The following is a 143,715-nucleotide window of genomic DNA, read 5'->3' as shown; positions in this document are numbered from 1 at the left end:
TCAATAATTTGCAAGATGTCTTCGTGAAGTATCTTTTTCATCTCTAGGATAATCAGCTAATTGATTCGGACTTTATTGCTGGCCATAATACAAATCACGCGAGTTTGCTTCAACCGCCGCTAACCTAGAATGGCGTGGAAGGAGGTGGAAGCTTCACCGTCTCCTCCTGCAAAGTTATCGATGTTGTCAAGGAGTAGCAACATGTCACACTGGGGCTTTGATCGCATCAATTGCTGTATTAATTCAATGACTGGATTTGCTTCGAAGCTAATGATCGATTTGTCCGATTCCAGAACTAAAGCGTTCAGAACGTGAAAATGAACGTCTTTCATCTCAGTTACTTCTCTTAAATCGGCCTTGAATTTTCTCCCTGGCCACTTCGAAACAGTTACCATTGCCAATTTTGTCTTGCCTACTCCACTAATTCCGTCCAAATTGACGACACGCGAACTTCCTGTCACCAACATTGCCATAACTTTCTCTAGGTCATGTTCTCTGCCGGTAAAACTCGGTTCTCTCTCTCCAAGACTGACCTCCTTTTGACGAATTTCTTTAAATTGTTGAATCTTTTCCTCTAATGACACTTTCTTGGACGTTTTCGGGCTTAGAAACCCCTCCAACAAGGTCAGATTGTCTTCGGATACTAAACCCTGATTAGCGAATAATCGGAGGCACGAGTACAAATCCTGATCCCTTTGGTTCTTAAACTTGCCCCTAAAATTAGCTTTTATGGACGAACACGACATAGTTGTCAGTGACGTGATTGAATTTTCAAGAGGGGGTCAGGAAACTTTCGAATTTAAAACGGACGTGAACTTGACCCTCACTCACAATGCTCCTGATCTGCTTGGTTACGAATTGGTGGTGTTCAAGCTTCTAAACAACGACAGTATTGAATGGGAAGAGATTGCTGTTATAATACAACTTCCATGCTAATTCAGGTTAGGAGAAGACTTTCTTATTATTGATCTTGGTAGATACGCGACGAAGGCACACTGGACGATGGGCGAGTTTTTTTCTCTGATTTATTTAATGTTTTATTGTAAAGCATTCTCCTGGGTTTCTGCACTAGTTAACACGTGCATAGAATTATCGAGGGATGGATTAAGAAGCTTAAAACGAACGTCTTAGATAGAGCAGGACCTCAATATAAAACATAGTTGCCTGAGGAAGGGTATCTCTCTTTTCCTTTCGGTTTCTTGGAATGTCAACTGTCAATCATTTTTAATGGAATCTGTCATCTCATGCAAAAGCAATTTACCAAGCATGTTCAGAGTTAATACTTTGAAGCTAATGTCACTTTGTAAAGTTTCATTCATCCAAACAAAAACAACAATATCTGTTAGATTTTATGCTGCCAATACCTTGTATTGCGTTGTGAAGTAATAAGTATGACATGTTTCCTTTTCTCTGCTATACTCGCAACAGATGTAGAAGAAGGAAATTTTTCGGCTCAAGATACTCCTTGTGTGCCTTCTCCAATTGTTCAAGTCGAGATAAGATTGTGCTCTACATACGCAGTGGTCTGTCGTCTCAAGACCTCGCCCGTTTACACTGTAACATCTTACGGTGGTACCTTCATGTTCCCTGACTATCCAAATGCAACTCTTACCATTCCGAAGGAAGCGGTCGCATCAAAAGCTAGGATTCGCCTACAGATGAAGGTAAGCACTTTTCTGGACACTTTGATGTAAGCTTTTTACACCGGAGGGAAGAAATCAGTGAATTTTCAGTCAAAATAAAATACGTTGAGTGAATAGAATTCAAAAGGGAGGACGTGCCATCCACTCGTCCAGACAATCACTTGGCTCAGCAGGTAAAAGTTGCAATATTGAGGTGTGGTCACCCTTTCTTTAATTCCCAGCTGAAATGGATGGAAGGGCCCGGAATTAGTCAACATCACACAATAAACGACTGGTCCTTCTGAGGAAAGTTCATTTTGTTTTTGGTGATTTTAATGTCTCCCAAGGAAGCTCCGATTAGAGGGAAACAAAATGAACTTTCTCTCGGTGGGACCAATCGATCATCAGTGATTTTTTATGTCGCTCAACTCAGACTTAATAGGACGCAATGCGAAAACTAATGGAAAAAGTATTGATAAATAATTATTACATGCAAGCGCTTAAGAGTGCAGAACACTAAAAAGTAAAATATGTCACGCCACCTTCAATAACGTTCCGATCGCGTGCAAGGGCGGACGCGAGTAACAGTGCATTCTTACCTTCCGACGGCACTATTTCACGCTCAAATACTTTTGACAGAATACAGTTTCATTTTTGAATGTCTTGTGACCCCGGAGTAACCAGTGAGAGTATGGGCTGTTGGGGAAAACATTCCAGATAAGTAGAAAGTTTCAGATTTTCACTGTTATCTAACTTCAAGGTTCACGAAGTTCAAAGTGAAGATAGTCTACTTGATCCTACGTTGAGAATCATCTGCTCCGAAGCCATCGAGTTCTCAAAACCAGGTACCATACAGCTACCACTCTCTTTGAGAGAACACTATGAAGACATTCCTGCTGCATCAGAATGCCGGGTTGGAATAATGTTCCTAAAGTCTGACGACGAGAGAGAAGAATGGATTGAGACTGCTTCCGATTTGATGAAACCGATACCTTTTGACGGGAGGATAGTTAAATGTCAAGTTGAGCGCTTGAACTCTGGGTATGGAAATCATTTTTTAATTATGAACGTTAAGTTGTAAAATTTGTTCTATTTCAGGCCTACACTGACTCTTGAAAGCCCCCTAGAGGGTGGGGAGGGGAGTGATCACTAAAGAATATGTATATCAGAATATGTCTGATTCTCGGATCACTTCTTACAGAAAATACCGCACGTCCTGCACGAGGCGAAAAAGTTCGACAAACGTATGCTGTTGTTCCGACAAACAAGATATATTTCGTTTGTTGAACTTTGTCGCCAGGGCACCATTGCCACGAGATCCTTCCAATACGAGCGCAGATTTTCTTCCTTTTACAACTCACCAGACCGGAACTTGTCAATACAATATACGGGTCACTTTGCAAGGTACGATGAATACTGTAAGTAACCTTTTTTTCAAACCTCATGCGCTAGAATGCTTCAATGCAAATGAAATCAATACAAAGGCGTGTGGGCTGGAATGAATCACATGATAGACAAAAGAGTGGAAATTTCATTTCCATTACGTCAATGAAAAGTTTCAGTTCTGGTTTTATTAGCGATTGTTTCTCAACCGAAGAGTAACAGATAACCATTTTACCATAGGAGAAATGTCAGGGATTATTTGTCGGTATATGTAGTGGGTTGCCCATTCTGCAACAAAGGTGCATTCACACTTCCCTTACTGCATCTGATTGGCTTCAGAGCTTCAGTTGGCTTGTACTAAACCGGAAAAGACAGCTGCTGACGATATAAAACTTTTCACATAATAACTTATTTTTTCTTGTAAGTCACCTCAACACCACTCTTTATCTTTGCAGTTTGAATTTAGTAGAGGTCTCGTGACATCCGCTTAATGTGTCAACAGATTAGCCGGGCCAACTGTCACTAATGAACAAAATTGGTTAACATCCCTTTTCAAGGCTGCCGAACTCAAAGGTCTCGGTTCTGCTTTTGTTTGTGTGTGTGTTTTGTCGGTATGTTACAGGTATTTTTTTTCGTTTGTCTTGTTTGTTTGTTTTTTTTGTTACATTTTGATTCCTTTGTTTCAGGTATACTTGTTTTCGAATGAGTTTGAAAAGAGAATACATAGATGGGGACACAACCAGAGGGAAATTTTCTGGAAGCCTTGCCATAGATGGTGACGACCATCTAGGTGCTTTGCAAGTTCCCTTATCCCCACTGAAAGCAGGAATAGAGGTAAAGGTAACCTATGAAGCATGAAACCTTTTCGTACCTATTTGATTCCTGTCACAGATTATTATGTCTGTTCTTGACTTGTTTTTCTTTTAACGTCTCCTTGCGATTATATTTCAGGGTCGTTCTGAATGTGGCTCAAGTATTACCTTCCAAGGGGTACCTAAGAAAGAAGTTCCTCTTTTTGTCTCGAACAGCTTGAAAGTCACCCTTTTAGTTGATGAGTGGACATCATGCGCTGGAGGTTTGTCAACGTTCAGCAGAAAACTGGCAATTTACTTGGCAAAACAACCTGGATTAGAAATCACTTTATGGGTCCCAGAGAAAACTCTTAGTCCTGAGCATATAGAGGACGCCCGGAGTCACAACATTGCCGTGTCTGAAGCAAAGAAACGACCGGGTTATGATCATCTTGATTGGCTGAGCTTTCCACCAGCACACCTTCACTGGGATGTTGTCATTGGCAATGGTCAAATACTTGGTCGTCAAGCTCAGGTTTTCACAGATCCTCCACGCAGCTCTAGGCGGATTCAAGTCATGCATACGGTTCCAGAACAACTTTGCAACTTCAAAAGTTACCTAGGCGCCGTTTTGAAAGGCGACGAAAAACAAGAAACTGAACTTGAACTCTGCAAATTGGCCGATGTGGTCGTCACAGTTGGACCCAAACTATTTGATGAGTACTATTTGATGAGTACTATTCGCGCGTTCGCGCTCAAAAAAGACAAGGATATTTTTAGGTTCACAACTGGACTTTTTGAGGAATTCGAGGATTTGATTCAGTATCCTAATGAGAGCCCCAACTTCAAAGTTTTGTTGTGCGGCCGTGGTGATCCTGAGGACTTTGAGTTAAAAGGCTACTACGTAGCTGCTAAGGCATTTGCATGTGAGGAGTTGAGCAAATCACGTTGTCTCCTCCTGTCTGTCGGAGCCACGGATGGAAATCAAGACGAAGTAGCAGCAAAGCTTCTGAATTGTGGTATTTCTAAAAAGGAGTTGGTGTGAGGAAATTTGCAAGAAGCAGGGACAAAATGAGGGACTTACTCTGTGAAGTTGATTTGGTCATCATGCCATCGAGGACCGAGGGATTTGGGCTCATAGCTCTTGAAGCTCTATCTGCTGCTCTTCCCATTCTGGTGGGTAGTAATTCAGGGTTTGCTCAATCGATAAGGGACTTGCCATTCGGTGAATCATGTATTGTTAATTCAGATGATCTGAAATGTGGGCGAAGGCAATTAAATCAGTTCAAGCAAATCATGGAGAATGTCTGAGTAACATTCATGAACTACGCGAATCGTACAGAGAAAAATACGATTGGAAGGAACAGTGCAAGATTCTTACGGAGAATAGGAGGACTATGGTTCACGAATCAAATTAACCGATACACAGTGAGTACCTTAACTACTGTTATTTTTTGTGTGTGTATTCTGAATCCACGAGAAGTGCAGTATGTTGCTGGTTACTTGCATAGTGGAAGCGTAAGTTTGTATGTTCGATAGATGTTAACTACATGGCCTGTTCTTGGAGCAGCAATACGCACATTCTTTTCAGCGTCTCAGGTAATTCAGTACTAGGCTAGTTTCCTTAAATAACTCAGTTTGCTAACATGAACATTAACGCTCGAGGAATTTTTTTTTGTATTCAATGCGGAGTCACCTTTTTTCGTTTTCTTCTGTTTGTTTGCTCTTCTTGTGTGTGTGTGCATTGTCTTCCTCACACGTGAAAAATGTGATAAGTGCCATCTGACTGGCTTTCGGGTTCTTCGACCGGCTTGTGAATGAAACGTCTTTATGCACCTTTTCAGTGCCTAAATCTCAGTGAATTTAGGTAGATGATAAGAGTAGATATTGAAAGGTTAGCTAAAGATCGGACATTTTGTTTGCCACCCTGACGCAGCATGAAGAAATGATTGTAATCAGACTCATTGGAGCTGAGTTAATTAACGCAAGCTAAGACTCAAACTAAGACTCTGGCACCATTAAAGTCGGTTTACACCTTTAAATTCGAGATTAGCTTTCATACAGAATATCTTTAACAAGCCAGATCAAACTTGCTCGTACACACAACGAGAAACTGACTGCAGGAACCAATCCTCTCTATTCGTTACGTTAATTTTAAAAGATAAGGAGTGCCTTTTTATGCTCATTGACGTTGTCATGCACACCGCTAAGAATTTCTAGAAATGCCATGTGTTCCTTATCACAAAAGAAAAGGGAGCTTCGAGCGGATTCAGTTTGTGGTGTATTAGGGTTCGATGTACTACTACTATAGAGTAACGCGTTCACAGGTCAAGTGCTCTACATAACTGCTTTATTAGAAAAACGATAGTTCTTTAAAATGTACAATGAGAAATTTGGGGATAATCACGCGACTGCGGTCAACGGTGCGCTAACCTATAGAATAACGATTATGTAATAGCTAAGGCATTTATCCAAGAGGAACAAACACTACAAGATTAGTCAGTTTAATTTGGACGGCGCTACTTTTAATCTAACATTTTTGCTTTGCTTTGATTTCCCAGTGTAAATTGCAACGCTGGACTTTGAAAGATCGCTTCCCCTGAAGTGGCCGTTAGCGGAATAGTTTCGTTTAAGCCTCGTTTCTCCAGCGCGATGGAAATTTAAAAAAAATTTTGTTAAATGACTGATTCTTAACGATCAACCAGATGGGAGGATTTATAGGATCACTTTCCAACGTAAAGACAAATGATAGAGGTCAAACAAATGAAGGAAAACTGTCCAATTTGTTATATGTGCCATGTTGGATTTTTAACGCTATGTGTATCTAGATTTACTTTCATTGAGAACTGGAAATGTCCCTTTCTTGGTCAGTATAATGTCTGCATATTCGCTTATTTCTTATTTTCTTCCCTCTGATATCGAAACAGATGCATGAACTTGTCTTCGGCATATTTTTTTCCATATTTGAAGCGTTTGTGCGAGTCATTCGAGCCATCTTGGTCTGAGCGGTGTGAGGCGTAATAATGAGCGATAGAAGTGGAAAGGAGACAACCTGTCTCTGTTAGCAGCTAAGTGAGACAGGGAAGGGGCGTTGACCCAGTTTGTAAGCACGATGGATTCCGGATTAAAAAACTAAGATATTTCGCGCGATCGCGTCATTAATATCGCGGTCAGGTAGAGGAACAATACTCTTAAGTCTCTATATGCAAAGTGATCCTCGCAAATGAGTGTTTTGTGCTTGTATCTTGTATCTCTCAGCGACGTTAAGTTTCCACCCTTAATCGGTTAAACGTGTGAGAGTCGTGAAGAGAGAAAAACCCACTCCTGGGGTGGGGCATAGAAGGAAACTTTCCACTTAAGAGCAAATGTTACCAAACATCAAACATTTTTAGAATTTCGTGGTAACAGCTCAAAAATCAATTTGGCCCATAATCTCATGTTACGTAGACCATAGTGGAAAACAAAACACTGCATAGTTAATTTTGGTATATATCGTTTGGTTTTCGAGAAAATCGATAGTCACTGAATTTTGTGAAAACGCCGCTTTTTTCGATGCGAAATTTAGAACGATTTACGACGCCTCGTATTAAAAAATAAAACACTCTAGGGCAATTAGATCAACCATATATTGTAGAACGATGTCAAAACATACGGTAAAAACAATTTTTAGCAATTTTCGACGATTTACTTTTATAATCTAATTTAATTTGATCGACTATTTCTATCTAGAAAACTTATCTATAATTAACCTATAATTCAAGTTTGTGGTATTGCTTATAATTAGTTGGAAACCAAGCGTTTAAAATTCAAAGAGTTGTTCTTTTCGAGCCCCAAAGGATTTTTTGGGAAAATGATTCAGAGCGAAGGAATCAATTTTTAAAGTTGGATAAGTTGCGCTGTCGTTTCAACTTGACCCGCGAGTGACATAACACTGCAACTACATTACCCTTGACAGAAGTTAAGCAGAAAACATTAAGTCTGTACATTAATGAATGGAATCGTACCTTTTTATCTTCAAATCAATGATGAAAGAAACAGTATTCCTGAAGGTCTCGTTTGGTTCGTGAACTGATCGTGCAAAATCATTTCCCACGACATAGCGGTGGTATTGTTTGTTTTGCATGGTTCGGACGTCTTGTTATGTGTATTCACTCCCTCCATTCTCCTCAAAAACGGTCTTAGCGTGCCTTTGGTTAAAACATTAGTTTTGAACTGAACGGCGAAACCAAAGCGGAACCAAGAGACCAAGTCAAAAACATATTTTATCAAGTGGGTGTTGTGAAATATCGCTTCAAGTGTAGTCTACAACTACAGAATTGGAATATGGAACGACTAGCGGATCTAAGCGATTTTTTATAAGAAATCAACGTAGAAGAAAGAAAAGACAAACAGAACCCTGTTTAAAAAACAAATGAAAGCAAAAAGAATGACAAATGTAGATCGCTGTAAAAAAATCATTACCTGGGGAAACAGAAAAAGTTTCGCGGCGTTGCCCTGGAGAAACCGTGTGAAATGATAAAAACGTCATCGCCATTATTTTTACTGTGGGTTTAAGTCGATGAATGAACAAGTAAACGCGCACATCGCTGGATGTAAATTGGCGACTTCTGCTTGGATAAAGTTTTCGCTTCTTCAGTATGTAAGCCGTATGATAAACATCATAACCTTCGGTCGTTACAGGAAAATCCGCCTAAAACTAGGGTTAGCCGTATTGACCTCGCTATCGCTCATTCAAAATGGCAAGGCCTCAGTTTAAGATTTTCTCTAACCAAAACAGTCAAGGCGCTCTGATCAGCTGCTTAAACTCCGAATTTTCTTTGCTATGTATTCGCCTCCGAAAATATTGCGCGCGAAAAGATTGTTATCATTGTAGGAATAAATGATTTAAAATCATTTTTTTGTGTTTTATATTATGTCACAGTTTTAGTATATAATAACTATTCACCTCAGTGTCGGGGACTAGTGGTGGATATTTGCCTCGCTGATCACGGTGTATTAAATAGCCACCCCAACTCCGCTTTGGTAAATAGCTGTTAATTATCTTACAGCTAGCAGCGCCCATGGGGGGCAGTGGGTTTGAATTATTACATGCATACTGATATTTACACTGTGAAGCACTATCGTTCGTGTCTCTGGTTGGACGAACGATGTAATTTCTCAACACCTTGGGAATAAAAAAAAATCTTTCGAGTGCACATTCCATGGTATAATCCCTATGTGAACCTCGTGTTCTGATCCCGCGCAAGAAAAAAAAAATGATGTGGAACAGACTTAGAGAAATCCCTTATTTAAAAGGAGTGGAAGGGTCGACATCAAGTTTTGAAACTAAACCCTTTGAAATTGTAGCAGCACAGCGGTGACAAGAATTTTGAAAGAAAGAGAAAGCTCCATTTTCAAAGCTCGTGCTAAGGACCCTCACCACATATGCCAGCCTGACTGACACTTGTGGCGGCATGATACCTTAATTATTACACGAGTCGGGCAGTCAGAGGGCCAATAAAATCAACCAATCAAAATGCTGTATTTCCGGTCAATATTCTCTCAGTATTGGACAGGGCACTGTCCCGAATGGTCCAGAATGATACCGCACTTGTGTCCCTTTGAACTTCAGTCGTACAATAAATCTCTTATTAACCAAGCTTGCTCGGGACCGTACTGGAAGAATATCGGCCCTCAGTCTTTTTTGTGCGGACCGAGCGCAGCGAGGTCCGTACTGTCAAGACCTCGGGGCGATATTCTCCCAGTACGGCCCTCGCGCTTAGTTAATAAGACATATATATATATATATATATATATATATATAACTAACTGCAGACAGTACTGTTTCGGCCTTCTGGGCCTCATCAGTGCAGTGCTAATGCTAGGATGGGGGAGAACCGAGACGGTCACCCCTAACGACCCAACCTTTGTGGTATCGTCTCAGCCATGCCAGAGTGCTCAAACTAGAGTAACTATTACTAGCAATTTCTTGACTGTTGATTGAAAAGAAAACCAACCACAGCATGAGAGACTAAAATTCCGGGGAGGTTAAATGGAAACAAAATACGTGTATTGAGTGCGATACATAACGTTGAATTTCTCTGTTAAGTTCACTTTTGTATAGAACAACCACACAACTTAATATCTCAAAAAATTGAGCAAAGGGTACCAAACCAAGTGAACTAGCTTAATCTTTCGCACAGGGCGAAGTCTTTTCAGCCTAGATTGATGGACAAGGGCATACATTTGAGGAGGACCCTCACAATCTTTTCTTCATTTGTCAAAGCATTTGACAGCAATTCAAGACTCCTGGAAAGATAGCAACACATTTTTTCGTAGAGGCCCTTTTCAAGATATTTTCCTTGTTTTACGTACCTTAAATTTTTCTTACAGTGCGCATACACATACATACAGGCTGCCATCCTAAGCACGTTTTCAAGGCTATTCCTTTTGGAGTAGCCACAAGATTGAAAAGAAATTGCTCTGAAGAAGTATTTCTTGCCGAGAGAACAGCTGAGTACCGTTGAAGAGTACCTTGTTAACCAGGGCTATCCCTCTAAATTAGTTTCTGCGCAATTCTCCAAAGCCTCCGCTATTCCTAGAGAAAATTTACTCAGGACTCGTGGAAAAGAAATGAAGAAACTATTTCCGTTTGTTATTACAATTAATTCAAACTTGTTTTGGGATTTTGGTACGGTTTACGGTTGTAGATAAAAGTGGTTCTACCCTTTTCTGGTGATTGCCGCATTGCCTCTTCGGTTGCGCCACCCATTTTAACATACTTAGTTTTTTTTATCCGCATTCTTCTTTTTCTCCAACGGTTTCGTTAGATTCCGACAAAGAATCTTATTTACAACCTTCTGTGGTGTTGACTTTGATTTTTAAGCTGCTAGCCCCAAGGATAATCAAATGCTGCCGATCTTCAGCAGGACGCCGAACTTGTCGAAGGCTCCTGGCCAAACCAAGAGCCTTTAGCCGCTCTTTTTTTTTTTTTTGAGAAAATGCTGCCATTTCTCTCTTCTTTGGGCCTGTTAGTTTTTCTTTTTCTTCACCCAAGCAATCCTCTCTAATTTTGAGTTATGTTTTTTATCCATGAGAAAAGACTTTGCACGAGCAGATAACTTCCACGTATGGATTTTGTTAAGTGCGCGATGTAAACAAAATATACAAACGACATAAAATATTAAATTGCCGCGAGCATCCCCCCGGGGGCTCGCCCATTTACGAGATTATGACACCTTCCTGATTTATTAACTTTTATTTGAAAATACATTTTTCTAAATCAGTCGGACGTTTTTTTATATTTTTGAATATTTTTTTTTCTGTAAACCTTAGTTAAAATTTCTAACTTAAATCTAGTCCAAAAAATAAAAAAAAAAACATTTTTTCGGCCTCGGAAGGTTGTAAGTAACCTTAAAGGCTTGAAGGAAACTGTAATCCTAAAATAGCGCATTTGTCCCTATGCATTACTTCGTTGGTTTCTTTCCTTCCGTCGATTCGGAAAAACTTGCGTTAGAGCGATTCAAATACTTTATTCCATCCTTTATTTATAATGTAAGTAATTTTTCGATGAGATAATCGAATCTCAAGCAAGAAATAATGGAAAAACCCCGCTGTTTATCAAACTGTTGTAGGCTTGATATGAAGCGAAATGTATGTTGATTAAGTTGTACCGAGAGATGAACAAGTTATGGCCTTTGGTAAAAATTGAACGCAAATGACCAGTAAAAAATACAACGCTTGAAATAGCTAACCAGCTTGAAATACGCGTGGTTAAGGGTAATAGGAGAAACAAAAGACAAAACATTAAGTTACGAGGCCTTTGTTTCTTAGCTCCGCCTTGATAAGTTAATGAGTTAGGCAGTATTCCCGTTGGAGGAAAGCGCACATGATCTTCAGGCAATGAGAACCTCCCTGTTTACGCTTCGCCACTTATATTACAAATGTAGAATAGTTTCGCCACTGCAAGTAAATGTCTGAGAGCAATAGGCATTCCGCCCGATGGAAATGTTGAATAGAGTTCGTTTTTCTATAGAATCCCCTTTTTGATAATTTTTCAATGAATTCCTTGTGGCTTGGAAGCGAAGCTTTTAAGAATTGCTTCTCTTAGTTGTCCGGAATGAATATCACCCGGACAATCACAAGACATCATCAGATTGTTTGTTCATTTCCTTATTAACTCAAACATGCATTAGTTCTTCACTCAGGCAGACCATTACCCACCATTATTATCTAACAATACTCCGTAGAGTTACAAATACCGCCTAAGACGAGCACAAATATCGTGCGGTATTTGTACTCTAGAGAACTGGTTAGACAGGTTTTCTAGCATCGCAAACCACTTCCCATACCTCTGTCACGCACTCTGCGTAAATAAATATCCGCGAAATTCGCCCGCACAGAAATAACAATGTGGCGTGTTGGATAATAAATAACCTATTAGAAGTTTTGTTTTATAGTATCGCTGAGTATTTTTACTCGTAATTTGTATTTTGACTCACCTTACGGGCTCGTCAAAATATGGCACAACTCGCAAAAAATACTCAGCGATACTACACAACAAAACATCTGATAAGATTTAATGATTGAGCAGGTATATCCGCCCAAAATGTGCAACATTCAGTTGTAAAGTGTGCAAGTGCAGAATCATCGTCAGGAAGCCCTTCTGCAGCTTCTAAGAAAAAGACAAGCATGTTTATAGGTAGTGTAAAGATTGAAAATGTCACGCATATTTCTTATTTTGATTGTTATTTATTTTAAGTTTACATAGTGCTCTTACATGTGTATCCAACAAAACTCATTCATACTGAAAGACTGGAATTACATTAATCCGGCACTTTAACCGCGAAAAAATTATGTGCATCCTACAATTTCTTTTCAAATTAGATTTTGGATCGAATTTGCTCTCCTTTGGCAGCCCCTTTTGAATAATTAGTCAGTGAATTCTAGCACTTAGTAGATTAGAGACTTTTGCCCTAATTATATAAGTTGCTAGGACTGGGTCTCACACGAACGACCACAACTCAGGAGAACACTACATTATCACATCATTTTTAAACCTTTTGCTTCATTTTCTCGTTAATTCGAAACGTACATTAGTTCTCAACTCAGCAGCCCTAGTGACCACCGTTATTACCCAAGGTATGTCTGCCAAAAGTGTGCATCATTCAATTGTAAAGCGTTCAAATGCAAAATCATCGTCAGGAAGGCCAAATTCAGCTCCTAAGAAAAAGAAACACCAGTTTGCAGGTAGGGCCGAGATTAAAAAATGTTACGCCGTATTTTCCTTTTTATTATATTTTAACAAGTTTACATTTCTCTGTTACGTATCTACCCACGATAAAATATATTCTTGCTGAATGACCGACATTTCATTTTTAGACATCAATGTCACCTCAACCGCGAGAACACATTTATGTTTTTCACTACTGCTCTTCAAACTGAAATCTTGGATTAAACTGGTTTTTTCTTCTGAAAACCTTGTTTGAACAATTTGGCAATGAATTCTTGCTCCTTTTAGATTATAATTTGATTTTGTTGAGACTTGCTTCTCTAAGATGTCAGGACTGAGTCTCACGCGGAATGTCACAATACAGGATCCCTACGACATGAGATCATTTTCAAACCATTTCGTCATTTCCATGTTAATTCAAAACGAACGTAGTTCTCAACTCAGAAGTGCCATCTACTATCATTAATATGCAGGTGTGTCCGCCAAGGGCATGCAACATTCAATTGTAAAGAACCCACGTGCAGAATCATCGTCAGGAAGCCCTAGGACAGCCTTTAAGAAAAGGAAACGTCTGTTTGTAGGTAGTGCCGAGATTGATGATGTTACGCTTAATTTTCCTTTTTATTTCATTTTTTCATGTTGCTGTTACCTATGAACCAACTGGCACGGTAAAGTTCATTTATTGTTTCGTTAATACAATAAATTATTAACTTGATTTCCTGATTGACTTTGATTGACACTAAGTTTCGCAATTAAGCCACGTGAATAAGTGTGCTTTCAGTTCAGATGTTTAGATTCGAAGTGACCTTCATGTTTTGCTGACCTGTCGCGCTGACCCGTATTCTGTTATACCCTGATCTGTTATATCTGTTGCTGACCTGTATACCGTGAAACAATCCTACTAGACATCGCCACAGAAGTAAGTTATCAGTGCTGCAATTCTAGCTAATAGTTTGAGTCGTGTGTTTATGTATCGATAGATCCTGTTCAGTTTCTCAAATGTATTTAATTTCTTTTCTCTAGATCGAATAATAATATACTGGAGTAAATTATACGATTTGCGTAAGCTAGTTGGATTTCCTGTTTGGTTTATCGGACCATTTATGCTGAAAGACTGGCACTGCAATACAAGATCACTACAACATCGGATCATTATCAAACCATTTGCCTCATTTCCTTGTTAATTGAAATTATAACTGAGAGATCCTATTAACCACCATTATTACACAGGTTAGTCCAGTAAAAGTTCACAACATTCAGTTGTAAAGAGTAAAAATGCCGAATCATCGTCGGGAAGCCCTACTGCAGCTCCTAAGAAAAGGAAACGCCTGTCTGCAGGTACTGCCGAGATTGATAATATTACGCTGAATTTTATGTTTAATTAAATTTTTTTACAAGTTTACATTTTGCTGTTACTGATGTTCTACTGTATGACTTATTCATAATGGAAGACTGTCGTTATATTCATTAGACATCCTTATGACCTAATCAGAATATGAATAAAATAGAAATTCAAAGTTAAAAAAAATTAATAGGAAACATTTGGATCATTGCAAGGGGAGAAGTGTTTAAAATAAACTTGACGAAGGTTGTAACATTTGACTTCTTTGCTCCTCTCTTTTTGCTCCTCAAAGATTACTTGAATTTTGTAGTAAGGTGAAAGTAAAGTGGTACATCTGTATATCAGAGTGTACAAATTCATTTAAACTAGCTGCTGTTTTGAATCATGCCGTTCCTCAATCACAGAAGATTGAAAATTGCATTACTTGAAATATGAAGAGTACCATTTCTATGTTTAGGGTAAGTTTGTTAAGAAAACGTTGGCCTTTACATCTCAGGCTGTGTGGGTGAATTCATTTTCCTTTACAGCCAATGACATCATCACCTGCATCATTATTACCTTCTACTCTGGAGACAACCAACTATGCTTGACTTTGACGCTTTCTGGTCGATGTTGGATCCCCCGTCTTAAGAGATACTTCTGATACCATAGACCCTCCAGTAGAACTTCACTCAGTTTTGAGGCATCATGCAGAGCATGCGGCATTACAGTCTCTATAGGAGAGGAGAGTCATGAGTTTTACACAACGGGGAAAGCTGTATCCGACTGTTCCATCATCTGTTTCATCAGCAAACTTTGATGTTGTGTTACTGTATGCGCTATTGAGGAATATCTGTGCGTTGACTCCTCCCAGGACTGGATCGGATAGTCTATCACTTAACTTAGATTTTAGCAAGGATACCAACATAGTCAGGCTAAAGTACTTCAATGATGATGTGTACAGCCATGCCAACCAAGCATCTGTGGACGATGTAACATTCAACATCTACTGGCAGGATATCAATGCTGCCAAAGTAGTTCTGGGAGGATTTGGTTATAGATCTGCTATCGGTAAACTTAAGAATAAGTGTATGGATCCTCTTATGGAAGTGAAAGTTAAAGAAATGATGGGAGAGATTCAAGGTATTGTACATTAACTAACCTAGAAAAAAATTGCAATTCTCAAGAAATAGCAGCGTTAGTATTTACAGGTATAAGTATGTGTCCTTAATATACTCTAGTTTACACACGCCGTGATTTTTCTAGCCAGAGATATGACATCACAACATCGAACCCCTGCAGAGGTTGGACATTACCTCTAGAAGAACCTTTTATTATGGAATGAGTTAGCATAAGGAAAAAGGTTATTAAATATCATGCTGTATGTATCATGATGTGCAGACAAAGTCATAGATGAAATCGAACAGACAAGAATTCAGGTTAAAAAACTTAGTGACAAGTTGGACCCCTTGATGCTACAACAAGGAGAAACAAAGAGTCGAGGTCAGTAGTAGAGGAAAAGGATATTTCAGTGGTTTGAGAAATAAAAAAAGAAAACCATCCAAAAGTAATAAAAAAACAATCTATTACGTAAAGTAGTGGCAATTGCTGAATGTGTTGTTCTAAATGTGCTGTTCGAAATGTGAATGAAATAGGAAAACAAACTGTTTTTGTTACAGGTGTTTGAACACTGGTTTGAAAATATGCAGGTCTTTATTAATGAAAAGCTCCGAAACCTTACACTGATGGCGTGACTAGACTAAGCAAAAGAACAGCTACTGATAGAAAGCAAAGAGCTGAGGACAAATCGTACCAGTGATTCCACAGACTGAGTTTCCAGCCTTTTAATACAGGGTTTTGGCCTATTTAATTTACACGGAGATCCTTTATTGGATTGTAAACCAAACATATCTTCTGATGACATTTGTCTCTCCTAGAAAATATCAGAAGTGGTTTTGACCAGCTGAGGGCTGATATCGGAAAATTAATTGACTCTTCAGCAGCTTTGAAGGCATTACAAGTTACAAAGGATTAAGGTAAGTTGCGTCCAAAAAATAGTATTACGATAAGCCAGTCTTTTTGAGGATAATATTTGGCATTAACAAATTGTTTACAGGGGCCACAGGTAGTAACTAACAACTCCATATATTTTTCTGCGTCCCAGAGGTTTCATTTTTTAATGTTTACAGCAGAAGGGTGACCGGCTGCCGCCGGTGGGCAAAACATTTAAACTTCTTTATGAGATTAACATTGCTGCAGATGGTCAAACCAAATGGGAAAAACCTTCCTCACAACGGCCCATAATGTAACCTTTAGACTGCCTCCTCCCCCCCCCCCTTCCGTATTTGATGGCGGTTGTCTTTATCTTGAAAATTGAATACAACTTGCTTATTGTGCTAGGAAAAAAACTAGGTTAAAAGGGTGTGTACTAGATTTTTATGCAAGGATTGTAATGTCACTGCTGAGCTGCAAGAATTTGAACCATTGGACTAAATACTAACCATGTGACTCCCAGAGTTGATCAAACTGTGACTTCTCACCGTGATATCTTCGCATTGTTTAGCAAAAGGTTTGAGGGAATACTCAAACTTATCAGATAGTTGGTAAATCAACCCCTTCAGGCAGCTGGTATGTTGGCTGCTAATGTCCGCGGCTGAGATTTTGTTCGAAATATTAGTATTCGGTGGAGAAGCGAAGCTAGTGTAAAATTTCGAGGACAATCTCTCAGTCAAGAACATTATCAGCTGACATTCCGGCAAGCAGGAAAGGGGTTTATTTATTTCATAACCCTCCCATTAATTTTGTATCGCTCGTTTACATCAAAATGTTGTTGACTTTATTTTTGTACTTTCCAAGGCAGCGTTTGAGATCAGCAGCTTGTTTCCATCTTTCTACCAGTCCAATAAGTTTCACAGCTCTGGCCCTTTCGATATGCAGTCGAGTTGTGGCTTAGCTTTGTGTCAATAAATGATGCCGGTTGTTTACTTAGTAGCTGTTCGAGGACCTTTCCTATCAGTACTGTTAGTACTATAACAAATCTCTAGTTCTTAATGTCCTGTTTATTGTCTTTCTTAAACACTGGGAACCGATCTCCTTTCTTCCAGTGCAGAGGCCAATCAGATGATTCAATGCAGCGGTTGTATAAGTCAGCCAGGGAATGACAAAGCTCCCTACTCGCTGTCTTTAAGATCTTAGTAGGTATAAGGTCGTGGCCAGTGCTCTTGTTGGAGTCCAAATTAGACAACGTAACCGCAATTTCCTTGGGCTCAAGCACGTGGAATTTAAATTGTGGGGTATCGTCAGATGGTCGACGATTACAGCTTTGCGTTATTGTATGTACACTCTCGTGATAGTACAGTTGATCCTCGGACATTCCTAGTAAGCGAGTATCGCCAATGTCATTAGGTACTGAGGAAAAATATTTGGCGAAGTGGCACGCGATCTTGCATTGATCCCGTTCAATGACACCATCAATGTCATGGGTGAGCAAGGTGTTTTCACACTTTTTCGACTTTGAGTGAAGAAAAGGCTTGAAAACATTATAGAAATTCTTTGGATTTGTTTTCAAATATTCAGCTTTTTGTTCCAGTACTCTTTGATTACTCTCCGGCGAAGTCTTGTAACGGTGTTCCTCCCTGTTTTCATTAGTTTCCCGTTTTCTTCGGTAGGATTTCTTGCATATCTCTTCGCGTACCTCCTCTTTTTTCTAATTGCCTTTTTCCACTCGAGCGTCATATATGTCATATAAGTCCATATGCAGTTGTTGTTCGTTCAGTTCTTTGTAGCTTCTTACAGTCAGGACCTTGCTTTCGTAAAAGCCGTTTCGTTCTTTCAAGAATCCATATACCAGTGCATGGTCACTTATTCCTACCTCACAGACACCACAATCCATTAATAGCTCAGGGTTGTTGGTCAAGATAATTAATATCTATTAGAGTTTGGCTGTTGTTAGTAATCCTTGTTGGTCTGGTTATGACACAAGTTAGGCCGTGTGTGTCTTCTAGATTACATAAGATCTTCCCTTCCCTCGAAAGCGGTCGGAGTCTGTCGAGATTTAGGTCGCCTGTTATCACCAACAATGATTTTTTAACTGCAGCCCGTAATATCAGGTCGTTGAGGTCTTTTTCGAGGGTGACATGGTAATTTTTTCCAATTGGCATGGGTGGTCTGTATATTCCCACAATAACTACATCCTGTGGACCAAATTTGGACTGAATTATCAGAGACTCGATCGTGGTAAATTTTCTTGGCAATCCTAGCCGTTTGGAAGGTAGTTTGTCTGAAATATACGCCATTACGCCGCCTCTCCCTTTTTTTGGATCGTTCCTGAATATATTATAGCCACGTTGTGCAAACTGCGAATCCGGATATGTGCTATCGATCTTGGTCTCGGTGAGGAAGAAAACTTGAGCTTTTGTTTCCTTGATTAGTAATCTCACTTCCTCCACTTTATTTTGAAGACTGTTTACGTTCAAATGAATGAGAATAATTTCACGAGCCTTCTTTGTTCTTTGTAATGGATCGGGCAAAGAGTCAGTATTAGCATATTCCTGCTCGCTGTCCGTACTTGCATAGGACAATTCAAGTATTGGCTCCTCAGCACTCTGATCAAAAAGGGAGTTTCCACATTTCGGCAGGGAGCAGAGAAGACATGTTCAGTCAAGATTATAGTTCACCAGGTAATACTGGAAAATGGGCTTTCCATGTTGATGCATTTAGCGTGGAACCGTGTTTTGCATTCGGAACACAATATGGCGTCTTGGTTATTTCTCACCGTTTGTTGACATTCGCCGCAGGGATGTTTCGGAGTACTAGATCTGTTTCTTCGTGGTCCTGGATTAGGATGGATGTCTCCGGACTTTAGGTGTAGTTGAAAGGAGCTTGTACCAGCGACGCTGTAAGGTCTTCGTGACGTAGTGAACGTTTTTCTTCTACTTGTGCCGAACCGGGTGCAAAGTCGACTTGCAACCCTTCCGTCTGAATTGACCGGTAGTAAAGTCACATCAGCCGTTTTTTCGTAGAAACAAGATATGTGTTGATAAACAAACCACATTAAGATTAACATCACTACCAATGTGAAGAGGTAATACCGGTAAATTCTGATATTTGTCGAACGTTGCTCTACACGTGTGGCCGCCATACATGTTCATCACATGCTTACTTTTTAAAAGATACAGTTGAATACTGAAAGCAAAGAGATGGGCCTGTAGTTCCCGGACTCTTTATCGTCATCAGACTTGTAGACTGGGATGACTTTGGCATGCTTCAAATGAGGTGGGTGAACACCACACCTCAGAGATGTTAATTAAATCAGCAAGAAGTTGGCTTAAGATAAATAAGCGCATTTGATCAGACGGGTTGGGCAAGAATATAATCCATCTGATTGATCATGAGGCAATGCGGACAAAATCTCGCGCTCTATTTCAGATTGAGTGACAGGATCGAAAAACTGAGAAATAATTAATAGAACGACGATCATGTAAATATTCGCTGAAACGCTTCGTAGAGGAGGGAACATTTTTTGCCACCTTTCCCCGATAGAAGAGAAATAGTTATTCAAAACGTTTGCAAGTTCAGAATCAAGAGTAGTAATTTCACCTGTACCAGGTCTTTTAAGTACTGTTACGGGTTTGGAAGTTTTCTTTTCTCCATTCAAAAGTTGTTTAATGCCAGCCCAAGTATTCTTCGTGTTATGTAGGAAAATTAAAGAATTTGCAATAGTATATCCTTTTACTATGTCGTATGAGACCAGGTAATTTGTTTCTGTACAACTTATATTTTCGGAAATCGCCTGAGACTAGGAAAGCATTTTTTACTTTTATAGATTTAATCAAGCCCCTACTTAACCAAGGTTTTGAGAATTGCTTTTAGAATTGTTTTTGCCTTAAAGGGGGCATGTGTGTTAACAAGTTTCTCTAGTTTGTTATAAAACGAGGAGAAGGCTTTCTTCGGATTAGCGGAATGTTTAGTCAATGTGGTACTCCAGTCAACAAGTGAAAGATCACATAAAATTTTGTTCCATAAAATGAGAGTAGTCTCTTAACTTTTGAAAAATCCGAGCTGCTCGAATAAAAATATGCATCAAGAACTTGTTATCATTTTGTGGTCCTATATAGTTGTGATCGCAGCGATCGAGAGTGTCCGCGATTTTATTCGTAATTGTTTCAGATGCTAACAATTCGTCGCGGAGAAAATCAGAGACGTGCAAACCTGCAATTAGGTCTTGTACTCTTTAGAAGAAGGTGACACTAGCCTCATACGGTGAGCAATTCGTATCTTTCTTCGGACTATCTGTTTTCGTTGCTTCGGTTTTGGTTATAAAACGTCAAAACAAGCTTCTGCTCCTGAAGCCATCGTGTAGAAGCAGCACGGAAAACTCTTTCAGCCATTTTCGGGCCGTTTTTTATCTCAGACCTTAGGTTCTGAAATTAAAACCTACGCATGGTTTATGACAAGGGCATGTTGTAGCAAAAGGCGACATTCAGCCACTTCTAAATTAACATCCCAGCGTGACAAGAAATCAATATTTATCAATCTTTATTAGTCCTATTTCTATAACCTAGATAGCGTCGCGGCGAAGAACCTTGAGTTTAAAAAGAGCAACTCGAACTCCATGAAATATATATTATTTCTTAAGGATAGTTAATGAGCTCTCAATTTCTCCCTATTCTGTGCCCCTTTCTCTTCGTCTTTTCCTTCTTCGAGCCTCTGCGTGAATGATGAAATGTTGACAGCTTACAAACTACAAAAAAACCACATCAAAATACTGTCGTCTAGCGCAGTGAGTTTTTAAGCGCAAGAGGCAAATATTCACAATAACAGCGACGTACACTGGTCGTGGACCGTATTTGTCCCATCAGAAGTAGACCACACTATGTTTTCTTGGTTCATAATTGTTGACATGAGATGAACAAACTCATAGGCAGATATAAAAAGAAAACTTTGAGGGTTGTGAACAGAGCTCTGAAAATTGCATATCTAATTTACATCTTGGTCCGAATATCTCAATAAAGCTAAGGGAAATGTTAATCGACACATTTGTGGTATTTTTGTTGCCTTCATGGGCCATTTGAAGAGTTTATCTACGAAATTTCTTTTGGCCCGAGGTCGTTAAGAGTAGAAAGGGAGACAAGGCTTTCAACTTCATGCTCCTCCACTTCCAGTGGAATAAACGTCAAACTACTGATTGCAATATTAAGAAGCAGGACGAGACAAATATCAATGTCAAAAGTTTTAATCAAGATGGCGGATCTATCTCAACGTGCTAGTCACGTGATACGTATACATAATCCACAGGGATACCATACTACACCTCCCCTTAAAGCTTTTACAGTAATCAAACAGACAATTATAAACGGCATATCAAACAGTATAAGGGTCTACTGTAAACAAAAGCAATGTTCAAATGTTCAACGTTCAAGTGTCCTGAATAAGTCTCTGCGGCGGTTTTACTACTCTCCTTGAGCGCGTCATGTGCACTTTCGGGGTGTCTGGTTCAGCTTTGTAGCAGCTGTCAGTAGGCTTGATCGCAGCTGTGGTCAGGCCTTTGCTGGTGGGCACTTTCGATTTTTTCCTCAGCATTTCTGTCTCAACGTTAGCTTCTGGTTGGGTGTCGGGTGTCTTTGTACAGGTATCTGCTGAAAATAGGGCTGCCCTGTTCCTTCGAAGCTGTGTTCCCTTGTCTGTTTCAACTATGTAGGATCGTGGTGATGAAGATGCCGCTAGGACTCTTCCCATCCGATCTTGATCGCGAATCCAAACTTTCTCTCCGCTCTGAAGTTCTGGTAGGTCTTTTGCCTTGTATCTGCGGTCATGGTTGCTTTTCTGGTTGCTGCGGTAAAGTTCCTCTTTTGCATCTAGTTTTGCCAGGTCTTTCAGTCGTAGGTTTGGTTGTAGATTGTCAGGGAAGGTTGGTAACTGGGTGCGGAGTTGGCGGTTCATCAGAAGTTCCAATGGCGCCAGGCCATTGTGAAGAGGTGCTGTTCGGTATGCTAGAAAACCGAGATAGGGATCATCGTTCTTTTTCAGGATATCCTTGACAGTACGTACCGCTCTCTCTACTTCACCATTTCCTCTTGCCTACGTTGGCGAGCTAGTAATATGAGTGAACCCGTAAATACTTGCAAACAGTTGGAAGGATTTACAAGCAAACTGTGGGCCGTTATCGGACACCAGTAAGTCTGGAATTCCGTGAGTTGAAAATATTTCTTTCAGGGCTTTGATTACTGACTCGGACAATTCACTGGGAAGTGCTTTAACTTCAGTCCACCTTGAGTAGTAGTCGACTACAATAAGATGTTTCTTTCCCTTTAGATCGAAGAGATCAGCGGCTAGTCTTTCCCATGGCCTGGATGGGAATGACGATGGCATCAGGGGCTCCTTGGGCACTGGTCTGTTCTTAGCGCACGTAAAACATTTCGTCACCATGTCTGTTATCGCTGTAGTAATCGCCGGCCACCACACAGACATCCTGCCTCGTGCTTGCGTCTTTGTTATCCCAAGGTGTCCTTGATGTAAGAGGTCAAGTATTTCCAGCCTCATTCCTGCTGGAATCACAATACGGTTATCATATAGTAGAATCCTGTCTATCACAGTTAAATGTTTCTTATTCTCCCAGTGTGGACGGAGTATGGTAGAACTTGGCATGTAAGCTGGCCATCCTTCTAGGCAGTACTTCTTTATCATCCTGCATACTTCATCCTGGTCTTGGGCCTCACTGATATCTTGCAGCCGCTTAGGCGTTGCTGGAAGCCCTGCTACGATCTGTTGTGTGAAGCTTTCCACTTCCTCCACAAGATCTATGTTCTCATTTACATTCTTCTCGATAGGAGCGCGTGACAACGTGTCTGCGGTAATTTGTTCCTTGCCGGGTAAATATACGACGTCGAGTTCGTACTTCCTGAGACGCATTCTGAATCTTAAGATGCGTGGTGGCATTTTGGAGAGATCAGTTGAAGTGAAAAGGGGTACTAACGGCTTGTGGTCCGTTTCCACTGTAAACTTCATTCCGAGTACGTAGTCGGAAAACTTGTCACAAGCCCATGTCACAGCCAGGGCTTCTTTCTCAATGACTGCGTACCTTTTCTCAGTTTCTGAGAGGGATCTAGATGCATAGTACACCGGCTTCCTGGTACCGTCCTCTTGGAGCTGTAGAAGAACAGCCCCAAGTCGAAAGTTAGAGGCATCGCTTGAGATGACTGTAGGACGACTTGGGTCGTAGAGGGCAGGGTTTGTTGCAGATGTCAGTTCATTCTTGATTCCTTCAAATTACTGCTGTTGGGCTTTATCCCATTTCCACATGTTCTCTTTTGTTAGGAGTTGTCGTAGTGGTTCATTGAGATTGGCCAGGTTTGGTATAAACTTTGCCATTTGATTGACCATTCCCATGAAGCGTTGGAGGTCGTTGACTTTCTGTGGGACTGGGAAATTGCGTATAGCTTCAGTTTTGGCCGGGTCTGGACGGATGCCTTGTTCGTCGATAATATGTCCCAGGAATTTTACAGAACGTTTAGAAAACTCACACTTCTCGTTGAGCGTCACTCCGGCTACCTGTAGCCGCTTAAGGACAGTTCTCAGTCGTTCATCATGCTCTGCTTGTGTTTCCGCGTGTACAAGGGTGTCATCAATATGGCATACGACTCCCTTGAGGTCCCCCAGGATACTAGTCATGGTGCGCTGGAAGACTTCCGGGGCTGAGGTGATCCCAAAGGGAAGACGATTAAAACAGTAACGACCGTATGGCGTGATGAAGGTTGTAAGTAGGCGGGACTCCTTGTCGAGAGGGAGTTGCCAAAACCCGCTGTTAGCGTCGAGTTTGCTAAAGACTCTACTTTTACTCAGCTTTGCTAGGCTTTCATCTACGGAATACATTGGATGGACCTCTCTCTTAACGCTTTTGTTGAGTTGGACTAGGTCTACGCAGATGCGAACTTTTCCGTTTGGCTTGAGGACTGGGACTATCCCGGAGCACCATTCGCTTGGCTCTGTAACTGGGGAGATGACTCCTTCTTGAATCACCCTCTCTAATTCCTCCTTTACTTTAGGGAGTAATGGGTGGGGAACTCTCCTTGGTGTGTACAGGCACACTGGCTGGGCGTCAGGTTTAAGAGCAATACGATATTCCGTTGTCATCTTCCCGAGTCCGGTGAACAACTTTGGGAATTCCGTTCTAAAGTTAGGTACTTGCGTACTCAGTTCTTCAACGTCTGCGTCAAGGCGTTGGACAAGACCGAGATCGACACAGGCTCGTCTGCTGAGGAGCGAAGATGACTGGTTTTTAATGACGTAAACTCGTTCTTGGATCTTTCATTGTCTGTACTTAATCGTGGCTAGGAATGATCCAGTAACAGGTAGGCGGGTGCCCCCCGGCCCCATGAGTGTTTGCTGGGCATTCTCCAAAGGCTGATTCTTTAACCAGGGTAATGAGTCACTGACGACGGATACAGATGCTCCAGTATCTAGCTTGCAGCGAGTGACGTTTTCATTTATCCCCACTTGAACGATCCAGCTGTTTTCCCCCCCTTGGATTTCTCCTAGAAAGGGAATGTCATGATTTTCCTCTTCAATTTCATGTACTTTTTTCTTTTGTTGTGACTGCTCGCTGTTTTGGCTTCGACAAACTGCTTGAAAATGGCCCCTCTTCTTGCATTTTAAGCAGGTGGCATTCCTAGCCGGGCATTGCTTCCAGTCTTGGTGTGGGTGGTTACCACACCAGGAGCACTTGTTGATACTCTGAGGGGGTTGCTTTTTCCCGGGGTGTTTTTGCTTATTATTCTGGCCTGCACGCTTGACCATGTTTACGGAGTTTGTGCTAGTTAGTGTACTTCCCCGTACAACCTCTCTACTTTGTTGTCTGGCTTCTGCCTGTCTACTAATTTGAACTGCTTCTTCTAATGTTAGCTTCAATTTGGATTGAACTCGATCAGAGAGTGCATCATCTAACACTCCGACAATTATTCTATCACGAATAAGTTCATTTTTGAGTAAACCATACTCACAGTTATCCGCGAGTCTGTATAGGTCTTGTATAAACGAATCCACGGGTTCTCCCGGTTTTTGGACTCTTTTATTGAATTTGACGCGCTCAACCAGCACGTTGCGACGGATTTCATAGTACTCGTTAAGGGCTGTTTTACCTCTTCGTGCGAAGCTTTTTCTTTGTCGATATTTAGGGTGTTAAGAATATCATCGGCGCATTCACCCATCGCGTAGAGTAGAGTTCCGACTTGCTCGATATCTGGTTTATGCTTGAGGCCAGATGCAATCCGATATCTTTCGAAACGACGAAACCATTTCGACCAAAGTTCAGCTTGTTGTGGTGAATTTGCTCCGCTGAATTTTTCCGGAGGGAGATTATTCGCCGTTTGAGCTTGAAGTTGAATTGGTCCAGGATCAGAATCTTCTGTATCAGGCATTATGTAGGGCTAACACCGCTGCCACCATGTAATATTAAGAAGCAGGACGAGACAAATATCAATGTCAACAGTTTTAATCAAGATGGCGGATCTATCTCAACGTGCTAGTCACGTGATACGTATACATAATCCACAGGGATACCATACTACACTGATCATCTCTCTAAAATGGAGAGAGTTTTTGATGGATGAGATGCTTGTGCTTCACCCCTTCGACTTTTCTAAGAAAATCGATGCTGAAATCATGAACAGAACTTCCTCACTATGATCAGTGCCAGACTCAGTGACCGAAGGAATTCGAAGAATGCTGACCGTCTCATATTTACCAACCGTGAGCTTGGCAGCCCAACATGGTGCAGAAACCCCAGGCCTGCCCCGCACAGGAGTTTTGACACTTTCAATGTTTGAAAAGAGGTTACCTTAGTCTAAAGCTCGAAAGACTGGAACAATGGCAGTAGTACACTGTACTTTTCCGTTTCTTTTTAACCGACCGATGAGTACTTTTATTCCAACTGAATACAAATAACGGTCAACATCGGTTATCAAACTGTTCTCACATGAATACCGTTCCATCGACCGATGACATCTTAGCTCGAATTGTTTTACTGTCGTTTCTTTCAATTTTGCTCGTTTCTCCGAACCGAAATTGACAGTCATTCTCGCTAAAATATCGTCTCAACCGATACTGACATCATACAATACATCTAAAGAAAAAGACATTTCCAATTATCAAAAATCCGCTCAAAACATTATGAACATCAACGAAAGTCCTCAGCAGCTTGGAAATACCGCTGACCGACTTTGCAAGTTATGAGAACATCGTCCCTTTGTTCCAGATCTCATCATTTCCCCCTGCTGGACTGATCCCTAAGTTGTCTTGGATATGACCTCTTCGACAGCCGGTGTAGAGGAGTTTCAGTAAGTGAAGGGGCTGGAAATGAAATCAAATGGAACTCCGCTTTAAAGGGTTGGCTAAGTCTATATAGTTCATTCAAGGTTTTACTATTATTGGCCCCTACCTAGATTAGAAGTCAAGGTTTCGAAGAATTTTTCAGAGGAGTGCGGGGACGCTTAATACCGCGGCCAAAGTGTGAAACTGTCTTGAGGAACAGACATAAAACTTAAAAAATGTTTCACTCTTTCGCTGAACTGTGAGATATTGAGTCGAAATATAACTTAAGAATATGTTTCATTTTTTAGTGCAGTACTCGAAAAAAGTCCTTGTAGTACTAGTAAAACTCCGCCGAAGTGGCGGTGTTAGGAGTGGATATTTACTAAGTCGTGAAGAGTCGAGGTAATCATGCACCGCTAGCCAGCTGTGACACTAAGGTGAATAGCAACCGTCAGTGCAGGTGTCTTACCAGGACGAGTTAAGGTTATAAGTTCGTGATCGTTTATCCAAACACGTTTTCTGATTTGGAGTTAGAGTGGACAGTGGGGGTAGAGGGCGGGTGAAGGGTAATATTCACTTCCCTGCCTCAGCCCCTCTCCTTACCCTTGACAATCACTCACCCCCTTGGTATAAATTCCTTTCTCTCTCTAGCCCTCCGCTGCTGTTAAAATAGAAGATGGCGGCCATTTTTCCCTAAAAATTACCGAGCGCTCGCTCGCCCAAATTGCGCCTGCCCTGCAGGTTTATGTCAATATTTTTGTTAGTATATACTAAAACAGTGAGATAACATGGCACAAAAATATGATTTCTACTCATTTATTCCCGCCGTCCCCCCCCCTTCCCCCCCACCGTTAGCTCAATTGGTTAAAGCGCCGGATTGTGTTGTGCGGAAGGCCAGCCGGACCACTACTCATGGTCTTAAAGTAACTGAGGAGAATTTGCTACCTTTCCATAATATCAAGAAACGGATAGAGATTCTAGTGTTCTCAGATAAAGACGAATAAACCGTAAGCCCCGCCTCTTACAGGATTAGAGGGAGGAGTCGTTAACTTCCCACGCACGAGATTACTGTGTGGTGGATGTCCTCCCCTGGGGTGGGATGGGTAGAGAAGATAGTAGGTCCACACCAGCAAACTGCTGCCATTAACTCAACCTGCTCAAATAAATAAAGTTGAATGAATGAGAAACGTTTGCAATATTTTCGGGCGTGAGATGCGCAAAGGTGAATAGCAAAGTGACTTCAGAGTTCGAATAGCCAGTCGGAGTGCGCCTTTGACATTATCCTCTGTTTTAGCTTACATACTAAATGACATAATAGATAGGTTTACAAAACGCGCGTTCTGAGGTTACTCGTGGTTCTGACTGTTATCTAAGAAATGGTTAGCGTGCAGCGTGCAACCATCGAGTTATGGATGCATTTGTCGACACGTGGGAGGTTTGCTAACCACTCAAGAGGCCCTTCCACGTCTTACGCTTATTCAGTGTTTAGCAGCCTCCCGCGTGCAGCCATAACTCGATGGGTGCACACTGCACGCTTAGAATTTCTTAATTAATAGCGTAGTTCTAAAAGACCGAAAAAAGCTTCTCAGTAACCTCATCCATTTGGTTGGGAAGTTCTTCCGGCTATCTTTTCGTTTTACAGATTTATGGCACGAAGCATTATACATGACCCCAAATGTTGCAGCTAAACCTTCTTTCTGTCTCCAGTGCAATAACATTCTGTATGCTTTTCAGTGTATTCCTCATTCTCCATGTGAATCGCCGTAAGCGTTGCTTCTTTGATGCCAAGACGACGTCCAAGTGGTTTCCAGCCTTCAGTGATCTCTTGCAATAGCCACTCTAGATCTTCTTTTATGGTCACTGTTTCTTTGACTGCAAAGATAAAGACACAATTAAAACAAGGAAGTAGAGTAAATAATCTCTGCGCCCTTTTTAATTTATCTCTTGCGAGGGTAAACTATCCATTGAATGGAAAAACGCACTTGTCGTTCTTGTTTATTAGAAAGGGAAAAAGGAGGACGTTACTAACTACAGACCTATCTCTCTACTATGCGTTGTGTCCAAAATATTAGAACGATGTATACTCAAGCACTTTAATGATTTTCTTTGTCCTTTGTTTGACAATGCACAGTACGATTTTCTTCAGGGTCGATCTACAGTCACCCAGCTTCTAACGTTCTATCACGAGATTGGCCAGTCTCTTGATAAGGGCCTGCAGTCGGACATAGTGTATCTGGATCTCGCAAAGGCTTTCGACAGTGTTTCCCACCAAGGGTTGCTTCTGAAACTTTCCCAATACGGTGTCAGCGGGAAACTTCTGCAGTGGTTTGAGAGTTATCTAGATGGACGTGGTCAGCAGTGCTTAGTCCACGGTTTCACTTCTAGTCGTTCCCCAGTTCCATCAGGAGTCTCTCAAGGCAGTATCCTTGGTCCTCTGCTTTTCTTAGTTTATGTGAACAACCTCCCGCCGGTGATACAGAATCATATCGCACTCTTCGCCGATGACTCAAAATGTTCCAGTGTCATTGATAGTCTACAGGACTGAGTCACGCCAAAAAGACCTGGACAGTCTGCAGGGCTGGAGTGATAATTGGCACCTAAAGTTTAACACCTAAATGTGAGGTACTAACCGTCACACGTAAGCGCTACCCACTTCGCTACGATTACAAGTTGAACAACATCTCACTTAATCACGTTACTCAAGTAAAAGACCTCGGAGTGTCTATCTCTTCGGACCTCACATGGGACACTCACATCAACACTATATTAGCTAAGGCCAATAGGATGCTTGCATTCTTGCGACGCAACAGTCTTTCGTCATTCACCACAGATCATAGGAAATTACTATATCTCACGTTTGTAAGATCACATATTGGCTATGCTAGCGATATATGGGCTCCCAGTTCGATCGGTGGCATAAAAAAAATAGAAAGTCTTCAACGCAGGGCAACAAAATTCATCTTAAACACGCACTGGCAAGAGGATATTTCTTATCATGAGCGCCTTTCTCGCCTCAACCTGCTACCGTTAACATACTGGCACGAAGTATAAGACTTAATTTTCTATTTCAAGTGTCGCGCTCGCCACTACACCTTACCCATAGCTGATTATGTCAGGCCCAAAGGCACCCGTCGTACTCATCATAGCTCTGATCAAGACGTACTAATTCCTAAGTGCCGTGCAAAGCTTTTTCAATTTAGTTACTTTAATCGTGTCGCTAAACTCTGGAATACCTTACCTGTATCCACTCGTATTATTAGTTCTCTCAATCAGTTTAAATCTCACCTACTCCAACGCTATTCGGCTGCTTTTCGTACAAACTATGACGTCACTAACTTCAACACCTGGAAGTCGATCTGCTGCAAATGCAGTAGGTCACGTGATCTTCTATTAGTTGATAACTGCTGCTATTAGGACTTTCTATCGGCCTCATGAGGGATTTATTCCTATCGTTTTCTTTTTTTCTTTTGTCATTTTATATACTTTTTATATACTTTTTACACTGTCTATTGTTTACATAGTTAGTATTTCTGTATTTCTCGTAAGGGCACACTTAATTTGGAGCCTCGCTCTGTTGTGTGTCCCACAGCCTTGTCCTCCGTTCTCTTCTGTGTCTTGTTCATGTATATTTTAGTCCTTTTAGTATTGTAAGTATGGTGAAAGCGATTAAATAAATAACTTATTTCTCTTGCTCCTAAACTGTAGGAAATAACAAATCATACCTTACTTTATTTACCCTATATAATTAGCATTAATCGCCTCATTCTTTCATTTTATTTCTCATTTTTTTTATCTTTTTCGTTCTTTTAACTTAATTCAATTTTTATTTACTTATTTACTTGTCTAGTTATTTCTCTTTTATCTTTGTTTACAATATTAACAGTGTATAAATACCTTGGTTAGTGTAAATATAGAATTAAAGTAAAGTAAGTCTTGTGTAAATGTTAAGATACACCAGTTAATTAAACGTGACAATGGCCAACTCGAAAGCTTACGCTCCTTTGGTCACTGTGCACATTTTACTTTAGATTATTCATGTAATTTACTGTTTCTTATATATTCTACGGTGACCTCTTGAAATAGTGCGAATAAATGAATGAACGAATGAATGAGTGTTAGCAACCTTCGTCAAATTTCGCTGAAACATCGCTACAGTTGCAATGTTCCCACATGTTTCTTTTTTTTTTCAGTTATGAATTTAACATCGTAATAAAGTGATAGAATTGAAGAGTGCCACTCTTTCTGCATAAACGAATTTCACAGAGGATAAATATTTTGATGGCAACAAACAAACTTGAAAAAATGCAATAACAAAGAAAAAATCAACGCTATATTTTCAATCTCAACACTACCTTTAAATCAGAGTTTTCCTTTTCTTAGTAGCTGAATCAAGGCTTCCTGACGATGACTTTACGTTTGGATGCTTTTCACTTGAATACTGCACACTTTGGGCCCGGTAATACCTGCATAATGGCCTAGCTGAGTTAAGAACAAATGCATGTTTTGAGTTAACTAGTGAATGCTGCGAAAGGTTTAAAAACGATCTAACGATGTATTATCTTGTATTGTGATCGTCTGGGTGAGACCCGCTCTGGACAACTTAGAGCGGTAAGTCTTAACAGTTTGTTTTCTGATCAACAAAGAGTAAAATCTGTCAAATAATTATCAGAAGGGGGCTGCTAAAGGAAAAAAATTTCTACCGAAGGATACACTGAAAATGAATTTTAGAATGCATAGTATTCTGACAGTTTTGGTTACTCCAATATTTTTAAGATATAACAAATGATATAACCATATTCTAGAGAATGAAATTTTTTTATGTCTTTTGTAAATCGTTTTGCGCTTTGGTCATTTCCTGTATCAAATTCCTAACAAGTAAAGATATACCTAAAGAGAAGCTGTCTTTGCCATAATGGCGGCGGCCGAGTGAAGACTAAAACTAGTGCATAGGGACGAGGCCACCCGGGCATGGATTTGTGCACTTGTGAGCGCTTGTCCAAAAGTTTCTGGCGCAATTCATCGATCCAAAAAGCTTTATTTCTTAAAGGATCGACTACTAGTATAGCTAAGGCTCAAGTTATGTACAATGCCATGCCACTGCTGTGTTCCTTTATGTACTACTAGGTGATATCGCGACGAAAATGTTTCAAATATATCTTACTTCAAGTTTCCCAAAGAAAACTCGCGAGAAAGCAATGACTTCATGCTATCCGTCGTGAGGAAGGAAAAAACCTCAAAGTCTTGGACTCGACCATGGTCTGCTCGCACCATTTTAAAAAGAAAGACTCGAAGAAAACTATTGCGGGCAAAATATGCCTTCAAACCAATGCTGTACCTTCGGTATTTCAGTGGCGTACTTCGCCGTGCAAAAGGAAGCCTCCACCTCAAAGACTCATTAGTCAAGCAACTTCTCATCAATCATCCAGGGCTCTATTCATGGTGTGCACAGAAAGCAGCGTAAATGAAAAATCAATGAACAGCTAGAGAGTCAGATTATAACTGTAGAATCTAATGAAAACGACGTCGAAAATGAGGCAAAGAGAAAAGATGTCGAAACTCAGACGCGTACATTCAGACTGCTCAGAGTATTGTCGCGCTTGTGAAACAGTATGAAATGAGAATAGAAGAGCTCCAAAGGGAAATAGAAAACATTTCAAAGAAGAATGAATGTTTAAAAAGTAGACCTTTTTCTATTGAAAGATTTCGCGCCGACAATTCTGCTGTGTCCTTCTACACTTCGTTTCCTAACAACACTGTTTTAATGAAAATCTACAATTATCTAGACCCCCAGAACGTGTTATATGATTGTTTCATTCCGCTGTAGTAAACAGGGGCATCTTCTGAGGTGAGTAGCCCCACATCATGAGATTCTTGGAACTTGACGGGAACATGTCGTTTAGCGGTGGAGTGTGAACTTGTGTTGGTTGTCGAGCGTAGTTGTTTTCGTTTAGAATAAAGACTGTTGGGATCAGGATCAAGGATGTTTTTATCCTTTCCACTCTTGATGTATTCAAGGACCCTAAAGTATAAGAAATTAGGTCAATTTAATTGAAAGGAATCACAATTGACAATTTTCTCAAGCAATCAAAACATCTCGAAGTATGCATCTTGCGCTCGAAACTAACCTTTTCACAAGCTCTGCTTTTGTCTTTAAACCTTTCGCTGTGTCACCTCTGCACTTCAACCAGATTCTCAAGTACTCAGTCTTCAATTGTGAGGGATTTCTTCCTCTCAAGGAAGCTCCAGGAATGTCATTTTTGGTGAAAAAGCTCGAGGAATTGTGAGAGTTTGTATTCGCGTCAGACGCCATATGTGTTGCCCGGGTGGCCTCGCTTTCGTGAAATTATTCATAACCAGTCTCAGACCTCAATCGGATTTTCCGCCATTATGGCCAGGGTGTCAAAATAACTCAAGATGATGCAACTTACTGTACGGGATTCGAACCACTGACCTCTGGCCTGAAATTTTTTTCAGGTCTGATTTTCGCTATTGCTCAAATAGTGCTTTAATGCGAAGGATCGTGCATATATACGTTTCATAACCGCAGTTCATACATATGTTTCATATGTTTGTTGTTGTTTGATTTATCATCTACGGGTTTATGTCGAATTAATTTGATGGCCTGCTCCCAGTTGGCTTGTTAGCTCAATTGGTAGAACGCTGCACTAGTATCGCAGAGGTCAGTGGTTCAAATCCCGTACAGGCCTGAAATTTTTTTTTTCAGGTCTGATTTTCACTATTGCTCAAATAGTGCTTTAATGCGAAGGATCGTGCATATATACGTTTCATAACCGCAGTTCATACATATGTTTCATATGTTTGTTGTTGTTTGATTTATCATCTACGGGTTTATGTCGAATTAATTTGATGGCCTGCTCCCAGTTGGCTTGTTAGCTCAATTGGTAGAACGCTGCACTAGTATCGCAGAGGTCAGTGGTTCGAATCCCGTACAGGCCTGAAATTTTTTTCAGGTCTGATTTTCACTATTGCTCAAATAGTGCTTTACTGCGAAGGATCGTGCATATATACGTTTCATAACCGCAGTTCATACATATGTTTCATATGTTTGTTGTTGTTTCATTTCAACTTTGTTGATATATACAAATTATTTCGTTACCCCCACCGACGCAGCCCCAAACAGTTTCTTTCGAAACTGAGGTGAACTCTCTTTAGATGACAAATTCCAGTTCTATGCATATTTTCAAGAAATACTGCAGCGTTTTAACAAAACAAAGAAAGAAATTTACCATTTCAACTTTGTTGATATATCCAAATTGTTTTGTTACCCCCACCGACGCAGCCCCAAACAGTTTCTTTCGAAACTATCAGCCTTTAAAGAAAGAAAAAATAGAGGAATCTTTCTGTCTGCTTCCGTAGTAACACAAATAAAGCCCAAATGGCGCCTCTCAAATCGAGCAAACAAACCGGCAACCAGCGAGTAATGAAAGCTGGTCGAAGTAACTAAGCGCCATCAGGGTAACTTATAATTTATTCAGCCTTCATTGGTAGCCACTTTTCGGCTAAAGTTTGAAGTATCACTTCATCAAGGTGTCTGCCAAGAAAAAAATTTGCGATTTCAAACATGGAACTACGACAGAAATGGTCCACAGTCACATTTAATTGTCTTTATGATAACACATACAGCAACTTTTTTACCGAACTGAAATAAGTGAACAACATACAACTCTGCTTTAACCTTTCAAAGTTAAAACTATAAGAAGAAGCTTAGTTTTAATCTTATCCAATAACTTTCTTCAGAGGCCTTCATTAGTTGGCAAAACTAACTGCCATTCGCTTTTATTGATGCAATTAGCCTTGTTGGCCCAGTAACATGAGTAAAAAAGGTAGTTTCCACTCAAAGTAAGATTTAAAAGGCTAATCGTCATGCACGCAAAAAGACTGATAACCATGCTCACCATTATGAGATCTATTCCAACACTTCTTCGCTGCCTATTACAATCTGTCTCGCTACAGGTAGTGTCTCACTGTTGCCCGCAATGAGTCTTCTTGGGAAGTTACTAATCACGCTAAAAAATTGTACGCTAAAAAATAGCATTTAATATACTGGACCGACATCACAATACCTATAATATGTAAAAGCTTAACCTACGTTTATACGCTAAGTTTTCTTTCAGTATCTTCCCTTTAAGTGTAGATCTTACATATTAGGCTTGCATTTTCCAAAAAAAAGGGCCAGAAATGCTGTTAATCTTTCAGTAGGTAGAGGTTATGATTGCGCACAGGGTTTTTAGAAACACGTATTCAAGTGAAACTCGTTACCATCTAGTATCAAAGCAATTGATTCATTCATTACTTTGAAAACCCGCCTAGCTACTAACGACTTATAGTCCTCCAGTGTACTTTTGATCTACAACAGATTGTAAACTCTTGCTATTTACCTATCATGCTGCTATGTACTTTTACATAATTTTAGTGTATGTTATGTGGAGTTGGGGGCTACATTACAATTGGGGCCCAACTTCTGTTTTTGTTTTCTCTTTATTCATTTATTTTTTATTCATTCCGTCATACCACATTTCTTATACCGATTGATTTTAATCAAGTTATATTTTTACGTGATGAATTCACAAGTTAAAATAAACTAAGTGCTTTCTTAATTCGCCTTTCTGACGGTAATACCTGATACTACATTTTATTGTGATCGTGTTCCGCCAAGAGAGTTAAAGCCGCTAAGTCGCTGTAATGTCAATGTGAGCATTTTGCAGTAAGGTCGTGGATTGCAATATCACGAGAATATTTGCGAGCGAGCTATTTGTTACAAACCACACCTGCATCCTCACCATGGTTACAGTTATGGCTTCCCCAGCCTTGGAACTGACAATCAGACAACATTGCCTCTCCTCCTGTGCAGTTGACATCATCCATCCAGATTGGTCCAGACCCCTGACCGTACAAAGCAAGATGAGGAGCCTGTGATGCATTAGAAAAGCCAAGCTGTCGACAAACCACATTGGCGTCCTTGACATCCCAAGCATCATCACACACTGTGCCCCACGTCCCGTTGTAATAAACTTCTACGCGTCCGTAGTTTGCTCCACCGACGATTAAAAGGATAGTTGCTGCGTAAGTAACGTAATTAAAGTGATGTGTGAATTAAAGATACGACTAATTGGTTTTAGAGACTAAAATACTCCTAGTCGCTTCATGCTTCGGCAACCGGAGCTAAGTGCCGACCTGACGAGCCACATGGCTCACGTGTAGGCTTTACCTACCTTTCTCGCATGAGCGTATGTTGTTGGGTAATTTTGAGAGTGCTCTATGGCCATAAGTCTTAAGGTTAGAACTAATAAGATTCAGATTGAGCGTGGAGGATGATCGAAGCGATCTAGAAGGTGAGTAGCGAGTGATAAGGTCTTGAATATAGATTGGAGCTTGCTGGTGCAGTGCTTTAAAAGTAGAATAAATAGATCTGGATAAAAACTCTTTACGTTTCTCCAAAGTTTGCCAATTAAAGAAGCTGCAGCATTCTTCATAGCTCATTTCTCGGCCCCTTTCCTTTAACACCAACCTTGGCCTTCTTTGGACTTTTTCCAAGGATTCGATATTCTTTTTTTGTTGGGGGCTCCAGACGGAGGCAGCATATTCGAGTATAGGTGTTACTAACGACTTAAAGAGGCAAGAAAACGCATACCGATTAGCGTTTCCAAGTCATCGCCTAATTATACCTAAACACTTTGTTCGCCCTGTTTACTATTAGGAAACGTATCTTTTTGTCGCATTTTGCGACTACTCAGTTCCAGAGTTTGAAATCCCTTAAAAATTTCTATGGCGCTTTCTAGAATTTCAAATAAAAATAACCGTATGGTAAAAGAGAAATCTAGCAATTGGGTGAAGATAAATTACGCCTGAAAGTGCGCTGAGATCGACTTCTCATACAATCAAGATGCTAACATAGTCAGTTTTCAAAGCAAATTTGCGACCTCTCCTGAAAGCGCAAGAGCAAAGTGAGAATGATACATTGTTCAATTGAACTTTCTTCTTTAAAAGCCATATGGTAAAAGTAGGATTTGAAAAGTAGTTTATCGGTAAACGAATAGAACGTAAGCCTTCCTCGACATTTTCAGCCCTTTTCCTTTATTGTTTGACAATCATTTCTAATTAGTTTTTAAATTGAGCGCCAGCGTTTCAATGTAAGTTCCAAATATGTCACTGAATTCTGGGCGATGTTGCGGACTTATTCGTCGTTGCCAACTCTCTTTATTTTCTTCGAAATCATGACTTCGTCCTTCCTAGATTTCGGACTGTTCCTTATGGGAAACACATCCTTACCTACTTAGGCCCTGTTATTTTGTCCAAATTAGATGCATATATTCGATCGTCTGAATCTTCGGGCATCTTCAAAATGCGTATCAAACTGTTCAAATTCACAAGTCTGCTCGACAGAACCTGTAGAGACTGTTTTTTATGTAATAATTGACAACCTATGACTCAATTGCTAAGATTTTCTTTTTTTAGCATAAAATTTACAATTGGTTAGGTAATTGCAGTTAGGTGTCCCCCATTAGTGTATTTCTTACGCTAGAGTTATTGCAGTAAATGGTTTGAACCCGGGGGTAACATGTGAAGGTGTAGTCTGATCGTCCGGGTGAGTGTAGTCCTGAGAAGGACTGTTGTCGGTGGCAGTGACTGACGTTTCGACAACCTGTGCGGAAGTCATCATCAGAGTCAAGTGAATGATTGTTGTCAGTAGAATGTTCTTATTCCAGTTCGTGTGAAATGATCGGTTGGTTTTGCCGTGATGTTATTGGCTGTAAGACTCAAGTGACGTAAGTCGGTCGTGATTGGTCTGTTTCGGTCTGTCGGTAAAGTTAGGTTGTTCTTTTTCGGTTGTTTGTGATGTTTATGTCGTGAATGAGTCGTTTGTATGGGGCGGGTAGTTGTTGACATCTGTTTAGGGGAGTCTGTTCTAAGTTAGTAAACCAACTTTCCAGAGTCAGTCGTTGAAAATAGTCAGTGCTGTAGGTTAGGCATTGCGCAGAGTCCCAGTCAATGTTGTGGTTGGTAAGTCGATGGTGTTCAGCAATGTGATTGCTGACATCACCTTTCCTCGTCGCCCGTCTGTGTTCAGTCAGTCTTGTTGTGAGGTTTCTGCCAGTCTCACCGATGTAGGAGGCTTGGCAGTCGGAACAATTGATCTTATAAATCGTTCCCTGTCTGTTCCTCGGTTCGTCTTTGTCTTTAACGTTGGTTAGTAACTGACGTAGTGTGGTGATGGGTTTGTGGGCGACGCGGATATTGAAGGGTAGTAAGATCCGCGAGATGTTTTCAGACATGCCTTTTATGTACGGTATGGTTGCTGTAGTCGTAGGGGTTGCGGTGTCGTTTGTTTCGGTAGTGGTAGTGGGTCGGTGAGTGTTTCGTCGGATGAAGTCTTTGTTGTAGTTGTTCTTCGTAAAAACACGGTGAAGGTATTTGTTCTCGTCGGATAAGCTGTCTGTCGAGTCACATACTAGTTGTGCGCGTCGTGTTAGAGTTCTGATAGTTGTGGCTTTGTGTGATGTAGGGTTGTAGGATGACTCGTCTAGTAATCTGTCGGTGTGTGTCGGTTTCCTGTAAACTGTCGTTCGTAATGAGTTGTCGTTGTGGCTTACCAGGCAGTCTAGAAAAGGAAGTTTGCCATTTTCAGTCGACTTCTCTGGTACCAGACCCACTACCACTACCGAAACAAACGACACCGCAACCCCTACGACTACAGCAACCATACCGTACATAAAAAGCATGTCTGAAAACATCTCGCGGATCTTACTACCCTTCAATATCCGCGTCGCCCACAAACCCATCACCACACTACGTCAGTTACTAACCAACGTTAAAGACAAAGACGAACCGAGGAATAGACAGGGAACGATTTATAAGATCAATTGTTCCGACTGCCAAGCCTCCTACATCGGTGAGACTGGCAGAAACCTCACAACAAGACTGACTGAACACAGACGGGCGACGAGGAAAGGTGATGTCAGCAATCACATTGCTGAACACCATCGACTTACCAACCACAACACCACAACATTGACTGGGACTCTGCGCAATGCCTAACCTACAGCACTGACTATTTTCAACGACTGACTCTGGAAAGTTGGTTTACTAACTTAGAACAGACTCCCCCAAACAGATGTCAACAACTACCCGCCCCATACAAACGACTCATTCACGACATAAACATCACAAACAACCGAAAAAGAACAACCTAACTTTACCGACAGACCGAAACAGACCAATCACGACCGACTTACGTCACTTGAGTCTTACAGCCAATAACATCACGGCAAAACCAACCGATCATTTCACACGAACTGGAATAAGAACATTCTACTGACAACAATCATTCACTTGATTCTGATGATGACTTCCGCACAGGTTGTCGAAACGTCAGTCACTGCCACCGACAACAGTCCTTCTCAGGACTACACTCACCCGGACGATCAGACTACACCTTCGCTAGAGTTATTAACACTTCTATAAAGTTCTTACTTACTTACTTACTTAGAAATAAGAAAAACGAGCGCTTTCGGTTTTGCCTCTTCCTATTTTTGGGCACTCGGCAATTTTTAAGATTGAATCTGAGATTTGTCACTGCATATGATATATATTTCTCGTGTAATTTGCCGTCGATAAGTGACGTAAATGACCGACCTACAGCTCTATCTTCCTCAAAGACCACATAAAGTTGTTTTCTTACCTTCCTCAGAGTAAATTTTCAATTTGAAATCTTGAGAGACAAACAGCAGCTGAAGAGTCTAATTGGAAAACTTCAAGCACAACTCAGTTTAAAACAGTCGGTCAGCGATATCTCCTGGAAGAAGGAGCCGAATAATGAAGAGATGTGTAGAGATGCACCAAAGATAACTCTGTGTCGTGTTTGGAGCAATAATCTATCATTACACGCCCACAGTTTGTTTGAATCCAAATTTTTTCTTTTTAAAGATCAGCCAAATACAACTGTTTAACTTAGTGAGGATTTATGAAAAATTAGTAATTTGGCTTTCAGAAATCAGCCCCTTATAATCCTTGATAAAACTTAGCTAGTATGAACTCCAAAGTATGGTATGTATGTATATGGTAGTATGAACTCCAAAGTGACAAACTTTCGCCAAATGTTACTCGAAGAATGTTACACTCTTGCATCAGTGAAGGACTTAGAAGTTCGGCCTATAATAACCACGTCGCTTCGACAGCATCCAACTGCATACTGCGCTTAGGACAGATGAATGGAATCAATAATGTCTTTGACAGACAAAATCTTACAATAATAATCAACTCCCTGATCTTGGGCAAGCGATTTTGCTGTTCTCACGACTGGAGCAACAGTACTGAGTCTAAAACGATTCACGTCTTTCAGAATTTTGCGTGTCGCGTCAGTAACAATTAAAGAAGATATGATCTGTCTCCCCCATCCTTAAAGGTCTAAGGTGGCCAGCATGCAGTACCTTTAAATGCATGACTAGGCGTGCACGGAGTCATATACTGTTTTCTTTATGCACTCTGGGTTGTTTGTTTTTGGTTTTGTTATGGTCTGTTTGTTAATTTCCCTTATGCGTTCTGGGTTTACCGCTATTTGTTTTCTTAAGGAGCGTTGCTCAGCTTCTCTGAAATGTTCTGGAATCAGTTTTCTTTTTCTGGCAGCCTGGTTTTCTTGTCCCCAGCTGTTTCGCCATTAATGCAGCTGCTTTGCAGCATTTTGCCATTCTCACTTTTTTTAAACATCTCATCAGCTCTCCTCTTTTTCATGTATCCCCTCGTGTAGACTTCTTTGTAAGCTTTATGTTTCTTACTGTTATTAACTGGATTGTTTTCATCTGCATTTTAAGCACATTTGCTGTTTTTGTTAACTCCAAAGTTCTACCTTCTTCTGTGGAAACACAATGAATTTCATCCAAGTGCCCATTGTCAATATTTAGTCCATCTGCATTCTTTGGTTCAACAACAGTAACGGGAGAGTAAGTTGGATTTGATTCAGTAATATGAATCGATAAATTAAGACAATTGGTAACAGCTTGAATTAAATTCTGCAAATAATCTTGCCATGAATACTAAGTATTACTCTGTGAATTGTTCAGGGCGATGTACTTGTTAGATTCGGAACAGGTAGCACGTGTACCTTTCTGCTATGTTTGTTCTAGTCTATTATTTCTTCGTTGGTTAATGATAATCACTTAATAAGTTTCTTATTTCAATCAATTTCACTTAAGCACATATACTAGATATTGCATTTCATATTTCCTCGCTATAAGTTGCTGTTGATACTGCCAAATTTTGTCTGCTATTCACAAATCATCTGCTATCGGCGAGTTACCTACAATCATTAGGAGCTACACCGAAGTAACTCTTTCCTTATTTTACCTTTAAGATATTTCCCTTTTTGGTACCACATAGATTTATTTCTTGCTTTCAGTTCACTTTATGACCGCTTCGTTGTTAATTAGGTTAGTGTTACATTTCTCAGGGACATTTTCTTAGTTTGGTTTCTGCTGTATTTTCTTTTGGTTCAAACCACAAAAATTCAGCCACATAAATTCAGCAACACAAACTCAGCTACAACCATCAATCATAACTGCACAATCTTCAACCTCTACTTCGCCCTTTTTTTCTGTGATTTCACACCAATCTCTTTATTTTCGCTTGTAATTTTGATTACGTACCTCATTCAATTAAACCGTGATTTCTCCTGTGCGTTCCAATCGTCTTCTCTGCTATACTAGTAACGTTTTGAAGTTACATAACTAAATATTGAATGCCAAGACTGTGCACATGAAATTCCGGTCTTAGCTGATAAAGTCTACGATTTCTTACCCATTTCGCAATGTTTCCCGGTGTATCCTTTCCCGCAAACACACACATAGCTGTTCTTCTCGTACTGTGCAGTGCATGTCCCATTGTTCTGACACGGCCAACTGATGCATGGAGACTAAACGGGTAAAGGAGAAAGCTACAGCGTAGTGAAAGCCACACATGCATAGAATGGGAGTGAAAGGGGATTAACAAAAGTGACCAAAAAAATTCGAATGGCACACATTTGTTTGTTTGTTTGTTTTTTCCATTTATACAGATTAGCGGCCACGGCACAGAAAAGAAGAAAAACAATTAATAAAAAGTTTCTGGGAGGAGAACAATTCCTATCGAGTGATACTATATTTCTAACATTGCTCTCAACATAACCAAAAACGAATTGTCCCCGCTTTTTCTCTTTGTTTCTTCTCAACTAAGGGCCTCCTCAAAAATCGGAAAGATTTTCTTGATAATAGAGTTCTTGCATCACCTAATTTACACCATTTGAACACGATCTGAAAAGTATTTGAGGCACATGGACAGAAAAGTTCCAAATGTTACAGTGGTCCAAAATTGATCGTCCAAGTCAAGACTGATATTGACAGGAAAAGTCCCTCTCGTTGATAGTAGAAGTCTCTTAAAAGGCTATGCATAGAAAATTTATTTTACGTAGAGGCAATCTTACTTTCTAAAATTTTTGTTTAGAATATTGCGATTTCGAACTTACCATGATACTAAAGTGGTGGTGACTCTGACTGGAAACAAACCTGTCTGAGTTGTTGTAGATGTCCGAAGGAAGTAATTCACAAAGCATTTTGCCAATGATATCTTGAAGAGTAGCCAGGTTGAAGGAGAAGCATGAAGGTATATTGACACAAGCCAGTCCACACTCAATGGCTTCCATAACATAATCTGAAGCAATGCTGGTGATGTTCAGGTACGAAAACTTGTGAGCCTTGAAGTTGGCATAGGCCAGTCCTCTCTCGGTACCGCGACTGAATGTCTTTCCACTCACATCGATAACTTCTGTTTGTTGAAATTGAAGAGAAAAAGAAAGTGTTAAAATAACAAACTACAATTCCGAAAAAAGTTTCGCAACTTGTAAGCACTTGCTTAAGAATTCTTGCACACTTAAGAGCCCATGACCGAAAATATCGAGAATCGCTGGCCAGGCTGAAAAATCGAAAATTCTGATAATTTTCCTGGAAAAACCTTTTAGGGAGATATATGAGAAAAAAATATTTCAAAGTCTGAAAAATCAAATGTTTCCGAGAAAATGGGGAAAAACGAAAATTCGGGTTTTTACCTAATTAATTATGCAAAAAATGCAGTAAAATTGAGCAACTTTAGTGTGCTAGTACTGAAGGAGGATGTTTCGTATGAAATCGGAGATGTTTTTACTTGAAAATATAATTCAATTGATTTTTATTTATGGCACTTTTAGGAGCTTTGGTTTAATTTTAAAAATTACAAGATTTTTAACAAAGTACTCTCAAACACTTGTTGCAAAAAGCGAAAATTCGAGCAACTTCAAGCCTTCAAAACGCGTCTTGGTATGTGAGAAATCATGTCAAAATGCATGCTGGCACAAAGTTTGGTCCTTATACTAAAGCAATATGAGACAAAAGATTTGGGTAATGCGGAAAAGTGCCGGCAAAATACAAGAGTTTACGACGCAATGTGGCCAAGGTCATGAATTTGCATGATACAAATCAGTTCTAGAAATCGTACTTGAGAGCTACGAAGTAAAGAAGATAGTCAAAGATGGTTAAAACAATTATTTGATATGGAAATGATATGAAATTATACAATAAAAAATCCATAGACATTGCTGAAGAGGGCTGTAAATTGATGTGTAGATACGAAATTTTCTGTTAATTTGAATTGCAAAAGACTTTGTTATTGTTGGCTCGCTATTTCAACAGCACTACCTACACCTAACTATAGATAAGGGCCGCTGTATATTTCACCATTTTTGTTGACTAGGTGTTTATCATCGACATTATTCTTAGTTAAATAGCTACGTTTTCTGCAACTGCGATAATATTTCTTTTGAAATATCTTGCATATCTTGAAAAATGTTGTGCGAGTAAACAGTCACGCAACACCGCAAGCTTCTGCTGTGTAGTTTTTCACCTAAGATAACATCCCAACTATTTTTTATTCCATTTACTCTTATCTTTTTCGGAAAAAGGGCCACATTTCTGTCACAAAAATTGATAAAAAGGACTTATGTCACGGTAACAATTATACCGTGTTGCAGTCTGGGCGATAATTCTCTATGACGTAATCACGGTCTTTTTCTTAAAGGTAAACACGTGCGAGGTTTTTCACAGAGCATAAAAGAAAACGATATCATTCTGTAGCTTTGCTTCTCTTCTTGGGGGGAGGGGGGGGGGCTTGTTGTGCAAGTTCTGGGATTCGTGAAGTGACTAGTGTTAGACAGTCTTGGGGAACGCGAAACTTTCCCCCCACGCAAAAGAAGATTAATGACATCAGTTTACTGAACAATTTCAGATTTTATCCTGGTGGAATGAGGGTGTGGCAGACATTTGATAAAGGCCCCGGCAAATGCATCTCTTTGGATGAACAAATGGTAAACTTTACGTTATATTCTCTTTCCAGTTTCTAGCTATAATGTAGCATGATCTGAAATCATAGCTTCTGAAATCACCGGAAACGCGTTTCAGTCCTTGGAAAAATGTGTCAACTTTTTTTTAATTACAAAGATTGAAATAAATAATAATGATAATAATAAATTGTTCTTGGTAGGGCTACAGCCCACTCAACCCCATAGCTCCGCGGTCCCCGTATTAAAGGCGCAAACCGGAAATGAAAAAGTCCCCTTCGAACCGCACTTGGCAGTCAGCCTGAAGTCAAACAGGATCAGGCCGGCGAGATGTTGTTCGATAAAGACTCATTAAAGACTTTATACAAATAATTTAAAACGAGATATATAAGACTGGATGCTTTAGAATGGAGTTTTGACGAAATAAAGGATCGTGTCCGCTTTACTCGGCAACTTCACCTTTAATCCAACGTGACAATTGTCACGCAATTAAAACATTTTGCTTTTTCTCAAGACAGTATCGAGATAAAAAACGAAAACCTCATTGGCTTGAAAAAGAATTAAATGCTATTAAATACTGGTCATTATTCTTGTACATTTTATGTTGAAGCCGTCAAAAGAACCCTTCCTACACCAGAACCGTTAGGCGGTACGATTTCTACTACTGATTTGCATCATGCAAATTCGTAACCTCTGGCCACAGTGTGTCGCAAAGCTTTATGTTTTGCCGGCACGTTTCTGACTTAGCCAAATTTTTTACTACACATTATTTTAGTAGAAGGACCAAACTTTGTGCCAGCATGTAGTTTGACATGATGCCACACATACCAAGACACGTTTTGAAGGTTTGAAGCTGGTCGATTTTTCGCTTTTTTGGAACAAGCATTTGACAGCACTTAGTTAAAAAATCATGTAAATTTTAAAATTAAACCAAACTCCTTAAAATGCCACATATAAAAGTCACATTAATTACACTTTGAAGTAAAAATACTTCCGATTTCTTACGAAACATCCTCCTTTAGTACTAGCACGCTAAAAGCTACCCAATTTTATTGTATTTTTTGCATAATTAATTAGGTAAAAACCCGAATTTTCGTTTTTCCCTATTTCCTCGGACACATTTTATTTTTCAAACTTTGAAATCTTTGTTTTGAATATATCTCCCTAAAGGAGTTTTCCAGGCAAATTATCAGAATTTTCGATTGTTTTAGCCTGGCCAGCAATTCTCGATATTTACAGTCACTGCCTCTTAACATACCGTTTGAAGCATCTGCCACAGAACATGTTACCACAAATACATAAAAATAGTTCCTGTATAGCTGCATACTTGGCCTTGGCTATAAGCGGAGTTTACCATGCGGTAACGTGAATTTGGAAACCACCAAATGATTCACAAAGTGAGTTAAAGAACCGTTTGAAGGAAGCACGTAATTATTTAACAGGTGAAACGGAAATTATGACTCGATCAGTTAGTTAATATTTTCCTTGACGTCAAACGGCCTAAATAATGTAAAAGTTTATTTTATTCAAATTTGCATTTCGTGTATTCCAGAGTCCTCAAACATAGTCTTCTTGTCACCCCCATCGTTGTCTTGTTAATGATATCCAAGAGCAAAGCTTTATCTTTATGTAAAACCGGCAGTTCAAGGATAAAAGAGACACTTGCACTCAGCCTTGAACAAGCTGTAGTCCTCGCTTATTTGGTCACGTGCAGCGAGCTGCGGTTTCTAACAAAACTTGACGCCAAGAAGAAAAACAAAATTAACAATAAATTAATGTGCTTTTTCTTTCCCATTTTTCCTTATTTTCCTTACTTATTGTTTCCTTTCAATTGTTTTAAGAATTCAAACGGTTATATGGTAAAAGAATAGTGGATATTCGATTCAAATTTGGAACGGGAGGAGACAACTCGGGGAATAAAACTTACGCAGGGTCCCATACCCTCCGGAACCTCAGCAGCACAAGTCTAATTTAGGGGGGTGAGGGCAAACTGCGGTAGCCCAATACCGAGAAAAGGTAAAATACAAGCATTTCTGAAGAAAAATGACTAATATCCTTGCTATTTACAAAATTAAAACTTATTTGGCAGATAGCTCCGCCAAATTAAAGTTTGTTCGAAGGTTCTTGCGGCTAAGATGTTTGTTCAATGAACTTCACTAACAATATAGAGCCGGCAAGTTCCTGTCATCAATCATTAATTATTAATTATGCCTGTCATCAATTATTAATTGATACAGGCATATTTTGCAGAATTTATCTATCATTTTAGGCAATTGTACCGCTGCTGGAAGTTTTTCCACGCACATCGATGACTTTCGCTTGCTGAAATTGTGGGAAGGAAAAAGTGTTAAGATAATAAACTGCAATTAAAAACAATATCGTAACTCTTAAGCACTTATCACAAATACAGAACAATATTTCCTGTATACCTTTCGAAGAAAACGCCCCATACTAAGCCGTGGTTAAAAGCAGAGTTCACTTGCGAAGTAAAAATGGTATCTGCATTTTTACCTCGCAATCACCCGATTTCTAACTAATATTAGTACGATTGACGCAGTGTAACGTGATAGATAAAGAAAATTAATCCTGTTGGCTGATGTTTTAGAAAAATTTATCATCTATCAATTGAGAACCTGCTTAATATGATATGCACCCTTTTGGACTGATTTCCTTGGACCATTTAAGGAGTTGAAGATTCGTACCTTTAGATGCGTGGTCAAAAGGATAGATTAAATAAGGTTTTTAGCTCAATATTCTTCATTTTCCAAAGACGTGTCCTGGATGCCTTTTTTCACATGGTCAAAACATGACTCAAAAAGATGAAAACGATAATGAATTTGTTTGAACTAATTGAGGGAGAATTCGAAACCAATAAATACACCAACAGCTATCAATTCCTTCATTTCTTGTCTAACCTATCACTGAAGTACGGATACAAGTACAGTGAACAGTGACATTCATCGATCTTCTATAAGTGAAACAACTGATGTTCTTTTCGGTAACTTGAAACCACTTAATAGTTAAAAAAATTGTTGAAGAACCGTTCAAGAGAGCACGCATTTATCTAACAGGTAAAAGGGAAGCTGTAATTTGATGAGTTTGTTAATATTCTCCTTGACGTCAAACTGCCTAAATAATTTTAATATTTCGTTTGGTCACATTTGCATTTCGTGTCATTCGAAGCTTTTTAAAATACTCTTGTTATCACCTTCACTCCTACGGAGTGTTATTAAAAGTTGGTAAATATTGCCGCACGTGTTTTCCTCATCCGTCCGGCCATTCGTACGTCAGGATTGAAAGAGCAGGGCCGACGGATCATATAATTATTGCAAGACCGACGGATCATATAATTATTGTAAAAATCCAGTCAGTAGTGGCTTCTAGGGTTGCAAGGTAATGGTAGGGGAACAGGTATCTGCGCGAAAAAATAGTGCTAGATACCTACCCCTGGGCCCACACCTACATAAGTCTACTGTAGGAGAGCGAAGGCATGCAAACTGAGGCTGCTGGACCATTTGAGAAGTGTTGAAATTTTGACCATTTTGATCTAATCATAAACCAACTGAGGCGCGACAATCCGAACGGGACGTTGTGTTCTTTGTGCGAATTAATCGGATATCAAATCTGGCTGCACAAATAAGACAACTGGAGAAAACGCAAGGAGTCATTATTGGTGTCATGTGTTAATTAGCCACCACACAAAGGCGCGCTAAATAAAGTTTTGTAGATAACACGCGCTCGTTTTGATATAATAAACTTTTTTCTTGGAAACTGTAGTTAAATAAACATTGCTTAATTTGACAAGAAAAGTTGGCCCCTAGATATAACGATAATTTGGAAATAGCCATTTCCGTGTGTTAAAATGTGTAAGGCAAACCTGCAGTCTATTAAGAGTTTTTTGGAGGCATGTGTAAACGCTTAAATGGAAGGTAGCTAAGCTAAAATAAACGGAAAATAAACGCTGTTTTCAAATAATGATTTCCTGTAACTATAAGCTCTGACAGAAGATTCGAGGCTGACTCTTGTTGTCGCGATTTTTCCTGAAGAGCCCTACAATTTTCTGTCGCTGATCGACGCTATAACAATCGCGGTCGTTCTCCTATCATTTTTATTCTACAGTTATGATTAGCTGCAGTTAGAATAGAAATTCTGGTAAAATTTGGATGAGGATACAATTTGGGCTCAAAACTCGGCTGGGTTCTTTCCCCCACAGAGCCTCGCTTATATGAGCTTAATGAATATTGTTGAAATTAAAGTCAGGATGATGAATATTGAGAATCTTTCTTTTTGTAAAAGTCATTCACAAGAAAACACTTACAGGAGGACTTATGCCTTCAAAATCAGCATTAATGCGAATGAATAAAAAATGTGATTAAATATTCTCAGAATAAACCCTTCATTTTTTGTCAAGGTTCAGGCAGAGATTAATGTTATTAGTTGAACATTGAATTATGTGATCAAACCACGCTTCTTAGGAGGCAGTGGGGCCGAGTGGTTAGAGTGTCGGACTCGTAATCCCGGGTTCGAGTCCCACCCTGACCACTGGATTTGTTTCACGGTAGCCCCGTCTTCAGATCCTTAGCGAAGCTTGTAAATAGCCAACTAGTTTGCCTCCGGCCGGTTGGGGTTCTTAATGATGTTCTTAATGATGTTATGTTCAATTTAGACCATTTATTTCATTTGTTTGTAAGGACCACAATGGAAACTACTGGTTCACCAGTAATTGTGTATTCCTATAAAAAGACTTTCAATGACCATAAGAAGATATCGATAGCCTTTGTTCGATTTACTAAATTTTTGCATTTCAACCAAATCTACAGCCCATATTTCATCAATATGACTTACAATTATACGCCGCCGAGTAAGGTTACGTTTGATGGGTTTATGTAATTCATCAGCTAATTTTACTTGCCAGTTCATTTCACTCGACGGCTTTTTCCGTTTTTTGACTTATTTTGTTTTACACTAAGACCTAATATCTGTTTACTATTAATCAAGAATCGAGCTGTTTGTTCCCATTTCGGCATCTCTACATAAGGTATTTGATCTAATGATTTAACTATTTCACGATCGCAATCACCTTTGTCTTTACCCATATCATGACATATATCATGATTAGCAGCAATTTCATCGACTTTATTATAAGGTTTGACATTCCATTGTATGACTTCCCCAGTGTTTTTATCATATACTAATTGTTGATCAAGTGGATTATAGGGTCCCATATATTTATATTGAGAAGGAGTCCATCCACCTTTTGGTTTTGGTAACTTTCCAATCATTTTATGAATGTCAACAGCACCACCTTTATAAAATGGATTAGTTGGATCATAAACACCAGAAGAAACATAGATTTCCATTGGATACCATTGTGAATAATCAATGTTACTACGACCGCTTATCTTTTTACTCAAATCATTTGTGAAGCTCTCAAGAGCTTGATCGAGATATTTAATTGCTGTTTGTTTTATTTTCTTTTTTGCGTAATCTGATTTGATAGCTTTTGCAGCACCTTGTCGAGCAAGTTAAGCTCCACTGTTGGCTAATCCTTTGAGAACCATTTCACCAATTGAATGAATGTCTCCAACATCACATAATGCTCCACCTGATTTCTTTTTAACGAATTTAGTTTTAGTTATACCACATTCAGCACTAACACACTTTAACATCATTCTACCATTTTTAGCTGGTTCATATCTTTCACTTTCTGGAACACATTCTGTAACTTGTCTTTGTTTAACACAATCAGATTTCATAGATAAATGTTATATTATCGATGTAACTTATTGATTTTTAACGAATTTAGTTTTAGTTATACCACAATCAGCACGAGTGCACTTTAACATCATTCTTAAATTTTGAATTTGATTATCTTGATGAAGAAGAGTAAGATTCTTATTTTTTGCATGATTGACTAGTTCCTGAAATGGCGGCATTTCAAATGAATCAAAAGAATGGATGACATGATCTTTAACTAAAGTTGTTACCCAATGTGATCAAGACATGTAAGATGGATGAAGGTTATAAATGAAAAGAGCTTGTTTATGATTCTGTGGTACTTTTTGGTCTCTACTTGAAACATTATTTATTGGAGTTTTTAGATATTTACACCATTCACGAAGATCGAAATTTTCATAGGAAGTTTTTAATGAAATTCTGGTTTTACATAATTGCTCCGACTATTGGAATTGAATTGAACAGACTGTTTGGTCCTAGAAGCAATCCTTGGCCTTTTTTTGTTCTTGTTTTGGTTCTTTTCTTTTACCTCTGCCAACTTGACTATTTGGCAAACTTCCAATAAATGGAGGAGGCATTCCCAATCAAGGTGCTCCATGGCCATGAAAAAGTGGTCCTCCAATTCGTGGCGCACCTTTACCACCTTTTAGTGGTGGTCCACCCATTCGTGGTGCACCTTTACCAGTGATTAATTATAAATTAACCAAATCAATAGCCATTGGAATACCAACTGAAGCAAGAATAGTACCAATTCCCTATCCCATTAGAGTCCTTCTTAGTTTGATATGAACACCTTGTCCACTTTGTAAAGCACCTAAAATATCTCTTTTCTGTTTTTCAGTTAATAAATGTTTGTATTGTGTTGAGAACGACTCAATAAATCCGCGGTTAAACTCAAAGTTTTACTTTATTCTGACTAAGGACAAAACCTCCTTGGCGAATACTTGATCTTTTTTAGGCAAAACTCGAACGAAGTAAAAATACTTGACATTTGATCCCTGTCACTCATTTTAAAAATACTATAAATGTAACGCAACGTCACGTTCTCCTGAACATTCCCCCTCCCCGCACTGAGGGGACCGCAGTGTGCAAAACACGATTAAACATAACAGTCTTTTTTTGTCCTTAACTGAAGTTCGCTTAAAAGTCTAGCAAGTCACAAGAGTGGTACCAATTTATGAATTGGTCGCACCACAGTCTTTTCTCCACACTGAACCTTCACGACGCGGGAATGTCCATCTTTTCCCGGATATGTTTCCACAATACGGCCCAAAGGCCACTTCCCTCGTGGCAGATTTTGTTCCAGAACTAGCACAATGTCTCCTTTTTTGAGGTCATTGACGACTTCGGTCCACTTTGGACGAGTATTCAGCATAGGTAAGTACTCCCTCAACCACCTGGACCACACTCGAGAGATCAGTTCTTGGACCTTGCGCTACCTCTTCCGTGGGTTGAACCTCGTGGTGTCGACGCTCTCTGGTGCAAATTGCCCACCCATTTGCCCATGTAAAAAATGATTGGGTGTTAACGGCACATCATCCTTAATATTTGCTGACTGGTAGGTGAGTGGTCTAGAGTTAAGCAAGCTCTCAGCACCTGTGACAACTGTGATCAATTCTTCGTCTGTGACATCACTACTAGCTAGCACCGCATATATTGCCTTCTTCGCTGCCTTTACCATCACCTCATGTGCCCCACCAAAATGAGGAGCTCCTGGGGGGTTAAAAGTCCACTTCACACCCTTCTGTGCGGTCCTTCCCTGAATCTTATCCTTGTCCAGTTGACCCACAAGTTCCTTGAGTTCATTAACTGCTCCCACAAAGTTGGTGCCGTTATCGCTAATCATTTCCTTAGGTACGCCTCGTCTGCTAGTAAATCTGGTGAATGCATTTAGGAAACTGTCTGTATCAAGCCCCCACGCCACTTCGAGATGAATAGCTCGAGTCGACAAGCATGTAAACACACACAACCACCTCTTTCGCTGTTGACGCCCACGTCCTTGTATAGTGGTGAACGGACCTGCATAGTCCACCGCAGTCTGGTCAAATGCACGAAATGTGAAGCGCAGCCTTACTTGTGGTAATGGCCCCATTATCTGTGTGGCCGGCTTGTTCCTTCTCCTCTTGCACTCACTGCATTCATTCTCCCATGCCCTTATCTCCTCACGCGCTGCAACAATCCAGAATCTTCCGCTAATCTGCGATAGCACAAAGTTCGTCCCAGCATTGTGGTTAGACAACTCATGGTAATGCTTTACTATCAGTCTCGTCACCCACTGACCTCTTGGCAGTATAATGGGAAACCTTACATTGTACGGAAGATATTTGGCAAATTGAAGTCGACCACCACATCGCAGAACACCTTGATCGTCCAGCCAGGGACATAGCTTACTCAGTGAACTCTTCTTTGGAATCTCCTTTCCTGTCAATAATGCGACATACTCTTCATGAAATGCCTCCAGCTGTGCCCGACTAATAATTTCCTCCTCTGCATCTTCAATTTCTTCTGGCAACAGTTCTTGTCCTTTTATTCTTTCCCTTGGATTGCGCATATTGTAGATCGCTCGCCACACCCTAGCCTGTAGCCGCACTAAGCGTGTCCAACTTGAAAAACGTGTGGGTTCAAGCCTCCAGTTTGCACACTTTGATTTCGCCCCTCCATTTCCTTCTCGATTCACTGGGCTCTGCTTGCCACTTGTTAGAACAGTTGTAACGCCTTCTTCCCCTTCCTTACGGTCTGGCGTCTTCAATTCCGGTAATGAAGCGGGGCGACTCCTTACATCCATCCTTGGCCAACCAGCCTTATCCTCTAACAGTAACCACTTTGGTCCATGCCACCAGAGTGAGTTTTCTAGCAGCTCGTCTGGTGTTGCTCCCCTTGAGCATAGATCAGCTGGATTTTCTCCTGTCGGCACATGTTGCCACTGCGATGGCTCTGTCATCATTTGTATCTCCCCGATACGATTAGCCACAAAGGGACGAAAGCTCCGCCCATGTCCCCGAATCCACCACAATACATCCATGCTGTCGGAATAAAATGTCACGGATTGCATGGACAGCCCAAGTACCAACGTTAAATGCGGTGTCAATCGCAAACCCAATACAGCTCCTGCAAGTTCCAACCGAGGCACTGTCATAGGCTTTAACGGTGCTACCTTACACTTTGAAGCGACTAATCGACTTGAAACAGTAGCATCATTGTATACGCACTGTAGATATACAACAGTTCCATAAGCTTGCAGTGAAGCATCCACAAACGTGATGACTCTCTTAGCGACTACCTCCTTTGCTTCACGCAAACATCTAGGCACCTGCACATCACCTAGCCTCCCAAGCTGACCATACCAACTTCCGATTCTACTTGCGATTTCATCATGAATGACATCATCCCAGTCATAACCCCTTGCCCATAATTCCTGAAGTATGATTTTGGCCTTGACGACGAAAGGGCCCACAAACCCGAGTGGGTCGAATACAGTCGCGACCTTCCTCAGTATATTTCGCTTTGTCACTAGAAGCTCTGTAGAAATGTTTGAAGTCGAAATAGTAAACGTATCTTCTGTACTATTCCAGGAAATACCAAGTGTCTTGACAACAGGTTCCTGCCCCGCAGTAATCGGCAATTCAGTAGCTCTGTCGGCTTCGGGCGTGGCTGCAACGACTTCCAGAGAATTCGATATCCATTTCCTTGCTTTCATGCCTGCAATCCCCCACAGACTGTCCAGCTCTTTGTACAATTGAATGCCATCTTGCACCGTTTCCACACTATCAATCGAATCATCCATGTAAGTGGATTTGAGTACAGTTTCAGCTGCCAATGGATACTCATCCTGGTGCCTTCTGGCGTTCTTTTGAGCAACAAACTGAGCCTCCATTGGTGCAGAGTTTTTACCAAACACTACTCGACTGAACTCATAGACATCAGGTTCACGACTAGAATCAAGGTCCCTCCACAATAGTCGAAAGTAAGGACGATCTCTCTCTTCAATCTCCACCTGCAAATACATTTCCTTAATGTCACATGCCAAAGCTATGGGGTTCCTCCTGAACCGAATAAGCACATCAAACAAATCCTTCTGCAATTTAGGTCCAGCACAAATGGCATCATTCAATGACACACCGTCCGTTTTTGCAGAACAATCGAACACAATGCGAATTTTAGTTGTAGCTTTGTCCATACGGATGAGTGGAAAGTGAGGCAAATACCAAACTTCCGGTGGCAACGGCTCATCTGGTTCGACCCTTCGCAAGTAACCTTTCTCGATATAAGCCTGGATGATTTGCGAGTACTCTGTTCCTAGGGCACAGTTCTTCTTCAATTTGTGTTCTGTGCTGCACAACCGGGATAATCCTGTGTGATGATTATCAGGTAACAGAGGCTTATCCTCTTTCCACGGTATTCCCACCTTGTACCCATTTCCAGTGTAACTAATTGATTCCTTCACTTTCTTCATGGCTGTGTTCTCCTCTTCGGTGAAAATCACAGAGTCAAGTCTCTCAATACCACAGTTTTCTATCTCCCAGAACTTCTTTAAAGCACGATCAACATCACAGCAAACGTCGCTGACGCTGATATTGAGGTCTTTGGTAAACAAAGTACGGCTAATGTGTGCCCTTGCTCTTGTCCACTGCTTCCCTTCTGGTGAGCCAATGCATGTCCACCCCAAAGGCCCCAGGCGAGCAACTGGATCTCCTTCCCCACCACGTACATCTGCTCTGGAATAATGCAACTCTGCATTGTCCACTCCTATCAACAAATCCACAAGACCTTCTTGAGCCGGCTCAGCAAAGTCACATTCCCTAAGGTGTGGCCATCTATCCTTACTTTGTTTCCAGTTCTCTACCTTGTAGTTTCCAGTTACCCTTTTAGGGCAAGTCTTTACTTTAATGTCTTTACTAAACTCCCCATCAAGGCTCTCAATCGTCACGTCCAATGGCATTGACTGGAATGTTTCCACCTCATTTTTCAAAACATTAACTGTAACTGTGTGGTATCTTTCCTTGAGGCCAAGGACTCCTGCGACCTCTTCATTAATAAAGGTCTCGTTTGAACCATCATCCAGAAGCGCATTCACCTTCACCTTGCGGTCATTTGCTTTTAACCACACTGGCACGTACGAAGAGAAATTGTCTCAGTTGCTGTCTCCTGCCTGGAAGTCGATGTGTGTGTGTGAGCGGGTGCCCCCTCCCGTGGAGACACCACTCTCCCATCCTTTGGGTTACCCTGTACGAGGCCGTGCAATAAGTGATGATGATTTCTTTTACAACCATTAATGTTGCAAAGTGGAGCCTTAGTACAAGCTCTTCCTTCATGATCACTTGCCAGGCAACGAAAACAAAGTCGTTTATCCCTTGCGACATTCCAACGTTCGATCACTCCCATATTTTGAAAACGTCTACAGCTCCACACTCCATGGTTTCCTCCACAGTACACACATGGTGGTTTGCTTGTAGGCACTGCTGGTTCCTTACCGAAGCGATTACCTTCACTGAACAAATTCCTGATCCGACCACCTTTATCAGCCTGTTTGCCACTGTCCATAGCAGCCCCAACAATTTCAGCGTCGATTCCATGTGCCATCTCTACTGCCTCAACTCGGATCTTCACTTCCTCCTTCAACCAATCCCTCAAGCTTAACACAGACCTGTCTTTCTTGTGCTCCCTGAGCCAACGACTGTAGCTTACAACCTGACTGTCCGCAAATTTTCTCACCAACAAAGTATGTAGTGCACCATCCTCCAACTCTCCACCACGCCCTTCTGCTTGCAACTTCACAACAGCTATGCGAACAAGGTCAGCAAATCGTTCGAATGACTGGACATCATTGCTCTTCAAAGGAGACATCTTTTCGATCTGGTCCATATATGCCTGTAACCTTCTTCGCTCACCACCAAATTTAGACTGAAGAATTTCCTTAGCTTCCTTGTACTCTGGGTCTGAAACTCCTAAGCCCCTGATGACCTCGAGAGCAGTTCCTGTAAGGCTCTGTCTCAATCTAGCCATTTTAATAGTTGTTGGCTCCACCCCTTGGTCGACAAGACTCAAAAACATCTCCCAGAAATCCTCGAATTTACTTTTCTCACCACTAAACACTGGTACTTTTAAAGGTTTAAGTCGCTGGTTACTGTTACCTGAGTTATCTGAACTTGACGACTGGCTGTGGGGGGGCGAATGCGTTGATTGAGCAGGTGACGTGGGCGAGGGTATTTGCAGCAATGTCTCTTTTGTTGCATTTGCATGTTTTTTCTCCAAGATGTTCTTAATTACCTGTTCCGCTTTTTCAATGACACTGTGTACTTCCTTTTCCAGATCCTCTGCCTCTTCAGCGACCTCCTTCTTGTTTTCATTGTCTCCTAAGCGTAAATAAACTCCTTGCAGTTCCTCCATAACGGTGAGGCATGAATCCATTACCGCCCACAATGTGTCGATTCCATCTTCAATTGACCCGGAATCTTCGCCACTCGCGTTCAGTCTTTCTAAATTGTGGCGCGTTTTAGTAACTACAGTCTTCCTGCCTCTCTTCTCTCGTTTAAGTTCTAGAATTCTTTCCACTTCGTTCGCTCTTTCAGACTCTCCTGTCGTCGGCATAATGGAACGATGTAAAGAAAAACCCTTGTCAAATGCTCTGTAGTGTTCTAGACCTCGTTCATTCGATTGTTTATTCTCCGCGAGCAACTCCAATGAATGATAGTTCCACGCCGAATTAACGATGCACAACAACAAAACTTTGAAGCGAAAACACATGAAACAAAACCTATCAGGGTTTTAGGCGGTGTCTGAAAGCCTCTCGTTAAGACGTAACTCCACTATAATTCCTTTATAAATTCCCAAAAGACGAAATTCAAGATGGCTGAGTGACTGAATAATCCAACACAGAATCTAATACAATTACCATGCGAAGCGATGACAGCGAATAACAAAATCCAAATACGGTGCGAACCACAAACCTTGAGCACGAAGTTATCCGCTTAAATCCAGATAAACCCGTCGGTCATTATGGCTAAGGTGTCGAAACAACTCAAGATGACGCAACTTACTGTAATTTACAAAACGTTTCCCGTGTTCAGTCCGCGCGGGACTGGTAATCTACGTCATGTATTGTTGATATTATGGTATGGACCATGTGCTCGGACCTCCAGAAGTCAAAGTTCGGTCCTAAATGTTTGTTTATTTTTTCTCATGAATGTTTTCTTTACGTTTCCTGCGAGTCCACAAATCTTGTGAGTATGTTGTCACTGTAGTATTTTCGTTTCGCTTCGTTTTGTTTACGTTTGTTTCCTTTTTTGTACAGTCAAACCAGATCTTCGTAATTAAAACCTTATTCGAGTATTCAAGTCTACAATTGCCACTCTTTCGAGGTCAACTCTCTTCAGATGACAAATTCCAGTTCTATGCATGTTTTCAAGAAATACTGCAGCGTTTTAACAAAACAAAGAAAGAAACTTACCATTTCAACTTTAAACAACAACAAACATATGAAACATATGTGTGAACTGCGGTTATGAGACGTATATGAGCACGATCCTTCGCAGTAAAGCACTATTTGAGCAATAGTGAAAATCAGACCTGAAAAAAAATTTCAGGCCTGTACGGGATTCGAACCACTGACCTCTGCGATACTAGTGCAGCGCTCTACCAATTGAGCTAACAAGCCAACTGGGAGCAGGTCATCAAATTAATTCGACATAAACCCGTAGATGATAAATCAAACAACAACAAACATATGAAACATATGTGTGAACTGCGGTTATGAGACGTATATGAGCACGATCCTTCGCAGTAAAGCACTATTTGAGCAATAGTGAAAATCAGACCTGAAAAAAAAATTTCAGGCCTGTACGGGATTCGAACCACTGACCTCTGCGATACTAGTGCAGCGCTCTACCAATTGAGCTAACAAGCCAACTGGGAGCAGGCCATCAAATTAATTCGACATAAACCCGTAGATGATAAATCAAACAACAACAAACATATGAAACATATGTGTGAACTGCGGTTATGAGACGTATATGAGCACGATCCTTCGCAGTAAAGCACTATTTGAGCAATAGTGAAAATCAGACCTGAAAAAAAAAAAATTTCAGGCCTGTACGGGATTCGAACCACTGACCTCTGCGATACTAGCGCAGCGCTCTACCAATTGAGCTAACAAGCCAACTGGGAGCAGGTCATCAAATTAATTCGACATAAACCCGTAGATGATAAATCAAACAACAACAAACATATGAAACATATGTGTGAACTGCGGTTATGAGACGTATATGAGCACGATCCTTCGCAGTAAAGCACTATTTGAGCAATAGTGAAAATCAGACCTGAAAAAAAAAATTTCAGGCCTGTACGGGATTCGAACCACTGACCTCTGCGATACTAGTGCAGCGCTCTACCAAATTTCAGGCCTGTACGGGCCTGAAATTTGATGGCCTGCTCCCAGTTGGCTTGTTAGCTCAATTGGTAGAGCGCTGCACTAGTATCGCAGAGGTCAGTGGTTCGAATCCCGTACAGGCCTGAAATTTTTTTTTTTTCAGGTCTGATTTTCACTATTGCTCAAATAGTGCTTTACTGCGAAGGATCGTGCTCATATACGTCTCATAACCGCAGTTCACACATATGTTTCATATGTTTGTTGTCGTTTGATTTATCATCTACGGGTTTATGTCGAATTAATTTGATGGCTTGCTCCCAGTTGGCTTGTTAGCTCAATTGGTAGAGCGCTGCACTAGTATCGCAGAGGTCAGTGGTTCGAATCCCGTACAGGCCTGAAATTTTTTTTTTTTCAGGTCTGATTTTCACTATTGCTCAAATAGTGCTTTACTGCGAAGGATCGTGCTCATATACATTTCAACTTTGTTGATATATACAGATTATTTCGTTACCCCCACCGACGCAGCCCCAAACAGTTTCTTTCGAAACTGAGGTAAACTCTCTTTAGATGACAAATTCCAGTTCTATGCATATTTTCAAGAAATACTGCAGCGTTTTAACAAAACAAAGAAAGAAATTTACCATTTCAACTTTGCTGATATATCCAAATTATTTCGTTACCCCCACCAACGCAGCCCCAAACAGTTTCTTTCGATACTATCAGCCTTTAAAGAAAGAAAAAATAGAGGAATCTTTCTGTCTGCTTCCGTAGTAACACAAATAAAGCCCAAATGGCGCCTCTCAAATCAAGCAAACAAACCGGCAACCAGCGGGTAATGAAAGCTGGTCGAAGTAACTAAGCGCCATCAGGGTAACTTATTTATACAGCCTTCATTGGTAGCCACTTTTCGGCTGAAGTTTGGAGTATCACTTCATCAAGGTGACTGCCAAGAAAAAAATTTGCGATTTCAAACATGGAACTACGACAGAAATGGTCCACAGTCACATTTAATTGTTTTTATGATAACACATACAGCAACTATTTTACCGTGCTGAAATAAGTGAACAACATACAACTCTGCGTTAACCTTTCAAAGTTAAAACTACAAGAAGAAGCTTAGTTTTAATCTTATCCAATAACTTTCTTCAGAGGCCTTCATTATTTGGCAAAACTAACTGCCATTCGCTTTTATTGATGCAATTAGCCTTGTTGGCCCAGTAACATGAGTAAAAAGGGTAGTTTCCACTCAAAGTAAGATTTAAATGGCTAATCGTCATGCACGCAAGAAGACTGATAACCATGCTCACCATTATGAGATCTATTCCAACACTTCTTCGCTGCCTATTACAATCTGTCTAGCTACAGGTAGTATATCACTGTTGCCCGCAATGAGTCTTCTTGGGAAGTTACTAATCACGCTAAAAAATTGTACGCTAAAAAATTGCATTTAATATACTGGACCGACATCACAATACCTATAATATGTAAAAGCTTAACCTACGTTTATACGCTAAGTTTTCTTTCAGTATCTTCTCTTTAAGTGTAGATCTTACATATTAGGCTTGCATTTTCCAAAAAAAAAAAAGGGCCAGAAATGCTGTTAATCTTTCAGTAGGTAGAGGTTATGACTGCGCACATGGTTTTTAGAAACACGTATTCAAGTGAAACTCGTTACCATCTAGTATCAAAGCAATTGATTCATTCATTACTTTGAAAACCCGCCTAACTAATAATGACTTACAGTCCTCCAGTGTACTTTTGATCTACAACAGATTATAAACTCTTGCTATTTATCTATCATGCTGCTATGTACTTTTACATAATTTTAGTGTATGTTATGTGGAGTTGGGGGCTACATTACAATTGGGGCCCAACTTCTGCTTTTGTTTTCTTTTTATTCATTCAGTTTTTATTCATCCCGTCATACCACATTTCTTATACCGATTGATTTTAATCAAGTTATATTTTTACGTGATGAATTCACAAGTTAAATAAACTAAGTGCTCTCTTAATTCGCCTTTTTGACGGTAAGACCTGATACTACATTTTAGTGTGATCGTGTTCCGCCAAGAAACTTAAAGCCGCTAAGCCGCTATAATGTCAATGTGAGCATTTTGCAGTAAGGTCGTGCATTGCAATATCACGAGAATATTTGCGAGCGAGCTATTTGTTACAAACCACACCTGCATCCTCACCATGGTTACAGTCATGGCTTCCCCAGCCTTGGAACTGACAATCAGACAACATTGCCTCTCCTCCTTTGCAGTTGACATTATCCATCCAGATTGGTCCAGACCCCTGACCGTACAAAGCAAGATGAGGAGCTTGTGATGCATTAGAAAAGCCAAGCTGTCGACAAACCACATTGGCGTCCTTGACATCCCAAGCATCATCACACACTGTGCCCCACGTCCCGTTGTAATAAACTTCTACGCGTCCGTAGTTTGCTCCACCGCCGATTAAAAGGATAGTTCCTGCGTAAGTAACGTTATTAAAGTGATGTGTGAATTAAAGATACGACTAATTGGTTTTAGAGACTAAAATACTCTTAGTCGCTTCATGCTACGGCAACCGGACTTAAGTGCCGACCCGACGAGCCACATAGCTCACGTGTAGGCTTTACCTACCTTTCTCGCATGAGCGTACGTTGTTGGGTAATTTTGAGAATGCTCTATGGCCATAAGTCTTAAGGATAGAACTAATAAGATTCAGATTGAGCGTGGAGGATGATCGAAGCGATCTAGAAGGTGAGTAGCGAGTGATAAGGTCTTGAATATAGATTGGAGCTTGCTGGTGCAGTGTTTTAAAAGTAGAGTAAATAGATCTGGATAAAAACTCTTTACGTTTCTCCAAAGTTTGCCTATTAAAAAAACTGCAGCAGTCTTCATAGCTCATTTCTCCGCCCCTTTGCTTTAACACCAACCGAGATGCTCTTCTTTGCACTTTTTCCAAGGATTCGATATTCTTTTTCTGGTAGGGGCTCCAGACGGAGGCAGCATATTCGAGTAAAGGTGTTACTAACGACTTAAAGAGGCAAGAAAACGCATACCGATTAACGTTTCCAAGTGATCGCCTAATTATACATAACACTTTTTTCGCCTTGTTTACTGTTAGGAAACGTATCTTTGTGTCGCATTTTGCGACTACTTAGTTCCAGAGTTTGAAATCCGTTGAAAATTTCTATGGCGCTCTCTAGAATTTCAAATAAAAATAACCGTATGGGAAAAGAGAAATCTAGCAATTGGGTGAAGATAAATTACGCCTGAAAGTGCGCTGAGACCGACTTCTCATACAAGGAACATGCTAACATAGTCAGTTTTCAAAGCAAATTTGCGACCTCTCCTGAAAGCGCAAGAGGAAAGTGAGAATGATACATTGTTCAATTGAACTTTCTTCTTTAAAAGCCATATGGTAAAAGTAGGATTTGAAATGTAGTTTATCGGTAAACGAATAGAACATAAGCCTGCCTCGACATTTTCAGCCCTTTTCCTTATTTTCTTAGAAATCATGACTTCGTCATTCCTAGATTTCGGACTGTTCCTTATGGGAAACACATCCTTACCTACTTAGGTCCTTTTATTTTGTCCAAATCAGATGCGATTCAAATTCGATCGTCTGAATCTTCGGGCATCTTCAAAAAGCGTATCGAACTGTTCGAATTCACAAGTCTGCTCGACAGAACCTGTAGAGACTGTTTTTTTATGCAATAGTTGAAAACCTATGACTCAATTGCTAAGATTTTCTTTTTTTAGCATAATATTTACAATTAGTTAGGTAATTACAGTTAGGTGTCCCTCATTAGTGTATTTCTTACGCTAGAGTTATTGACACTTCTATAAAGTTCTTACTTACTTACTTACTTAGAAATAAGAAAAACAAGCGCTTTCGGTTTTGCCTCTTCCTATTTTTGGGCACTCGGCAATTTTTAAGATTGAATCTGAGATTTTTCACTGCATATGATATATATTTCTTGTGTAATTTGCCGTCGATAAGTAACGTAAATGACCGACCTACAGCTCTATCTTCCTCAAAGACCACATAAATTTGTTTTCTTACCTTCCTCAGTGTAAATTTTCAATTTGAACTCTCGAGAGACAAACAGCAGCTGAAGAGTCTAATTGGAAAACTTCAAGCACAACTCAGTTTAAAACAGTCGGTCAGCGATATCTCCCGAAAGAAGAAGCTGAATAATGAAGAGATGTGTAGAGATGCACCAAAGATAACTTTGTGTCGTGTTTGGAGCAATAATCTATCATTACACGTCCACAGTTTGTTTGAATCCAAATTTTTCTTTTTAAAGATCAGCCAAATACAACTGTTTAACTTAGTGAGGATTTATGAAAAATTAGTAAGTTGGCTTTCAGAAATCAACCCCTTGTAATCCTCGATAAAACTTAGCTAGTATGAACTCCAAAGTATGGTATGTTTGTATATGGTAGTATGAACTCCAAAGTGACAAACTTTCGCAAAATGTTACTCGGAAGAATGTTACACTCTTGCATCAGTGAAGGACTTAGAAGTTCGTCCTATAATAACCACGTCGCTTCGACAGCATCCAACTGCATACCGCGCTTAGGACAGATAAATGGAATCAATAATGTCTTTGACAGACAAAATCTTACAATAATAATCAACTCCCTGATCTTGGGCAAGCGATTTTGCTGTTTTAACGACTGGAGCAACAGTACTGAGTCTAAAATGATTCACGTCTTTCAGAATTTTGCGTGTCGCGTCAGTAACAATTAAAGAAGATATGATCTGTCTCCCTCATCCTTAAAGGTCTAAGGTGGCCAGCATGCAGTGCCTTTAAATGCATGACTAGGCGTGCACGGAGTCATATACTGTTTTCCTTATGCACTCTGGGTTGTTTGCTTTTGGTTTTGTTATGGTCTGTTTGTTAATTTCCCTTATGCGTTCTGGGTTTATTGCTATTTGTTTTCTTAAGGAGCGTTGCTCAGCTTCTCTGAAATGTTCTGGAATCAGTTTTCGTTTTCTGGCAGCCTGGTTTTCTTGTCCCCAGTTGTTTCGCCATTAATGCAGCTGCTTTGCAGCATTTTACCATTCTCACTTTTTTTAAACATCTCATCAGCTCTCCTCTTTTTCATGTATCCCCTCGTGTAGACTTCTTTGTAAGCTTTACGTTTCTTACTGTTATTAACTGGATTGTTTTCATCCGCATTTTAAGCACATTTGCTGTTTTTGTTAACTCCAAAGTTCTACTTTCTTCTGTGGAAACAGAATGAATTTCATCCAAGTGCCCATTGTCAATATTTAGCGCATCTTCATTCTTTGGTTCAACAACAGTAACGGGAGAGAAAGTTGGATTTGATTCAGCAATATGAATTGATAAATTAAGACAATTAGTAACAGCTTGAATTATATCTTTCCAAATAACCTTGTCATGAATACTAAGTGTTACTCTGTGAATTTTTCAGGGCGATGTACTTGTTAGTTTCGGAACAGGTAGCTCGTGTACCTTTCTGTTATGTTTGTTCTGGTCTATTATTTCTTCGTTGGTTAATGATAATCACTTAATAAGTTTCTTATTTCAATTAGTTTCACCTAAGCACATATACTAGATATTACATGTCATATTTCCTCGCTATAAGTTGCTGTTGATACTACCAAATTTTGTCTGCTATTCACAAATCATCTTCTATCGGCGAGTTACCTACAGTCATTAGGAGCTAAACCGAAGTAAGTCTTTCCTTATTTTACCTTTAAGATATTTCCCTTTTTGGTACCACATAGATTTATTTCTTGCTTTCAGTTCACTTTATGACCGCTTCGTTGTTAATTAGGTTAGTGTGAAGGTGTGTAAAGGAAGCATGGTCGAGTGGTCAGCGTGTCGAACTTGTGATCCGTCGCTCCCGGGTTCAAGTCCCGCCCTGACCATTGCCCGGATTTGTTTCGCGGTAGCCCCGAGTTTCGAATCCTCGGCCATGCTTGTAGTATAGCCAACTAGTTTGCCTTCGGCTAGTTGGGATTCTTAATAATGTTACTTGTAGTTTGAATTATTTGTTTCAGTTGTTTGGTGGAAAACTTGTAAACTAGCTTCTAGCTAAGTGTTTTTTTATTAGCTTAATGAATAGAGCGCTGGACTGTTGTGCGGGAGGTCGAGGGTTCGAGCCCCGGCCGGACCAACACTCAAGGTCTTAAAATAATTGAGAAGAATATGCTACCTTTCTATAACATCAAGTAATGGTTAGATATTCTAGTCTTCTCGGATAGGGACGAATAAATGGAGGTCCCGTCTCCTACAGGGTTAGGGGTAGGAGACGTTAATTTCCCACGCACGAGATTACTGTGTGATGGATGTCCTCCCCTGGGGTGGGATGGGTGGGTTAGGATTGATTGTAAAGCGCTGTTGATCTGTCATTATAAATAGCGCTCTATAAGTGATAAATTCTTGTTATTGTTGTTGTTGTGTTACATTTCTCAGGGACATTTTCTTAGTTTGGCTTCTGCTGTATTTTCTTTTGGTTCAAACCACAAAAATTCAGCCACATAAATTCAGCAACACAAACTCAGCTACAACCATCAATCATAACTTCACAATCTTCAACCTCTACTTCGCCCTTTTTTTCAGTGATTTCATACCAATCTCTTTATTTTCGCTTGTAATTTTGATTACGTACCTCATTCAATTAAACTGTGGTTTCTCCTGTGCGTTCCAATCGTCTTCTCTGCTATACTAGTAACGTTTTGAAGTTACATAACTAAATATTGAATGCCAACACTGTGCACATGAAATTCCGGTCTTAGCTGATAAAGTCTACGACTTCTTACCCATTTCGCAATGTTTCCCGGTGTATCCTTTCCCGCAAACACACACATAGCTGTTCTTCTCGTACTGTGCAGCGCATGTCCCATTGTTCTGACACGGCCAACTGATGCATGGAGACTAAACGGGTAAAGGACAAAGCTACAGCGCAGTGAAAGCCACACATGCATAGAATGGGAGTGAAAGGGGATTAACAAAAGTGACCAAAAAAAATCGAGTCACACACATTTGTTTGTTTTTTGTTTTTTCCATTTGAACAGATTAGCGGCCACGGCACAGAAACTTTGAGAAGAAAAACAATGAATAAAAAGTTTCTGGGAGGAGAACAACTCCTATCGAGTGATACTATATTTCTAACATTGATCTCAACATAACCAAAAACGAATTTTCCCCGCTTTTTCTCTTTGTTTCTTCTCAACTAAGGGCCTCTTCAAAAATCAGAAAGATTTTCTTGATAATAGAGTTCTTACATCACGTAATTTACACCACTCGAACACGATCTGAAAAGTATTTGAGGCACATGGACAGAAAAGTTCCAAATGTTACAGTGTCTAAAATTGATCGTCCAAGTCAAGACTCTAATATTGACAGGAAAAGTCCCTCTCGTTGATAGTAGAAGTATCTTAAAAGGCTGTGCATAGAAATTTTATTTTACCTAAAGGCAATCTTACTTTCTTTAATTTTTGTTTAGAATATTGCGATTTTGAACTTACCATGATACTAAAGTGGTGGTGACTCTGACTGACAACAAACTTGTCTGAGTTGTTGTACATGTCCGAAGGAAGTAATTCACAAAACATTTTGCCAATGACATCTTGAAGAGTAGCCAGGTTGAAGGAAAAGCATGAAGGTATGTTGACACAAGCCAGTCCACACTCAATGGCTTCCATAACATAATCTGAAGCAATGCTAGTGATGTTTAGGTACGAAAACTTGTGAGCCTTAAACTTGGCATAGGCCAGTCCTCTATCGGTACCGCGGCTGAAAGTCTTTCCACTCACATCGAGAACTTTTGTTTGTTGAAATTGAAGAGAGAAACAAAAATATTAAAATAACAAACTACAGTTCCGAAAAAAATATCGTAACTCGTAAGCACTTGTTAAAAAATTCTTGCATAATTAACATACCATTTGAAGCATCTGCCACAGAACATGTTACCACAATAAAACATGTTACCACATAAAAATAGTTCCTGTATAGCTGCATACTTGGCCTTGGCTATAAGCGGAGTTAACCATGCGGTAATGTGAATTTGAAAACTACCAAAATTGATGGTTCACAAAGTTAGTTCAAGAACCGTTTGAAGGGAGCGCGTAATTATTTAACAGGTGAAACGGAAATTACGACTCGATCAGTTCGTTAATACTTTCCTTGACGTCAAACGGTCTAAATAATTTAAGTGTTTAGTTTGTTCAATTCTGCATTTCGTGTATTCCGGAGTTCTCTAACACAGTCTTCTTGTCACCCCTATAATTGTCTTCTCAGTGGTGTCCAAGAGCAAAGCTTTATCTTTCGTGTAAAACCGACAGTTCAAAGATAAAAGACACGTGCACTCAGCCTCGAACAAACTGTAATCCTCGCTTATTTGGTCACGTGCATCGAGTTGCGGTTTCTAACAAAACTTGACGCCAAAAAAATAACAAAATTAAGAATAAATTAGTATGCATTTTCTTTCACATTTTTTCTAAGGAGTAATGCCCTTGCTCATTACAAAATTAAAACTTATTTGGCAGATAACTCCACCAAATTAAGGTTTGTTCGAAGGTTTTTGCAGCTGAGATGTTTGTTCAATGAACTTCACTAACAATATAGAATCGGGAAGTTCCTGTTATCAATTATTAAGAGGCCACCTTGGCATATTTTGCAGAATTTATCCGTCATTTTAGGCAAATGTTGCTTTGAAATATTTGTGATGTGTTTCAGAGATGTATCATGTTTTCGTAAATGTGAAGATTGCCAGGGAATATCTCACGCGAAAGGACTTAGCAAACTTAGGCCTTGTTTGCCTGACAGAAAAATGTTTTTAATGACTGACTGATTCTAAAAATAATAATGAAAATAGTTAGAAATGATGTCGATTTTCTACTGGAAACAATCGAAGTGTTCTATGTCCCGTGGTGTGAAGTTTCTGCCAAGCAGAGCACAGGGTCATTTTCATCGATTATTTCGAAAGAAATAGACAAAAAATTAGAGATGAATATTAGTAAGCCATTCCTCTTCAGATCCTCTACAGAATTCATTTGTATTTGTATAAGATTTCCTGTTTTGGCTCATCATCCCTCTCAAAGACACTCTAATTTTAATTTCCGTCCGTTTTTTTCCTTTTTTCTTCGTTCTTGGACACGATAACAATGTCTCTTTGACACAAAGATAAAGATAGTTTTTGTTTTTGGTAGAGTTGACAGAATTCTTCGAACGGTCAATCAATCAATCGAAGGCGTTTCACCCGAAATTAACAGCTTTATTTTATTGCCTGCTTAATCTTATTGGCTTCATCTTGCCTTGAAGTTCAAAGAATAGCAAAATGCTAACAAGAGTATTGACAACAAACCCAACGAATTACTTTGTATCTCAAATTTCTCACTTTGTTTAGTTGCTAGTATCCATTGTAAAAATTTTATTATTTCATCCCTTTGGCAATTTCTTTGAAGCTTTATCTCAAGGAACTAGTTCATAAAATAACCAACTAAAAAACAAACGTCGTTTAAAATACAGAACAAAATGGTAGCGTTGAAAGGCGCCTGACGTCTACCCTAACAATTACTTAATGCACTGCCTAAAGTTAATTTACTTATACGGAAATAGCTCTCTTATTCATCAACGTCAATTGTCAAAGTCTTATATCACATTGAGTCTTCAGTTGCTAAAGGCGAGAAGCATCTTGCATGGAAGTTACGCGGTACTCGGTTTTGCAATTTGGTAATTTGGCAGAGTAACTTAGCAACATATCTCGCATACTGTCTTTTGGTACCTTCATTCTACCATGCTGCTGTCTGATGTATGCTGTAGAGTGTGAAGATGGCGGGTAGATTGTTTTAATTAATATTAGGGGATGTCTTTGAAAATGTTATCTTATAATGCATATGAAGCGGGTATTATAGACGAAAGTAATTCATCGTGAACTTTCAATTTATAAAGCTCTTATGCGTAGGGGTTTTCTATACACTTAATTAAACAATATGAATAACAGAATCGCTTTCTTTTCAGTATTCTATGTAATTTTCTCTAGATATTAACTTTGTATATTTAAAGAATTTTGACTCCAAAGAAAATATCACACCCTCTGTGACAAATAATTTGGAGCGTTCATCATTTTTTTTTTGTACTGATAAATAATTGAAACAGTTCCATTTAAGTATTATGAAATTGATGTTGTTAAAACCGATGACAATAGGCTGTGCCTCTCACATTTTAGCAACGTTCAGTTTAAACGAATTCAGTTGCTTGTGAAAAGCTTTATCAGATGTAAAAATCACCGTCCCTAGACAATTTTTTTTTCACCTTGTGGTGAAGATTTATATGATTTGATTTTTCTCTTGTTCTCTAGAAGTTCCTCGTGTCGCAAGTTTTGCTTTTCTTTTATTGGGTAAATCATTTATAAGCACAAGTTTATGCAAGCTCTACATTAGAGACAACCCACATAATCTGCATAGCCTGATGATTATTAATAAAAAGATCTATTTTTTTCTTCTACATCTCCCCAATTTCTATTTTACCCATCGGTTATAACTGATGTAATTGTTGCTTTGTAAAAACAAACTCCTTTGAAACGAAGAGAAACTCGCCTGAGACGTTGTTGACAACAATTTTCCTACAATTTTCCTTGTGACCAATTTCTAATAAATATAATTTGGCTACGAATTTCGTGATAAATTTTCCTAAGGGCTCCGAACATCTTATTTCACAACCTTAAAAAAGGTGTTCTCTTTTACGCCAAAATCAAACTTTGTCGAGCTGAGGTTCTTGGAAAGGTGAATTTAATTCATAGCCCTAGTTTACGGTTTAAAATAGTTTCCTCGCTTAAAAGTGTTTGGTCAATGCTTCAAAATTCTTGAAATTAAAATGCAGGTCACTCTGATCAATTATTGCTCATTGAAATACCGCAGTGGTATTAGTTATTTAAGACATGAGTCTGTCCAAATAGACTTATATCGAAGTCAAAAGAAGACTTGTCCAGTCGTATTCCTTTTTGTTATCAAAAACTTTGAATAGGTTCTAGTTCACCAATATGGTTATCATTCGTCCAAGAAGGTTCTTTTCTTAGTAACGTATGGTTAGGGTTGTTCCAAGGAAAATTGCTGAAGTTGGCGAAAAATCTCGAATAAAACCATAACATTTCATCGTCGTTTATCAAGTTTGTTCTTTGAGTCTAAATGTTTTTCATTCGCGATTAATAACGTAAGAAATATCATCAGAAGATGATTACAATTTGTCTTGAAACGTCTTAAATGTCTGATGAAATACAACATAACAGTTTTAAAACGGACTCCTTCAAATATGGTGTGTACAAACTAAACCAAGCTAAGTTCACCGTTGTTCACTCAGAAACGTGCTTTAAAAACGTTTTCTTTTCCACATTCTTATGATTTCAGTTTGCGATTCAATCGAGAATAAGTCGACAATTTCCCTCACCTAACAGCTCGTATAGACCAAATGTAAAGTCAAATGACCGAACTGAAACTATAATAGTAAACGAATCTGAGCGGAAGTAATGGAAAAATTGTGAATATAAATCAGCTCAATTAAGCTGTCCTCCACTATAGATACAGAGATACGAAACATACTTACCATGGTCTACGAATGTCAAGCCACCAAACATGAGAAAAAGAAAAAGAAGCGAAAGTACTGGGAAGTGACAGCGCTTCATTTCTAGACACAGATCAGAAGGAAAGTCCTCAATCCTTCTTCTTAGACTGGTTTGCGTTGTTAAACACTTCGCAATGACAAACGTCACGATGCTTTCACCATCCGTCAGTTTCTCTCTTTTGCAATTTAGTTTTTATTGACTAAAACGGCGAATTTTTATGAGTCATCCTCGTTAATAATTAATAATAGGGCCCTAAGACATAAAGGATGTCCACCTTAAAAAAGTTCTCCCCTGGAGCTGTTTACATAGCTGGAGCTGAAGGTTTACATCGTTACTTCTGCGTTTGGCGAATAAACTTTTTAATTAGTCTTTTATAGTCTTGAGTTATTTTTTTGAATTGTTTTCTAGAAAATGTCCACACAATTCATAAAGGGTAAAAGTAGAAACAAAAAAAAAACATAAAATGTGGTACATAGGAAAAGTTAAGCTACTGCAGATTTTCATTACGATTATACTTCAAAACTTTTAATTTGGATTCCAGCGAATAACTTTTCTTTGGATAGGCGAATTATTATCTCTAAGTTAGACCTTACTATGACAGATAGCTATTATTTCCCCTTTTGTGCTCCTTTCTGTGGTGAAAAAAATTCCGGAGGTTTTATGAACTAACTTTTTAAACAGAAATTGAATTGTTGATGTGTTTTGTTCCTGCCCTTCGTCTAGAAACTACTCATTGCAACATATTCGCCTTGCTTAGGCCTCCAATATGATTCACGAAAAATGTGAAAAAAGTCATTTCAATGATATAACACGTACAGTGCCAGACAAGAGCATGGCGATGCTAACCCTAATATTGAAGATTTTCACGTTATCAGTTGTCTTTATATATTGCAAGCTAGGGTATTGTTCTAACGGTCGATATTTCGTCAGACCCTTTGAAAATATTTGCAGAGAGCGATATATCGTCTTTGTATATGCTACAACAGTGGATAGCGTTGAAGGCTCGCTTTGATTGGCTGCTCTTCGGATCAGACTCCGAATTTCCTTTGCTATTCACCTTCGAAAATGTTACGCCCCAAAATATTCTAATAGTTGCCGGTATAGGTAAGTGAACACTAAAACAACTTTTAACCTAAGTGTCAATAACTGATGGTGGAAATTTAACTCTCCACGGCTCATTAAATAACCACCCCACCTCCGCTTCGCTGAAAAGTTTTTAATTATCTTATAGCTGGCTCTGCCCATGCTCACCATGGAAATGAATCATTTAATACATACTAAGCTTTACACCATATTGTACTAAGCGTTCGTGTCTCTGATTGGACGAACGATGTGTTTTCACAGTCGCTAGCTTCCAATCTTTGAAATGCATCGTAAATAAAAATCGTTCAAGCGCACTTTCCTTACAATAATCTCTATATGAACCTCGTGTTCTAATTGGCCACCTGCGCAGTAAAGATGAATAATCTTGCCCTTTCGAGATAGCCTTCTTTGATCCTGAGCAAGAAAAAAATTATGTGGGACGGACGCAAACAAGTTCGTTTTTTGGAAGGAGTAGAAGGGTCGACATCGAGTTTTGAAATGAAACCACTTTTAAATTTCAGATGTGAAAGAGATATTGAAAGCCCGAAAATTAATCTGAAGCTTTATTTAATTTAGTTGAAGCGCAAAGCTTCCCTGCGTAATAGTGTTTCCTTAAAATAGCAAATGAGAGCTTTTAAAATGCTGTTATCCTTGTGTCTTGGCTACATTTTATTGTTTTTTGTTTTGGATAACTCTTTCAAATCACATTATCTCATTTAAGAAATTTTTCCTTAAAGATGTCAGCGATCATGAATGATTTCGGTCACTGACAACAGATTTTTCCAATCTCTGGTTTTATGGATTACAGGGAAGGGGATTGCAGATTAAAATTGGAGGCCGGACGCTTAAGGGGGAAATAATTGGAAAATTAGTTCCCCATTTTTGGGGGAGCCTCTGACTGCTGCTTTGGTAAAGACCAAACTGACATCTAAGAACCAAGGCCAAAACAAAAACAAGGAGACGAAGGAAGGAAGTAATAAATTAATATTGAAATGAAGGAGTGAACCAGGCAAGGGATACTAATAACTGGATTTACCTGTTTTCAAATTTCTGGGAGTTAAATTCCTGTCTGATTTTTCTAGATATTGTTTGGCTTAAAGTTTTTAAGACAAAGATTTCATTGTTAAGAAGTATCGATTCTTGTGTAGCTATTCAGGGAGGTTTGTGATTCCAAATCATTAGAGTAATTTAAGTATAATCATTTTGAAAATATAATTTATTACTGGGTGTACGTGTTGTCCATTGTAACAACAACAACTTATCATACTCTACAAGTATTCATAGGCATAATTCATGATAATGACATGAACAACAATGATTAAATGACATCAGGATTGAGGGCTGTGCAAAAGCCTCATGTTTACCACATTGCAGTCTAAACTATGCAGTCTGAGTTAAAGTTCTGGCTGGGTCATTTCACCATTGAGCAAGACTGTGATCTCTGATAGTGCTTCTCTCTCCACCCAGTCAATAAAATCAATAATTATGATGGACGATCATTTCCACGTAGCAGAGGACACTACCGAGTCTTAGTACTACCAAGAAAGTAATTTATGCTAAGGATCCTTGCCACATGTGCCAGCTTGACGAGTCTATTTGCAAGAGCAGAGGCTCAATAATAACAATTTTTTTTGTGTGATTTCTTAACCCTTTTAAACTTCTAAGATCTGATCATGAATTCTCCCCTCTAGCTGCTACACATTTCCTTATAAATTGGTTACAGAATTTGGTGTCCAATCAAGGTAAAAAACTCTAACTGATAAGTTTGAGTATTCTCATTACCTGTTTGCTGGATCATGTATAGGGAGAAGTTACAGGTTAATCACTTCTGGGAGTTAAAGGGTTAACTCTTAATTGACGAGAAAACCAACCACAGTATGAGAGACCAAAAGCCTAAGAAACCAGAAGAATGAAATGAAAACAAAGTACATGTACTGAGCACAATATAACAATTAATTTCTCTTGTCAGTGTCTTTCCGAAAAAATTAATACTTTGAAAGAATGATTTTCAGCTGGGTAACTTGGGAAGCTGCATGTACAGTTTTGTATAGAATACAACTACAAAACATAATATCTCAAAATATTGAGCAGAGGGTATCAAGCCAAGAGAACAAGATCCAAGAAGTCTTTTCAGCCTCATGCAGTTGATGGACAGGGCCAAACATTTGAGGAGGACTTCACCACTCCTTTCTTCATTCATTAGAGTATTTGATAGCATGGACTCCTGAAAAGATAGCAACAGAAATTTTGCTTACTGACTAGAGATGCCCGATTCAAATAATTTCTTTTCTATTACCTTAAATTGCTCTTACAGTGCACATACAAACAAACAATTAGTGACTAGTGACTGGTGCATTTGTGATACAGAATGTACCTTCCCATTCCATTAAAGAAGCTTCTGGCAGACACCTGTGCTTGGACAACAAAGTTCATTACTGAAAACTGTGAAAAGGTCAGCCACTAAGTGACAGAAGATGTAATTTCAAGTACTGGGTATATTTGCAATAAATGTATTCATGACCTGTGGGGCATGGAGGAATGTGAGTAGCCTAACTTAAGTAATCATGTTAATAATCTTAGAGTACACAAATTATGTCCCACCAACCCCAGAATTCCTCAGTAAACACTTAGTCTAGTAAATATTTGCGACAAACTAAGGTCATTAAAATTGTAACTAATCATGTATAAAGCTATTTAAAGAAAGGATGTCAAAAGAAAGTGCAAAAAGGCATACAACAACCCCTAAATGTGATGTGAGTAGTTTTCAGGTAACAGTTCCTTGACTTCATGTTTTGAAGGAAATCTGAGAAATTGCTACTGAAAGGGTGAAGTATTTATGGGTTTAATGAATTCAATTAAATAATTTATTTTACTTGCTGAAATTCATGGATTACCAGAGACCCAGACTACCTTTCAAGATTTTCCCATGCACTTTCATCCTTTGCTGTCAACAACCTCCACAGAAACAGCTGTATACTGGCTAACACTTGCTACTATCATATGTCTTATTTTAAGACAAACAGAAGTCTAGCTGACCTGAAAAGACTGAGTGGTAATTTTTGTAATTTATATTGGCACTGTTTTCATGATGATTATCATCTTCAATACACGTGATTAACATAACCTGCATTCTTTATGACCCCAAGCAACATAGTAGCTTGTTATCATGTGCTAAGAGTAAACATCCTCCTTGTCATGATTACAAGTGTGCTAGCATGACCTCCATAGGGATGGAACTAAAAATGATGGCCAGGAAACTTATATTTAAATGGAATATGGGCAGTGATCCAAAAACAAGTAAATGACTTTACCTTTGGTTGTCTAATTTTGCCAACATCTGCCAAAGAGAAAGTCCATGCATTGAGCAAACTATAGATCTCTGGCAGGAAAACATTTAATTTAATTGCGTGAACAGGGAATCTTCCATATGCCAACCCATTCAGTAACATGGCTCAAGTGAGCATATGGTCCAGAGGCAATATACTTCTCTCAAAATTTCCATTTAAATTTCTCGGAAGTGCCGTTTGAAAATATCAAATAAGATGTTACACAGCTGTTTCCACTATGCAGAAATGTGGCATTTGTCATCAATTTAATTTAAAAATTTTTAATGGTAACTGAACTAAGTGGAGTGCACTTGGGTCTGAAATGATACAAGTTATTTCCCAATCAAACAAGCCCACAGCAGAAGTTTGATTTGAAATTGCAAGTATGATTCCGGACCAAAATTGCATAACACGAGGTTCAGTTATTTAATATTCATTGTGAAAGTGCAAAATTCAGTCCTTCAAATACAGGATGTTTTAGTCAGTACAATTATTTTATGATTCAGTGCTGAGCTGGTTTGTAAAAAAGGTGTAAAAGTTGTCTTTTACTTCCCTTTACATGTCAAGTAATTAATTGATTCATCACTTTGAACAAGCCTTGAGATTTGGATTGGTTTTTGTGTTTTAATTTAAGGCTTGTCATTTGATTGGAAAAAGATGTGATTTAGAATAACAAATGGTGTAATTTGTGGATAAATTACACCAAAGAGATCCAATCAGATTCAAAGATTGTCCATGGTTTAATAAATGGTTTTAAACATCAATACATTTTATAATATAATGTGCTCCATTGCACAATTACTTGAATTTACCTTATAAACAATAAATCCAATCATGTTGCTTAAAACTGCAGTTTCAGCCAATGGAATAGAAAATAAACAAAAGATGAGATTGACAGATTAACTTGATATTAAATTCTTAGTGCTTTCCAACCTCACATCAATGTTCTTGGTTATTCTCCTTACTGTTTTCCAGCTGTTTCCTAAGGAGCTGACAAGGAGAATTTGTTTAACAATCAACAGCTTCTTCAGTTGGTGATCATTTCCGTTATTCTCATGACCTTACTATGTGATTCAGGGCTGATATTGTAAGGAGAAATTAGATGCTGGTCACTGCAGTGTCATGGGGTTAAAGAAAATTTTTTGGTTACAACTGTGAAATTCTTTAGCCATGCTATCTAGGGAAAATTGGTTCATTTTGAATCTTTTAAAGACCATTTAATGTTACACAGTGATAAACTGCTGTTGTGTTTTATAATATAATTGAGATACCGTACCGGCCGCCCTTCTTGCTGTGTTTAGATGTAACGTCACGCATTTTGAGTTTCCCGGCACAATTAGTAAACATTTCAAACTCAGAGCTTTCGCATTACTTACTCACATGGCAGTCTCAATTACAACTACCAAATATTGAAAAGGAAGAAAATAACAGCCAAATTTGATTTGGAGTGAAATTTGATTGTGAACTAGACGACCTCGTCGAGAGCTCAGACAACGATAACAAAGGGGATTTTCGCATTATATTACTGGAATAAATCCTCTGCAAGACATTCGTTACATCAAAATGTTTACAAAAACTGCATGTCTCAAATCAAACTTCGCCCAGCCGATCGGTTGCTATAAAATTATTCGAATGTAGTTTTCTCTGAGACGTTCTTAGCGTATACAGTGAAACTACTTACACATTGGCAACTGCATTCGATTTTTTCCCAATACAGAAAAGGAGAGAAAAAGTTAACTAACCAGCAAAACTTTACAAAGCACGATGAGCGACAATTTCAACTTGTCAACCAAGCTTTCTCAGGCGGCCATTACTCGAGCAGGTTCACGCCACTTTCAAAAGCGATCAACCATACTGACATTCATTTTCAGCCAAAATAAACTCCTTTTCCTAAAGTTCTTTCCTTAAGGATTCGTGCGGTATTTTTCTTTCAAATTTAATTTACGAGGATTCACAGCTAAAATAATTTCATTTACACGGCTTTTGCCGGTTACCACAAATTTCAACTTGACTTTGATTTTCATAACGTGAATTTTGATTGGTTTGTGTGTCGTCAGTTGCGCGGTTGTCCAGCGCACGTGCTAAGAAAATTTGTATCAACCAAGCCAGAAAATAACATTTTCCCTCATTACTCGTGTTATTTGACAGAAAGTTTTTTTTTATGAATTAAACAGGTAACTCAGTTTTCTGTATTTGCATAGCGTCATCTAAACACTCGGGAGGCTGAGGGAATTCTTAAAACTAATGCAAACCCACGGCTGCGCCTTGAGTTTGAATCACTTTAATGAATTCTTCCAACCCCACTAGCATTTAAATGAGGGTGCGCAAACATGGAAAATTTTCTGTGTTGCGAGGCACTTTTTAACCATGCAGTGTCGATCATACGTCGAAAAGTAACTGACGAGATGAATTTGTTGCCATTATTACAAAAGTAATCTTTCAATAATTTGCAAGATGTCTTCGTGAAGTATCTTTTTCATCTCTAGGATAATCAGCTAATTGATTCGGACTTTATTGCTGGCCATAATACAAATCACGCGAGATTGCTTAAACCGCCGCTAAACTAGAATGGCGTCCGGCGAGACATTCTCAGCTACAACAGAAATTTCTCCTCGTTTCAACGACCTTCTTCGAGAAGTCTCCGACCTCCTGAGCCCCGAAGAACTAAGACATGCTGTTTCGTCCATAAAAGCTAATTTTAGGGGCAAGTTTGAGAACCAAAGGGATCAGGATTTGTACTCGTGCCTCCAATTATTCGCTAATCAGGGTTTAGTATCCGAAGATAATCTGACCTTGTTGGAGGGGTTTCTAAGCCCGAGAACGTCCAAGAAAGTGTCATTAGAGGAAAAGATTCAACAATTTAAAGAAATTCGTCAACAGGAGGTCAGTCTTGGAGAGAGAGAACCGAGTTTGACCGGCAGAGAACATGACGTAGAGAAAGTTATGGCAATGTTGGTGACAGGAAGTTCGCGTGTCGTCAATTTGTACGGAATTGGTGGAGTAGGCAAGACAAAATTGGCAATGGAAACTGTTTCTAAGTGGCCAGGGAGAAAACTCAAGGCCGATTTAAGAGAAGTAATTGAGATGAAAGACGTTCATTTTCACGTTCTGAACGCTTTAGTTCTGTAATCGGACAAATCGATCATTAGCTTCGAAGCAAATCCAGTCATTGAAATAATACAGCAATTGATGCGATCAAAGCCCCAATCTGACGTGTTGCTAGTCCTTGACAACATCGATAACTTTTCAGGAGGAGACGGTGAAGCTTCCACCTATAATAATGCCAATTTTGTGTCGTTTCTACAGTGACTTCTGAGCCCAAAGGATTATCCAGGGACATCATCGAAATTGAAGATTTTGTTGACATCGAGATCCACTTTTCATCACGCAAAGCTGGACAACGTTGACAATTACAAAGTCAAGGCTTTAGAAAGGGTCTCGTCAAGTGCTTTATTCCAAACTCAAGGGATTGGTAAAGTTCGAGAATGGCAACAGGAGGAACTGCTGCAGATGTGCCATGGGAATCCCCTCATCATTGAGGGAATAGCAGCAATCTTTAGGCAACAAATAGCCGATGACACCAAGATTCTGGAAACAATTGAGCAGCAACAAGGGGCCGAACCCCCAGAGGCCGAAGTACCACCAACAGAGAAGAAGAGTCGAGAGAGAGAAGTGTTTGTCTCCAACAAGGAAGGCATTGATAAAGAGCGAGAAAAATGTTTGAGAAAATATTTTTTTTCTTGCCGAGTCAACAATTAAAAGATTCTGCTATTTCAATGTCATTATTCTGTCGCTCTTTCTCTGTCGAAGCAGCTGCCAAAATACTTGAAGTGGACATTTCAGAGGCTGTTATACTACTGGAGGGTCTAAGAAATAGTAAATTGCTAGCGGTGGACCCTGACGCGGAAGAACTCACCTACGAAATCCATCCGTTAGTGCGAACATTTCTGAGAAGCATCGATAGCAACAAAAAAATGTTCCTCAAAGTTTACGGGAAGGAAAAAGGCAGGTTTTATGAACATTTCATGTACAAAATGACAGAGATTTCTGGGCTTTTGGACAAAGACTACATCAAGGCCTTGGAAAGATTCGATCTTGACAAACCAAATTTTAAACTTGCTTTGGACATTTCCTTCAAGTCGGATTATCTTCATATTTCAAGAGAGCACCATGAAAGCGTTATGATCTTCTATCTCTTCGAGGTCATGCTTGACCAAAAAGCAAGAAGGGAAAGTTTTAAATGTTGGGCCGAAAAGGTTGAGGAAGATGGAAAGGAAGGTAAGTTTCTAATATATACTATAATAGAACTATATATTCTGCATGGGAGATTTTTCTGGATACTTCCGTAGGGTAAGTTAGCCAACTTGATGGAAAAGACGAGAGATGAAACTAAACCGGAAAAAGAAAAGAATGAAATGAAAATTCAAACACCTAAACTACAAAGTGCAATCCACGGTCATCTTGGTAAGGACCTAATTGCCTTTTATTTTGTTTGAATTTGTTTAAACTGCTGATTAACTAAGAAGCCTTCGGCTGTAAAGAGGCTAAAGAAGTGAAGGATCGCCCTTCCCTGAATGATGGATGGATCATTCATCTAAGAGAGAAAACTATCCCATCATTGCCCCGTTACTGCTTGATAGATTTATTAATTGACTGATTGATTTGGCCGGTTATATATTAATTGGGTAACTGGGGAGTTGATTATCGCGTGAATTATCTCGAAGATTAGCCATTTCTACTGTCTTCGGGAATGGGAGGAGGGTTTCAGTTCCTTTTTGTTTTTGGTCTAAAAGGGCATGTCGCCCATAATTAAATAATTTTCACGGTGAATGTAGACGGGATATAACTATGATTAGGGCTGCTTTGCGTCAGTTTTATAGAGAAAGCTCAAAAAAGTCGTTCTTTCAGAATTTATTCATTTTTCTGGTCTTTTACAGGTTAAAAGAAATCAACATTGTTGTCCTGGATTAAGTAAGAGTTTGACGAAACAGAACTATCCCTACCCAATAGCTCTGGTGAAAAATTTGCTAAAAATATATTTCAACACTTAGGAGAGAACCCTTTTGCGGAGTTCGGCTGACGACATGAATGATATTCAGTTAGAATTATTTCAAGATTAAGGGAATATATGAAACTATCATTCTCAAATGATATCTTCCTCTCAGGTTTTATTATCATTATTACTTTCTTGTCTTTGCATACAAGGTGAAGGGAATTTTAATATCATTTAATTTTGTATCCAGCTGAACAATTTTCTAGTGATGATAATGCTGATGAGGATCTCAACAACGACGATGACTGTGAGGATGATTTTGCTGCCGACAGTGAGGGTGAAAATACCAGTTGTAGTGAAGATGGAAGAGAAGAGTTTCCTGAGGTTACTACTGACCAGTCACGGAAAGTTTCTCTTCAAGAGCAAGGGGTGGAAGAGCATGAGAGGGAGGAGGAACTAGATCCAGACACAATTAAGATACACGAGTGAGTAAAACTTAGCCTAACTGATGCTTTACACTTTAAAAAACGTTACATTATAAGCAAAGTTGGCTCAGCTCTAAGCGATTGCCTAATAATTGTTGACATTTTTTTTTATGTTTAAGGTGGACGGCCGGGCCCCCGATGAAGGGCGTGTGCAATGCCCGCCGACCAACAGGACTAATCCCACCCATGGCTTGCGTGCAATGCCTTAGGGTTAGGGTCCACCAGAAACGAGGGTCACCAGACGCCAAACTCGCTGGGGAATCGAACCCCACCTCACAGAGACAAAAATTGGGTACACAGAACTAAAACGAACAAGGACAAACAGACCAGTGCAGTACACCAACAAAGGAGACCAGCACATGGACAACAAAACAAATACTCACGAAAGGCTACTGTGCAGTGCACCAACAAAGGAGACCCAGCACAAGCAGCGGACAGACACACTTACAAAGTAGACAAAACGAACGATACTAGCCCAGTGCAGTGCACCAACGAAGGAGACCCAGCACATGGGTTACGAAACAGATACCAACAATTAGGCTACTGTGCAGTACACCAATGAAGGAGACCCAGCACAAGCAGCACAAAGACACGCTCACTCAAGCAAAAGATCACACGTCACTCAAGCAAAAGAAGAACGAGACTACTGTGCAGTACACCAATAAAGGAGACCCAGCACGAGCAGCACCGAGACACACTCATTCGAGCAAAAAAGGAAACTAAATAACTACAGGGAGCGGGACTAAATGGAAAAGACAAGGGAGTCGTTTACCACTGAAGCTATGATGCCACGGGCGCCCCACTGACGATGGAAGACGCGACGACGCCTGTCAGACTTGCACCGCCTGAAGGAAATTGGTAAATAAAACCTCAGGCGGGCCTTGACAGAAGCAATCACCGCCACAGCGCCAGGACGAACGTTACGGAAACGGAAATCGTTCCTACTCCGCCAAATACAAAACTTAGAAACATTGAGCAGATAGACAAAGACACGCGGGGCAGAAACCAGTTCACTAGAGTTGAAACCAAAGAGGACATGACGTAAAGAGATGGCAGGACACATAGGAGAGAAGGAAAACAGCAAGGACTGGACCCAGGCGAGAACACTCTGAGCAAGTGGACAGTAGAAGAACAAATGCTTGAGTGACTCGACCGTGGGTCCACAAAAACACGAGAGAGGAACAGATAAACCAAAAGAGGAGAGACGCCGGGCGGTGTACAGGACGCCGTGCGCAATCTTCCAATTTAGGTCGATGACACGACGGTCAAGATAAAAGAAGGATAGGGCACGCCACGTGGCAGGCCAGTCAAGGTTGGGATAGATGAATAGAAACTTAAGGACACAATAAGGCTGGACCATGTTCTCAGAGAGAAGATATAGGTAGCAAGACTTGGTAGACATAGTAAGAACGGGAGAACAAACAAGAGGGCATGAAGAGCCGTAGACTAAAGAGTTTTTTGACGTGGCGAAAGCCCCGTCGAGCTTACGCCAAGCCAAAAGCAGAGCTTGATAGAAGGGCGGCAAGACCCTGAAGTCGAAACTAAAAGGACGAGAAAACACAACAAGAGGAGAGACACCAAACAAAGAGTTAAACCAAAAGGACATGAGAGCGACCCAACTGGATGGGGAGGAGACGAATCTCCTCACTCATTGACCAGGGAGGGCCCTCACCTTGGACTGAATATTAACCACAGAAAAACCACCAAAAAGGGGAGATTGAACCACGGCCGAACGGGAGACGAGCTCAACCTTGCCAGACCAGAAAAACGAGAAAACAAGACGGGAAAGCTTCGCCTCCACCCAGGCCGGCATGTGGATAAGAGAGGCCACATACCAAACCCGGGAGAGGGCGAGAGCGTTAATGACTAGGGCCTTGCCATGAAAAGAGAGAACACGAGAACGCCAAGACTTGAGAACACGGTCCACCGCATTAATGCGAGGACGCCAGTTGTCTTCATCAAGGTTACCGGGGCCGACAAACACCCCCAGCCCCTTGAGCTTAGCAGGAGACCAGTCAAAAGGAACCGGGGGGTCCGTAAGACCCCGCCAACCACCCAACCAGAGACCCTTGGACTTAGAAAGGTTGATCTTAGATCCAGAAGCTAGTTCAAAAAGCTTGTAAGTCTCAAGGGCAGCCAGAATGCCAGAATCAGTGGTAAGGATTAAAGATGTATCGTCCGCGTACTGCAAGATGGGAGACAGTACGGGACACCCAGGGAGAGACAGACCCTTGATACGGGGGTCTGCACGGATACTACACGCAAGAACCTCAGACACAAGAACATATAGGAGGGGAGAAAGAGGGCACCCCTGCCGGACACCACGAGAAAGGCTAAAGAAAGGAGTCAGGAACCCATTCACATTGACCGCGCTTTGAACATGAGTATAGAACAAGTCGACCCACGCGACAAAGGAAGGGCCAAAGCCCATGGTGACCAGAGTGGACCGCATGAAGCCCCAATCCACACGGTCAAAAGCCTTCTCTTGATCGAGGGACAGGATGGCGACAGGGGTGCCAGAAGACTCAGTATAGCTGACAACGTCTCTAAGCAGAGCAACATTTTCTCCGATAAAACGGCCGGGGACTCCGCATGTTTGATCTCGGCTGACAACGAGGTGTATTACCCGGAGGAGACGCCCAGCTATGGCACGAGAAGCAAGTTTATAATCCACGTTTAGAAGAGATATGGGCCGCCAATTTTTGGGGTCAAGGCGGTCCCCCTTCTTGAAAGACAGAGTGATGATACCTCTGCGCTGAGAGAGGGAGAGAAAACCAGAGGAAGAGCATTCATTAAGAACAGAAACAAGATCAGAGCCAACCACGTCCCAGAAACGGAGATAGAATTCCATAGGCAGGCCGTCTAAACCAGGTGCCTTGTTACGAGCCATGCCCTTGAGAGCGACGAGGACCTCTGATGATGTAAGAGGGCCCTCACAACTGTTGGCCTGATCTTGAGAGAGAACAGAAGACAAATTTTCAAGAAGAGAAGATTGAACATGAGGGTCAGTAGGAGAGGCTGTATAAAGACTAGAATAGAAGGAACCAAGAGACGCACAGAGATCGGCAGAAGACGAGACGATAGAGCCATAAGGCTCTCTCAGCGCAGAGATATGACGGTCAGCGGAACGTTTTTTCTCGAGACGAAGAAAATACTGCGAGGAAGACTCACCCTCCTCAACCCATCAGACTCTCGCACGCACCTGAGCCCCCCTTGCAGCATGGGAATCAAGCCGGGCAAGCTCAGAACAAGCAGACCGCCAAGGGTCAATGCAGGAAGTAATTCCAGAATCAACTTTGGCCTGAAGATGCTGGACAAGACGTACCAGGGCATCTCTGGATGAAGATGTTGTGCGGGCTTTATTTGCACAAAAGGGGATAGTAAGCCCCTTGATTTTACTTTTCCCACGATCCCACCACTTAGCTAGGGAAGGAAAGCGGGGGATGGCAAGGCGCCAAGCAGACCATTCATCACGGACTAGTTGACGATAGTCCGGATCGTCGAGGATGGAAGTATTCAGCTTCCAGTAGCCTGGGCCAGGTGGAACGGCATCGGGAACAGACAGAGATAAACACAAACCGCGATGGTCCGAGAACGGACACACATACGCGGAACAAGACGACACTGATGGGACCCACGCAAATGGGACCCCAAAAAGGTCAATACGCGACGCTAAACTGCCATTCCACCTGGTCCAGGTGAACCCAGGAGTAGTGGGGTGGAGATAACGCCAGATGTCGATGACGCAGGACGCCTCAAAAAGATGGTTTAGTGTGGGAGAACTATCTCCAGACAAGGAGGCGGGGTCTGGGCCACGCCTATCTCGAGCCCTATCAAATACAGCATTGAAATCTCCAGCAAGGACCGTAGGGATGGAAGGGTCGATCCTTGAATGAAGGCCATCGAAAAACAGGTCTCGTGTAGGGTTGCAATTAGGAGCATAGACACAGACAACTCGGAAAATTTTATCATGAAACGAGAATTCACATTGTAAGAAACGACCATCAGCAGACCAAGACTTTAGAAGGGAGATAGAGGGACGATAGAGAACAACACACCCACAAGAGTGAATAGAACCCGGGGCTAGCACAGACAAGAAACCAGACGAGGAAAACCACGATGAACATTCAGTTAAGGAAACACAATGAGTCTCCTGAAGGCAGATAACATCCACCTTCACCGGGAGAGAGCGCAACCATTGCACGAGACCATCACGCTTCGACCGGTCCCTGATGCCATTGACATTCAAAGTAAGGAGAGACAAAGCCATGAGGAAGAGATGGATGACCCTCATGAAAGCCAGGGCTGGGGCTGGGGTTTCCCCTTCCTACTGGGAAGATTGGGGACAGCCCTCGTACGCTTAGAGACCGTACTCGCCAACTGAGTATGAGAAGGAACCATGACACGTTTCTTAGAGCGTTTCCTGGAGACAACTTCAAAACCGTCCGATCACATGCTCCTCGTGAGAGGAGAGGAGAATTCAGAAATATCAGGAGACTCTGAGCCCTGAACAGGGGTAGAGTCCTGAGAGGAGAATTCGGTGATATCATCATCGACATTAGTGACACTTTGGCCAACACTAGTATTAGTGGTACTTTGACCAGACTTAACTACTTTACTGGTACTTTGACCAGACTTAACTATTTCACTGGTACTTTGACCAGACTTAACTAAAGAACTGGTACTTTGACCAGACTTAACATTATCAATAAATAATTCACCGGTACTTTGACTGGACTTAACTAAAGTACTGGTACTTTGACCAGACCTAACATTATCAATAACTATAGGACTGGTACTTTGACCAGACATAACACTATCATTAACTAAAGGACCGGTACTTTGACCGGACTCACTATTATTAACTAAACTGGTGTTTTGACCAGCGATACTATTATTAGGAACACTATTTATTTCTGAGGCCTCAGATTGTTTAGGAACGTTATTTAGATTACTGATTTCATTATTACTGGCTTCGCCAGGAGCAGAGATAACCATTTCTTCAGACGAAAGATCAACAGATTCGTTGGGTGGACAAGGAACGTTACCCGGCAGATTTGCCACATCTCCAGAAGAAATGGGCGGGAAATCAGCGGCCGGGGGAACAACATGGGGCGTAGAGCCCCAGACATTTCCGGTACGGCGGGAAGGGCAGTTACGGGCGAGATGACCAGCTTCCCCACATTCCCTGCATTTTCCATTGAAGGGACAGTCAGCAGCTTTATGGCCCATGGTTTTGCAGATAGAGCAGAATGGCTTGATACCACAATACCAAATGCGCACAGGGTAACCTTCAATGGTGATTTGTGCGGGGATAGGTTTCTCCATGGACATGGTCAGAATTCGCGATCCAGTAAGAAGATGTGGACGCCCCATGAAAGCCTGACGTTTGCAGAAGAAAACTTTGCCAAAGGTCTTGAAGTCCTCGCACAGGATCTCGTCATCCCCTTCAGCGGGGTAGTGATGGATATAGACGAGCGTGTGTGGACGGTCGGAATTGGTGACACTACATTCCACACCATCGAGATTTATAAAACCGGACTCAACAAGACTCGCCATATCGTCAGGATCTTTGAAAGTGAGGCGAATAAGGCCTCCCGGAACGAACTGAACCGCAGATAGTCTATTAAGGTCGATTTCATTTTCTAACATTTTAAGAACAGCTGGTCTAGGGTGGACCGTAACTGCCGCCGTAGCATGGACAACACAAGTTCTAGCACATATTAACATTTTGAAAAGGAATAGGAAGAGAGAAAAAAACAAAAAGGAAAGAAAGGAGAGAAAAAGGACTACAACAATTGCCAAAAAAGGCAAAAAACCCACCAAGTTCAGCAAAGCTGAAACCTGGATGGGTTCCCAACAAAGTTCGGACCCACCAAAAAAAACCAAAAACGAGATGGGTGACCGAAAACAACAAGACAAAAAAGACTGGCGTTCCACTCCCGGCAGTTACTTAGCACAGTCGAATAAATTTGAAAAATGAGAGAATACTTACAAATCCTTTGCCCACGATGAGGTTTCGGACCAACACTTTCCCTTGCGAAGATAAAATCCCGCGACAGGTAAGAAGCTTTTTACTGTTTCGGCTGAACAATTTTCTAGTGATGATAATGCTGATGATGATCTCAACAACGACGATGACTGTGAGGATGATTTTGCTGCCGACAGTGAGGGTGAAAATACCAGTTGTAGTGAAGATGGAAGAGAAGAGTTTCCTGAGGTTACTACTGACCAGTCACGGAAAGTTTCTCTTCAAGAGCAAGGGGTGGAAGAGCATGAGAGGGAGGAGGAACTAGATCCAGACACAATTAAGATACACGAGTGAGTAGAACTTAGCCTAACTGATGCTTTACACTTTAAAAAACGTTACATTATAAGCAAAGTTGGCTCAGCTCTAAGCGATTGCCTAATAATTGTTGACATTGTGATTTAGATATTTCTGAGCTCTATTCTTTATCATCATCGGTGTCGCGGTATGAATGGTTTTATTTTCCCTAAGCCCTGGCCTGGTCATCGCCTGTAAGCTTCAGTAAGCCATCAATGATCTCTCCGCCTAGTGCACAAGATAAATTGACTCATTGTTTAATTTTGATGTGCAACTTAAAGGTTATATTCTTTTTAGAGGAACAGCCACTCCCGAAGGCGTCCACTGGAATCTTCTGCAAGATGGTCTGCGTCTGGCATTCCCTTGTAATGCTGTATCTGAGCCCACCGTTTTAGTCGTCCATAGATGGAAACCTGCGATCCGATCGCCACCACCACAAGAACACGACATTGTTGTCAGTGACGTGATTGAATTTTCAAAAGGGGGTCAGGAAACTTTCGAATTTAAAGCGGACGTGAACTTGACCCTCACTCACAATGCTCCTGATCTGCTTGGTTACGAATTGGTGGTGTTCAAGCTTCTAAACAACGACAGTATTGAATGGGAAGAGATTGCTGTTATAGACAACTTCCATGCTAATTCAGGTTAGGAGAAGGCTTTTTTATTATTCATCTTGGTAGATACGAGACGAAGGCACACTGGACAATGGGCAAGTTTTTTTCTCTGATTTATTTACTGTTTTATTGTAAAGCATTCTCCTGGGTTTCTGAACTAGTTAACACGTGCATAGAATTATCGAGGGATGGATTAAGAAGCTTAAAACGAACGTCTTAGATAGAGCATGACCTCAATATAAAACATAGTTGGCTGAGGAAGGGTATCTCTCTTTTCCTTTCGGTTTCTTGGAATGTCAACTGTCAATCATTTTTAATGGAATCTGTCATCTCATGCAAAAGCAATTTACCAAGCATGTTCAGAGTTGATACTTTGAAGCTAATGTCACTTTGTAAAGTTTCATTCATCCAAACAAAAACAATAATATCTGTTAGATTTTATGCTGGCAATACCTTGTATTGCGTTGTGAAGTAATAAGTATGACATGTTTCCTTTTCTCTGCTATACTCGCAACAGATGTAGAAGAGGGAAATTTTTCGGCTCAAGACACTCCTTGTGTGCCTTCTCCAATTGTTCAAGTCGAGATAAGATTGTGCTCTACATACGCCGTGGTCTGTCGTCTCAAGACTTCGCCCGTTTACACTGTAACATCTTACGGTGGTACCTTCATGTTCCCTGACTATCCAAATGTAACTCTTACCATTCCGAAGGAAGCGGTCGCATCAAAAGCTAGGATTCGCCTACAGATGAAGGTAAGCACTTTTCTGGACACTTTGATGTAAGCTTTTTACACCGGAGGGAAGAAATTAGTGAATTCTCAGTCAAAATAAAATACGTTGAGTGAATAGAATTCAAAAGGGAGGACGTGCCATCCACTCGTCCAGACAATCACTTGGCTCAGCAGGTAAAAGTTGTAATATTGAGGTGTGGTCACCCTTTCTTTAATTCCCAGCTGAAATGGATGGAAGGGCCCGGAATTAGTCAATATCACACAATGAACGACTGGTCCTTCTGAGGAAAGTTCATTTTGTTTTTTGGTGATTTTAATGTCTCCCAAGGAAGCTCCGATTAGAGGGAAACAACATGAACTTTCCCTCGGTGGGACCAATCGATCATCAGTGATTTTTTATGTCGCTCAACTCAGACTTAATAGGACGCAATGCGAAAACTAATGGAAAAAGTATTGATAAATAATTATTACATGCAAGCGCTTAAGAGTGCAGAACACTAAAAAGCAAAATATGTCACGCCACCTTCAATAACGTTCCGATCGCGTGCAAGGGCGGACGCGGGTAACAGTGCATTCTTACCTTCCGACGGCACTATTTCACGCTCAAATACTTTTGACAGAATACAGTTTCTTTTTTGAATGTCTTGTGACCCCGGAGTAACCAGTGAGAGTATGGGCTGTTGGGGAAAACATTCCAGTTAAGTAGAAAGTTTCAGATTTTCACTGTTATCTAACTTCAATGTTCACGAAGTTCAAAGTGAAGATAGTCTACTTGAACCTACGTTGAGAATCATCTGCTCCGAAGCCATCGAGTTCTCAAAACCAGGTACCATACAGTTACCAGTCTCTTTGAGAGAACACTATGAAGACATTCCTGCTGCATCAGAATGCCGGGTTGGAATAATGTTCCTAAAGTCTGACGACGAGAGAGAAGAATGGATTGATACTGCTTCCGATTTGATGAAACCGATACCTTTTGACGGGAGGAAAGTTAAATGTCAAGTTGAGCGCTTGAACTCTGGGTATGGAAATCAGTTTTTAATTATGAACGTTAAGTTGTAAAATTTTTTCTATTTCAGACCTACACTGACTCTTGAAAGCCCCCTAGAGGGTGGGGTGGGGAGTGATCACTAAAGAATATGTATATCAATATGTCAGATTCTCGGATCACTTCTTACAGAAAATACCGCACGTCCTGCACGAAGCGAAAAAGTTCGACAAACGTATGCTGTTGTTCCGACAAACAAGATATATTTCGTTTGTTGAACTTTGTCGCCAGGGCACCATTGCCACGAAATCCTTCGAATGCGAGCGCAGATTTTCTTCCTTTTACAACTTACCAGACCGGAACTTGTAAATACAATATACCGGTCACTTTGCGAGGTACGATAAATACTGTAAGTAACCTTTTTTTTAAAACCTCATGCGTCAGATTGCTTCAATGCAAATGAAAACAATACAGAGGCGTGTGGGCTGGAATGAATCACATGATAGACAAAAGAGTGGAAATTTAATTTCCATTACGTCAATGAAAAGTTCCAGTTCTGATTTTATTAGCGATTGTTTCTCAACCGAAGAGTAACAGATAACCATTTTACCATAGGAGAAATGTCAGGGATTATTTGTCGGTATTTGTAGTGGGTTGCCCATTTTGCAACAAAGGTGCATTCACACTTCCCTTACTGCATCTGATTGGCTTCAGAGCTTCAGTTGGCTTGTACTAAACCGGAAAAGACAGCTGCTGACGATATAAAACTTTTCACATAACTTATTTTTTCTTGTAAGTGCCCTCAACACCACTCTTTATCTTTGCGGTTTGAATTTAGTAGAGGTCTCGTGACATTCGCTTAATGTGTCAACAGATTAGCCGGGCCAACTGTCACTAATGAACAAAATTGGTTAACGTCCCTTTTCAAGGCTGCCGAACTCAAAGGTCTCGGTTCTGCTTTTGTTTGTGTGTGTGTTTTGTCGGTATGGTACAGGTATGTTTTTCGTTTGTCTTGTTTGTTTGTTTGTTTTTGTTACATTTTGATTCCTTTGTTTCAGGTATACTTGTTTTCGAATGAGTTTAAAAAGAGAATCCATAGATGGGGACACAACCAGAGGGAGTTTTTCTGGAAGCCTTGCCATAGATGGTGACGACCATCTAGGTGCTTTGCAAGTTCCCTTATCCCCACTGAAAGCAGGAATAGAGGTAAAGGTAACCTATGAAGCATGAAACCTTTTCGTACCTATTTCATTGCTGTCACAGATTATTATGTCTATTCTTGACTTGTTTTTCTTTTAACGTCTCCTTGCGATTATATTTCAGGGTCGTTCTGAATGTGGCTCAAGTATTACCTTCCAAGGGGTATCTAAGAAAGAAGTTCCTCTTTTTGTCTCGAACAGCTTGAAAGTCACCCTTTTAGTTGATGAGTGGACCTCATGCGCTGGAGGTTTGTCAACGTTCAGCAGAAAACTAGCAATTTACTTGGCAAAACAACCTGGATTAGAAATCACTTTATGGGTCCCAGAGAAAACTCTTAGTCCTGAGCATATAGAGGACGCCCGGAGTTACAACATTTCCGTGTCTGAAGCAAAGAAACGGCCGGGTTATGATCGTCTTGATTGGCTGAGCTTTCCACCAGCAGACCTTCACTCGGATGTTATCATTGGAAATGGTCAAATACTTGGTCGTCAAGCTCAATTTTTCACAGATCCTCCACGCAGCTCTAGGTGGATTCAAGTCATGCATACGGTTCCAGAACAACTTTGCAACTTCAAAAGTTACCAAGGCGCCGTTTTGAAAGGCGACGAAAAACAAGAAACTGAACTTGAACTCTGGAAATTGGCCGATTTGGTCGTCACAGTTGGACCCAAACTATTTGATGAGTACTATTCGCGCCTTCGCTCTCAAAAAGACAAGGATATTTTTAGGTTCACACCTGGACTTTTTGAGGAATTCGAGGATTTGATTCAGTATCCTAATGAGAGCCCTAACTTCAAAGTATTGTTGTGCGGCCGTGGTGATTCTGAGGACTTTGAGTTAAAAGGCTACCACGTAGCTGCTAAGGCATTTGCATGTGAGGAGTTGAGCAAATCACGTTGTCTCCTCCTGTCTGTCGGAGCCACGGATGGAAATCAAGACGAAGTAGCAGCAAAGCTGAATTGTGGTATTTCTAAAAGGCAGTTGGTCGTGAGGAAATTTGCAAGAAGCAGGGACAAAATGAGGGACTTACTCTGTGAAGTTGATTTGGTCATTATGCCATCGCGGACCGAGGGATTTGGGCTCATAGCTCTTGAAGCTCTATCTACTGCTCTTCCCATTCTGGTCGGTAGTAATTCAGGGTTTGCTCAATCGATAAGGGACTTGCCATTCGGTGAATCATGTATTGTTGATTCAGATGATCCTGAAATGTGGGCGAAGGCAATTAAATCAGTTCAAGCAAATCATGGAGAATGTCTGAGTAACATTCATGAACTACGCGAATCGTACAGAGAAAAATACGACTGGAAGGAACAGTGCAAGATTCTTACGGAGAATATGAGGACTATGGTTCACGAATCAAATTAACCGATACACAGTGAGTACCTTAACTATTGTTTTTTTTGTGTGTGTGTGTTCTGGCTCCACGAGAAGTGCAGTGTGTTGCTGGTTACTTGCATAGTGGAAGCGTAAGTTTGTATGTTCGATAGATGTTAACTACTTGGCCTGTTTTTGGAGCAGCAATGCGCACATTCTTTTGAGCCTTTCGGGTAACTCAGTACTAGGCTAGTTTCCTTAAATAACTCAGTTTGCTAACATGAACATTAACGCTCGAGGAATTTTTTTTGTATTCAATGCGGAGTCACCTTTTTTCGTTTTCTTCTGTTTGTTTGCTCTTCTTGTGTGTGTGCGCATCGCCTTCCTCACACGTGAAAAATGTGATAAGTGCCATCTGACTGGCTTTCGGGTTCTTCGATCGGCTTGTGAATGGAATGTCTTGGTGCACCTTTTCAGTGCCTAAATCTCACTGAATTTAGGTGGATGATAAGAGTAAATATTGAAAGGTTAGCTAAAGACCGGACATTTTGTTTGCCAACCCTGACGCAGCATGAAGAAATGATTTTAATCACACTCATTGGAGCTGAGTTAATTGACGTAAGCTAAGACTCAAACTAAGACTCTGGCACCATTAAAGTCGGTTTACACCTTTAAATTCGAGATTAGCTTTCATATAAAATATCTTTAACAAGCCAGATCAAACTTGCTCTTACACACAACGAGAAACTGACTGCAGGAACCAATCCTCCCTATTCGTTACGGTAATTTTAAAAGATAAGGAGTGCCTTTTTCTGCTCATAGACGTTGTCATGCACACCTCTAAGAATTTCTAGAAATGCCATGTGTTCCTTATCACAAAAAAAGGAGCTTCGAGCGGATTCAGTTTGTGGTGTATTAGGGCTCGATGTACTACTACTATAGAGTAACGCGTTCACAGGTCAAGTGCTCTACATAACTGCTTTATTAGAAAAACGATAATTTTTTAAAATGTACAATGAGAAATTTGTGGATAATCACGTGACTGCGGTCAAGGGTGTGCTAACCCATAGAATAACGATTATGTAATAGCTAAGGCATTTATCCAAGAGGAACAAACACTACAAGATTATTTAGTTTAATCTGGACGGCACTACTTTTAATCTAACATTTTTGCTTTGCTTTGATTTCCCAGTGTAAATTGCAACGCTGGACTTTGAAAGATCTCTTCTCCTGAAGTGGCCGTCAGCGGAATAGTTTCGTTTAAGCCTCGTTTCTCCAGCGCGATGGAAATTTTAAAAAAAATTTGTTAAATGACTGATTCTTAACGATCAACCAGATGGGAGGATTTGTAGGATCACTTTCGAACGTAAAGACACATGATAGAGGTCAAACAAATGAAGGAAAACTGTCCAATTTGTTATGTGTGCCATGTTGGATTTTTAACGCTATGTGTATCTATATTTTGTTTCATTGAGAACTGGAAATGTCCCTATCTTGGTCAGTATAATGTCCGCATATTCGCTTATTTCTTATTTTCTTCCCTCTGATATCGAAACAGATGCATGAACTTGTCTTCGGCATATTTTTTCCATATTTGAAGCGTTTGTGCGAGTCATTCGAGCCATCTTGGTCTGAGCGCTGTGAGGCGTAGCAATGAGGGATAAAAGTGGAAAGGAGACATCCTGTCTATGTTAGCAGCTAAGTGAGACAGGGAAGGGCCGTTGACCCAGTTTGTAAGCACGATGGATTCCGGATTAAAATGCTAAGATATTTTGCACGATCGCGTCATTAATATCTCGGTCAGGTAGAAGAACAATACTCTTAAGTCTCTATATGCAAAGTGATCCTCGCAAATGAGTGTTTTGTGCTTGTATCTCGTATCTCTCAGCGACGTTCAGCTTCCACCCTCAATCGGTTAAACGTGTGAGAGTCGTAAAGAGAGAAAAACTTACTCCTGGGGTGGGGCGTAGAAGGAACCTTTCCACTTAAGAGCAAATGTTACCAAGCATCAAACATTTTTAAAATTTCGTGGTAACAGCTCAAAAATCAATTTGGCCCATAATCTCATGTTACGTAGACCATAGTGAAAAACAAAACACTGCATAGTTAATTTTGGTATATATCGATTGGTTTTCGAGAAAATTGATAGTCATTGAATTTTGTGAAAACGCCGCTTTTTGCAATGCGAAATTTAGGACGATTTACGACGCCTCGTATTAAAAAATAAAACACTCTAGGGCAATTAGATCAACCATATATTGTAGAACGATGTCAAAACATACGGTAAAAACAATTTTTAGCAATTTTCGACGATTTACTTTTATAATCTAATTTAATTTGATCGACTATTTCTATCGAGAAAACTTATCTATAACTAACCTATAATTCAAGTTTGTGGTATCGCTTATAATTCGTTGGAAACCAAGCGTTTAAAATTCAAAGAGTTGTTCTTTTCGAGCCCTAAAGGAGTTTTTGGGAAAATGATTCAGAGCGAAGGAATCAATTTTTTTAGTTGGATAAATTGCGCTATCGTTTCAACTTGACCCGCGCGTGACATGACACTGCAACTACATTACCCTTCACAGAAGTTAAGCAGAAAACATTAAGTCTGTACACTAACGAATAGAATCTTACCTTTTTGTCTTCAAATCAATGATGAAAGAAACTGTATTCCTGATGGTCTCGTTTGGTTCGTGAACTGATCGTGTAAAATCATTTCCCACGACATAGCGATGGTATTGTTTGTTTTGCATGGTTCGGACGTCTTGTTATGCGTATTCACTCCCTCCATTCTCCTCAAAAACGGTCTTAGCGTGCCTTTGGTTAAAACATTAGTTTTGAACTGAACGGCGAAACCAATGCGGAACCAAGAGACCAAGTCAAAAACATATTTTATCAAGTGGGTGTTGTGAAATATCGCTTCAAGTGTAGTCTACAACTACAGAATTGGAATATGGAACGACTAGCGGATCTAAGCGATTTTTTTATAAGAAATCAACGTAGAAGAAAGAAAAGACAAACAGAACCCTGTTTAAAAAACAAATGAAAGCAAAAAGAATGACAAATGTAGATCGCTGTAAAAAAATCATTACCTGAGGAAACAGAAAATGTTTCGCGGCGTTGCCCCGGAGAAACCGTGTGAAATGATAAAAACGTCATCGCCATCATTTTTACTGTGGGCTTAAGTCGATGAATGAACAAGTAAACGCGCACATCGCTGGATGTAAATTGGCGACTTCTGCTTGGATAAAGTTTTCGCTTCTTCAGTATGTAAGCCGTATGATAAACATCATAACCTTCGGTCGTTACAGGAAAATCCGCCTAAAACTAGGATTAGCCGTATTGACCTCGCTATCGCTCAGTCAAAATGGCAAGGCCTCAGTTTAAGATTTTCTCTAACCAAAACAGTGAAGGCGCTCTGATTGGCTGCTTAAACTCAGAATTTTCCTTGCTATGTATTCGCCTCCGAAAATATTGCGCACGAAAAGATTGTAATCATTGCAGGAATAAATGATTTAAAATCATTTCTTTGTGTTTTATATTATGTCACAGTTTTAGTATATAATAACTATTCACCTCAGTGTCGGTGACTAATGGTGGATATTTGCCACGCTGATCACGGTGTATTAAATAGCCACCCCAACTCCGCTTTGGTGAATAGTTTTTAATTATCTTACAACTAGCAGCGCCCATGGGGGGCGGGGGGTTTGAATTATTACATACATACTGAGATTTACACTGTGAAGCACTATCGTTCGTGTCTCTGATTGGACGAACGATGTAATTTCTCAACATCTTGGGAATAAAAAAAATCATTCGAGTGCACATTCCATGGTATAATCCCTATGTGAACCTCGTGTTCTGATCCCGAGCGCGAAAATAAAAGTTGACGTGGAACAGACTTAGAGAAATTCCTTATTTAAAAGGAGTGGAAGGGTCGACATCAAGTTTTGAAACTAAACCCTTTTAAATTGTAGCGGCACAGCGGTGACAAGAATTATGAAAGAGAGAGAAAGCTCCATTGTTAAAGCTCGTGCTAAGGACCCTCGCCACATGTGCCAGCCTGACTGACACTTGTAGCGGCATGATACCTTAATTATTACACGACTCGGGCAGTCAGAGGGCCAATGACTAAAATCAACCAATCAAAATGCTCTATTTCCGGTCAATATTTTCTCAGTATTGGACCGGGCACTGTCCCGAATGGTCCCGAATGATGCCGCACTTGTGTCCCTGTGAACTTCAGTCGTATGATAAATCTCTTATTAACCAAGCTTGCTCGGGACCGTACTGGAAGAATATCGGCCCTCGGTCTTTTTTGTACGGACCTCGCTGCGCTCGGTCCGTACTGTCAAGACCTCGGGCCGATATTCTCCCAGTGCGGCCTTCGCGCTTGGTTAATAAGATATATATATTACTTGCAATTTCTTGACTGTTGATCGAAAAGAAAACCAACCACAGCATGAGAGACTGAAATTCCTGGGGGGTGAAATGGAAACAAAATACGTGTATTGAGTGCGATATAACGTTGAATTTCTCTGTTAAGTACACTTTTGTATAGAACAACCAGACAACTTAATATCTCAAAAAATTGAGCAAAGGGTACCAAACCAAGTGAACTAGCTTAATCTTTCGCATAGGGCGAAGTCTTTTCAGCCTAGGTTGATGGACAAGGGCATACATTTGAGGAGGACCCTCACAATCTTTTCTTCATTTGTCAATGCATTTGACAGCAATTAGACTCCTGGAAAGATAGCAACACATTTTTTCTTAGATGCCCTTTTCAAGATATTTTCCTTGTATTACGTACCTTAAATTTTTCTTACAGTGCACATACACATACATACAGGCTGCCATCCTAAGCACGTTTTCAAGGCTATTCCTTTTGGAGTAGCCACAAGATTGAAAAGAAATTGCTCTGAAGAAGTATTTCTTGCCGAGAGAACAGCTGAGTACCGTTGAAGAGTACCTTTTTAACCAGGGCTATCCCTCTAAATTAGTTTCTGCGCAATTCTCCAAAGCCTCCGCTATTCCTAGAAAGAATTTACTCAGGACTCGTGGAAAAGAAACGAAGAAACTATTTCCGTTTGTTAGTACATTTAATCCAAACTTGATTTGGGATTTTGGTACGGTTCACGGTTGTAGATAAAAGTGGGTTTGCCCTTTTCTGGTGCTTGCCGCATTGCCTCTTCGGTTGCGCCACCCATTTTAACATATTTAGTTTTTTTATCCGTATTCTTCTTTTTCTCCAACGGTTTCGTTAGATTCCGACGAAGAATCTTGTTTACAACCTTCTGTGGTGTTGACTTTTTAAGCTGCTAGCCCCAAGGATAGTCAAATGCTGCCGATCTTCAGCAGACGCCGAGCTTGTCGAAGGCTCCTGGCCAAACCAAGAGCCTTTTGTCGCTTTTTTTTTTTTTTTTTTGACAAAATGCTGCCATTTCTCTCTTCTTTGGGTCTGTTAGTTTTTCTTTTTCTTCACCCAAGGACTCCTCTCTAATTTTGAGTTATGTTTTTTTATCCATGAGTAAATACTTTGCACGAGCAGATAACTTCCACGTGTGGATTTTGTCAAGTGCGCGATGTAAACAAAATATACAAACGACATAAAATATTAAATTGCCGCGAGCATCCCCCCGGGGACTCGCCCATTTACGAGATTATGACACCTTCCTGATTTATTAACTTTTATTTGAAAATACGGTTTTCTAAATCAGTCGGACGTTTTTTGATATTTTTGAGTTTTTTTTTCTCTGTAAACCTTAGTTAAAATGTCTAACTTAAATCTAGTCCAAGAAAAAAAAAATCATTTTTTCGGCCTCGGAAGGTAGGAAGTACCTTTAACAGCTTGAAGGAAACTGTAATTTTAAAATAGCGCATTTGTTCCTATGTATTACTTCGTTGGTTTCTTTCCTTCCGTCGATTCGGAAAAACTTGCGTTAGAGCGATTCAAAGACTTTATTCCATCCTTTATTTATAATGTAAGTAATTTTTCGATGAGATAATCAAAATCTCAAGCTAGAAATAATGGAAAAACCCGCTGTTCATCAAACTGTTGTAGGCTTGATATGAAGCGAAATGTATGTTAATTTAGGTGTAGCGAGAGATGAACAAGTTATGGCCTTCGGTAAAAATTGAACGCAAATGACCAGTAAAAAATACAACGCTTGAAATAGCTAGCCAGCTTGTAATACGCGTGGCTAGGGGTAATTGGAGAAAAATAAGATAAAACATTAAGTCACGAGGCCTTTGTTTCTTAGCTCCGCCTTGACAAGTTAATGAGTTAGGCAGTATTCCCTTTGGAGGAAAGCGCACATGATCTTCGGCCAATGAGAGCCTCCCTGTTTACGCTCCGCCACTTATAGTACAAATGTAGAATAGTTTCGCCAAGTAAATGTCTGAGAACAATAAGCATTCCGCCCAATGGAAATGTTGAATAGAGTTCGTTTTTCTATAGCATCCCCCTTTTGATAATTTTGCAATGAATTCCTTGTGGATTGGAAGCGAAACTTTTAAGAATTGCTTCTCTTAGTTGTCCTGAATGAATATCACCCGGACAATCACAAGACATCATCAGATTGTTTGTTCATTTCCTTATTAACTCAAACATGCATTAGTTCTTCACTCAGGCAGACCATTACCCACCATTATTATCTAACAATACTCCGTAGAGTTACAAATACCGCCCAAGTCGAGCACAAATACCGTGCGGTATTTGTACTCTAGAGAACCGGTTAGACAGGTTTTCTAGCATCGCAAACCATTTCCCATACTTCTGTCACGCACTCTAGGTCACGGCCGCTGAGAATGCTGGAAGCAGTCAGAGCTGTCATAAAATCAAATAAGTAACTATGTTTTTAATGCCTTCCTCTAGTTGATGAGTGAAAATTAAAACTGACTTATTTTTCACCAAATAGTTAAATGTGTAACAGTTCCAAATAGGTATCTTTAATTGGTCACCCAGATGTAGTTTAGCATTTTCAACTGAGCAATTGAGAATATGGTTGGAAATCGTTGCTATGTCCGTCATATTCGAGTATTCCTCGCTGAAGTCTCGTTAAATCAGACCACGAAGAAATAATTTTTATTGGGAAAAATTTAAGTTTCCAGATGGATATTGCTGATATGTATTCAAAGATTTTAGGACCACTTGAAAACATTCAAAAGAGGTGCTTTCGTCGTAAACAAGATGAGACGAAAATTCTGAACCGGTCGTGGAACATGACAGGTTATCCACTTCTGAAAGATTAGTAGAAAAAAGGTAAATAATTATTGATCTGCAAAAAATCTATTTACATCCAGAGAATATAAACTAGCATACTTTCTTCTTAACCTGTAAATATCATTTAGTAAACATCAATAACAAGCTATAAGCTAAGGCTAATAAAAAAAATTGTCTGCATGTTTCTCCATTCCCATTTGTTGGCTTACAGGTGCATAAGTAGGATCCCACAGTATTAATACAATGAGCCTTGAAGTCGCAAGAGTGCGAGTCTTCGGCACATTCATCAATATCTCGAAATAAAAAAAAGAGAAAAACATAATTTTGTCTAACTTTACAAAACTTAGAGAGAAAAATAAAAAATTTTGATTTGACGTTTAAATTATATTTAACACCAAATAGCACCAGTGGGCAAAATATACAAATCATGGACCAAGAGATAAATCGTCAGCAATTGTGGATCTGATAATTTACTCTAGTGGGGGTAAAAGAAAAGAAAACTGAAATTTCCGAGCGTTGTGACTCTTCCATCATTCACTTGCTAACAAACTTTTCAATTGTCCTTCACTTAAATTGTTTGACAGCCATAATTGGAAGACGAGAAACATAGTGCTATGCACAATTTAAGCAAAATTCTCGTTCTTAGCCGATAAAGTTTACGATTTCTTACCCATTTCGCAATGTTTCCCTGTGTATCCTTTCCCGCAAACGCACACATAGCTGTTCTTCTCGTACTGGGCAGCGCACGTCCCATCGTTCTGACACGGCCAACTGGTACATGGAGACTAAACGGGTAAAAGGATAAAGCATCGGTGCAATGAAAGCCACAGATGCATAGAATGGGAGTGAAAGAGGATTAACAAAGTTGACCAAAAAAAAAATCGAATCACAAATATTTGTTTGGTTTTTGTTTTGTTTTGTTTTGTTTTTTTTCATTAGTGGCCACGGCACAGAAAAGAAGAAAAACAATTAATAAAAAGTTTCTGGGAGGAGAACAATTCCTATCCAGTGATACTGTATTTCTAACATTGTTCTCAACACTGAACCAAAAACGAATTTTCCCCGCTTTTTCTCTTTGTTTCTACTTAACTAAGAACAATCGGAAAAACTTTCTTGATAATAGAGTTCTTGCATCACCTTTTTTACACTACTCGAACACGATTTGAAAAGTATTTGAGGCACATGGACATAAAAGTTCCAAATGTTACAGTGGTCCAAAATTGGTCGCCTAAGTCAAGACTCTAATATTGACAGGAAAATTCCCTCTCTTTTATAGTAAAAGTCTCTTAAAAGGCTGTGCATAGAAAATTTATCCTATCAAAAGGCAATCTTACTTTCTAAAACTGTTCTTTAGAATACTGCGATTTTGAACTTACCATGATACTAAAGTGGTGGTGACTCCGACGGGCGACAAGCTTGTCTGAGTTGTTGTACATGTCCGATGGAAGTAAATCACACAGTATTTTTCCGACGATGTCTTGAAATGCAGCTAAGTTGAAAGAGAAACATGAAGGTATGTTGACACAAGCAAGTCCACACTCAATGGCTTCCATAACATAATCTGAAGCAATGCTGGTGATGTTCAGGTACGAAAACTTGTGAGCCTTGAATTTGGCATAGGCCAGTCCTCTATCGGTACCGCGGCTGAAAGTTTTTCCACGCGCATCGATGACTTTCGTTTGTTGAAATTGTGGGAATATCGTAACTCTTAAGCACTTGCTGAGGAGTTCTTGCATATTTTACATACCGTTTGTAGCATCTGCCACAAAAAATGTTATCACAAATACAGAAAAATAGTTCCTGTATAGCTTTCGAAGAAAACGCCCCATACTTGGCCTCAGTTAAGAGCGGACTTCACCTGCACACTAAAAATTATGTCGCCCGATTTCTAACTAAAATTAGTATGATTGACGCGGATGTAATGTGATAGATAAAGAAAATTAATCCTGTTGGCTGATGTTTTAGAAAAATATATCATCTATCAATTGAGAACCTGCTTAGTATGATATGCACTCTTTTTGACTGCTCTCCTTCGACCATTTAAGGAGTTGAAGACTCGTACCTTTAGATGCTTGGTCAAAAGGATAGATTAACTAAGCTTTCGTGTCCTGGATGCCTTTTTTCACATTGTCAAAACAAGACTAAAAAAGATGAAAACGATGATGAATTTGTTTGAACTTAATTGACGGAGAATTCGAAAGTAATGCACACAGCAACAGCTATCAATTTTTTCACTTCTTGTCTAACTTATCAGTGAATATGTATAAATACCTTGTTGTGAATACAAATTTTCTTTAAATTAGACTAAGGAACTCGCAAGTCGTGCTTAAAAAAAAACCTTACTTTCTAAATTATTTTTTTTGGCTTTAGCTTACAAATCCTCAATTTAGAAAAATGTTATCGAACCGTTTGAGTGAAAAACCGAATGAGTTATTCGAAAGGGTTCACGTCAATCTGTCAGCCCCGGCATATGTCATGATTGAATAAGCAGGACGACGGAGTACTGTTAAAATACAGTGAATAGTGACATCCATTGATTTTCTATTAGTGGAACAACTGATGTCCTTTTCGGTAAATTGGAAACCACTTAATAGTTTTGAAAATTGTTGAAGAACCGTGAAAGAGAGCATGTATTTATCTAACAGGTGAAAGGGAAGCTGTAATTTGATTAGTTTGTTAATATTTTCCTCGACGTCAAACGGCCTAAATAACTTTAATATTTCGTTTTGTCATATTTGCATTTCGTGTCCTTCGAAGCTTTCTAACACACCCTTGTTATAACCTTCTCTCCTACGCCTACTAATGGTATCTAACTGCAATGCTTTATTTTTTATGATGACACTGACAACTGAGGGCTAAAGAGGAAGAAAGGGGCCACTACACTCAGCTTCGAACAATCTTTAATCCTTACTTATTTGGTCACGTGCATCGAGTTGGGGTTAAAAACGAAACTTCCACCAAGAAATATAAACAATTAAGAATAGATCAAGGTGCTTTTTCCCCTATCTTTCTTCATCATTTTTCAACCATTTTTTTAGCTTTTTTCCGGGTTTAACTTAATCTGATTCACTTTTTTTAATTCCAGTTTCCATTAGTTTCAAATGTGTACGTAAAGACTGTCTTGGTGTCATGCGAGCTAAGATGACGGCGGTTTGGAGCTTACTGCGATGCCAAAGTGGTGGTGACTCTGACTTGCGACAAACTTGTCTGAGTTGTTGTACATGTCTGATAGAAGTAATTCACACAGCAATGTGTCAACAATATCATGAAATGCAGCCAGGTTCAGAGAAGCAGGAAGGTATGTTGACACAAGCCAATCCACACTCATTGCCATCCATAACATAATCTGAGCCAATGCGGGTGATATTTAGATAGGAAAACTTGTGAGCCTTGAACTTGGCATAGGCAAGTCCTATCTCGGTACCGCGGCTAAGATTTTTTTCACGCACATCAATGACTTTTGTTTATTGAACTTGAGGGAAGAAAAAGAGACAGCTAAAATGACAAACTACAATAAAAAAAGAGAATATTGCAACTTGTAAGCACTTGTTGAGGAAGTAATATTCTTGCATATTTTACATACCGTTTGAACCATTCGCCATTGAAAACGTTATCACAAATACATAAAAGTAGTTCCTGTATAGCTGCATACTTGGACTTAGTTATAGGCGGAGTTCACCATGCGGAAATGCAAATCTGGAAACCTCCAAATAGTTGAAAAAGTTAGTTCAAGTTTGAAGAGAGCACGTATTTATTTAACAGGTGAAATGGAAATTACAATTTGATCAGCTTGTTAATATCTTCCCTGACGTCAAACGACCTAAATAATTCAACTGTTTAAGTTGTTCAAATTTGCTTTTGATGTCATTTGGAGTTTTCTAACATACTCTTCTTGTCACCGTCTCTCATACTCTTCATAATGGTATTCAAAAGTAAAGTGTTATCTTTTCTGATAAAAACCGACAGTTCAAGGTTAAAAGACACGTGCACTCAACCTACAATCTTCACTTGTTTGGTCACGTGCATCGAGTTGTGATTTTTAACAAACCTAAGAATGAATTAAATTTTTCCTTGTTTTGAGTTTTCCGCAGTAATTTTTTAACTTTAATCTTATTTTTTCCCGGGTTTAATTTATTCTAATTCTCTTTTCTTCTCTAATGATGAGTTCCTTCCAGAAATATTTTTAGTTGTGTTCGACAAGTCTGGGTAAAGTGATTATCGTCTTACATTCCTCGTACGCAAAGTTTATTTGAAAACCTTAACTTGAGCCTCGACCACGTGTACTAGACCCGGTTTCTCCCGGTCATGTGCCAATGCATTGAATGGGCGCCTTTGATTGATACACTAAACAGTGTCAATTGCTTGGTTTATCTTGCTCTTCTCCTCTGACATACAAAAAACCCTGCAAGCATAAACGTTATTTTATTCATTGTTTCCTTTCCACCTTTTAAAAACTTTGAAGGGTTACATGGCAATAGAATGGAAATTCGATATAAATTTGGAGCGATAAGAAACACTCGGAAAGTAAGCTTGTGCTGGGTCCCTTCCCCTCCGGAACGTCAACTGCACAAGTCTAGTTTAGGAGGGTGAAGGGAAACTAAGGCAGCCCAATACCAAGAATAGGTGAAATAAGTATGCGCTATTGACCGACCGTGAGGTCAAGGTGTCTGGATATTATTTGCTGACGTTTCTATTTATTATTTTTTTTTTTTGGTACAATGAATATATGAAGTTCATATATTTTGAACTGCGGTATTAAATACGTATGATGCAAGATCCTTCGCAGTAGATAGCGCTATTTATGCAATAGCGAAAATCAGACCTGAAAAAAATCAGGCCTGTACGGGATTCGAACCACTGACCTCTGCGATACTAGTGCAGCGCTCTACCGATTGAGCTAACGAGCCAACTGGGAGCAGGCCGTTAAGTTGATTCGTAATAAACCCGTGATGATAAATCAGATGCAAAGAATATATGAAGCTCATATATTTTGAACTGCAGTATTAAATACGTATGATGCACGATCCTTCGCACTAGATAGCGCTATTTATGCAATAGCGAAAATCAGACCTGTACGGGATTCGAACCACTGACCTCTGCGATACTAGTGCAGCGCTCTAGTGCAGAGCGCTGCACTAGTATCGCAGAGGTCAGTGGTTCGAATCCCGTACAGGCCTGATTTTTTTCAGGTCTGATTTTCGCTATTGCATAAATAGCGCTATCTACTGCGAAGGATCGTGCATCATACGTATTTTTTTTGTCGTTTTTTCGCATTTTTAGAAAACTAGAATAAATTATTTTCAAGGCCAAACCAGACTCTATCATCGGTAATTACATAGCTGCACGTGAGGCTGCTCAACTAGTCATGAAACATCCATTATTAAATATATTTCAACTTCGCATATCATTATGAGTGTTATTAAAAGTTGGTAAATTTTGCCGCACCGTCTGGCCACTCGGACGTCAGGATTGAAAGATGAGGGCCGACGGATCATATGATTATTGCAAGACCGACGGATCATATAATTCTTGTAAAAATCCAGTTAGTAGTGGCTTCTAGGGTTGCACGGTAATGGTAGGGGAACAGGTATCTGCGCGAAAAAATAGTGCTAGATACCTACCCCTGGACCCACACCTACACAAGCCTACTGTAGGAGAGCGAAGGCATGCAAACTGAGGCTGCTGGATCATTTGAGAAGTGTTGAGATTTTGACCATTTTGATCTAATCATAAACCAACTGAGGCGCGACAATCCGAACGGGACGTTGTGTTCTTTGTGCGAATTAATCGGGTATCAAATCTGGCTGCACAAATAAGACAACTGGAAAAAACGTAAGGAGTCAGTATTGGTGTCATGTTTTAATTAGCTACCACACTTTGGCGCGCTAGATAAAGTTTTGTAGATAACACGCGCTCGTTTTGATATAATAAACTTTTTTCTTGAAAACTGTAGTTAAATAAACATTGCTTAATTTGCGAAGAAAATTTGGCCCCTAGGTATAATGAGAATTCGGACATAGCCATTTCCGTGTGTTAAAATGTGTAAGGCAAACCTGCAGTCTATTAAGAGTTTTTTGGAGGCATGTGTAAACGCCTAAATGGAAGGTAGCTAAGCTAAAATAGACGGAAAATAAACGCTGTTTTCAAATAATGATTTCCTGTAACTATAAGCTCTGACAGAAGATTCGAGGCTGACTCTTGTTGTGGCGATTTTTCCTGAAGAGCCGCACAATTTTCTGTCGCTGATCGACTCTATAACAATTGTGGTCGTTTTCCTATCATTTTTATTCTACAGTTATGATTAGCTACAGTTATGAATAGCTGGAAAGTTTTTAAAAAATGAAAAGAACAAGATGAACAAGTCGTGTGAGAAAACCATTAATATTCTTCCCATAGGAACTGATATGTAACGAATTGTGGAAAATAAATGTCCTTTTTTAAAAGAAATGGTTCGACAATTCTTCTGTCTTCTTCAATTAAACTTTTAGACTGTAGACTGTATCATATCAAACTAAAACTTTTCTTCTAATTGCGTAAATTCTTTTGGTCCTACTGTTGTTTTGTTCCATGGGTATTAGGTACACACTCTAAACTCAATTTCGCCTTTGTAACTATTTTAACTAAAGACGACATGAGAACTTTCGAAACTTGTATTTTGAAAGTGTCATTTATTTTCTTAAGATTAAATAATTTGGAAACGCCTTATGGTATGGTAGTGAAATAGAAATTCTGGTAAAATTTGGATGAGGATACAATTTGGGCTCAAAACTCGCCTGGGTTCTTTCCCCCACAGAGCCTCGCTTATATGAGCTTAATGAATATTGTTGAAATTAAAGTCAGGATGATGAATATTGAGAATCTTTCTTTTTGTAAAACGATAAAAGTCATTCACAAGGAAACACTTACAGGAGGACTTATCTCTTCAAAATCAGCATTAATGCGAATGAATAAGAAATGTGATTAAATATTCTCAGAATAAACTCTTCATTTTTTATCAAGGTTCAGGCAGAGATTAATGTTATTAGTTGAACATTAAAGAAAAATATTTGCGATTTCAAACATGGAACTACGACAGAAATGGTCCACAGTCACATTTAATTGTTTTTATGATAACTCATACAGTAACTATTTTACCGAACTGAAATAAGTGAACAACATACAACTCTGCGTTAGTCTTTCAAAGTTAAAACTACAAGAAGAAGCTTAGTTTTAATCTTATCCAATAACTTTCTTCAGAGGCCTTCATTAGTTGGCAAAACTAACTGCCATTCGCTTTTATTGATGCAATTAGCCTTGTTGGCCCAGTAACATGAGTAAAAAAGGTAGTTTCCACTCAAAGTAAGATTTAAAAGGCTAATCGTCGTGCACGCAAAAAGACTGAAAACCATGCTCACCATTATGAGATCTATTCCAACACTTCTTCGCTGCCTATTACAATCTGTCTAGCTACAGGTAGTATCTCGCTGTTGCCCGCAATGAGTCTTCTTGGGAAGTTGCGAATCACTATGTACGCTAAAAAATTGCATTTCATGTACTGGACCGACATCACAATACCTATAATATGTAAAAGCTTAACCTACGTTTATACGCTAAGTTTTCTTTCAGTATCTTCCCTTTAAGTGTAGATCTTACATATTAGGCTTGCATTTTCCAAAAAAAAGGGCCAGAAATGCTGTTAATCTTTCAGTACGTAGAGGTTATGATTGCGCACAGGATTTTTAGAAACACGTATTCAAGTGAAACTCGTTACCATCTAGTATCAAAGCAATTGATTCATTCATTACTTTGAAAACCCGCCTAACTACTAATGACTTATAGTCCTCCAGTGTACTTTTGATCTACCACAGATTGTAAACTCTTGCTATTTACCTATCATGCTGCTATGTACTTTTACATCATTTTAGTGTATGTTATGTGGAGTTGGGGGCTACATTACAATTGGGGGCCCAACTTCTGTTTTTGTTTTCTTTTTATTGATTTATTTTTTATTCATCCCGTCATACCACATTTCTTATACAGATTGATTTTAATCAAGTTATATTTTTACGTGATGAATTCACAAGTTAAAATAAACTAAGTGCTCTCTTAATTCGCCTTTTTGACGGTAATACCTGATACTACATTTTAGTGTGATCGTGTTCCGCTCAGAAACTTAAAACCGCTAAGCCGCTATAATGTCAATATGAGCATTTTGCAGTAAGGTCGTGCATTGCAATATCACGAGAATATTTGCGAGCGATCTATTTGTTACAAACCACACTTGCATCCTCACCATGGACACAGTTATGGCTTCCCCAGCCTCGGAACTGACAATGAGACAACATTGCCTCTCCTCCTGTGCAGTTGACATCATCCATCCAGATTGGTCCAGACCCCTGACCGTACAAAGCACGAGGAGGAGCCTGTGATGCATTAGAAAAGCCAAGCTGTCGACAAACCACATTGGCGTCCTTGACATCCCAAGCATCATCACACACTGTGCCCCACGTCCCGTTGTGAGAAACTTCTACGCGTCCGTAGTTTGCTCCACCGCCGATTAAAAGGATAGTTGCTGCGTAAGTAACGTAATTAAAGTGATGTGTGAATTAAAGATACGACTAATTGGTTTTAGAGACTAAGCTGCCTCAACGACGATCGTATCATCATTTTAGGCTGAATAATCATATCCTTTCCGAAAATGCCCTAGCAAATACTGGGTAACTGATCCAGTGATTTTTCTTAAGAGACATTCCCCATGTTTTTCAAATATTACGTCCAAGTTAGGGTTGTTACAACAAGAAAATTTGAAGTTAACGTTTTAATTTGCTTGTACAAGAACACCTTTGTAATTGTGTTTTTCTGTTACCGGTCTTATTCTTTTTTCTCTTTAGAATTTACCTGAGCAGGGTGAACCGGGCGAACATCTACAGTCATATGAACCAATTGTATTGACACACTGGGCGTTCAAATGGCAAGAGATTAATTCCGTCTGACACTTATCCACATCTGTTAAAGCAGGATGAGAACCCGTCAGATTTAGAGTTTTATTTCAAAAGTAGTAAAATACTGTATTAGATTGATAAACAACCTCATCCTTAAAGAAGAGAAAGGAGAGACTAATTACGTTGACGAAAAAAAAGTTGGTGTAAAAAGACTCCCTGTCGCTTCATGCTACGGCAACCGGAGTTAAGTGCCGACCCGACAAGCCACATGGCTCACGTGTAGGCTTTACCTACCTTTCTCGCATGAGCGTATGTTGTTGGGTAATTTTGAGAATGCTCTATGGCCATAGGTCTTAAGGTTAGAACTAATTAGATTGAAACACTATGGTGCCATGGCGGTCGGTTGTCCATTTCGACGCTCTATTCTTTCATGTTTTATATTGGGTTTACTTCTCCTATACTGCGGAATAGCGGCTGATTTAGGCCGATCCCAAATGTTTTCGCATTTAGCTGACGACTTCGTCTTGGCCCCGCAAGATGATGCTATAGTTTTAAAGAACTTTAATTTCATCACAACGTCTTGGGATAGGCGCCATATTGTTTCATCAATTCTTAGCAAGGGCTTTTCTTCGTCGAGAATTAGTTATTATCCTAACTCCGTTGCAAGATATCAAATTATTCTTCTCCAGTTTAGCGTCCATATAAACCCAAATCCTGGTCCAAATAATAACCAACAGCATAATGCTACAGAACAGCCAAAGTCTACTCGTCTTCTAACATTTTACGCTAATGCACGAAGCATTGTAAATAAAACGGGTAATTCAGATTGAGCGCGGAGGATGATCGAAGCGATCTAGAAGGTGAGTAGTGAGTGATAAAGTCTTGAATATAGATTGGAGCTTGCTGGTGCAGTGCTTTAAAAGCAGAATAAATAGATCTGGATAAAAACTCTTTACGTTTCTCCAAAGTTTGCCAATTAAAGAAGCTGCAGCAGTCTTCATAGCTCATTTCTCCGCCCCTTTGCTTTAACACCAACCGAGATGCCCTTCTTTGGACTTTTTCCAAGGATTCGATATTCTTTTTTTGGTAGGGGCTCCAGACGGAGGCAGCATATTCGAGTATAGGTGTTACTAACGACTTAAAGAGGCAAGAAAACGCATACCGATTAACGTTTCCAAGTGATCGCCTAATTATACCTAACACTTTGTTCGCCTTGTTTACTATGTAGGAAACGTATCTTTGTGTCGCATTTTGCGACTACCCAGTTTGAAATCCCTTGAAAATTTCTATTGCGCTTTCTAGAATGTCAAATAAGAATAACCGTATGGTAAAAGAGAAATCTAGCAATTGAGTGAAGATAAATTACGCCTGAAAGTGCGCAGAGATCGACTTCTCATACAAGCAGGATGCTAACAGTCAGTTTTCAAAGCAAATTTGCGACCTCTTTTGAAAGCGCAAGAGCAAAGTGAGAATGATACATTGTTCAATTAAACTTTCTTCTTTAAAAGCCATATGGTAAAAGTAGGATTTGAAAAGTAGTTTATCGGTAAACGAATAGAACGTAAGCCTTCCTCGACATTTTTAGCCCTTTTCCTTTATTGTTTGACAATCATTTTCTAATAAGCTTTTAAATTTAGCGCCAGTGTTTCAATGAAAGTCCCAAATATGTCACTGAATTCTGGGCGATGTTGCGAACTTACTCGTCGTTGCCAACTCTCTCTATTTTCTTAGAAATCATGACTTCGTCATTCCTAGATTTCGGACTGTTCCTTATGGGAAACACAGCCTTACCTACTTAGGCCCTGTTATTTGATCCAAATTAGATGCATATATTCGAACGTCTGAATCTTCGGGCATCTTCAAAAAGCTTATCAAACCGTTCAAATTCACAATTCTGCTCGACAGAACCTGTAGAGACTGTTTTTTATGTAATAATTGACAACTTATGACTCAATTGTTAAGATTTTCTTTTTTTAGCATAATGTTTACAATTAGTTAGTTAATTGCAGTTAGGTGTCCCCCATTAGTGTATTTCTTACGCTAGAGTTATTGACACTTCTATAAAGTTCTTACTTACTTACTTAGAAATAAGAAAAACAAGCGCTTTCGGTTTTGCCTCTCCTATTTTTGGGCACTCGGCAATTTTTAAGATTGAATCTAATATTGGTCACTGCATATGATATACATTTCTTGTGTAATTTTCCGTCGATAAGTAACGTAAATGACCGACCTACAGCTCTATCTTCCTCAAAGACCACATAAAGTTGTTTTCTTACCTTCCTCAGAGGAAATTTTGAATTTGAACTCTCGAGAGACAAACAGCAGCTGAAGAGTCTAATTGGAAAACCTCAAGCAACCTCAAGCACAACTCAGTTTAAAACAGTCGGTCAGCGATATCTCCTGAAAGAAGGAGCCGAATAATGAAGAGATGTGTAGAGATGCACCAAAGATACCTTTGTGTCGTGTTTGGAGCTATAATCTATCATTGCACGCCCACAGTTTGTTTGAATCCAAATTTTTCTTTTTGCAGATCAGCCAAATACAATTGTTTAACATAGTGAGGATTTATGCAAAATTAGTAAGTTGGCTTTCAGAAATCAACCCCTTATAATCCTTGATAAAACTTAGCTAGTATAAACTCCAAAGTATGGTATGTATGTATATGGTAGTATGAACTCCAAAGTGACAAACTTTCGCCAAATGTTACTCGGAAGAATGTTACACTCTTGCATCAGTGAAGGACTTAGAAGTTCGGCCTATAATAACCACGTCGCCTCGACAGCATCCAACTGCATACCGCGCTTAGGACAGATGAATCGAATCAATAATGCCTTTAACAGACAAAATCTTACAATAATAATCAACTCCCTGATCTTGGGCAAGCGATTTTGCTGTTCTAACGACTGGAGCAACATTACTGAGTCTAAAACGATTCACGTCTTTCAGAATTTTGCGTGTCGCGTCAGTAACAATTAAAGAAGATATGATTTGTCTCCCCCATCCTTAAGGGTCTAAGGTGGCCAGCATGCAGTGCCTTTAAATGCATGACTAGCCGTGCACAGAGTCATATACTGTTTTCCTTATGCACTCTGGGTTGTTTGCTTTTGGTTTTGTTATGGTCTGTTTGTTAATTTCCCTTATGCGTTCTGGGTTTATTGCTATTTGTTTTCTTAAGGAGCGTTGCTCAGCTTCTCTGAAATGTTCTGGAATCAGTTTTCTTTTTCTGGCAGCCTGGTTTTTTTGTCCCCAGTTGTTTCGCCATTAATGCAGCTGCTTTGTAGCATTTTACCATTCTCACTTTTTTTAAACATCTCATCAGCTCTCCTCTTTTTCATGCATCCCCTCGTGTAGAATTCTTTGTAAGCTTTAAGTTTCTTACTGTTATTAACTGGATTGTTTTCATCTGCATTTTAAGCACATTTGCTGTTTTTGTTAACTCCAAAGCTCTACTTTCTTCTGTGGAAACACAATGAATTTCATCCAAGTGCCCATCGTCAATATTTAGCCCATCTGCATTCTTTGGCTCAACAACAGTAACGGGAGAGAAAGTTGGATTTGATTCAGCAATATGAATTGATAAATTAAGACGATTCGTAACAGCTTGAATTATATCTTTCCAAATAACCTTGCCATGAATACTAAGTGTTACTCTGTGAATTGTTGAGGGCGATGTACTTGTTAGTTTCGGAACAGGTCGCTCGTGTACCTTTCTGTTATGTTTGTTCTGGTCTATTATTTCTTCGTTGGTTAATGATGATCACTTAATAAGTTTCTTATTTCAATCAGTTTCACTTAAGCACATATATATATATTGCATTTCATATTTCCTCGCTATAAGTTGCTGTTGATACTGCCAAATTTTGTCTGCTATTCAGAAATCATCCGCTATCGGCGAGTTACATACAATCATTAGGAGCTAAACCGAAGTAAGTCTTTCCTTATTTTACCTTTAAGATATTTCCCTTTTTGGTACCACATAGATTTATTTCTTGCTTTCAGTTCACTTTATGATTGCTTCGTTGTTAATTAGGTTAGTGTTACATTTCTCAGCGACAATTTCTTAGTTTGGTTTCTGCTGTATTTTCTTTTGGTTCAAACCACACAAATTCAGCCACATAAATTCAGCAACACAAACTCAGCTACAACCATCAATCATAACTTCACAATCTTCAACCTCTACTTCGCCCTTTTTTTCTGTGATTTCACACCAATCTCTTTATTTTCGCTTGTAATTTTGATTACGTACCTCATTCAATTAAACTGTGATTTCTCCTGTGCGTTCCAATCGTCTTCTCTGCTATACTAGTAACGTTTTGAAGTTACATAACTAAATATTGAATGCCAACACTGTGCACATGAAATTCCGGTCTTAGCTGATAAAGTCTACGATTTCTTACCCACTTCGCAATGTTTCCCTGTGTATCCTTTCCCGCAAACACACACATAGCTGTTCTTCTCGTACTGTGCAGCGCATGTCCCATTGTTCTGACACGGCCAACTGATGCATGGAGACTAAACGGGTAAAGGACAAAGCTACAGCGCAGTGAAAGCCACACAAGCATAGAATGGGAGTGAAAGGGGATTAACAAAAGTGACCAAAAAAATCGAATCACACACATTTGTTTGTTTTTTGTTTTTTCCATTTGTACAGATTAGCGGCCACGACACAGAAACTTTGAGAAGAAAAACAATGAGTGAAAAGTTTCTGGGCGGAGAACAATTCCTATCGAGTGATACTATATTTCTAACATTGATCTCAACATAACCAAAAACGAATTTTCCCCGCTTTTTCTCTTTGTTTCTTCTCAACTAAGGGCCTCCTCAAAAATCAGAAAGATTTTCTTGATAATAGAGTTCTTGCATCACCTAATTTACACCACTCGAACACGATCTGAAAAGTATTTGAGGCACATGGACAGAAAAGTTCCAAATGTTACAGTGTCCAAAATTGATGGTCCAAGTCAAGACTCTAATATTGACAGGAAAAGTCCCTCTCGTTGATAGTAGTGGTATCTTAAAAGGCTGTTCATAGAAAATTTAATTTTACCTAAAGGCAATCTTACTTTCTAAAATTTTTGTTTAGAATATTGCGATTTCGAACTTACCATGATACTAAAGTGGTGGTGACTCTGACTGACAACAAACCTGTCTGAGTTGTTGTACATGTCCGAAGGAAGTAATTCACAAAGCATTTTGCCAATGACATCTTCAGGAGTAGCCAGGTTGAAGGAGAAGCATGAAGGTATGTTGACACAAGCCAGTCCACACTCAATGGCTTCCATAACATAATCTGAAGCAATGCTGGTGATGTTCAGGTACGAAAACTTGTGAGCCTTAAACTTGGCATAGGCCAGTCCTCTATCGGTACCGCGGCTGAAAGTCTTTCCACTCACATCGAGAACTTTTGTTTGTTGAAATTGAAGAGAGAAAAAAAAATATTAAAGTAACAAACTACAATTCCGAAAAAAATATCGTAACTCGTAAGCACTTGTTAAAAAATTCTTGCATAATTAACATACCATTTGGAGCATCTGCCACAGAACATGTTATCACAATAAAACATGTTACCACATAAAAATAGTTCTGTATAGCTGCATACTTGGCCTTGGCTATAAGCGGAGTTAACCATGCGGAAATGTGAATTTGGAAACTACCAAAATTGATGGTTCACAAAGTTAGTTCAAGAACCGTTTGAAGGGAACGCGTAATTATCTAACAGGTGAAACGGAAATTACGACTCGATCAGTTCGTTAATACTTTCCTTGACGTCAAACGGTCTAAATAATTTAAGTGTTTAGTTTGTTCAATTCTGCATTTCGTGTATTCCGGAGTTCTCTAACACAGTCTTCTTGTCACCCCTATAATTGTCTTCTCAGTGGTGTCCAAGAGCAAAGGTTTATCTTTCATGTAAAACCGACAGTTCAAAGATAAAAGACACGTGCACTCAGCCTCGAACAAACTGTAATCCTCGCTTATTTGGTCACGTGCATCGAGTTGCGGTTTCTAACAAAACTTGACGCCAAAAAAATAACAAAATTAAAAATAAATTAGTATGCATTTTCTTTCCCATTTTTTCTTAGGAGTAATGTCCTTGCTCATTACAAAATTAAAACTTATTTGGCAGATAACTCCGCCAAATTAAGGTTTGTTCGAAGGTTTTTGCAGCTAAGATGTTTGTTCAATGAACTTCACTAACAATATAGAATCGGGAAGTTCCTGTTATCAAATATTAAGAGGCCACCTTGGCATATTTTGCAGAATTTATCCGTCATTTTAGGCAAATGTTGCTTTGAAATATTTGTGATGTGTTTCAGAGATGTATCATGTTTTCGTAAATGTGAAGATTGCCAGGGAATATCTCACGCGAAAGGTTAGCAAACTTAGGCCTTGTTTGCCTGACAGAAAAATGTTTTTAATGACTGACTGATTCTAAAAATAACAATGAATATAGTTAGAAATGATGTCGATTTTCTACTGGAAACAATCGAAGTCTTCTATGTCCCGTGGTGTGAAGTTTCTGCCAAGCAGAGCATAGGGTCATTTTCATCGATTATTTCGATAGAAGTAGACAAAAAATTAGAGATGAATATTGGTAAGTCATTCCTCTTCAGATCCCCTACAGAATTCATTTGTATTTGTATAAGATTTCCTGTTTTAGCTCATCATCCCTCTCAAAGACACTCTAATTTTAATTTCCGTCCGTTTTTTTTCCTTTTTTCTTCTTTCTTGGACACGATAACAATGTCTCTTTGACACAACGATAAAGATAGTTTTTTTTTTTGGCAGAGTTGACACAATTCTTCGAACGGTCAATCAAACAATCGAAGGCGTTTTACCCGTATTTAACAGCTTTATTTTATTGCCTGCTTATTCTTATTGGCTTCATCTTGCCTTGAAGTTCAAAGAATAGCAAAATGCTTACAAGAGTATTGCCAACAAACCCAACGAAATTACTTTGTATCTCAAATTTCTCACTTTGTCTAGTTGCTAGTATCCATTGTAAAAATTTTATTACTTCATCCCTTTGGCAATTCCTTTGAAGCTTTATCTCAAGGAACTAGTTCATAAAATAACCAACTAAAAAACAAACGTCGTTTAAAATACAAAACAAAATGGTAGCGTTGAAAGGCGCCTGACGTCTACCCTAACAATTACTTAATGCACTGCCTAAAGTTAATTTACTTATACGGAAATAGCTCTCTTATTCATCAACGTCAATTGTCAACGTGTTATATCACATTAAGTCTTCAGTTGCTCAAGGCGAGAAGTATCTTGCATGGAAGTTACGTGGTGCTCGGTTTTGCAATTTGGTAATTTGGCAGAGTAGTTTAGCAACATATCTCGCATCCTGTCTTTTGGTACCTTCATTCTACCATGCTGTCTGATGTATGCTGTAGAGTGTGAAGATGGCGGGTAGATTGTTTTAATTAATATTGGGGATGTCTTTGAAAATGTTATCTTATAATGCATATGAAGCGGGTATTATAAACGAAAGTAATTTATCGTGAACGTTCAATTTATAAAGCTATTATAAAGAGACGTGAATCTCGAAAGACAGGTGTGATATGCCTCACGCAAGCCGTTCTAAGTACGCATTTGCGATCTAACGATCATGAAGTTTAGGCTCTAATTTCGGCACAGTTTACTGTTGTACTCTCTTTGTTTGAATGCTTTAACGCTGAAAAAAGGTAAAATTTCTATACCGTTACTTTAATGAGTTTGACTATGTATTCAGCGATCAAATGGTCCATTTTCTACGGAAGCCGAAAAGGGACAATCCAAAAATATTTTTCAAATCCCGAAAAATATTTCAAATCGCAATATTTGTTTTAAACTCACTGTCGAAAAGTTTGACAAATCCAAAGATATTTTGCAAATCCAAAAAAAATATTTAGAAATCCAAAAGATTTTTTTCAAAATCCCGAAAATATTTTGCGAATCCAAAAAAAATTTTTGAAATCCAAAAAAATTTTTTCAAAATCCGAAAATATTTTGCAAATCCAAAAAAATATTTTGAAATCCAAAAAAAAAAATTGTGTTAAATGGGAACACTAAGAACTGTAGTACGATCGAATCAGCGGGCGTGGCGCAAGCTGAAAGCAATCAAGACAACTTAGCGATCGAGACAGTGAAAAAAATAGCTGTACATCTACAAAGGCGAACGATTCGAAAAAGACGCAATCCCTGATGTGCGTACTCATTTTAAACAAACTGAGACATTTCTGTATACACACTATAGTTCCTGTCACCCACAAGGAATTAAAAGAGACTTCATAAAAGGGGAGACCCTTAGACTTCTAAGAACAAACTCCTCTCAAACAATATTTGAGGAGAAAATTACAAATGAAGCGCATTTGCTAAAGAGAGGCTACCGAGAGGACCTCATTAGCACAACCCTCTCAGAAGTGAATTAAAAAACAGGAAATTAGCTCTTCAACAGAAACAAAAGACGAACCAACGAATCTTGCCTTTTGTGTTACACAATACCAACCCTCAGTGCCAAACCTAAAGCAAATTCTCATGAGACACTGATATTTAATAGAAACACAACCACTACTCAACGAAATATACAAAAATGCGTTTCTCGTATCTGACAAAAGAGGACGGTCGCCCAAAGACATACTCAATGAGGCCAAACTTTGAATAGGCTACTCTAAACACGCGCTGGGGAGTCGTGTAGGCCCGTCAACCCCATTTCACAACAATTTCCCGTCTAACTATTTCCCGAACAGTCTGTTCTGAATGAAGGTGGTTTCTTTGTAACCCATAGTGACGTAGCCTTCTCTTCAAAGTCCTCACGTTCATTGAAATCTCATGGTATTCTGCCAGAAAGTGAACAATGGTCTCGTAACGAAATCCCTTATTACAGTAATGTTCTATTGCCAATCTTTCGTCTCCCGAGCTGGACAACACACTTTCCTCTTCACGCCATTTTAGTGTTCCACAACAACGGCAGAATGTTTCATTGTTCCCACATTCTCTTCCACATTTATGACAGAACATGTTCTATCCTCGTTCCTTCGCCATTTTGTATGCGGGATGATGCGGGATATGGCAAGAAAACGCTGGGTGACTGCTGGCGCAAATAGAACGTGACAAAATATTTTTCGGATTTGCAAAATATTTTTGGATTTGAAAAATTTTTTTTGGATTTCAAAATATTTTTTTGGATTCGCAAAATATAATTCGGATTTTGAAAAAACTTTTTTGGATTTCTAAAAATTTTTTTGGATTTGCAAAATATCTTTGGATTTGTCAAACTTTTCGACAGTGAGTTTAAAATAAATATTGCGATTTGAAATATTTTCCGGGATTTGAAAAATATTTTTGGGTTGTCCCTTTTCGGCTTCCGTAATTTTCACTCAGCTGATTTATACAAAAGAAATTGGTAGAAATTTCGAATATTTCGATCGAAAGTCTAATCACTCCTCAAACTGTCGTTTAGAAAGTGATTATCGACTAGTATCAGAAGCAAAAATATAAAACTGCAAAAACGGTCCAACTGTCGATACAAGTTCATCGTATGCACCTAATCTTAATTTCAACTGAGATGGCTCTTTGTTCAAGGAATTTAAACCTTTTATCGCTTCAAATTTACTGTGAGGAACAAGTTTCGATAAAACAACGAAATGTCCTTTAGGTATCGAGAGAATGGAATTCTAAAGGGAACAAATCATTTCGAAAGACAACCGAAATTAGTTTCATTGTATCTTTTTATTATCATTATCTCAATTTTACACTGAGACCTTCATAAAAGACGCCCACTAAATTTTTCTCCTAGGTAGACCCTAGATCTTAGATGCTAAATTTGTCGTCGTGACGCTAAAAATTCGCGTTCGGAAGCGTCAATTATTTTAAAAAATTTGCATCTTTCCTCGGTTTGACAGATAAAGAGCTGAAAAATCACCTATGAACTATTTATAAAAATACTTGAATGCCATAATTTAAATCAGCACCAAGTCAAAAGTTAAGTGACTTCTTCAAATTGGCTGAAAACCCGCACTTAAACCATCGCACAACCCTTGAAATACAAAAGGGGACGTGTTAAGGACATAAGTGAGAATTATAAAATGGAACAAATCTCTTTCAAGGAAGCTTCTGTTGTAATCCTTCTTGTCTGAGTCTCAAAAAAGGAGAAAAAAAGAGAAAATATATAAATATAACTAACAACTTACTAAAATTTGAATTCATCTCACAATAAATTTTGATACTCATTTCAAAAGAACAAAAAAAAAAAAAAAAAACAGGAAAACTTAAAGCCCCTCCTGAGTGGACAACAGAATGCGATTTTTGTGAAATAAACCGTATCGTTTACATGTGCGGCCACTACCAACGCAACTAGCAATTGTGCTCTATTGATTTTCTTTTCCGGGCATTGGGTACTAACATGGAGAGTAATCGCATTCTTTATAACCTAATTTTATCTGTTGAAAAAAACATCTTTACATACAGAGGAGAGCTACATCGTTTGACGGTGTGGCAATTCTGAACGCAAAGTAAGGAAAAAGTTTCAATCAGATGGCGAAACTGCTGTTAGAGCATTTACACGATTGTGTACGAAGTTCTCTTTCTAGCTTCCGTGTGAGCTAACCTCCTTTCGTCATCATGGGCGATTTCGGGGTCGGAAGAGTGACAACATTGAAAAGATTACAATCATCTCAGAAAATACTAAGTAAAATAATCTGTCGTTGTTTGGAACACGGCTTTCAAAAGACCTAGTTAAGTATTGTTAAGTGGTAATAAGATATTAAAAGTTTGGGAATTACTTCCAAAATTAAAGAAACTGCTACGCACAATGACCCGTCAAATGACGATGTTTTGATTTCTCATCCTTTAAAAACCACCGTTATATTTTGGGACGAATAACCTGTCGTGCTACTCTAGACATCACGTATTGTTACCATGGAAACCTTACTTCTCTAAACTTAACCAAAATGTAGAAGGTTGAATACGACTCTGTGTTACAGGATGGAAACCTCTCAGAATAGATGTTATTTTCAGCGATTTCTTATTGAAGAGGTGAATTATTCAATTTTCTAAATCGGTATTTTCTTCTACTCACAGTCACTGCTTATAGTTACTTAAATGAAGCTTAATAATGAAACAACCGGCCTCTATTGCTGACGCTTTTTTATTCCCTAGTTTGATTTTCCTCAATAAACTCATTAGCTGCGGCATTTTTCGAGGCTGTTTTGCCCTTATGGTCGCCTTTTGTGATGAGTTTTCTACGTGCAAAGTTACTGCTGTGCAGTTCAAGAGAAGCTCGCGGTGGTCTTACAATGTTTCACAAAGTCTTGTAAATTTCTGCTGCGGAGGAAACTTACTTGATTAAGAAATAAACATCTTGAATGAAAGAATTTCTTTCGCTCTTTGTTTAGGAATTAAAACATGCGTAGGGGTTTTCTATATACTTAATTAAACAATATGAATAACAGAATCGTTTTCTTTTCAGTATTCTATGTAATTTTCTCTAGATATTAACTTTGCATATTCAACGAATTTTGACTTGAAAGAAAATATCACACCCTCTGTGACAAATAATTTGGAGCGTTCATCATTTTTTTTTTGTACTGATGAATAATTGAAAGAGTTCCATTTAAGTATTATGAAATTGATGTTGTTAAAACCGATGACAATAGGCTGTGCCTCTCAACTTTTAGCAACGTTCAGTTTAAACGAATTCAGTTCCTTGTGAAAAGCTTTATCAGATGTAAAAATCACCGTCCCTAGACAATTTCTTTTAACCTTGTGGTGAAGATTTATATGATTTGATTTTTCCCTTGTTCTCTAGAAGTTCTGCTTTTCTATTATTGGGTAAATCATTTATAAACACAAGTTTATGCAAGCTCTACATTGGAGAGCAAAGAAATAATCTGAAGAGCCTGCTGATTATTAATAAAAAGATCTATTTTTTTCTTCTACATCTCTGCAATTTTTATTTTACCCATCGGTTATAACTGATGTACTTGTTGCTTTGTAAAAACAAACTCCTTTGAAACGTAGAGAAACTCGCCTGAAACGTTGTTGACAACAATTTTCCTACAATTTTCCTTGTGACCAATTTCCAATAAATATAATTTGGCAACGAATTTCGTGATAAATTTTTCTAAGCGCTCCGTACATCTTGTTTCACAACCTTAAAAAAAGGTGTCCTCTTTTATGCCAAAATCAAACATTGTCGAGCTGAGGTTCTTGGAAAGGTGAATTTAATTCATAGCCCTAGTTTAAGGTTTAAAATAGTTTCCTCGCTTAAAAGTGTTTGATCAATACTTGAAAATTCTTGAAATTAAAATGCAGGTCACTCTGATCAATTATTGCTCATTGAAATACCGCAGTGGTATTAGTTATTTATGACATGAGTCTGTCCAAACAGACTTATATCGAAATCAAAAGGAGACTTGTCCAGTCGTATTCCTTTTTGTTATCAAAAACTTTGAATAGGTTCTAGTTCATCAATATTGTTATCATTCGTCCAAGAGGGTTCTTTTCTTAGTAACGTATGGTTAGGGTTGTTCCAAGGAAAACTGCTGAAGTTGGCGAAAAGTCCCGAATGAAACCGTAACATTTCATCTTCGTTTATCAAGTTTGTTCTTTGAGTCTAAACGTTATCATTCGCGATTAATCACGTAAGAAATATCATCAGAAGATGATTACAATTTGTCTTAAAACGTCTTAAATGTCTGATGAAATACAACATAACAGTTTTAAAACGGACCCCTTCAAATATGGTGTGTACAAACTAAACAAAGCTAAGTTCACCGTTGTTCACTCAGAAACGTGCTTTAAAAAACGTCTTCTTTTCCACATTCTTATGATTTCAGTTTGCGATTCAATCGAGAATAAGTCGACAATTTCCCTCACCTAACAGCTCGTATAGACCAAATGCAAAGTCAAATGACCGAACTGAAACTATAATAGTAAACGAATCTGAGCCGAAGTAATGGAAAGTTTGTGAATATAAATCAGCACAATTAAGCTGTCCTCCACTATAAATACAGAGATACGAAACATACTTACCATGGTCTACGAATGTCAAGCCACCAAACATGAGAAAAAGAAAAAGAAACGAAAGTACTGGGAAGTGACAGCGCTTCATTTCTAGACACAGATCAGAAGGAAAGTCCTCAATCCTTCTTCTTAGACTGGTTTACGTTGTTAAACACTTTGCAATGACAAACGTCACGACGCTTTCACCATCCGTCAGTTTCTCTCTTTTGCAATTTAGTTTTTATTGACTAAACGGCGAATTTTTATGAGTCATCCTTGTTAATAATTAATAATAGGGCCCTGAGACATAAAGGATGTCCACCTTATAAAAGTTCTCCCCTGGAGCTGTTTACATAGCTGGAGCTGACGGTTTACATCGTTACTTCTGCGTTTGGCGAATAAACTTTTTAATTAGTCTTTTATAGTCTTGAGTTATTTTTTTGAATTGTTTTCTAGAAAATGTCCACACAATTCATAAAGGGTAAAAGTAGAAACAAAAAAAAAACATAAAATGTGGTACATAGGAAAAGTTAAGCTACTGCAGATTTTCATTACGATTATATTTCAAAACTTTTAATTTGGATTCCAGCGAATAACTTTTCTTTGGATAGGCGAATTATTATCTCTAAGTTAGACCTTACTATGACAGATAGCTATTATTTCCCCTTTTGTGCTCCTTTCTGAGGTGAAAAAAATTCCGGAAGTTTTATGAAATAAATTTTTAAACAGAAATTGAATTGTTGCTGTGTTTTGTTCCTGCCCTTCGTCTAGAAACTACTCATTGCAACATATTCTCCTTGCTTAGGCCTCCAATATGATTCACGAAAAATGTGAAAAAAGTCATTTCAATGATATAACATGTACAGTGCCAGACAAGAGCATGGCGATGCTAACCCTAATATCGAAGATTTTCACGTTATCAGTTGTCTAGATATATCGCAAGCTAGCTTATTGTTCTAACGGTCGATATTTCGTCAGACCATTTGAAAACATTTGCAGAGCGCGATATATCGTCTTTGTATATGCTACAACAGTGGATAGCGTTGTTGGCTCGCTTTGATTGGCTGCTCTTCGGATCAGACTCCGAATTTCCTTTGCTATTCACCTTCGAAAATGTTACGCCCCAAAATATTCTAATAGTTGCCGGTATAGGTAAGTGCACACTAAAACAACTTTTAACCTAAGTGTCAATAACTGATGGTGGATATTTAACTCTCCACGACTTAGTAAATAGCCACCCCACCTCCGCTTCGCTGAAAAGTTTTTAAATATCTTACAGCTGGCTGTGCCCATGCTCACCATGGAAATGAATCATTTAATACATACTAAGCTTTACACCATGATGTACTAAGCGTTCGTGTCTCTGATTGGACGAACGATGTGTTTTGACAGTCGCTAGCTTCCAATCTTTGAAATGCATCGTAAATAAAAATCGTTCAAGCGCACTTTCCATACAATAATCTCTATGTGAACCCCGTGTTCTAATTGGCCATCTGCGCAGTCAAGATGAATAATCTTGCCCTTTCGAGATAGTCTTCTTTGATCCCGAGCAGGAAAAAAAATTATGTAGGACGGACGTAAACAAGCTCGTTTTTTGGAAGGAGTAGAACAGTCGACATCAAGTTTTGAAACTAAACCACTTTTAAATTTCAGAGGTGAAAGAGATATTGAAAGCCCGAAAATTAATCTGAAGCTTTATTTACTTTAGTTGAAGCACAAAGCTTCCCTGCGTAATATTGTTTCCTAAAAACAGCAAATGAGAGCTTTTAAAATGGTGTTACCCTTATGTCTTGGCTACATTTTATTGTCTTTTGTTTTGGATAATTCTTTCAAATCACATTATCTCATTTAAGAAATTTTTCCTTTAAGATGTCAGCGATCATGAATGGTTTCGGTCACTGACAACAAATTTTTCCAATCTCTGGTTTTATGGATTACAGGGAAGGGGATTGCAGATTAAAATTGGTGGCCGGACGCTTAAGGGGAAAATAATTGGAAAATTGCTTCCCCATTTTTCGGGGAGCCTCTGACTGCTGCTTTGGTAAAGACCAAACTGACACCTAAAAACCAAGGCCAAAATAAAAACAAGGAGACGAAGGAAGGAAGTAATAAATGAATATTGATACGAAGGAGTAAACCAGGCAAGGGATACTAATGACTGGATTTACCTGTTGTTTCAAATTTCCGGGAGTTTACCACATTTGCACTCTAAACTGTGCAGTCTGAGTTAAAGTCTTGGCTGGGTCATTTCACCATTGAGCAAGACAGCGATCTCTCATAGTGCCTGTAATATATTCATACGTCATCATACCCATGATGCTTCGTGAATAAACGAGAGAGAACACACCTTGTAGTTGGTGTGGTTTTCTTAGTGTGATTATCCTAAAATACAACAGTGCCTCTCTCTCCACCCAGTGAATAAAATCAATAAGTACGAGGGACGATCATTTCCACGTAGCAGAGGACACTACCGAGTCTTAGTACTACCAAGAAAGTAATTTATGCTAAGGATCCTTGCCACATGTGCCAGCTTGATGGGTCTATTTGCAAGAACAGAGGCTCAATAATAACAGATTTTTTTGGTGATTTCTTAACCCTTTTAAACTCCTAAGATCTGATCATGAATTCTCCCCTCCAGCTGCTACACATTTCCTTATAAATTGGTTACAAGAATTTGGTGTCCAATCAAGGTAATAAATTCTAACTGATAAGTTTGAGTATTCTCACTACGTGTTTGCTGGATCATGCATGGATATTATAGGGAGAAGTTACAGGTTAATCACTTGTGGGAGTTAAAGGGTCAACTGTTGATTGAAGAGAAAACCTACCAAAGTATGAGAGACCAAAAGCCTAAAAAACCAGAAGAATGAAATGAAAACAAAGTACATGTACTGAGCACAATATAACAATTAATTTCTCTTGTCAGTGTCTTTCCAAAAAAATTAATACTTTGAAAGTATGATTTTCAGCTGGGTAACTTGGGAAGCTGCATGTACAGTTTTGTATAGAATACAACCACAAAACATAATATCTCAAAAAATTGAGCAGAGGGTATCAAGCCAAGAGAACAAGATCCAAGAAGTCTTTTCAGCCCCATGCAGCTGATGGACAGGGCCATACATTTGAGCATAGTTAATCGATTAACTATGATTTGAGGAAGACTTCACCACCCCTTTCTTCATTCATTAGAGTAGTTGATAGCATGGACTCCTGAAAAGATAGCAACACAAATTTTGCTTACTGACTAGAGATGCCCGATTCAAATAATTTTTTTCTATTACCTTACATTGCTCTTACAGTGCACATACAAACAAACAAGTGACTAGTGACTGGTATATTTGTGATACAGAATCTACCTTCCCATTCCATTAAAGAAGCTTCCGGCAGACACCTGTGCTTGGACAACAAAGTTCAGTACTGAAAACTGTGAAAAGGTCAGCCACTAAGTGACAGAAGATGTAATTTCAAGTACTGGGTATATTTACAATAAATGTATTCATGACCTGTAGGCCATGGAGAAATGTGAGTAGCCTAGCTTAAGTAATCATGTTAATAATCTTAGAGTACATAACTTATGTCCCACCAACCCCAGAATTCCTCAATAAACACTTAGTCTAGTAAATATTTGTGACAAACTAAGGTCATTAAAACTGTAAATAATCATGTATAAAGCTATTTAAAGAAAGGATGTCAAAAGAAAGTGCAAAAAGGCATACAACAAACCCTAAATGTGATGTGAGTAGTTTTCAGGTAACAGTTCCTTGACTTCACGTTTTCAAGGAAATCTAAGAAAATGCTATTGAAAGGATGAAGCATTTATGGGTTTAATGAATTCAATTAAATAGTTTATTTTACTTGCTGAAATTCATGGATTACCAGAGACTCAGATTACTTTTCAAGATTTTCCCATGCACTTTCATCCTTTGCTATCAACAAACTCCACAGAAACAGCTGTATACTGGCTAACACTTGCTGCTATCATATGTCTTATTTTGAGACAAAAGGAAGTCTAGCTGACCTGAAAAGACTGAGTGGTAATTTTTGTAATTTATATTGGCACTGTTTTTATGACGATTATCATCTTCAATTTACGTGATTAACATAACCTGCATTCTTTATGACCACAAGGAACATAGTAGCTGGTTATCATGTGCTAAGAGTAAACACCCTCCTTGTCATGATTACAAGTGTGCTAGCATGACCTCCATAGGGACGGAACTAAAAATGATGGCCAGGAAACTTATATTTAAATGGAATATGGGCAGTGATCCAAAAAACAAGTAAATGAATTTACCTTTGGTTGTCTAATTTTGCCAACATCTACCAAAAAGAGAGTCCATGCATTGAGCAAACTAGATCTCTGGCAGGAAAAATTTATTTTCATGAACAGGGAATCTTCCATATGCCAACCCATTCAGTAACATGGCTCAAGTGAGCATAGGGTCCAGAGACAATATACTTCTCTAAAAATTTCCATGTAAATTTCTCAGAAGTGTTGTTTGAAAATATCAAATAAGTCATCAATGTAATTTAAAAATTTTTGATGGTAATTGAACTAAGTGGAGTGCACTTGGGTCTGAAATGATACAAGTTATTTCCCAATCAAACAAGCCCACAGCAGAAGTTTGATTTGAAATCGCAAGTATGATTCCGGACCAAAATTGCATAACATGAGGTTCAGTAATATTTAATATTCATTGTGAAAGTGCGAAATTCAGTCCTTCAAATACAGGATGTTTTAGTCAGTACAATTATTTTATGATTCAGTGCTGAGCTGGTTTGTAAAAAGGTGCAAAAGTTGTCTTTTACTTCCCTTTACATGTCAAGTAATTTGATTCATTACTTTGAACAAGCCTTGAAATTTGGATTGATTTTTGTGTTTTAATTTAAGGTTTGTCATTTGCTTGGAAAAAGATGTGATTTAGAATAACAAATGGTGTAATTTGTGGATAAATTACACCAAAGAGGGCCAATCAGATTCAAAGATTGTCCATGGTTTAATAAATGGTTTTAAACATCAATACGTTTTATAATGTAATGTGTTCCATTGCACAATTACTTTATTTTACCTTATATACAATAAATCCAATCATGTTACTTAAAACTGCAGTTTCAGCCAATGGAAAAGAATATAAACAAAAGATGAGATTAAAGGCTGATAGTTTCGAAAGAAACTGTTTGGGGCTGCGTCGGTGGGAGTAACGAGATAACTTGGATACGTCAACAAAGTTGAAATGGTAAATTGGCCACCGTAATGATTATAAAAGCTGACGTTTCGAGCGTTAGCCCTTCGTCGGAGCGAATAGAGGAATTGTGGGTTGTGTGTGCTTTTAAAGGCAGAAAATGGAGCTACGTTATTGGTGGGAGCATGGCAACGAGAAAAACCTGAATAAATTAGTGGAATGAAAAGCGTTCGTTGATCCCTGTGGGATTTAGAGTGCCGGTTTGAAAGATGAGCTTTTGTTCAAGATTTTTACGGCTTTCCGCGCCACCTAAGTGCAAGGAAAGACCGCAGATTGCCATGTATTGCTTAGAATGGTTAGGTAAATTAAAATGTCTAGCGACTGGTTTCGATGTGTCCTTGTCATTTCTTTCCACGTCTCGAAGGTGTTCTCGGAATCGGTCACCTAGTCTTCTGCCTGTTTCCCCGATGTATATCTTTTTGTAATAACTGCAAGTTATGCAATAGATTACATTGGCGGAGGTGCACGTGAAGTGATCGGTGATTTTAATGGATCGTTTAGGTCCAGATATTTTATCAGTGTTGTGAATGAAAGGACACGTTTTGCATCGTGCACGAGCGCATATAAAAGTGCCTGGTTGGTCATTAGTCTGAAAAGAACTTCTGACCAAAAAATTGCCTATGTTTTTGTCGCGTTTGAATGAAATGAGCGGAGGCTGCGAAAAGATAGTGCTTGTCTCTGGATCGTTTTGAAGTAATTTAAAGTTTTTAAGAATGATGGATTTAACTGAGTGGTTTTGAGGGTGAAACGTGAGAGTGAATGAAATGCGGTCGGAATCTTCCTTATGCGACGTTTGTAGTGCTGAAAGTCGATCAATGAGTTGAGCGCGGTGGTAACCCGCTTGAACGACGGAAACAGGATAACCACGTTTGTCGAAGAACTGGCACATTGACTCTGATTTGTGGTGGAAATCAGAGTCATCACTACATAAACGACGAAGTCTTAGAAACTGAGAAAAAGGAATGGAATTCTTAACGTGAGATGGAAAAGGAATGGAATTGGAAAGGAATGGAAAGGAAAAAGGAAACGAATGGAAAAGGAATGGAATGGAAAAGGAATGGAAAAGGATGGAAAAGGAATGAAAAAAGGAATGGTATTCTTAACGTAAAAGATGAGATTGACAGATTAACTTGATATTAAATTCTTAATGCTTTCCAACCTCACATCAATGTTCTTGGTTATTCGCCTTACTGTTTCCCAGCTGTTTCCTAAGGAGTTGACAAGGAGAATTTGTTTAACAATCAACAGCTTCTTCAGTTGGTGATAATTTCCGTTATTCTCATGACCTTACTGCGTGATTCAGGGCTGATATTGTAAGGAGAAATTAGATGCTGGTCACTGCAGTGTCATGGGGTTAAAGAAAATGTTTTGGTTACAACTGAAATTCTTTAGCCACGTTATTAAGGAAAATTTGTTCATTTTGAATCTTTTAAAGACCATTTAATGTTACACGGTGATAAACTGCTGTTGTGTTTTAAAATATAATTGAGATACCGTAACGGCCGCCCTTGCTGTGTTTAGATGTAACGTCACGCATTTTGAGTTTCCCGGCACAATTAGAAAACATTTCAAACTCAAAGCTTTCGCGTTACTTACTCACATGGCAGTCTCAATTACAACTACCAAGTATTGAAAAGGAAGAAAATAACAGCCAAATTTGATTTGGAGTGGAATTTGAGTGTGAACTAGACGACCGCGTCGAGAACTCAGACAACGATAACAAAGGGGATTTTCGTATTACATTACTGGAATAAATCCTCTGCAAGACATTCGTTACATCAAAATGTTTACAAAAACTGCATGTCTCAAGTCAAACTTCGCCCAGACGATCGGTTGCTATAAAATTATTCGAATGTAATTTTCTCTGAGACGTTCTTAGCGTATACAGTGAAAGTACTTACACATTGGCAATGGCATTCGATTTTTTCCCAATACAGAAAAGGAGAGAAAAAGTTTACTAACCAGCAAAACTTTACAAAGCACGATGAGCGACAATTTCAACTTGTCAACCAATCTTTTTCCGGCAGCCATTACTCGAGCAGGTTCACGCCACTTTCAAAAGCGATCAACCATACTGACATTCATTTTCAGCCAAGATAAACTCCTTTTCCTAAAGTTCTTTCCTTAAGGATTCGTTCGGTATTTTTCTTTCAAATTTAATTTACGAGGATTCAAAGCTGAATTAATTTCATTTACACGGCTTTTGCCGGTTACCAAAAATTTCAACTTGACTTAGATTTTCATAACGTGAATTTTGATTGGTTTGTGTGTCGTCAGTTGCGCGGTTGTCCAGCGCATGTATTAATAAAATTTGTATCAATCAAGCCAGAAAATAACATTTTCCTTCATTACTCATGTTATTTGACAGAAAGTTTATTTTTATGAATTAAACAGGTAACTTTTCTGTATTTGCATAGCCTCATCTAAACACTCGGGAGGCTGGGGGAATTCTTAAAACTTATGCAAACCCACGGCTGCGCCTTGAGTTTGAATCACTGTAATGAATTCTTCCAACCCCACTAGCCTTTAGATGAGGGTGCGTAAACATGGAAAATTTTCGGAGTTGCGAGGCACTTTTTAACCATGCAGAGTCGATCATACGTCGAAAAGTATTTGACGAGATGAATTTGTTGCCATTATTACGAAAGTAATCTTTCAATAATTTGCAAGATGTCTTCGTGAAGTATCTTTTTCATCTCTATGATAATCAGCTAATTGATTCGGACTTTATTGCTGGCCATAATACAAATCACGCGAGATTGCTTGAACCGCTGCTAAACTAGAATGGCGTCCGGCGAGACATTCTCAGCTACAAGAGAAATTTCTCCTCGTTTCAACGACCTTCTTCGAGAAGTCTGCGATCTCCTGAGCCCCGAAGAACTAAGACACTTACCAAAGAATTCTTGCACACTTAACATACCGTTTGAAGCATCTGCCACAGAACATGTTACCACAAATACATAAAAATAGTTCTGTATAGCTGCATACTTGGCCTTGGCTATAAGCGGAGTTTACCATTCGGTAATGTGAATTTTAGAAACCACCAAATGATTCACAAAGTGAGTTAAAGGACCGTTTGAAGGAAGCACGTAATTATTTAACAGGTGAAACGGAAATTATGACTCGATCAGTTCGTTAATATTTTCCTTGACGTCAAACGGCCTAAATAATTCTAAGTGTTTATTTCATTCAAATTTGCATTTCGTGTATTCCAGAGTCCTCTAACATAGTCTTCTTGTCACCCCCATCTTTGTCTTGTTAATGATATCCAAGAGCAAAGCTTTATCTTTATGTAAAACCGGCAGTTCAAGGATAAAAGAGACACGTGCACTCAGCCTTGAAAAAGCTGTAGTCCTCGCTTATTTGGTCACGTGCAGCGAGTTGCTGTTTTTAACAATACTTGACGTCAAAAAGAAAAACAAAATTAACAATAAGTTAATGTGCTTTTTCTTTCTCATTTTTCCTTATTTTCCTTACTTATTATTTCCTTTCAACTGTTTTAAGAATTCAAACGGTTATATGGTAAAAGAATAGTGGATATTCGATTAAATTTGGAGTGGGAGGAGGCAACTCGGGGAATAAAACTTGCGCGGAGTCCCTCCGGAACCTCATCAGCACACTTCTAATTTAGGTGGGTGAGGGAAAACTGCGGCAGACCAATACCAAAGAAAAGGTCAAATACAAGCATTTCTAAAGAAAAAATGACTAATGTCCTTGCTATTTACAAAATTAAAACTTATTTGGCAGATAGCTCCGCCAAATTAAAATTTGTTCGAAGGTTCTTGCGTCTAAGATGTTTGTTCAATGAACTTCACTAACAATATAGAACAGGTAAGTTCCTGTTATCAACTATTAAGAGGCCACCTTGGCATATTTTGTAGAGTTTATCTATCATTTTAGGCAAATGTACCGCGGCTGGAAGTTTTTCCACGCACATCGAGGACTTTCGTTTGCTGAAATTGTGGGAAGGAAAAAAGTGTTAAGATAACAAACTGCATATGACGTACGATCCTTCGCAGTAGATAGCGCTATTTATGCAATAGCGAAAATCAGACCTGAAAAAAATCAGGCCTGCAATTAAAAACAATGTCGTAACTCTTAAGCACTTATCACAAATACAGAACAATATTTCCTGTATACCTTTCCAAGAAAACGCCCCATACTAAGCCTTAGCTAGAAGCGGAGTTCACTTGCGAAGTAAAAATGGTATCTGTATTTTTACCTCGCAATCACCCGATTTCTAACTAAAATTAGTACGGACGCCAATTTTTCAGATTCTTGCGATCTCCTTTCTTAAAAATAACGCGTGTGTTACTCATCTTCATGGAATCACACATCTCTCCGGTTCGGTAGCAGGCATTTAAGACTCCACATGAATATGGAACTAAACGATCCCAAAACCTAGCGTAGAATTCAACCGAAAGGCTATCAGGGCCAGCTGATTTATTCCTATTCATATTTTTCATAGCGAGAGTAAGTTCGTCAAGCGTGATCTTGCCTTTACAAGATGACGCCTGATCAAAAGTTAATTTTCGCGATAGAGAAGACAAAAGACCGTCTTGAAGAGCAGCATTTATCGGTTCTTCGGAAAAGGGCTGAGTGTAGAAATCGATATGAGCTTTTTCAATCTCCTCTTGGGAGGAGACTTCCATACCGGTAGATTCATGAACCGAAGAAATGTGGGATCGTTGAGCTTTAATTCTTTGTAAATTAAAAAAAATACCGACTGGGGCGTTCGCCTTCCTCTAGCCATTCTGCTCTACTCCAAATAATGATTGTAATAGTGATAGCTATCAAAGCTATCTTACCGCAACAGATAAACGGTTTAAACTCCAACCCACCAATCCAACTAAAGTATTTTCACTTTTAAATAAACTAGACAAGTCAAAGGCAACAGGCCTTGACGAAATATCTGCTAGGTTTATCAGGGAATGTGCTGATCTTATTTGTGTGCCGATATGTGATATTTTCAATCAATCTATTAGCCAAGGGACGTTCCCAGACGACTGGAAATATGCAAGGATTACCCCTCTTTATAAACAGGATGACCGCGGTGATGCTAACAATTACCGCCCAATATCGGTGATTCCAATAATGGCGAAGGTGTTTGAAAGGAAAGTTTATGAACAGTTATATGCCTATTTGGAAGAGCACGATATTTTATGTCAAAACCAATCAGGGTTTCGTGCTTATCATTCAACTGTAACAGCTTTGTTGGAAGCGACAGATTCTTGGGCATATAATATTGATAACGAGAAAATCAATGGAGTAATTTTTCTAGATTTGAATAAAGCTTTTGACACTGTTGATCATCAGATCCTTCTATCGAAACTAAACTATTATGGTATACATGGAAAATCTTTCAGATGGTTTCAGTCATATTTGGAAAACCGAACACAAAAATGCTCTGTCAACGGGTCGCTATCCGGTAGCTACTCGTTGACTTGCGGCGTCCCTCAAGGGACCATCCTCGGTCCATTATTGTTCTTATTATACATCAACGATCTTCCAAATTGCTTATCAAATTGTAAACCGAGAATGTATGCCGATGACACGCACCTCACATATGCGGGAAGCAATCTTGAGAACGTTCAGTTTTGTCTAAATGAAGACCTAGAAAACGTCTTCAACTGGCTACAAGCGAACAAACTCACGTTGAACATGACTAAAACCGAATTCATGCTAATAGGGTCGAGGCAGAGACTGAATACTCTCACAGCTTCACCAACAATTAGAATGAACAATACTCAAGTGAGCCAGGTTACAGCTACAAAATCGCTTGGTGTAATAATAGACGATAAACTCGATTGGCATAGTCACATCGAAAAACTAACGAAAAAGATCGCCTCTGGTATCGGGGCCCTGAAGCGAATGAGGCACCTGATCCCAGCATCAACCTTACATCTCATCTACCAAGCTTTAGTAAAACCTCACTTTGATTACTGTGACATTGTTTGGGGTAGCTGTGGGAAAACGCTACGAGACAAACTGCAGAAATTTCAGAATAGAGCAGCCAGTGTGTTGACATTCTCTAACTATGATGCTGATGCAACTGAGCTACTCGAGTTTTTAGGGTGGAAAAATCTTGCACGCCAGCAGGAAATCCATAAAGCCACCATGATGTTTAGATGTCTGCACGGGCTAGCTCCAAGGTATCTATATTCAAAGTTTACGTGGCGTGACCCTGCTTATGACCTCAGGGACTCTGAATATAAGCTTAATGTTCCACTACTTCGCACTAATTATCAAAGAAAAAGCTTTAGCTACGATGGCGCCACATTATGGAACAGTTTACCACGCGATATAAGGAACACAGAGTCTCTGGGGTTGTTTAAACGTAAGATCAATGACATTCTTCAAGTCTAATGCACGGCATTCACGGAAAACAGCTTTAGTGTTATAGTATGTAGTTTTAATTTGAAATATCTTAACGTATGTGATGTGTATTTTTATAGGCTGATGAATTGATCGTGTCTAAATAAAGATTACAATACAATACAATACAATGATTCCTTCGACTTATTTAGTTCGAAGGGCTTTCAAACGACATTCGGTGTCAGAAATTAAAGGGATAACGGAATTGTCTCCGTCAACTAAACGTTGACGAAGACGGATCAATTTGTTCTTCAAAATCATCTGGTCTCTTTGCAATTGTCTTCGCCTATTGCGGGAAAAGGAGATCGTTTCTTCTTTAATAGACTGTTTTAAGAACTCCCACCAATCTTGGAGACACGGAAAACAAGATAAAAAACGTACATGATCATCAATTAGTTTCTCTACAGTAGCGCAAAAATCCTTATCGTTCAAAAGAGAGTTGTTAACACACCAAACGCCTGGACCGCGTTGTACAGCGGTGGGTATATCAAAGATAAGAAAGACAAAATCGTGATCTGAAATCGAACAAGGGCGAAGGTCACACTCAACATTGGGTGACAATAAATCTTTCGAAATCAGAAACTTGACAAGTCTACTCCCGATTGACCGTGTGGAATTAAACCACGCAAATTCTCTTGATCTTGGATGCAAATTTCGCTAAACATCAGTAAGCGCGAAATCCCTTTTTAAAGATTCGTAGTCTTTGTGTATAGAGATATTCCCACCCAATTTATCAAGAGCGTCGTCGTAACAATTAAAATATCCTCCGATGACAATCACAGAGGAGGGAATAAAAACTTCGTGAACCGAAACAAAAAAACTTTTCCGTTCGGTAGGATTGGTAGGAGCGTAGATATTGACTAGATTAATATCAACGTCGTTGCACCTGGTCAAAACACTGACTATACGGCCTTGTGAGTCCTTCTTCCAAGATACGATTTCGTTTGAGCATTTCGAAGAAATCATGGTGACGACATCACCCTGTTTCCCGGACGCAGGGGACCAAAAGCTACGGCCCAGCCATCTACGGGATAGAGATTTAATAGTAGATTCAGAATGAATTAACGTTTCTTGTACAAAACAGACATCACAGTTGGACTTCTCGATCAAATCAAACAAGAAATTGTAGGTTAGAGGGCTTGCTAACCCCCTTGCATTGATAGTTAAAGTTTTGAAGGATTCTTGGAAAAAAGACTCACTTAAGAGTTATAAGCTTACTTAGGTTTCCTTGACCTGTTTCTCCCCTTTTTCCTCTCTGAGGTAGGGGTCGAGAGTTCAGATGATGATGATTTTCTTTTCAGTCCCTGACTAGTTTCCATCTCCTCTTCTGGGTTGTTAGGGGTGACCAATATGGGAGTGTGTGATGCGGTAGGTACAGGGATAGAAGAACGGGGTTTTCCGGTGACAAGTGTTGGCGCAGTAGATTTTCGGGAGCATGCAAGAGAAAGTTCGTCGGAAAGTTTGGCAGGTGTTCGGCGGGAAGGTGGTTTGATGGCAGATTTAATTATGGCGACGAGTCCTTGAGAAGTGACGAGAGGTGAGTCCGTAGGGGTAGATTCAGAAGATTGGCCAGGTTGGTCAGAAGGAAGATCGGGTTGTTCAGACGGAAGATCGGGCTGATTAAGTTCATTGGGATGTTTATCAGGTAGCGGTTGAGCTGTTAAATCAGAAACAGGTTGTTCAGGCGGGGGATGAATAGGTTGCTCAGCAGTTTGTGCAGGCGGGCATAGCATTTGTGGGCATTTTTGTGGGCATTTGCGGACATTTGTGTTTGGGCATAGCGCTGAAGCCTGCAAGCCACCAGATCAGTGGAAGATAGCCAGAGTCAGTGCAGCGTTCAAAAAAGGACGTGAGGAATACAGAACATATTACAGAAGGCTATCTATGCTTAATATACCAAGCAGATTAATGGAATCATACGTCGCAAGCACTATCACCAACCACGTGATCACGGAAAACTTACTAGACAGAAGACAATGGGCTTATAGGAAAGGAAAGTCAACAGAACAGCTTTTAGAGAGAAGCAGCAGAAAGAAGGCTTTATGTGGGAGTACTCTTTATTGATCTGACTAAAGCTTTTGACACTGTGTCGCACAACATGTTACTACGAAAGCTAAATGACCTTGGAATCAGAGAAGATATATGGCTGTGGATAAAAAACTACCTCACAGATCGAAGACAATTCGTCAGAATCAACAGACATAACTCCGATATACACAATATAACTCATGGAGTGCCGCAAGGGTCGGTACTGGGACCCACGTTATTTTCACTCTTCATAAACGATCTCCCAAACTCATTAAAATCTGCGGAAACTTATGTATATGCAGATGACACAACAACATACTGTATTGCAGGAACGATGGATTTACTAACAAACATGCTAAACGATGTCCTAGCTGAACTCCAGAAATGGCTTGATAGGTATCTGATGATACCACATCCAGAAAAATGCAAAGCGATGATTGTGCAGCGGCAATCATCATTCATTGGTCCTATCCAAGCAATTCGTCTTGGCAACAACAATATAGAGTGGACAATCTCGGACAGACTCCTTGGAGTACAAGTCGATAACAAGTTATCTTGGTCAGACCATGCTGCAAATGTAGCAAAGTCCTTCGCGTACAAGCTAAGCTTACTACGGCGCATGCGGTTTCTCCCTCCAAAGCAAGTAGAAGACTTCTACACAAAGGTGATACTGCCATCAGTCACATACGGTTTGATAGTGTGGGGATCGTGCAGCAAAACGCATTTAAACAACCTGGAGAAACTCCACGCAAGGGCTGGGAGAATTGTTTACGGATTGCCATGGGATACAAGCGCTGAAGATGTATTAACGCGAACTGGATGGGACAGTCTGGAAACAATGTACAAAGTGCGACTAACAGAGTTTGTCTTCAAATGTACGAAGGGTTTCACCGTTACAGAATTCTAAAAACTTTTTACACAATGGAAATCAGGCCGCAGAAGAAAGGATGACATTATTCTTCCCAGACCTGAAACAAATTTTATCAGGAACTCCATAAGTTATAGAGGAGCAATTGCATGGAAAAGTTTAACGAACAAGGAAACAACGGCTAAAACCTTGAAAGATTTTAAACGCTGTCTTCGGAAATTTGACACAGATAAATTAAATTTTGAACCGATTTTAGCCATAACTAAAAACAGAGATACCGACTACAAATATTTCTGATAGGTCTTAGCTTTTAAGTCTTAATTCTAAATTGTACATATGTTTAAGTATTTTATTTTTTGGTAACTATTGTTTGCACGACCCCACCAGCAATGCTGATTTTACTTATCGTGCTAAAATAAAGTTCTCACTCAACTCACTCACGCGGCGGCAAGAAGGAGGACAGCGGAAGATTTTCATCAATGGACGAGGAATCCTATTGGTCATCCTCAATGTTTACGTCAAGAGAGGGAGAGTGTTGTGGTTCATCTACTATGTTTACGATTTCGGACTCGTCCGTAGGGGCGCCATGCACCATTGGGAAAACCCAAGAATAGTCGCAATTAGCGCCTAGATGACCAGGCTTTGACACGTGTTGCTATAATGTCCCGGGTAATTACACCTTCGACAAGTTGGAAGTTGATTGTTGTGCTTTACATAGATTTGTATTTTCCCGAAACGAAAAACACTTGAAATAGGGTTGATAATCCGAGCCCTATAATGTCTTGGGCCGTTGTACACGTCTGGAGCATAAGAATGCTTTCCTCTTCGATGATGCAAAACCTCGCAAAATGGTGTCAGCCGTTTGATGATAGCTAAATCTGACAATTCAAAGGGCGCGTCATAAACTGTTAAAAATGTTAAAGGCTTGTCAATATCTTGAATTGCGTAATGCTGGCTATCGATTAACAAAGAAATTAACCCAAGAAATTTATCCTTCGCTTCCATGGACTTGAAAGTAACCACGACTTCCCCATTAATTTTTCGCTGTAAACATTGAATCTCACTCGGCTCGGTGTTCGAAAGAGCCAAAGCGTCGAAAACGGAGCGAGCAGAGGTTTGTCTGTGCGGCGTAAAAAAAGCCGTCTTAGGTCGTTGTGGTATACGGTTTTCGTTCTCCCAAACTTGCTGTACCAAATCATTAACCGGAATATTCCCTATTCCAGACGTACGAGTGGCGCGTGAAGCGTACGAATCTCCATTAACAGCATGTAGACTTTCCGAAGGAACATTATCTCCAGCAACGGTCGAGACATCTTCAAAATTTCCATCATCGTGTTCACCAGAATCCATAATTCCTCCATCATGTTCGCTAAATTCCATGATTCCTTAAGCTTTCCACCAAGCAATAAATGAGAAAAAGCCCCACGGGGCGAAAAAAGAAGCAAGTAATTCGAGTAAAAAAAACAAAAAAAAACCCTTACGTATCCTAGGAGTTCAAAATCGCACGTCTGATTTTTTAAGTTCTGAAAAGGGTTTATTCATAGCAAACCACCTAAGTTACAAAATAAAAGAGCTAACGGACGTGGGCTTGGCCCCAACTAATTATTAATAAACAGTCCAAAGTTCCAAAGTTCAAGAGTTCTTAAATCTATAAGAGTATTAAATATTACTAATATTAATGTAAGGTTATAAATAATTCCAAAATAGTTAGGTCTGATATTAATATAGGCTTAATCTATAATATTGGTATGGCTAGGGCTAACGTAGAGTAATATTAATGTAACTCTAGGATTGTTTAATTCTAATTCTAAACTTCATATATTTCATTGTATCTGATCTGCTAATTCTAAGTTGTAAATAATTCCAAGTTGATTTAATCAAATGTTAACTAAGGCCTAAGGTAAACTAATATTAATATAAGCTTAATCTATAATATTGGTATGGCTAGGGCTAACGTAGGCTAATACCAATGTAACTCTAGGATTGTTTAAAGGTAATTCTAAGTTGTAAATAATTCCAAGTTGATTAAATCAAATGTTAACTAAAGCTTAAGGTAATCTATTTACAAAAGTATTCTATAGGAGTCCCCATCAATTGTACAGATTGATGGGGACTCCCAAGCGTTTCTAAAGTTAGATAACGAGAGTCGGAAGTAGTCGCACGCAATTCTGTTTTTGGTCTCGCTGAGGGCATAGCGAATTATACCCTCAGGGGGGTCATTCCCATCGTGGAAGGTAGATTTATTTCGAAATTTCCAGATGCTGTACAGAATTGTCTTAATTAGAAAGCGGGCAATACGATTTTGTTTTGGACTAGCGGGGGTCCAACGAAAAAAGAAAACATAGGTACAGGATGGGAGAAAGCTAGTTCCAAGGATAGAGGAGATAATAGGAGAAAAGTGGGTCATACAGATTTCACACGGGGGCAATTGAGAAAACAGTGATCTATAGTTTCTTTACGGGAACAGAAGGCGCACTTATCTGAGTCGATATATCCCCAATTCTTTAGAGAATCGCGGACCTTGATAGCGCGGAGTACAATTTTCCAGAGTATGTCGTTCTTATAATTTTCAGAAAAGTCATCTCGCACTAAATTCCAAAATTTGTCAAGATTAAAGTCAATCGAAAGGAAGGGAGTCCAAAAGCGATGAAGAATTGGAGATGTGGAGTTTTCCTTCAAGAGAGTTCGATAACATTTCTTGGAAGAAAATTCAAAATCGCACCACTCCGTGCGGGAGAGAATCCCACGTAGAGTGGTGAGCGCCGAGAGAACAATCTCATAATAGGGCGTCAAGATCTGTGTACTCGGGGTGGAGTTATCTCGAAGAGAGCTCCGCTCCGAGCGACTGGAGGCAAGCCTAGAGCCTAGAAAATATCTCGCCAAATAAAAGGATTTTGATTCGCGATTATCTAGATTAGAAATTACTGAGGCTAATTTAAGAGATTTACCTTTGATCAGGAAATTCAAAATGCCGAGACCGCCACTGCTAAGAGATTGGTGGCAGGTCGCTCGGCTCACTGTTTCAATTCGACAACCCCAGAAAAATGGCCAGATTAAAGCGTTCACCTTAGAAATGACCCATTTTGGGACACACAAAACTGTAGAGAGATATAGGAGCTTGCTAATTCTGAGGGTGTTAACGATGAGTGATCGGCCGACAAGAGAAAGAGAGCGGGATTTCCATAAATTTAGATGTTTATCCAATTTCTCTAGTTTTGGCTGCCAATTATCTAATTCAGTATCGCGGCCGAAAACAACGCCTAGAATTTTAATTTTTGTCACCCATTTGAGGCCAAGTGGTTGGTCGTCGCGCTTACGCCACGCCCCCAACCACATGGCCTCTGTTTTCGTGAGATTAAGGCGTGCCCCAGAGCCACGCTCGTAAATATTAATCATGTTGAATAGAACTTGCAGAGAGCGATAAGATTTCACTATACAGGTCGTATCGTCAGAATAATTTCCAACTTTATAGCAGAGACCATGTGCGCCCGGAAGGAGAAAACCTTCGATTTCAGGATTATTTCGGATTTTGCATACGAGAGTTTCAACGCACAAAACATAGAGCAGGGGAGACAGGGAATCCTCCTGTCTTACCCCACGAGACAAAGGAATCGCAACGGTTAGCCATTCATTAACAATAACACGCATATTGGCCCCATTATATAAAGTGTTGATCCAAAAACAAAAAGACGGGCCAAAACCAAAACGGGGTAAGAGGCTTTGCAGAAAGGTGCGATTAACGCGATCGAAGGCTTTCTCTTGATCTAAACTGAGCAAAATGCCGGTTTCATTCGTGCGGTCGATGTAATCTAAGATGTCTCTGAGTAAATGTAAGTTTGAAGTAATTTTGCGTCCGGGCACAGAACAAGTTTGATCAGGGTCAACGATATATTTCAGAACTTTAGAGAGTCGAAGAGAGAGAACTTTTGAGCATAACTTATAATCAACGTTTAAGAGAGAAATCGGACGCCAATTTTTCAGATTCTTACGATCTCCTTTCTTAAAAATAACGCGTGTCTTGCTCATCTTCATGGAATCACACATCTCTCCGGTTTGGTAGCGTGCATTTAAGACTTGACATAAATGTGGAGCTAAACGATCCCAAAATCTAGCGTAGAATTCAACCGAAAGGCCATCAGGGCCAGGCGATTTATTCCTATTCATATTTTTCATAGCGAGAGTAAGTTCGTCAAGCGTGATCTCGCCTTCACAAGATGACGCCTGATCAAAAGTTAATTTCCGTGATAGAGAGGATAAAAGATCTTCTTGAAGAGCAGCATCTATCGGTTCTTCGGAAAAGAGCTGAGTGTAGAAATCGATATGAGCTTTTTCAATATCTTCTTGGGAGGAGACTTCGATACCGGTAGAATCATAAAACGAAGAGATGTGGGATCGTTGAGCTTTAATTCTTTGTAAATTAAAAAAGTACCGACTGGGGCGTTCGCCTTCCTCTAACCATTCTGCTCTACCACGAATAATGATTCCTTCGACTTGTTTAGTTCGAAGGGCTTTCAAACGACATTCGGTGCCAGAAATTAAAGGGATAACGGAATTGTCTCCGTCAACTAAACGTTGACGAAGACGGATCAATTTGTTCGTCAAAATTACCTGGTCTCTTTGCAATTGTCTTCGCTTTTTACGGGAAAAGGAGATCGTTTCTTCTTTAATAGACTGTTTTAAAAACTCCCACCAATCTTGGACACACGGAAAACAAGATAAAAAACGTACATGATCATCGATTAGTATCTCTATAGTAGCGCAAAAATCCTTATCGTTCAAAAGAGAGTTGTTGAAACACCAAACGCCTGGACCGCGTTTTACAGCGGTGGGAATATCAAAGGTAAGAAAAACAAAATCGTGGTCGGATATCGAACAAGGGCGAATGTCACATTTAACGCTGGGTGATAATAAATCTTTCGAAATTAAAAACTTGTCAAGTCTACTCCCAATTGACCGTGTGGAATTAAACCACGTCAATTCTCTTGATCTTGGATGCAAATTTCGCCAAACATATGAAAGCGCGAAATCACTTTTTAAAGATTCGTAGTCTTTGTGTATAGAGATATTCCCACCAAACTTATCGAGAGCGTTGTCGTAACAATTAAAATCTCCTCCGATGATAGTCGCAGAGGAGGGAATGAAAAATTCATGAATCGAAACAAAAAAACTTTTCCGTTCCGGTAGGATTGGTAGGAGCGTAGATATTGACTAGATTGATATCAAAGTCGTTGCACCTGATCAAAACACTGACAATACGACCTTGTGAGTCCTTCTTCCAAGATACGATTTCGTTTGAGCATTTCGAAGAAATCAAGGTGACGACACCACCCTGTTTCCCGGAGGCAGGGGACCAAAAACTACGGCCCAGCCATCTACGGGATAGAGATTTTATAGTAGATTTAGAATGAATTAACGTTTCTTGTACAAAACAGACATCACAGTTGGACTTCTCGATCAAATCAAACAAGAAATTGTAGGTAAGGGGGTTTGTGAGCCCTCTTGCATTAATAGTTAAGAGTTTGAAATAACTTGGAAAAAAGACTCACTTAAAAAGGTAAAAAACTTACTTGGACTTTTGAGAGTGTCTATTTTTTCCTTTTTTCTTTTCCGTGGGGGTAGTTTCCTTTCGACTTGGAGATACATCGGATTATTTTCTTTTGAGATCATGGGTTGTTTCCATGTCATTTTCGGTTTCAAGGGTAAATGAAGCTGTGGAAGGAACAGGTATCGATGAGCGTGGCCTTCCGGTGGTGAGCGTAGGTGTAGTAGGTTTACGAATGCAGGCAAGGGACAGATCAGGCAAGCGAGCAGGTGTGCGACGGGATGACGGCTTGATGGATTTGGGAGCAATGAAGCCATGAGGATCTAGAATCGGGGAATCAGAAGAGACGGATGACGGTTGAGAAGATTGTTCGGAGAGATTGTGCAAGGGCAGTTCGGGTTGAGAGTGTTGCTGTTCAGGTTGAGAGTGTTGCGAAGGTTTTTCTGGTTTAGAATGTTGCTCGGACTATTCAGGTTGAGAGGGTGGCTGAGTCTCGTTGAAATGTTCAGGTTGAGAAGGTTGTTCCAGTTGAGAAGATTGATTAGTTTCATTGAAGACGTCAGGCGGGGGGGAGACGGGAGGCAAATTCTCAGCAAGTTCTTCGTTGACGGGCGGATTTGGCAGAGGAAAATTTTCAGAAGATCGTTTTGGTGAAAGAAGAACAGAAGCAAGTGGAGCATTTTCGTCAATAGAACCATGGTCATCTGATACATCAATGGTTACCTCATCCGTTTCATCGGTTTCGGTGCAGTGAGTGAGTGGAAAGACCCAAGAGTAATCACAATTGATCCCCAAGTGGCCTTCCTCTTTACAAATACAGCATAGAACGGGGCGTTGACACTCTGACGCCTCGTGGCCAATGCCTTCGCAATTGAAGCAAATCTTGTTGGGGCAGCCATTAGCAAAGTGTCCAGAACAATTATATTTGCGGCAAGTGGGAACTTGGCCATTATGTCGCAGGAAGATCTGAAACTTTCCAAATCTCAGGAAACTCGGGATAGGTTTAAAAACCCGAACACGGTAGTATCGAAAGCCATTGTAAATAGCGGGAGCATAAGAATGGTTACCTCTCCGGCAGTGTAACACCTCACAGTAAGGTGCTAGGCGTTTAATTATCGCCAAATCTGATAGTTCAAAAGGTGCGTCGTAGATGGTGAGAAATGTTAACGGTTTGTCAACATCTTGTAGGGCGTAGTTTTCTGAACCAAGTTTTAGAGAATTGAAGCTTAAAAACCTTTCTTTGGCGGTCTCAGACTTGAAAGTCACGACGACTTCCCCATTAAGTTTTCGTTGGAGGCATTGTATGTCTGTAAATTCAATGTTCAGCGCCGAAAAAGCGTCGAAAACGGAACGAGCAGTCGCTGATTTAGACGGTGTAAAAAAAGCGGTTCTCGGCTGCTGCGGCATGTTGTTTTCAATAAAAGCAGAAACCCGCTTGTTTGGCACATCATTTCCAATATTTCCAGAGGTACGTGCAGCTCTCGACGCATATGATTCTCCATTTACGATCGATGAGTCTTCGATGGTTCCATCGGCAAATAAATCTTCTAACAATCTCTCAGTATTCATACCTGAATCCATAAATGACACACAAAGCAAATGTAAAAAAGGCCCAAAGGCGAGACTAACCTTGAATCGACAAAGTTAAACTTTGGCTAATCGAGGAGCTCAAAATCGCACGTCTGAATTAGTATTGTTTCGGCCCTCTGGGCCTCATCAGTGCAGTTTTTTTATGTTTAAGGTGGACGGCCGGGCCCCGATGAAGGGAGGTGCAATCCCGCCGACCTACATGTGTAATCCCAACCCATTGGCTAGCGTGCAATGCCTTAGGGATGGGGACCACCTTAAACGAGGGTCACCAGATGCCAAACTCGCTGGGGAATCGAACCCCACCTCACTTAAAAATTACACACTCACTCCCAGAAATTAAACACACCCACTCATTACTTAACTAAATATTTTCTTTTGTTTTTCTTTTTATGACTTAACTAATTACTTTAAAAGTGGGAACTTTTTGTCGCAATAAGCGAGAGCAGCCTCGATGTCTTTATCTCTCAACCCGAAAAATCGGGGATCTGAAGTCCACTGGCCGTAGGTTTTACGCTGACTGGGCGGTTTACGATAGTCAACCACAATCTCCCACACGATTGCACGGTGGTCTGCGGAACAGCGAACAATTTCAGGAACTTCAAGGAGAACCTTAGGACCACCATTGCAAATATCACTCTTGGGTGGAACCGCTGGCGAGGAGTGTTGGGCCTTCTTAACAACTCCTTTTGAGACCGGAGATGTCTGGGCTGCAGAACGTTTACGGGAAACGTTTTCGATCGGTACTTGATCAACCGGTGTGGCAGACGGGAAAAGATCGTCACTGGCATCAGAGGAGTAGTCACACTCTTCAGCCTCTTCTACAACACTGTCCTGAGCAACGGGAGCGGATGCATCAGCTGCTGTAACACTGCCTTGGGCTACAGGCGCACTGTCTTCACTAGGCAAGGGTACATCCATCTCTACACAGGGCTCAACACTCCCTCCGACCTCAGGAGCATCCGCCACAGGCAGAGCACTCGCAACAATCTTACAGTCCCTAGCCAAATGCCCCTCTCCATGACACCGGAAACATTTGCCCCTAAGGGGACACTCGGTGGACTTATGGCCAACCTTTCGACAGGTCACACACTGAAGGGGTTGCCCCCTATACCAGGCCTTGCAGCGAACACCGCGGATGGCAATAAACGGCGGGATAACTTTCTTGACCACCATCTGCCCAATACGTGACCCGGTAGAGACCGAAGGCCTACCGGGCCAAACCTGATTGCGTACAGATTTGACGGATCCATATGCCGACAGGGCCGTGCTAATAGCCTCGTTAGATCCCTCGAAGGGAAACGGAGATACCACAACCGTGGTAGACTGGGGTGTAGGAGGAGGGGGCTTGACCACCCTACACTCCACATCACCCAACTTAACAAACCCAAGCTCCTCAAAAAAGAGCTTGGCAACCTCCCCATTCTCCACAAAAGTCACTCTGGCAACGCGGCCAGGACACGCCTGCACAGCAGCCACACGATGATCGGACTCTCGATCAAAATAAGCCAACAATAGGCCAACCGCCTCAGAAAAAAGAACCTCCTCAGGGAGCCCCTGGAAATCGATGTCAATGGTCCTATTAAAGGACACAACCATGACGAAGTTCGGACCCAACCCAAGGACAAGTCCAAGGGATGGGTGACCGAGACAACAGAAAAAAGCAAAAGAAGAACAAGCAAGTTCGGAACAACCCAAGAAATCCCAAAAAAGGGATGGGTGACCAAACAGAAAACCAAAGAAGAAAAAAAACCACTGCCAAGGAGGAAAAAGTCGCAAGTTTTCCCTCCCGGCAGGTACTCACTTATCCGACAAGAACCTCGAAAAACCTCTAAAACAAACCAACCAAACTGTTTCGACCTATGTGGGTCTCGTCAGTGCAGTGCTGATAGTAGGATGGAGGAGCACCGAGAGGGTCACCCCAAACGACCCAACATTTGTGGTGTCGTCTAAACCATGCCAGAGTGCTCAAACTAGAATAATCTAGTGAGCATGAGCTATATATCTTACTTACACCTAGTGTAAATGAAACGTAAAGTTGTTTATGGTTTAGCTCAAATGGATCGAGCACATATAAAATAACATAACTCTTTGAGATGTAGAAGTTTTAATAGTTAAGCACAAATAATTATTTGTGTGAGCACAGCGATGAAACATCCCGAAAACGGTCTAAGCCTAGTTTCAGTTGAAAGCTTGCAACA

General features: G+C 39.6%; 7 protein-coding genes, 1 long non-coding RNA gene and 1 pseudogene across 12 annotated transcripts; 2 read left to right on the top strand and 7 right to left on the bottom strand.

Moving 5' to 3' along the window:
• Window positions 1-119: 119 nt before the first annotated feature.
• LOC148738071 (uncharacterized) lies at window positions 120-746 on the bottom strand. The gene has a single exon (XM_088749381.1). The coding sequence runs from the start codon at window positions 744-746 to the stop codon at window positions 120-122; it is 627 nt and encodes a 208-aa protein (XP_088605507.1).
• Window positions 747-2,220: 1,474 nt separating this feature from the next.
• On the top strand, window positions 2,221-8,689 carry LOC148738070 (uncharacterized). 2 transcript variants are annotated; one of them, XM_088749950.1, is made up of 4 exons: window positions 2,221-2,663; window positions 3,692-3,845; window positions 3,957-5,224; window positions 6,358-8,689. In XM_088749950.1, the coding sequence occupies exons 1-3, from the start codon at window positions 2,545-2,547 to the stop codon at window positions 4,839-4,841; spliced, it is 1,158 nt and encodes a 385-aa protein (XP_088606076.1). In that variant the 5' UTR covers window positions 2,221-2,544; the 3' UTR covers window positions 4,842-5,224; window positions 6,358-8,689. The 2 variants fall into 2 exon arrangements, with proteins under 2 accessions (XP_088606076.1, XP_088606077.1); XM_088749951.1 differs by having other exon boundaries at window positions 2,236-2,663; window positions 3,692-3,839.
• Window positions 8,690-34,234: 25,545 nt separating this feature from the next.
• Window positions 34,235-45,611, bottom strand: LOC148738069 (scavenger receptor cysteine-rich domain-containing protein DMBT1-like). Its single transcript, XM_088749981.1, has 4 exons — window positions 45,249-45,611; window positions 42,149-42,447; window positions 41,446-41,560; window positions 34,235-35,714 (listed from the first exon to the last, which is right to left on the bottom strand). Exons 1-4 carry the CDS (start codon window positions 45,313-45,315, stop codon window positions 35,404-35,406), a joined length of 792 nt encoding a protein of 263 aa, XP_088606107.1. The 5' UTR covers window positions 45,316-45,611; the 3' UTR covers window positions 34,235-35,403.
• A 5,003-nt stretch (window positions 45,612-50,614) lies between these two features.
• On the bottom strand, window positions 50,615-54,701 carry LOC148738068 (uncharacterized). The gene has a single exon (XM_088749927.1). It carries the CDS (start codon window positions 54,663-54,665, stop codon window positions 51,162-51,164), a length of 3,504 nt encoding a protein of 1,167 aa, XP_088606053.1. The 5' UTR covers window positions 54,666-54,701; the 3' UTR covers window positions 50,615-51,161.
• A 4,391-nt stretch (window positions 54,702-59,092) lies between these two features.
• On the bottom strand, window positions 59,093-69,881 carry LOC148738067 (scavenger receptor cysteine-rich domain-containing protein DMBT1-like). Of its 2 annotated transcripts, none has more exons than XM_088749976.1 (4): window positions 69,664-69,881; window positions 65,589-65,884; window positions 64,881-64,995; window positions 59,093-60,565 (listed from the first exon to the last, which is right to left on the bottom strand). In XM_088749976.1, exons 1-4 carry the CDS (start codon window positions 69,740-69,742, stop codon window positions 60,255-60,257), a joined length of 801 nt encoding a protein of 266 aa, XP_088606102.1. In that variant the 5' UTR covers window positions 69,743-69,881; the 3' UTR covers window positions 59,093-60,254. The 2 variants fall into 2 exon arrangements, with proteins under 2 accessions (XP_088606102.1, XP_088606103.1); XM_088749977.1 differs by lacking the exon at window positions 69,664-69,881 and adding an exon at window positions 66,003-66,453.
• Window positions 69,882-71,963: 2,082 nt separating this feature from the next.
• On the bottom strand, window positions 71,964-76,040 carry LOC148738066 (uncharacterized). Its single transcript, XR_015996923.1, has 3 exons — window positions 75,834-76,040; window positions 73,676-75,081; window positions 71,964-72,989 (listed from the first exon to the last, which is right to left on the bottom strand). It is a non-coding gene; the product is annotated as an uncharacterized LOC148738066 (long non-coding RNA).
• Window positions 76,041-76,582: 542 nt separating this feature from the next.
• LOC148738065 (uncharacterized) lies at window positions 76,583-93,166 on the top strand (annotated as a pseudogene). Its single transcript, XR_015996801.1, has 10 exons — window positions 76,583-78,369; window positions 79,335-79,569; window positions 85,672-85,890; window positions 86,192-86,538; window positions 87,026-87,261; window positions 87,568-87,607; window positions 87,991-88,261; window positions 89,286-89,433; window positions 89,551-90,802; window positions 91,934-93,166. The product of XR_015996801.1 is annotated as an uncharacterized LOC148738065 (transcript).
• A 4,309-nt stretch (window positions 93,167-97,475) lies between these two features.
• On the bottom strand, window positions 97,476-100,018 carry LOC111347023 (uncharacterized). The gene is made up of 5 exons (XM_088749380.1): window positions 99,711-100,018; window positions 99,340-99,635; window positions 98,634-98,748; window positions 98,173-98,256; window positions 97,476-97,567 (listed from the first exon to the last, which is right to left on the bottom strand). Exons 1-5 carry the CDS (start codon window positions 99,790-99,792, stop codon window positions 97,476-97,478), a joined length of 669 nt encoding a protein of 222 aa, XP_088605506.1. The 5' UTR covers window positions 99,793-100,018.
• Window positions 100,019-105,039: 5,021 nt separating this feature from the next.
• On the bottom strand, window positions 105,040-120,094 carry LOC111347024 (scavenger receptor cysteine-rich type 1 protein M130). Of its 2 annotated transcripts, XM_088749966.1 has the most exons (5): window positions 119,902-120,094; window positions 111,990-112,285; window positions 111,282-111,396; window positions 106,841-106,948; window positions 105,040-106,514 (listed from the first exon to the last, which is right to left on the bottom strand). In XM_088749966.1, the coding sequence occupies exons 1-5, from the start codon at window positions 119,978-119,980 to the stop codon at window positions 106,204-106,206; spliced, it is 909 nt and encodes a 302-aa protein (XP_088606092.1). In that variant the 5' UTR covers window positions 119,981-120,094; the 3' UTR covers window positions 105,040-106,203. The 2 variants fall into 2 exon arrangements, with proteins under 2 accessions (XP_088606092.1, XP_088606093.1); XM_088749967.1 differs by lacking the exon at window positions 106,841-106,948.
• Between the last annotated feature and the right edge of the window lie 23,621 nt (window positions 120,095-143,715).

Source organism: Stylophora pistillata, chromosome 2 (assembly GCF_964205215.1).
Source record: "Stylophora pistillata chromosome 2, jaStyPist1.2, whole genome shotgun sequence".
NCBI lineage: Eukaryota > Metazoa > Cnidaria > Anthozoa > Scleractinia > Pocilloporidae > Stylophora > Stylophora pistillata.
This window is presented reverse-complemented; position numbering and strand designations above follow the sequence as displayed.

Excerpts from the sequence above, each read along its gene's own strand:
- LOC148738071 (XM_088749381.1), bottom strand. The coding sequence starts at position 746 with ATGTCGTGTTCGTCCATAAAAGCTAATTTTAGGGGCAAGTTTAAGAAC.
- LOC148738070 (XM_088749950.1), top strand. The coding sequence starts at position 2,545 with ATGTTCCTAAAGTCTGACGACGAGAGAGAAGAATGGATTGAGACTGCT. Across the intron at positions 2,664-3,691 it reads GTTGAGCGCTTGAACTCTGG|GTATACTTGTTTTCGAATGA; the intron begins GTATGGAAATCA and ends CCTTTGTTTCAG. Across the intron at positions 3,846-3,956 it reads AAGCAGGAATAGAGGTAAAG|GGTCGTTCTGAATGTGGCTC; the intron begins GTAACCTATGAA and ends ATTATATTTCAG.
- LOC148738069 (XM_088749981.1), bottom strand. The coding sequence starts at position 45,315 with ATGCAGCTATACAGGAACTATTTTTATGTATTTGTGGTAACATGTTCT. Across the intron at positions 42,448-45,248 it reads TGTGGCAGATGCTTCAAACG|AAGTTATCGATGTGAGTGGA; the intron begins GTATGTTAAGAG and ends TTCAACAAACAG. Across the intron at positions 41,561-42,148 it reads ACCACCACTTTAGTATCATG|TCTCCATGCATCAGTTGGCC; the intron begins GTAAGTTCGAAA and ends TTACCCGTTTAG.
- LOC148738068 (XM_088749927.1), bottom strand. The coding sequence starts at position 54,665 with ATGCCATTGGACGTGACGATTGAGAGCCTTGATGGGGAGTTTAGTAAA.
- LOC148738067 (XM_088749976.1), bottom strand. The coding sequence starts at position 69,742 with ATGAAGCGCTGTCACTTCCCAGTACTTTCGCTTCTTTTTCTTTTTCTC. Across the intron at positions 65,885-69,663 it reads CTTGACATTCGTAGACCATG|TTCTCGATGTGAGTGGAAAG; the intron begins GTAAGTATGTTT and ends AACAAACAAAAG. Across the intron at positions 64,996-65,588 it reads ACCACCACTTTAGTATCATG|TCTCCATGCATCAGTTGGCC; the intron begins GTAAGTTCAAAA and ends TTACCCGTTTAG.
- LOC111347023 (XM_088749380.1), bottom strand. The coding sequence starts at position 99,792 with ATGGGGCGTTTTCTTCGAAAGCTATACAGGAACTATTTTTCTGTATTT. Across the intron at positions 99,636-99,710 it reads TGTGGCAGATGCTACAAACG|TCATCGATGCGCGTGGAAAA; the intron begins GTATGTAAAATA and ends AACAAACGAAAG. Across the intron at positions 98,749-99,339 it reads ACCACCACTTTAGTATCATG|TCTCCATGTACCAGTTGGCC; the intron begins GTAAGTTCAAAA and ends TTACCCGTTTAG.
- LOC111347024 (XM_088749966.1), bottom strand. The coding sequence starts at position 119,980 with ATGAAGCGCTGTCACTTCCCAGTACTTTCGTTTCTTTTTCTTTTTCTC. Across the intron at positions 106,949-111,281 it reads AGGGAAACATTGCGAAGTGG|ATGTGGATAAGTGTCAGACG; the intron begins GTAAGAAATCGT and ends CTGCTTTAACAG. Across the intron at positions 106,515-106,840 it reads GCCCGGTTCACCCTGCTCAG|CAACTATCCTTTTAATCGGC; the intron begins GTAAATTCTAAA and ends TTACTTACGCAG.